Here is a 144,179-nt window from a genome sequence, read left to right on the forward strand (position 1 = left end):
AACACACAGTCAGACGTACAGCTTAGGAGACTTCTCAGGATGTTTTGCAAAAGAATGAGATCATGAGAGACCTGACAGGATGCTGACAGAAGCAGAATGACCGTTATGAGATCATACTAATAAAATGGTATAAATAGGGTTTTAGAACAGTTATCGGTGTGCATTCAACTTGAGGCAAGCTCATTGTGTTATACTTTGTTATTGCTTATAGAGGGTGCATCAGGAGAACAAACGCAGGTTTACACTTGGAGTGTGTTTCTTGGTTTGTTTTATCGTTGCATTTTACTTATTTCTACTTATGCTAGAATTGTTTGACTATTTGAAGGAGATTTTGTTTGTAATTTTCTTTTCTTTTACCTTATATATATTACACACACCTATTTGTATTACACTACTTTTAATTAAAAAAAAAGACAAAAAGGTCTAAGTCTGCCTCCTTCATCTAAAGATTCAATCAATAGAATAGGTAGAAGAACTTGGAGCAGAACCTTTGTTAGAAGACCAAGGGACTTCGAAGGATACCTGCGTTCAAGGTAAGAGCAACTCTAATTGTTGATCTTGTGTTTTCAATACTAACCCGTGCAAAGTAGGACACATCCTTTAGTGGGATTGTGGAAGGGATTTCTACACAATCCGAAAACAAGTGTCACTAGAGGACACGTATGTCAGTATAATTACTTCACAACATATTGGCCTTTAATATGAACTATTACATTTTATATTAATTAGCATAAAATAATGTAAAAAAGCTTTTTTCCGAGATTTCTGACATAAACACACTGTGTCCTATCATGTTTCATGGAAACAAGGTGAAACAGCCCTTTTCAAGCTTGTCAGATGTTTGCTTATATAAGGTTGCACGAAAAACCACGAAAGGAAGGCGCTAGAGCTCTGAGACTGCGGGAAACGCGTTTTCAGCTCCTGAGAAGCACTTTTGTACATGCATGAAGGGATTCACTCAAAACACATGCTGATATCTAAGATTGCATGAAAATGATCATAACACACACAAATCATCAGATTTTCGAGTTTAAATCATATTTTTATCAACATATTGGCCTTTAATATGAACTGTTAAATTTTATATTATTTAGCATAAAATAATGTAAAAAAGCTTTTTTTCCGAGATTTCTGACATAAACACACTGTGTCCTATCATGTTTCATGGAAACAAGGTGAAACAGCCCTTTTCAAGCTTGTCAGATGTTTGCTTATATAAGGTTGCACGAAAAACCACGAAAGGAAGGCGCTAGAGCTCTGAGACTGCGGGAAACGCGTTTTCAGCTCCTGAGAAGCACTTTTGTACATGCATGAAGGGATTCACTCAAAACACATGCTGATATCTAAGATTGCATGAAAATGATCATAACACACACAAATCATCAGATTTTCGAGTTTAAATCATATTTTTATCAACATATTGGCCTTTAATATGAACTGTTAAATTTTATATTATTTAGCATAAAATAATGTAAAAAAGCTTTTTTTCCGAGATTCCTGACATAAACACACTGTGTCTTATCATGTTTCATGGAAACAAGGTGAAACAGCCCTTTTCAAGCTTGTCAGATGTTTGCTTATATAAGGTTGCACGAAAAACCACGAAAGGAAGGCGCTAGAGCTCTGAGACTGCGGGAAACGCGTTTTCAGCTCCTGAGAAGCACTTTTGTACATGCATGAAGGGATTCACTCAAAACACATGCTGATATCTAAGATTGCATGAAAATGATCATAACACACACAAATCATCAGATTTTCGAGTTTAAATCATATTTTTATCAACATATTGGCCTTTAATATGAACTGTTAAATTTTATATTATTTAGCATAAAATAATGTAAAAAAGCTTTTTTTCCGAGATTCCTGACATAAACACACTGTGTCTTATCATGTTTCATGGAAACAAGGTGAAACAGCCCTTTTCAAGCTTGTCAGATGTTTGCTTATATAAGGTTGCACGAAAAACCACGAAAGGAAGGCGCTAGAGCTCTGAGACTGCGGGAAACGCGTTTTCAGCTCCTGAGAAGCACTTTTGTACATGCATGAAGGGATTCACTCAAAACACATGCTGATATCTAAGATTGCATGAAAATGATCATAACACACACAAATCATCAGATTTTCGAGTTTAAATCATATTTTTATCAACATATTGGCCTTTAATATGAACTGTTAAATTTTATATTATTTAGCATAAAATAATGTAAAAAAGCTTTTTTTCCGAGATTCCTGACATAAACACACTGTGTCTTATCATGTTTCATGGAAACAAGGTGAAACAGCCCTTTTCAAGCTTGTCAGATGTTTGCTTATATAAGGTTGCACGAAAAACCACGAAAGGAAGGCGCTAGAGCTCTGAGACTGCGGGAAACGCGTTTTCAGCTCCTGAGAAGCACTTTTGTACATGCATGAAGGGATTCACTCAAAACACATGCTGATATCTAAGATTGCATGAAAATGATCATAACACACACAAATCATCAGATTTTCGAGTTTAAATCATATTTTTATCAACATATTGGCCTTTAATATGAACTGTTAAATTTTATATTATTTAGCATAAAATAATGTAAAAAAGCTTTTTTTCCGAGATTCCTGACATAAACACACTGTGTCTTATCATGTTTCATGGAAACAAGGTGAAACAGCCCTTTTCAAGCTTGTCAGATGTTTGCTTATATAAGGTTGCACGAAAAACCACGAAAGGAAGGCGCTAGAGCTCTGAGACTGCGGGAAACGCGTTTTCAGCTCCTGAGAAGCACTTTTGTACATGCATGAAGGGATTCACTCAAAACACATGCTGATATCTAAGATTGCATGAAAATGATCATAACACACACAAATCATCAGATTTTCGAGTTTAAATCATATTTTTATCAACATATTGGCCTTTAATATGAACTGTTAAATTTTATATTATTTAGCATAAAATAATGTAAAAAAGCTTTTTTTCCGAGATTCCTGACATAAACACACTGTGTCTTATCATGTTTCATGGAAACAAGGTGAAACAGCCCTTTTCAAGCTTGTCAGATGTTTGCTTATATAAGGTTGCACGAAAAACCACGAAAGGAAGGCGCTAGAGCTCTGAGACTGCGGGAAACGCGTTTTCAGCTCCTGAGAAGCACTTTTGTACATGCATGAAGGGATTCACTCAAAACACATGCTGATATCTAAGATTGCATGAAAATGATCATAACACACACAAATCATCAGATTTTCGAGTTTAAATCATATTTTTATCAACATATTGGCCTTTAATATGAACTGTTAAATTTTATATTATTTAGCATAAAATAATGTAAAAAAGCTTTTTTTCCGAGATTCCTGACATAAACACACTGTGTCTTATCATGTTTCATGGAAACAAGGTGAAACAGCCCTTTTCAAGCTTGTCAGATGTTTGCTTATATAAGGTTGCACGAAAAACCACGAAAGGAAGGCGCTAGAGCTCTGAGACTGCGGGAAACGCGTTTTCAGCTCCTGAGAAGCACTTTTGTACATGCATGAAGGGATTCACTCAAAACACATGCTGATATCTAAGATTGCATGAAAATGATCATAACACACACAAATCATCAGATTTTCGAGTTTAAATCATATTTTTATCAACATATTGGCCTTTAATATGAACTGTTAAATTTTATATTATTTAGCATAAAATAATGTAAAAAAGCTTTTTTTCCGAGATTCCTGACATAAACACACTGTGTCTTATCATGTTTCATGGAAACAAGGTGAAACAGCCCTTTTCAAGCTTGTCAGATGTTTGCTTATATAAGGTTGCACGAAAAACCACGAAAGGAAGGCGCTAGAGCTCTGAGACTGCGGGAAACGCGTTTTCAGCTCCTGAGAAGCACTTTTGTACATGCATGAAGGGATTCACTCAAAACACATGCTGATATCTAAGATTGCATGAAAATGATCATAACACACACAAATCATCAGATTTTCGAGTTTAAATCATATTTTTATCAACATATTGGCCTTTAATATGAACTGTTAAATTTTATATTATTTAGCATAAAATAATGTAAAAAAGCTTTTTTTCCGAGATTCCTGACATAAACACACTGTGTCTTATCATGTTTCATGGAAACAAGGTGAAACAGCCCTTTTCAAGCTTGTCAGATGTTTGCTTATATAAGGTTGCACGAAAAACCACGAAAGGAAGGCGCTAGAGCTCTGAGACTGCGGGAAACGCGTTTTCAGCTCCTGAGAAGCACTTTTGTACATGCATGAAGGGATTCACTCAAAACACATGCTGATATCTAAGATTGCATGAAAATGATCATAACACACACAAATCATCAGATTTTCGAGTTTAAATCATATTTTTATCAACATATTGGCCTTTAATATGAACTGTTAAATTTTATATTATTTAGCATAAAATAATGTAAAAAAGCTTTTTTTCCGAGATTCCTGACATAAACACACTGTGTCTTATCATGTTTCATGGAAACAAGGTGAAACAGCCCTTTTCAAGCTTGTCAGATGTTTGCTTATATAAGGTTGCACGAAAAACCACGAAAGGAAGGCGCTAGAGCTCTGAGACTGCGGGAAACGCGTTTTCAGCTCCTGAGAAGCACTTTTGTACATGCATGAAGGGATTCACTCAAAACACATGCTGATATCTAAGATTGCATGAAAATGATCATAACACACACAAATCATCAGATTTTCGAGTTTAAATCATATTTTTATCAACATATTGGCCTTTAATATGAACTGTTAAATTTTATATTATTTAGCATAAAATAATGTAAAAAAGCTTTTTTTCCGAGATTCCTGACATAAACACACTGTGTCTTATCATGTTTCATGGAAACAAGGTGAAACAGCCCTTTTCAAGCTTGTCAGATGTTTGCTTATATAAGGTTGCACGAAAAACCACGAAAGGAAGGCGCTAGAGCTCTGAGACTGCGGGAAACGCGTTTTCAGCTCCTGAGAAGCACTTTTGTACATGCATGAAGGGATTCACTCAAAACACATGCTGATATCTAAGATTGCATGAAAATGATCATAACACACACAAATCATCAGATTTTCGAGTTTAAATCATATTTTTATCAACATATTGGCCTTTAATATGAACTGTTAAATTTTATATTATTTAGCATAAAATAATGTAAAAAAGCTTTTTTTCCGAGATTCCTGACATAAACACACTGTGTCTTATCATGTTTCATGGAAACAAGGTGAAACAGCCCTTTTCAAGCTTGTCAGATGTGTGCTTATATAAGGATGCACGAAAAACCACGAAAGGAAGGCGCTAGAGCTCTGAGTCTGCGGCAAACTCGTTTTCAGCTTCTGAGAAGCAGTTTTGTACATGCATGAAGGGATTCACTCAAAACACATGCTGATACCTAAGATTGCATGAAAATGATCATAACACACACAAATCATCAGCTTTTCGAGTTTAAATCATATTTTTATCAACATATTGGAAACAAGGTGACAAGGTGTGAACAAGGTGAAACAGCCCTTTGTACATGCATGCAGGGATTCACTCAAAACACATGCTGATACCTAAGATTGCATGAAAATGATCATACCACACACAAATCATAGTCCCCAAAGGCAGTATCCTATTAAAAAAGAAGCAATGGTGTCCATAAGACAAACCATCAGAAACTTAGAAAAACAAGGAGTAATAAAAAAGGTCAAAGGTGCACCCACTAATGCACCTATACAAGCAGTAGCAAAACCAGATGGAGGCTGGAGATTAGTGACTAACTTCAAAGCTTTAAACAAAGTGACAGTTCCTGAAATTAGATATTTAATAAATGCACATGACACCACAAATGGATTAGGAACGGGGAAGTTCTTATCAAAAATAGACTTAGCTAATGGATTTTGGTCATGTCCCATTGATAAAGAATCTCAGGATAAAACCGCATTCACATGGGAACAGAAAAAACTATGTATATACCAGACCCCCACAGGGATTCATCAACAGCCCAAATCTGTTTCAGGCAGCAATGATAGAAATCTTAAAAGATGTGCCTATAACTGTGGTGTATATTGATGACATTCTAATCATGACAGAGACAGAGGATGAGCATTTCCAAATACTTGGAGAAGTATTGGAAAGGCTAGCAAGAGGGGGTCTAAAGCCCTCTCTAAAGAAGATAGAAATCGGAAAAAGTTGAATTCTTAGGATTTACTATAATCCTTGTATAAAAAGACGTCTTCAAAGTCATTAAGATGGGAAGAGAAGGACGAGAGACTAAAGGAGACTTTATTACAGATGGCCTGAGACTCTATTTCAAGAATATATTTCAAATAACTTGAAACCCGGAGACACGGTCTACATACAAAGAACAATTAAAAATGACAGATTTAAAGAAAAGGTAGGGACCGTCGATACAGTAAAAGAAATACTAGATAAACAAACAGTTTTGCTAGAAAATAACGAGATAAACTCTTTGATTTAATATGGACCAAGGATCAAGCTCAGAAACTGTAACTTTTATCACAGCCCTAGAGCATATCCATTCTCAGGCAGGATTAGTATATTTACTAATTAAACCGCATAACTCGGAAGTATCAGTCTTGATGAAGGCAGAAGTGTGTAGAAAGAGGGGGAGTAGGATGGAGACACCTGAAAGGATCAATGAAAATAAAAGCCCATATCTCATAGAGAATTGTGTGTTCTGCAAAAGTCAAAAAACTAAGGTGAGTGGGAGAAATGAGAAGGCAGTGAGATATCAGGCTCACTGGGAGGATGATGATAAAGACAAAGGAAGCTGTGCCGTAACCTGTTGTGGAACATGTAGGATCAAATGTGCTAAAGTGATACTGATACAGATGGAAGAAGTTATTCCATGTGTTTGAAGTGTAATAAATGTAAAGTTTATTATGGCTTGAAGAGCCAAGAATGTGATGCTCATGGGGATGGAAGGAGAATAGAAACATGTGAAACTTGTGTGAAGTTAAATGATAATGGATGGCTAAAACAGAGAAGCTTTAGGCCAATGTTTACAGTCAGAAAGACTGAAGGATGTCTAGGGCTGATCACCCAAACAGACATCAAAGGATCCCTGGCTATGACAGCCGATGAGTTATTAAGCCGAGAGTGGCAAGAAATGGAAGGGAAAAACCTTAAGGGTTATAATCCCCTCATTCCATATAAAGACCAGGAAAGAATGGAGCAGAGGCTCCACAAACTTTAATTACTGGCAACAGGACAGTCTGAAAGAAGGACAATAAGATAGATATGTTAACGTCAATGATAAACTACAGTCATTGGATGAGACAGGCAGTTGGCACCACAATCCTACCAGAGGGCTGTAAGAGTCGAAGGGAGAAAGGAGAAATGACTGGAATAGTCTAGTGTGCAACTGGGCCTGGAAAATGGGAAAAACTCCTATTAACTGACCTGATAGGTCAGCTGATAAGAGAAGGAGAATCCCAAGATAGCATGGGAGAAAAAAATCCCTTGGAGACAACTAGAGACTATTAATTTTGGTCCTAAACTCTGTGTAAAACCGGTAAAAACTAGGCTCAATTCAATGGGAATTGAAACAGTGATACTGCTGAAAAGTATTTGTTTTAACATTATTCCCAGCGGCCGAAGAGATATTAGACAACTACCTTCTCAGGAGGAGAAGGAGAGCTCAGGAAGAGTTCTGATAATGGTAAAAAGGTCAATAGGCCCAACAGTCTTGGGATTATATAGAACCTTAGAAGGAGTAAGTGCTGAAATAGCAAGAAAGGAAGAAAGAGTGTTTTTAAAACGGAGCAGTAAAATAAAATGGGTTGACAGAGACTCTAAAGAGAGTGAGAAAAGTAAAAGGGTGGTTAAGTAAAATAGGAAAACAGAAGGATAAGAAAAATTCTTAATCTGTGTTATAGACTGAAGAAAAGAAGGGAACACAGGTGCTGTGCATCTAGCATAGGACTGATATCCTGTATAACCCTGTTTTTTTATTATCAATAACCATATTAATTATAGGAATAAAGGAAGAAGTAACTGAGACTCTTCAGCTATTCATAAATAATGAAAGCCCTAGCAGCACATGTCATATATTCTTTGCCAGAAGTAATAATGAATTGCAGTAATAAAAATATTCATGATAGTACATATGTTATAGTTAACCTGTTTAGGACAATGGATGAATCCAGAAATTGGACAATAAAACAGCTACAGGAAATACAAGTAGTGAAAAAAGACAATGTAACGAAATGGAAACTGCATTGGAATATATATGCAAGAAAATTAATAAATGTAACTAACAGCTTAACTGTTATAAAAATGTATGGAGCAACTATAGGAACGATTTCCCATAGAGTAAAAAATCAGTGTAGTTGGTCGCTGACGACCACAGAAAGAATTATAACACTACTGAGAGGCCCAACTGACCTCCAGGTCAAGTTAGGTAGGGAAAAATACCCTAAAGCATGAAAAGTCCAACAATAAAGAGGGAAACCTTAATCATACCAACCCAGTGGGGATGGAAGGTGCAAAATTTTTAATATTGACTTTACATCCTAATCAATCCAGTGTTAGAATTCCGAATGAAGAGGTAATGTGGGCAACGTGTTCCAATATCACAATACAAGTTCCAGTGTGTGATAGACTTGGAAACTGCAGTCAGAAATATTGGCAATTAGATAAAGAGAAGCAAAGGTGACCAAGGAAAGACCACTGTAAAAACAATAAAAATAACACAATGTTTGGTTGTTATGTTAATGCAACAAAATTTCATGATCTAACCCTCTTTAAAGAGAAACTAACAAATCATTCTCTTAATATAATGAACATATGGAGGGAGAAACATAACTGTTTAGGTCCAAATGCTACAGGATTTTATCAGAATCAATGGAAGAAAACCCCTCTGACCGGACCTCACTGGCTCACCCAGAATGTTGTATGTCCAACTGAACATGGACTGCCTATGGAGATAGCAAAAGAGTTTAGAATTTTGATTACCTTACAAACAATGTAACAGACCAGGGCATGAGAATGTATCTGTCTTTATACATCTTCGTTTGGCTAAGGCTCAATACTACCACCTTGGGAACAACAGAAAAAACTAAACAGCGGAGAATTAAAGATAGAAACATTGTCCATCCAATTGGTGCTTATTTTACAGGGACCAACTGGACTAGTTATATGTCATTCAAAATAGATGATTCTGAAATAGAAAAAGTCAAATTAAAATGGAATGGAATTCCTTTAAACAGGACAAAGAATGGAACATGTCCTGGGTTAATAGGAAAGAACAGAATATCGCTGTGGATTAAAAAGGATGATGGGCAAATTCGAGTAAGAACCCAGTGCCTAAATCATACAGAGCAAAATGCAGTAGAATATGAAAATCTTATAGATGTTCTAACGGTTAAGAATATAACAAACAAAGGAGTCCCAAAAGACCCATAACATGGGTCAGAGTTTACAGGGTTGTCCACCAAAGCTGTTTACTGAATGGGCCTGGCAGCCATATAGAGAATCTCTTTTTAATAAAGAAGGAGTAAGCTGCTCTGGATATGGGTATAATCGCACCTCAGGGGTACTAATTATGATGCTCATGAATCAAATGCTAATATATTGTGCTAGTGGTTTGGTTGATAAGACTGTCTTTGTCTGCACTAGCAGAAACTTATACAATTTTTACACTACTTATATGGAACCTGTCACGGCAGGCCCGAATTGGGCTTGGGTTGCTATAATGCATAAACAAGTGTATCAAACGAAAAGGGAACATGTTTGGACATCTGATATGGATCTGCTCGTCTTTATAAGGACGCCTACCAGAGGATGGAGAGCAAAAATTTTATATGGCTGGGGAGAAAAACTTTGGGACTTAATAGAGACAATTTGGGGAATAATCATGAAGTGGTGGTGGATAATCGTTGCAATTGTAGGAACTATAATAATCTTAATAATAGCAGTGAAATGTATGCAATGTTGGATACAATGTGCAAGGTGTCTGCGAATTTTCAGCTCACGGAAATCACGAAGACATCGGAGCGGAGCAGAAGAATGAAGTAGTCTACTGACATCGGGGGTATAAAAAACCCACACTGACACACACTCAAACGCTCTTCACAAGAAGAACCACTCGTGCGGGACTAAATCTAACGAAGATTTAAGAGCAGATTTCTGTGAAGCCAGGATCTAAATTTCTGATCTTGAAAACCGACTGATTTAAAATAGTGGCATCAAATTTTAGCGACAATGCTACTGCTTCCGGCAGTAATGGCACTAATCCAGGAGAGGGCCCTAAACCATGGACAACGGTGAGCATAAATCTCGGTCTTTGGTCTATGGCTTGTACTTATTTAATATTTGATCGATATCCTGGTTTCAAAGTTATTATAGGTTTCCTTGGAATAATATATTGTCAACAAATTGGAAGTATTTCGATAACGTTAACTTTAATCATATGGTTAATTCATAGTAGTGGATTCAATCAGATATGGAGAAAACAGGGAAGGATCTTGTTAACGTTAATGGCATTTGGCTATACATATATTGTGGAGGGGAACGGGCGTTTAGGAGGAAAGCTGGTCACCAGGATGTGGGTAACTGAAACACCAGAATGGAGATATAATTCCCGAGATCCAATTTATCATGCTCAAATTTCTTTTGATAATCGGAAAGCACGGATACATAAAGATTTGGACCCATCACTAGATGAGATAGCGCTTTTGTTAGTACATGGTAGAACAATTCTTTGCTGGGTTTATAAAGTCTACATGCTTGCATCACAAAGGTCAGTTGATTTAGGACAGACAGTTAAGATCGTACCTACTAAATATGAAGCTGAGGCAGTCAATCTAAGGAAGCAGCATTAATGAGGTATGGAGTTTCTTCGTGCTATGCCAGTGACTCCAAGAGGGGGTGTGAATAGAAATGGAGTAACTGCCATTTCACATGTAACTGCCATACAACGTGCATATGGTTATCCTTATGTGACAATCTCATCCAATACTATAAAGAAACAAAGTGAAATTAATGCAGCAAAAAGAGAAAAACGAAATAAAAGACAACAAAGACAGAGATGAAAGAAAAAGGAAGCTGTGGAAAATAAACTAAAAGAAATAGGGAAATTGTTATTTGAAATAAAGAAATTGAATATATCTGATTAAAAATGTAAAGGAAAAGATCTAGAAGGAACCTGATTCAACCCAAAGAGTAACAGACACTGTACCTAGACAGTTGGATCAAGACCCATCACCTTGCTGAAAGAAGATCATTGAATTGTTATAAGTTTTCTTTTCCATTTTATAGAATGATAAGTTTCCTTTACCTTTATATGAATTTTCTTTTTCATTTTATAGAATGACAAGTATCATTTACCTTTATATGAATTTATGTAACCATTGTGTGATTAAGAAATGATATAATTTTCATTAGCATGCTTAGATATTAAGACAGAGGGTAACAGTGAAAGCTTAAAAGGAAATCACAAGTTTTTGTGTCAGCAGCATTGTATCAACAGAATAACAACACACAGTCTGACGTGCAGCTTAGAAGACTTCTCAGGATGTTTTGCAAAAGTATGAGATCATGAGAGACCTGACAGGATGCTGACAGAAGCAGAATGACCGTTATGAGATCATACTAATAAAATGGTATAAATAGGGTTTTATATTTTTCTGATTATCCTGATCTCCAGGAAGCCATTTCAAGATCTTTGACTGCTAGATCCAATGTGAGGTCAGAAATAGTTTTTGACTAAAATACAATTCTTCACTTTTAATAGAAGTCTTTTACTGACATGAGGATGATATGTTGATTGAGCAAGAAGCTGCACATTTCTGTTACCTCAACTGCGGCAATTGACTGCAGTGAAAGTTAGAAAGGTAGATTTGAAATTAAAAGAAATTTGCAAAATAAAATAGCCTAAATATTATTAAATGCATAATATCAGGGTTTTCCCATAGTTTTTTTTGTTTCATATTAAAGTTATATATTACCTTGACACTAAATACATATTATTTGTATTATTTTAGTGATTTAAGAAAGGTTTGAAGGTAATAATGGAGCAGATTGCTTCGAGAATTTTTTTGAATTAGGACAGTGCACATTGATCAACAAATCAGCAATGAGCATCAGTGTAAATATGCCGGAATTAGCACAATAGCTACATTTCATCCGTTGTCCTAAGGCAGGTATCATAAAACACAAAATACAAATTGCTTACAAACCAAACAACATGCATACAGACATATTACACAGAACAACAAAGACTAAGTACAGTAAACAGCAGTCACATAAAAGTTAAAAGGCCACTATGAACAAACATCAAATGAGAAAATGATTTACATCGCTGGTTTGATTTCAGCCATTGTTTAAGGTTTTTTTAAAGGTTAAGTAATTGTCCCAATTCCTACAGTAACTTGAGCTGGCAATGTATTCCATGACTGTGTGCCTCTGATAGACACCACCATTTGGCTAAATTTAGTTCTGCGCCATTGTACATTACAGTCTTCTCTGGTTAATGCTCTAGTGTTTACTTTAATGTTATTTTTTTTGTATAAAGTCTCTTAATGGTGACGGGGCAAGCCCATTCAAAACTTTAAAAATGAGACAGACATTTAAAAATGTCTGATAACTGTCAAGATCTAAAATATTATATTTACTTAGAATATTACTGTGATGAAAATGTATAGGCTTCCTGTCTACAATTTTCAATGTTTTCTTGAAGAGAGACTTGAGGGGTTTTATGATGCTCTCGGTTGTATGAGACCAAGTTGTATAACAGTAAGTTATGTGAGTAAATATCAATGCATGCATATAAGCCTTTGCTGACTTAACAGTAAGAAAAGGCCTTATATGTTGGAAATTTGACAAGTTAAATTTTATAATATTTGAGATTTTTTTTTACATGTTGCTTAAATGTCAGATGTGAAACAAAGACCACACCAAGATACTTAAATTGTTCTACCACATCTAGTCTCTCTCCACTGACTAAGACAGATGGCTCTGGCCCCTCTGCTGGCTGCTATTAGAAGAACATGCAGACAGTTTTTGTAGTATTCAGATGTAAACATGAGTTTTGGAGCCAATGGGACACTGGTACCATGGCCCCATTTCTCTTTCAGAGAAATTAAAATAAGTCAATTTAGCACGAAGCTCATTATGATTAATGGTATCAAAGGCTCGTTTCAATTCCAGAAAAACAGCCCCTACAAAGCCGCCCTGGTCTAACAGGCTTTTTAAATTCTCAAGAAAATAACAAGTGGCTGTTTCTGTAGAGCGATGTTTGCAAAATCCAAACTGCATTGGATGGAGAGGGGTATCATCACTGCTTAAGTGTTCAATTAACTGTGAGGCAACCCATTTTTCATCTATTTTTGAAATTATTGGTAGAATGCTTATTGGGTGAAAATTCTCTGGTTTTGTCTTATCACCAGCCTTAAACATTGGGATAACCCTAGCAGTCTTCCATGTTGAGGGTGCACAATCTTAAGTGCACAATCTCGCTCTTTCATTAATTTCCTAATGTCATCATTTAGCCAGGGAAGGTTTTTCTTCGTTGTTTGTGTTCCCCTTTTTTGTAAAATGGGCTAAAATGTCTTTGACGCTTTTAATTAAGATGTCAGAACTAGCATCAATATCATTGTTGTTCAATACGTTAGCCCAATCTAGTTGTTGCAGTTAATTTTTCAGATTTTGTTGATCACCTTTGGGTATAAAGGGATAATGATTAACTCTAGTAGGTGTCATTTAGTGCTGTCTCTTAATGTTTCTTGAGCACAAAATAAAATTATGGTCGGAGAGTCCAGGTAGAAAATTAAAAGTCTTAGAAATTCTATCAGGCTTATTAGTAAATATTAAATCAATTGTTGTTTTTGACATATTTGTTATTCTTGTTGGTCCTTTTATAGTCTGTGTTAAATACTTGCAATACTTGTCTGCAAGTTGTTTCAGTTTCTTTCTGTCTGATTTATTGTCATACATACATACAAATCACTATGAAAGACATTGCTGTGGACAGTGTTATATTCAGACCAATATATTCAACATTAACTTCTACTGGCCACTTAATTAATTCACATTTAAAATTGTCCCTAACATAAACCAATACTCCCCCGCCTCGCCCTGTTTCTCTGTCTCTTCTGAATATATTATATCCTGGAATGTTGACGGCTGATGAAGGCGATGAATGAGTTAACCAACTTTCAGATATTCCTAGTACTGTATATCAATATTAGATTCACTTAATAAATGTTCCATTTGCTCTGTTTTATTAACAATACTGCGAATATTAATGATGACGCTGTGCACTTTAACATGTTTAACATGAAGGAATGTGTGGGATATAGCTGCCAGAGCCATAGGCTGTTCAAATTTTCACCAGAAAAGAAGATGGATATAAAGTTCAAAAAGATTACGGAATATCTGAGGGTGCCATTGACAATGGAGGGCCTACCCGGGAGTTCTTCTGGTTATGTCTTTCAAGGACAATATTGGAATCTTTGAGGGTCCACCTAATGCTAAATCCTAACATGCAATTCCAGAGGTACAACTATGTATTTTTTTATAATATATTTTTTTGTTTTGTTTTTTATGTATTGTTCTGAAATTGACTATAGACCACTGATAGATTTGTATTTACATTTGTAATAATTAAGGACAATAGTGCTCTTTTTGTATTATGCTTAATTTTCTAAATCATATTTTTGTGTAATATTTTTAGTCCTGAGATTTGGCAAAATAAGTGATCTTTTAACCTTGGGAAAATGTAAGCACTTTAAGTATTTTATATGAAATACTTTTTAATCTTGTTTTATTAAAAAGCAGTTTATGTCATTAAAGTCTAAAGATTTTTCTCTTTTAAATTGGGTTTCCTATGTTAACATGAAAGCCAGCTGTACTATCATTAGTCTCACTTGGACAGTTGGTCATAAGGTTCAAGTTTATTTGCTATCAACAGCAATGAAAGACAATGGATACTTCTGTGCTGGTCAGATCATGGCTATGTCACTTGGCTATGGGGGACAGAGTCCATGCTTCTTATCTGATGTCTGGTATGAATGTCTTCTAAAGGATCCAGACAATGTAATGGCCAGAATCGAACATATTAATGATGATGAAACAAGGTCACAGGTGCAGTCGGTGAGTTTTTTTCCTGTATGATTTTATTTAATTACTAGTGTACTAATAACCATACACCTTCATTTTTAATACTGAGTCTCTCAGTAATTGCTATGCACTGTACTTATGGTTATGTTAATGTAATATTTTAGATTTTAGAAGCTGAGACAGAATCACAGCTGGAAGATGCAGTTGCTAGGGCAGCCAGCTTTATTAGTCTTGCTGGTCATAAAGTGCTTGTAACACTGAAAACCAAAGAAAGGTATTCTTCTGAAAACCAAAGAAAGGTATTCTTATTTCTTGGCACATTCTACAGTTTCCAATCAGAAACATAAAGACATCTAGTTCTGTGGTTCTTAACTGTTGCTAATGTTGTGGCTGTGTTATAAATTATTTACCTACTTTACTATTATACAATAATCTGTAGGATGCACAGACTGTCTATATCATATGCTGATACTCAGTGTTAATTTACTACATAAGAATGATTTAATCTTTTTATGATATTATAAATGTTAAAAAAATATGATGCTTAAGAATTCAAGTATGCGGTCCTGTTCAATAACAAAGAAAAAAGCTAAATATTTTGTATGCACACAGAAATTGAATTTGATCAAATAGCCATGGCAGAAACTATATAGAATTTTGACTTTATAGTAGACATTTAATTTTTTAAGATGATTGAATGAGAAATTCTTCTTAGATTGCTTTACAAAAATATAATATTTGTTTAAAGGGTGATGTACAGTGTTCTCTTCAAGTTTGATGTCAGCAAGAGCAAATAACAGTAAAGTTAAGTTGATGTGATTCTGTCTCTAGTCTCTATCTGACTAGCTAAATTAGCTGTGCAGTGCTGACAGTGCATCTCTTGGCCTGTCTGTCACACAACAATTTATTGCATGAACATTCGCGTGAATAAACGCCCAATGGGCATAATGCCAGGTCAATATGAATGCACATCCCTCAGTAAATAATAACCATCAGGGATCAAGCATTGCTCTCATGCATATGCACATGATATGGATTTTTGATATCAAGAATTCAGTTTTCAATACTTAAAATGTAAATATTAAGAGTGTGAGTTCTAGTAGTAACCATATTTTTGATATCAGGAATTACATTTAAATTCAATTGCTAATATTCAACTCAAAATTTTATTTAAAATATTCCATTCAATAAAGATTTGTTTATAAGTCATTTAATTCTGTATTGTTTTACTCTTTGACCGAGAGATGGAGTAAACTTTTTTTAAAAGGAGGGGGGTTTGTAGGGGGGGCACGGTGGCTTAGTGGTTAGCACGTTCGCCTCACACCTCCAGGGTTGGGGGTTCGATTCCCGCCTCCGCCTTGTGTGTGGAGTTTGCATGTTCTCCCCTTGCCTCGGGGGTTTCCTCTGGGTACTCCGGTTTCCTCCCACGGTCCAAAGACATGCATGGTAGGTTGATTGGCATCTCTGGGAAATTGTCCATAGTGTGTGATTGTGTGAATGAATGAGAGTGTGTGCCCTGTGATGGGTTGGCACTCCGTCCAGGGTGTATCCTGCCTTGATGCCCGATGACACCTGAGATAGGCACAGGCTCCCCGTGACCCGAGGTAGTTCGGATAAGCGGTAGAAAATGAGTGAGAGAGTGAGAGGGAGGTTTGTAGTGGGAGCAGTGTGGCGTCGAGTGTGAATGTGTGGCAAATGGTTTACATGGCTCACGGGTCAGGTAGGATGGCCCCTTAGCAGAATTTTGCTTTGATCGGCTCTGACTAAGGAGATTGCTGAAACTACTATAATTGGGTTAAGATGTAAAATGCATTATTAAAACCTGAACCATCATCTTGAAGTAATTATTGTTGTCAGAAAAACATCCTAAATCCTAAACACTTAGTGAAATCAAATTCATTCATTCATCTTCTACCGCTTATCCGAACTACCTTGGGTCACGGGAAGCCTGTGAGGCGGAGCCACAAGGCGGAGGCGGGAATCAAACCACCAAACCTGGAGGTGTGAGGCAAACGTGCTAACCACTAAGCCACCGTGCCCCCCTGAAATCAAATTGTTTACAAAAAAAACAAAAAATGGTAGAACTCATGGCTATGTTTAATAGTGAAAGTAAGAGCATTTCCAACCACAGAATAAGAGATCTCAAGGGATTTGGACTCTGTGTAACATTAGGACATTAGGAAAACCAATTATCAGTGAGATTAATTGAGGAAAAGGCCTCAATTTGCTGGGGAGCATTAAGGATAGACTGTAGAGAAGTGAAAAAGGTCATGTGGTCTGATGAGCCCAGATTTACCCTGTTACCGAGCAATTGGTGCATCAGGCTAAAAAAGAGGCAGATTCGTTATGCCTAACACTTACTTTGTAAGCCTGTGGGGACTGTGTTATGATCTGTGCTTCAGTTAGTCAGGTCTAAGTTCAGCAACCTTATGTGGACAAAAATAAGGTCAGCTGATTACCTGAATATAATGAATTACCAGGGTTTTAAAACAAGGGACTTTTTTCCCCTGATGGCACAGGCATATTCCAAAATGATGATTCCAGGATTCACCAGGCTCAAATTGTAAAATTATGGTTCAGGGAGCACAAGACATCATTGACAGACATGAATTGGCCAGGACAAAGTCCAAACCTTAACCCTTTTGAGATTATTTATGACTTTTTTCTCCATCAATACGTGATCTTGGGGAAAAATTAATGTGCCTCTGGATAGTAATAAAAGTTGTGATGTTGCATAAGCTTATCAAAATTATGCCATTGCGATTGCATGACATAATCAAAAAAAAAAGGTGGTCAAATGAAACATTAAAGTATATGACTTTTTTGGCTGGACAATGTATATTTAATTCACATTACCTGGTCATTTTAATGCACACTTTTACATTTTTTACATTTTTTTACAATACATTTTTTTTCTTTTAACCCAAACAAACAGAACAGATGGGCAAATGGAGTTTGCTTTTTTAGGTGAAAGCAAGGGGTATTTATTTTGCTTGTTTGTGTGTTTGTTTGTTTTTGTGTTAAATCAAATGTAAAAATGTAATGTTAATTTACAGTATTTACCAGACCTGGTTAGGAGCAGAGACCTCATAGATCCGCTGCTGAATTGCCCTTTGGCCTCTTAATACTTTTCCCAATGGATCTATTATTCTTAAATGCTCTCGAACCCACCACCCTTGAACTCTGTTTGCTCTTCCTCTCAAGCTACCAGAGATATAGGTCTCTACTGACCCAGGGGTTTGCCCTAGAGCCTCAGAATTAAGAAAATCAAGATCTGTGTTTGAAATGTTGCTGAAACTCCCATAGTCCACTAAACCCAGTTGTGTCCTGTGGTTGTAATGTGTTTGAATGTTCACAGACAGCATTCAAGATATGACCATCCTGCTAAAGCCCAAGTCACGCATGTGTGTCAGCTGAGCTGCTGATATTTTGAACATTAAATGTGAGAAAATAATCAACAAAATATGGATTTAGCATACATTTTTGAAAAACCTGGAAGACTTGCTGTGATAAATGAAACCATGAATTCTGCTGTCTACCAAAGAATCCTGAAGGACGTTCTGCAGCAGTACAATGATCCAAAAACACACCAGCAAGTCCACCTCTGAATGCCTGAAGAAAAACAAAATGAAGATTTTTGGAGTGGCCTAGTCAAAGTCCTGACCTGAATCCTATTGAGATGGACTTTGCCATTTTCCCACTTCCACACTCATGGAGCTCTGCCCGGCATGTGTGCACCGTCCCTGGGCAGAGGGAGAGCTCTCGCGGGCTTCAGTGGAGGAAAAAATTATTTATTTATTTTTTTTCCATTCATCCACACCGCGGCGCTAGCCATGGAGCTCTGCCCGGCCTTGGTGCACCGTCCCTGGGCAGAGGGAGAGCGTTCAGGGGAGGGAGCCCACAAGACAGGGAACCCCCCCGAGAAAGGGGCGGAATCCCTGGTGGGTCATCGAACCGTGGCATGACCTTAAAAAGGTGGATCATGCTTGAAACCCGTTCAATGTGGCTGAATTACTACAATTCTGCAAAGATGAGTGGACCAAAATTCTTCACAGAGGCCAAGAGGGGTCTCAGGTCCTATGGAGTTGAGTGAATGGCCATGCAAGTTCAAACTGCACCATGCAGCCCCCCCGATAAAGGTTCTATTCTGGCCCACCAAATGTGTAAATGATTAAAAATAAAGTTAGAAGTTTCTGACGATGAGCTAGTCATGTACTTCTTTATTAATGGCCTACAAAACTGAGAATGTAATGGAACTTACTGGAATAAAGTATGAGGTGATGCAGGCAGGAATTTTCAAGAGTCAAGAAGCTTTGTCATTTCAACCATATATAGCTGTTGCAGTACATAGTGAAATGAGACAACATATCTACAGGAAGATAGTACATGGAACAAAGACAGAGCTAAGGACTTAAGTTAGTCCTAACCACATAAAGTACAACTGTGTAACCTGGTGCAAACAAAAAATACAAGACATTTCACAAATGACAATACACAAAAGCAGCACTGACCAGTGTAAATACTGTATGTTCAAATTTGACCATTATTACAAGAACTAACCCATTTTCTGGTTAAGATTATAAGCCGGTCATGGCTAGGCTGGAAGGAGGACTCAAATGTAGGATGCCAATGTAACAATAAAAGTCTTTAATGAACTGGGCAGATTGACAGACAGAAAATCGAGACAGGAGCAGCACAGTAATCCTAACACAGGCAGGCAGATCAATGTAGGCCAGGCCAAAACACAGAGTAATGAACAGTATGTTATCTGGCACACAAGAAGGAAGGGTTAAGCAGGGCAGGCAAAAGCTATTTTTTTCGCAGCACCGAAAAAGTTTCAAGTAAACAGAGACTTAACTATTTATTGTTTTAAATCAAAATGTAAGGCTGGTGTGGATAGAAGATCTCGACATTGCTGGAGGTAGGGAGCATGTGTTTACACCAACTTTATTGTCATGTACACATGTACAAGTACAAGGCAACGAAATGCAGTTTAGGTCTAACCAGAGTGCAATATTAGCAAATGCAGGATATACAGTTTGTACAAGATTTAATTAAGTTAAGTAAGTGGTAATATGGAGTGATTTACTGTTGTGTGCATACTATGAACAAATATACAGATTTACAGAAGGATTTATGCTGTAACAAAATATATGGTTATTACTATAAACAGTAATTTACAGATATGTATGTTCTATGAATATAATACAAATGAATATATTGTATATGTGCTATGAACATAATATACAGATGAATATATATACATATATTCTATGAATATAATATACAGATGAATATACTGTATATGTGCTATGAACATAATATACAGATGTCTATTACTATAAACTAAATTTACAGAGGGTATGTGCTATAAACAAAATATATTGTTATTACGATAAACCGAAATATACAGGAGGATACGTACTATGATCATAATGTAATATATTGCTGTTATTATGAACAGAAATTAGGTGGGTATATACAATGGTAAGGCAATGGTGAGCAGCAATGCAAAAAAGGAGAGCGTGTGCAAATGAGCATAATTTTATGTAATAGTCCGTTAGTGCAATAAAGAATTTGTGGGGTGTGATTTAGCAAATGTACAAGTGATCAGAGGTTTTAGTTTAGAAAGTCCATTAGCGCAATAGCGTAGTGTGAGGTGTGTGTGTGTTGGACATGAAGGACAGTAGGATCATTGAGTGGCAGAGTTCAGTAAAGAGACAGCTCTAGGAAAAAGCATTTTTTTTTAGTCAGCTGGCCCTGGTCTGGAGGCACCTGAAACGCCTGCCGGAGGGCAGAAGTGAAAACAGTCTATGGGCGGGATGAGAGGAGTCCTTAAGAATGCTGCGAGCTCGACGCAGACAGCGTTTCTTGTGGATGTCCTCCATGGCAGAAAGTGGAGTCCCTGTGATGCGCTTTGCGGTTTTCACCACCCGCTGCAATGCCCTGCGCCCTGTGCAATGACTGTGACACATCTGGTTAGGATGCTTTCTATTGCACAGCAGTAGAAGTTCACCAGGATATCCGAGGAAAGCTGATTTTTTTTAGTGTCCTCAGGAAAAATAGGCGCTGGTGAACCTTCTTGACCAGGTTGGAGGTGTTGGTAGTCCAGGACAGGTCCGCCGAGATGTGGATCCCCAGGAACTTGAAGCTGGAAACGCGCTCAACAGCCATCCTGTTGATGTGGATGTTGTCATGCATGCCTCCTGACTCTTTCCTGAAGTCCACAATGGGCTCCTTTGTTTTGGAGGTGTTAAGGAGCAAGGAGCAAGTTATTGTCCATGTGGCTAGGTGCCGGATCTCCTCCCTGTAGGCTGTCTCATCATTGTTGGTGTCATCTGCAAACTTGATGATGGCGTTAGATCCATTCACAGGCCTGCAGTCGAAGGTGAAGAGGGAGTAGAGGAAGGGGCTCAGCACACAGCCCTGTGGTACACCAGTGTTGAGTCTGATGGTGTTGGAGCAGATGGAGCCCGATTGAACCTGCTGGGGTCTGTTGGTCAGGAAGTCCATGATCCAGTTGCAAGTTGTGGTGTTAATGCCCAGATCTACTAATTTGGCTATTAACTTGGATGGAATGATGGTGTTAAATGCTGAGCTGAAGTCAACAAACAGCATATGTGCATAGGTATTCTTATTGTCGAAGTGTGTGAGCACAGAGTGCAGTGCCATGGAAACTGCATCTTCTGTGCTCCTATTGCTCCTATAGGCAAACTGGTGAGAGTCCAATGTAGATGGCAGAGAGTCCTTCAGGTGTGTCAGGACTCAGAGTTGAAGATTGTCAATAAAACTGTCGGAAAGTCGCAAACCAATATCCAAAAGCTCATGTCGGGTGTACGATGTATAGGCACAGCTGTTCTGAACGAACAGACCCGAGATAAGCAGCAGAAATACCGCAAAATTGCAGATTCTGGAGAGACCCTGAGCCTCGAGATGTGCTTGCGCCGCCATCTTGGTCATCCAAGGGAGTTACATCAACATAGAATGGTGCAAGAACTCGCTGATTGTTTCTTGTGACTGATAGATGCATGCCATTTTATCTACCATGGGAATTCACCACTGTTTTCATTGTTGAAGTGTACATTCCACCTGGCGCTAGTGCTATGGAGGCACTTTGTGAGCTTTACGGCGCTATCGGCAGAATTCTCACCTCGACGAACTGTTTATTATCGTTGGAGATTTCAGTCATGCAAATCTCAAATCAGCACTCCCTAAATTCCAACAGTATTGTGGACTTTGCAATGAGAAAGGAAAATACGCTGGATACCAACATCCTCGACACGTACCTTGCAAAGCCCTGCCCCCATCTCAGCTACTCATACCACATTTCTGTTTTGCTAATTCCAGCATACTGGCCACTCTTCATATACTCTACACAAGGTCTGAAGCGGGCAAAAAAGCCAGCAGGAGCCACTTCTGCTCTTAAAGTCTGTTTTGAGTGCACTGACTGGTACATGTTCAGGGAGGCTTCAACCAATTTCGATTCAGTCAACTTGGAGGAGTACTAGGCATTAGTGACCAGCTACATCGGCAAGTGCATTGATGACGTGACCGTCTTCAAGACCATCAACACACGCTCTAACTAGAAGCCGTGGATGACTGCAAAGGTGCGTGTGCTGCTGAAGTCTAGAGATTCCACCTTCAAAGCAAGGGACAAGACAGCCTTAAGAATAGCAAGGATCAAATTGTCCCAAGCCATAGGGAGGCAAAGCACGCACACAACCAGATAATCCACAGCCACTTCCTGGACAGTGGAGACACCTGACATATTGGACAAGGCAGCCAGGCGATCATGAACTACAGGACAACTTCACCTGCCTGTGTCAGTGACACCTCCCTACCAGACACACTGAACAAATTTTAGGCTTGGTTTGAGGTGCAGAACAACGTTGCGGCAAGGCAGCACCACAACACTGCGCACTGGGCCCCAGTAGAGTGAACAGTGGGCCCCCTCAGGTCCGTGTTCTCAGTCCACTGCTGTTCACTCTACTGACTCACAACTGTGTAGCACACAGTAACTCACAGATCGAACCACAGTTGTTTTGCACAACTCATTGCAATACCTGATATAATGGCTGCTATTATATTAAGTGTTCTTTCCTGTATTTTTGCACATGTACTGTGGAATATATAATATTTACTCTGGTTGGCACTACTTTTGTGTATTGTATTGTAGTGTTTTGTATCACTTGTCTTTTGTCTTGCACTATTTGCACTAAGTTGCACAAATGCACTTTATGTGGCTAGGATTAACTTACTAAAATCCTTAGCTGTGTTGTTCTATGTAGCTCTGTCTTTGTTTTATGTAGCACCCTGGTCCTGGAGAAACATTCAGTCTCATTTCACTATGTACATGTTTCATCTAAAAAATATTGCTAAGATAAGAAATAGGGTGCCACAACATGATGTGGAAACACCAGTTCATGCTTTTGTTACATCTAGTTTGGATTATTGTAATAATTTACTGGGTGTTCCAGTATCAGAATAAACAAACTCCAGTTAGTCCAGAATGCAGCAGCTAGAGTCCTAACTAGAACCAGAATATATGAATATATCACTCCTATCTTATCCATGCTGCATTGGCTCCCAGTCAAATTTTGCATTGTTTATAAAATACTATTACTAACCTATAAAGCACTTAATGATCTTGTGCCACAGTACCTGAGTGCCACAGTACAATCTTTTGGCTTTTAATGATCCATCATGCCTAGTTTGATCAAAAGGTGCAGGTTATTAGGTAGTACCTCAAGTATTAAAGGCTACAGCAGGGGGCAGATATTTTTCTTAAAGAGCTCTGAAGTTATGGAACAGCCTTCTAATTAGTGTTTGAGACTCAGACACAGACTTATTGTTTAAGTCCAGGCTGTAAACACATTTGTTTAGTCTAGCTTTTTATGAATAGCTTTTCTTAGGTAAAAGAGCAGATCTGGAGGTTTCATGGGCATAGTGTTTGTTGAACTAAGCTATTTGGATGCTGTTGCTTTAGCACCCTCGCCAGTTGCTAAGGTTTGCTGACTGTGCAGTGTTTGGACGCTTTATGTCCCAGGAAGCCTTCACGTCTGTGTAACCTTCTGGCTCCCCTTTTAGTTCTGCTGTCATTGCTAGTCTAGCCTGAGTCCCTGCCTGCAGGACTACAAAATACATTGTCTTTAACAATCACATGATTACAAGTATACCTAATATTTCTCTCTATTTATTCCTAATAGAGAGAAATACCTAATATTTCTCTCTCTCTCTCTCTCTCTCTCTCTCTCTCTCTCTCTCTCTCTCTCTCTCTCTCTCTCTCTCTCTCTCTTTCTCTCTCTCTCTCTCTCGCTCTCTCTCTCTCTCCCACACTCTCACTCTGTTGAGGTAAACATAGTCTTCCTCCAGACCTACTTCATCAATCCTGACAACTTTCCCCTCGGTTGAATCTCGAGGATAGATCTGCATGGACAGTCCGTGCCTCATGGGATTGATGTGGATGGGGCTGCCAGGAGACTGTCATGGCATTTTGTAAATTACTGCGTTGGTTGGCTTTGTGGTTGGGTCTTCGTCAGTGAACATTTGTAGATTTCAGCAGGAAGGAATTAGTGTTAAGTCTGTGGTGAACTTGAAAATTGCACTGACCTGTTAGTTCCTCCAGAGCTCATTCATTCATTCATTCATTCATCTTCTACCGCTTATCCGAACTACCTCGGGTCACGGGGAGCCTGTGCCTATCTCAGGCGTCATCGGGCATCAAGGCAGGATACACCCTGGACGGAGTGCCAACCCATCGCAGGGCACACACACACACATTCACTCACGCAATCACACACTACGGACAATTTTTCCAGAGATGCCAATCAACCTACCATGCATGTCTTTGGACCGGGGGAGGAAACCGGAGTACCCGGAGGAAACCCCCGAGGCACGGGGAGAACTCCTCCAGAGCTCTTGGTTGCTTAATTACACTCAACTACACACTGTTGTACAAAGGACATTATTTACATTTACATTATTTACTGTCCATTACAACCCAAACGATTCCCCTCAAGGTTTTTCTACTTATATCTCAGGGCTTTGCTTTATATGTGGTTTGTTCACACCACCTGTAGGCCAGTTAAATAACTTCCGTACAGTACTCTGGCAAGACTACATATAAGAACATAATGGAAATCCAGCAGGCATACTCAAATCTAATTCACCTTTCCGAAATCAACTTGGTTTTACATTTCAGAATTTTTTTTGGCATAGAGGTCAAAATGTTTTTTAATGCCTTTTTTCTCATAGTTCATTTTATGTTCTTAGCCCTTAGTGCACTTTAGTGAACCTTTATGTACTGTGGGCCTAATTAAATTCAAATAAATTATATTGGGAATATGCTTTGTACCTTAAAGATGATCAACAAAATAAAAACAACTAGAAAAATAATAATAATTCCTAAAAACACAGCTTTTAATGGTTTAAAGTATTTAATGATTTATACTTTTTAAGCTGGGGCATTGCTTCTAACAATACTGCTGCCCTGCCAAATAGTACAGATTAAAATTTTTGAATATGATATAAGATGTGTTATTTGTCTTATTCACAAATAGCACAGGGACACTGTGGGAAAACAGCAGCAGAGCTAAAAAGGTAAGCTGCTTAAGACTCTAAATTATAATAAAACTAATTGCATAACGATGCAAAAAAAAAAAAAAAAAAACTGAGTTTTATACTGTTTAATTTTTATATATTAGGAAAAACCTCAAGGTTATAGTAAATCTAATACATTGGACATGACAATTTAAGCTTAAAGGTTTTAGGTTTTAGTGAATTGTTGTTATAAGGTCTTTTTGTTTGAATCAGGGAGCTGTTTATACATTGTGATACTTTTGTTATACTAGTCTTTCAAGGCCAACTAAAAGTTTTTTAAACAATTCCCTAAACATTGGCTTCTTCTTTACTGGATACAAGCTGATATCATGAACCCAAACAATTTTATCAAAGACATGGTTCATTTGTAAGAAGGAAAAAACAGCCAGCAAAATAAAAAACCGACTGAGCACAAGCATATCGTAGTCGCTTTGAAGAAACTGACAGATTCTTCACTGTTCACTCAGAGAAAAAAATAGGTTTAGAGGTTTGGATGATGAAACCTTCTATCATTATTTATGCCGTTGTCTTTACAACAGCATGGATTAACCTTCACTGCAATGCCTGCCAGGGAGATCTTCCCCAGAAAGTGGTGCTGGACTGGTTAAAGAAACGCATTCTGGAGGGACTACGGCTTGACAAGCCCCCTGTGCCAACTCTACAGAGTCCAGCTGGTCAGAGGGTGCATGTGGCAGCCCAGCATGGAGCTTGGCGAGTACGCAGGGAGGCTTGGCTGGAGAGGAAACAACATCAAGAGATTTCCCAAGTTATTCTGTTCCCTAGCTCTGGTCAGTCAAATATATTGCTAAATGGCTCTTCAGGCTAAAAAATAATAACAAAACCCTTTTATGTAGTTTGCTTTCATGCACAAAATAATCCTATATAAGGCTAATGTTATATGACTGGAAAACATAACTAGATCTGTTATTCAAATTCAAGTATGTCCGTATATTTTCATTATACATTTCACACAGGATATTACACAAATTTCTAAATACAGGAAATCCCCGTAGGATTAATAAAAGAGAAAATCTTTTGTACAGAACTTATCACGGTAAAATTAATTTTCTCTGAAGTAACTAATTTATCAAATACTACAAAATAAAATAATAAAATAGAATTAATCTCATAAAGCTGTTGTTTCAGTGCAACTATATTAAAAAGTAGATATACTTAAGCTAGCAAATATGTGAGGTTTTAGCTAGTTACTGACAAATATTGCATATTAACCGAATCCCCCGACCCTTAATAGTTTTCTGTACCTTTAGACAACATTTAGAGAGGGATTACTTAGCCAAACTTTAAATATCTCAGATACTAAGGGTGTCCCAAATGCAGCCGCTAGATGGAGCCGCTAGCTCGTGCAATGCTGTTGGAAGCGACTGCAGTATTTTGCAGTAAGTTTAGAAATCGATTAAGGCTATTTTGCTATTACAATCTTTTGTACTGCCCACGAAGCTGTCATAATAGCCTTAGAATGTTCGTAGCAGAATTAAAATGACAGTACATGCTTTATGAGTGCCAAAACATACCATTCAAAACATGATGTCTGGACTGTCCTTATGCTAAGAGGCAAATTGTAATCTTTTTTTGCTCTGGATTCATTAAGATACGTTGATTTACCTCGATTAAATCCTGCTTTAAAAGCTGTTGTTTGGTGTTTCTCCTGGAGTTATGCAATTCAGATGGTAAATAAAAATAGCCACCAAAAACCATATTTTGAATGCTGTAGATTGCCACTCGGAAAACATGTAGTCATTTTAATTCTGCTATAAGCATTTTACAAACAGTGTGTGAAGAGAATGATAGTAAATAAATTATTGTATGTGGAAGAAGAAAATAATTTTACTTGTTTGTCTTGTCCCAAACCCCAAAATCCCCACCCCTACTAGACCGCACCTGCCGGGATACAGTCTCAGTCTTTAATGAGGACTCACCCAGCCACTTTACCTATTACTTCAAACCATCTCTGGACAGTCAGGGTTCCATTATCATCTCTGTGGACTTCTGGTTCTATACAGGGAAGGCCATTGCAGGAAATACAACCTCTGTGCCACTATATATTCTCACAACTCACCATGAGCTAATGCAGTTAGCTCAAAGGCCATCTAAATACAGCTCTGATGGCTGGAGCACATACAGGCTTGAGCACCACTTCTACAGTGCCATAGCCAGTGGACCATTCCTGCTTCAGGTGCGATGCCTTGTATGCAGCTGCGACAATTCAGATGAGGACAAAACCCCTTTTCTACATGTCAATGTCAGGCAACATGGGTCTGAGCGAACCCGAAGGGCACCCAGCATTGCCTGGTCACCAACTGTCATTGGGAAGCTTCAGAGGCCCTCACGTGAAAAAGATGACAGTTATTGCAGGAGGGAGCAGATTGAGATATCTTTTGAGGACTTGGGCTGGAGCAACTGGATCGTCTACCCTAAGAGCTTTAGCTTTTATTACTGCCATGGAAACTGCTCAAACCCCAAATTCACAGCCACACTTTTGGGTATTCATCAATGCTGTGCACCTGTACCTGAGAGCATGAGATCATTACGCTTCACCACCACCTCTGATGGAGGATTCTCATTCAAATATGAGACATTGCCCAATATCATTCCTGAGGAGTGCAACTGTGTTTGATGACAGGGTCTTTTGTTCAGGAAACCTTTAAAAAGCTTATAGTTAATATAAATGTATTAGTATTTGGCCTCGAGATAATCTGTAAATCTGTAGTTTATAGACCTGCTTTCAGTTTTTTTTGTTTAAAATATAGTATAGCCTGCTTGCAAAACACTGATTTAAATTCAGTAAACTACACCTGTGAAAAAGGTTTTAGTTTAAGAATATCATTAAATTATTTGGAAATCCGGTTGGTCCTGTGTTCTGAACAATGTCTAGCTCAAGTGAAGCATTGAAACAATTACTATGAGACAAAATCAAATTCATTACCATATTCAAAAGCACACATTTTATTAAGAGTACACAAAGGCTACAAAATTCAACAATGTTTTGGGAGCTATCTAAATGTTACTGAAAATGTTACTGAAACCACCAACAACACCGAACACCAAAAAAATAAGTAAATAAAAAGACATTTGTAAAAACTAATGAATGAGACACATTTCAAAAAACAAATTTATCAGGTACAAAAATTTTCAATGATTTACTAAATGTTTAACAATAAATCTGAAGACAATAATAGTGCACAGATAGTGATTTGTTTGCTCTGTGCAGAGCATTATAAAAAAAATCAGATTTTCTTGAATTAATAATATAATCTACTCCTTGAAATTAACAAAATTGAGGCCTAAATGTTATTGCATATAAATTATTAGAATTTCTTTTACAAATGTATTAAAATGGTAACAGTGTGTTTAATATTTTCATTATACAAAACATAAATCATAGACAGTATTTAAGTATTTAAATATTTAAGCATTTGACAGGTTTCTTTATAACAGTCCAGTTCACACACATCCTGCTGGGTTCAAAACTAATTTGTCCATTTTAATCTGTTGTTTTCCTGTAAAAAATATATTGTGATCTTCAGTGTCACTTGAAAGTTTGTGAACCCTCTAGAAACTCCTTTATTCGAGTCCTAAATGTAAACACAGTGAACAAAGTAAACAAATGAGCCAAAACCCTTATACTTTTTATTAATTATAGAGAAAACTTATCCAGTATTACATATCTGTGGCACTCCGTCCAGGGTGTATCCTGCCTTGATGCCCGATGACGCCTGAGAGGCACAGACTCCCCATGACTCGAGGTAAGCGGTAGAAAATGAGTGAGTCCGTGAGTGAAATATCTGTGACTTTTGCTAAAATGTGAACCTTTGCTTTTAGTGTCTGTTGTGAGCACTTGTGCAACAATAACTGCATGTAAGGTTTTGGAAAACAGACAAAAAGTTTGAGATAATCATGATTAAAATCATGCTTAATAATGATAGTCCATAATCAAGTAAAAGAAGGCAAAAAAATGCTTATTGCCTCAACCCTAAAAACATGTCTCGTTTCCCATTAGAAGGCACTGCAGTAGAATAAATTCAGCAGAGCTCAGGGCATGATTCACTTCACTGTTTTCTTACAATCACCCAGGGAGAAATCTACCTAAGGTGTGGTGATATTCCAGAGTTGTACAGTTACTATTCCATATACTACATTTAAATTTTTTTCACACCTAATATGTTTTACACGTTTTCACACACAATTAAAGATGGTGCCAGTAAGGTCGGCTCAAACCAAGCTTCATCATGGTCGACATAATCATGAATGTCAGAGATACTCTTATTTCTATTGGTCTACAATCCAATCACTTACCACAGATTTTAAACCTGGACCCAAGTTGGGTGAGCGAAATTTACATTTACAGCATTTGGCAGACGCCCTTATCCAGAGTATGTGGATGCCCTCAGGACCTCTGGGTGACACAGACTGGGACATGTTCAGATGCAAAACATGATCTCAACATGTTTACAGAAGTGGTTTTAGGATTTATCAGAAAACTAGTGGATGATAAAGTCCACAATCAGTATTTTTCCCAATCAGAAACCATAAATGGATGAAACCATCCACAATGCACTAAGGTCCCACTCTGCTGTTAAGAATTCATCAATTCTTCACTACCTGACAGCCGCTGCAGTTTGTGTGCCATCCCAACTGCTCTACCGAGGATGCCATTGCACACCTCCTTTTACACAGCCCTTAGCCACCTGGTCATCAGAAAGGGGAGTTATGTTAAAATATAGTTTGTAAACTACAGTTCAGCATTCAACATCATAATTCCCTCCATACTCACCTCTAAGTTGGAGGTCACAGGACTCGATTTATCTCCATCTTACTGATGAACGGACCACAAACAGTACAGTTGGGCAAACATGTCTAATCCTCCCTCACCCTCAGCACTGGTGGCCACCAGGGTTGTGTTCTGAGCTCCCTGCTGTACTCACTGTACACATACACTTCCAACTCCACGACCATCATCAAGTTTGCCAATGACACAGTTATGGTGGGCATGATCACCAACAATGATAAGACAGCCTACATAGAGGAGATTAAAAACCATGAACATTGGTGCCAGAAGAAAGAGTTGATAGTGGACAAAAGAGATGATAGTGGACAGCATGAAGCAGGAGACGAACTACCATACATTCATGATTAATGGGTGACCAGTGGAGAGAGTCTCCCATATTTGTTCACATCACCCAGAACCTGTCATGGTCCTGTCACATCAACACCATAGTAAGCATACAGAGAGGAGGTGCAACAGCTAACTGCCTGGTTCAGAGCCAACAACCTGTCTCTGAATGTTGCCAAAACCAAAGAGATGGTTGTTGACTTCCGGAGATGACAGAGCGACCACTCTCCACTGAACATTCTACACTCCACTCTACATCATCTGTAAAGATGGTCAACAGCAACAAATCTTTTCGTGTTCATCTAGCGGAGAACTTCACCTGGTCACTCAACACCAGCTCCATCACCAAGAAAGCCCTTACGAAGGCTGAGAAATGTCCCTCCCCCCCAGCCGGACTACTTTTTACAGAGGGACCATTGAGAGCATTCTGAGCAGCTGCATCACTGTCAGGTTTGGGAACTGTACCATATCGGATCACAAGACCCTGCAATGGATAGTGAGTACAGCTGAGAAGATCATTAGGGTCTCTCCTCCCTCTATCATGGACACGTATACCACACGCTGCATCCACAAAGCCGACAGCATTGTGGGTGACCCCACACACTCTTCGCCCTCCTGCCGTCTGGAAAAAGATACCGAAGCATTCGGGCCCTCGAGAGGTTTGAAAGAGTGATTCAGGATTAATCTCAGAGCAACTCTGAGCAAGGAAAATACTAAATCTTTTGTATTAAGGTATATCTCATCTTATTAGAGAGGGCTGACCCCGTTGCTATGTATGACATTCTTTTGAAAACTGTGATTGGTTGTCGAATATCCCTACACGATCTAGTCTTTTAAGGGTTAAGATGCTTTATGAATACCTTTTATCTTTACCAGGATCGCCCACATTTCTAGATAGATAGATAGATAGATGGGTGAACCAAAGGTCTGCGTCTCATCCTTCTTCTAATAGTTTTTGTTTACTACTCACTACACGAAAAACAAAGAGAAGGAAAACGTCGATAAAACAAATCACAGGTATATAAATTACATCCATAGTTAAAATAAACCTCTTGTATGGAGCTTTCGTGTATTTGCGATACACAAGCCGAAGTCAATCTGCGTGATACCATCGCTGTCGGTGTGAAAGCACAACGGCAGGTACTTATTTCCAGGGATTTCAGTACAGCATAACAGATATTGCGTCATCAGGTAGGTGTGGCCTATTTAATAATCTAACCCTAACCCTAACCCTAACCGTAGTTTTTGGTTGTTTATTTGTTTTCTAAAATAAATCAACCTGTATGACTGTTTTGTCCTTCGTAGTATGCTGGTTTTTTTGAAAGAAGGCGTTTTTCCAAGACCTCCGGAAACACGCCCACTTTACGTCGTGGTAACGCATAGATATATATACACTAGATGTCGCCTTGTATAGGGCAGTACATTGGAGCGAATGCGTCAACTGAGCCGTCATCTTGGTACGGGGACCCCCTCCTCTTAATGCATTAGCGTCAATGTATGCAAATAAATCACCATAAATCGTCATGAATGCGATTTCTAGTTTTTTTTGGTTCGTTCCAAAGGTCAGACATGTATTTATCATTAAGTCCAGAGAAAAATTAAGGTTTTGATATTAAGATAATCTACTTTTTCACAATATAATGCATAGTGCTAGTACAGACATGGGCAAACTACGGCCCGCGGGCCATATACGGCCCATTGGGCTTTTTAAACCGGCCCGCCGAACTCGTCCACGTTATAATAAAATTTAATTTAATAATAGAAAGACGGGGGCACAGTGGCTTAGTGGTTAGCACGTTCGCCTCACACCTCCAGGGTCGGGGTTCGATTCCTGCCTCCGCCTTGTGTGTGTGGAGTTTGCATGTTCTCCCCGTGCCTCGGGGGTTTCCTCCGGGTACTCCGGTTTCCTCCCCCGGTCCAAAGACATGCATGGTAGGTTGATTGGCATCTCTGGAAAATTGTCCCTAGTGTGTGATTGCGTGAGTGTGTGTGTGCCCTGCGATGGGTTGGCACTCCGTCCAGGGTGTATCCTGCCTTGATGCCCGATGAGGCCTGAGATAGGCACAGGCTCCCCGTGACCCGAGGTAGTTCGGATAAGCGGTAGAAGATGAATGAATGAATGAATGAATGAATGAATAATAGAAAGACACCACAATCATTTTACCTAGCTGTAATTCCCATCTTTCCCCAGCAGATGGTGCACCCCAAAGACATTGACCCTTGAGTGTGATGCATTACGGTTGCTCTCTACTTCATTTTGTCGCTTTGCACTTTCAGCCCTTCAGTAAAAATGAGCAGACCGAAGAAAAGAAAAGTAGACAGTGAGTGCCGTGTTCAATAAAGAGTGGACAACAAAATATTTTTTCACTGAAGTCCGATCAACAGCTGTATGTCTGATATGCCACGAAACTGTAGCAGTTTTCAAAGATTACAACATCAGCCGTCATTTTGCCACAAAACATGCTAACTACGCTAGTAAACAGTCTCCACAAGAACGGGCGGCTATAGCTCAGAGATTGACGGCTAATTTACAGACTCAGCAAAACCTTTTTCACAGACAAACTGCGATTCAAGAGTCAAGTACTAAGGCAAGTTTTTTGCTGGCATTCAAATTAGCAAAGGCCAGTAAGCCTTTCTCCGAAGGCGAATTTTTAAAAGAATGCATGGTTGAGACAGCAGGTCTCTTGTGTCCGGAGAGCAAAGGCAAATTTGAACAAATCAGTTTATCACGCAGAACTGTAACTCGCCATGTGGAATTGATTGACGAAGATTAAACAAAGCAACCAGCAAATTAAACGAAAAGGCCAAGTTAACTGACCAACACCTCAGATCTATCTTCAGAATTGCCACAACAAATATAACGCCAGACATTGATGCACTTGCAAAAAAAAGAGACCAACAACACTGTTCCCACTGAAACTGAATGGGAGTTTATTACTACGTTATTAAATTAATAAATTTGTAAAACAATTTTTACATTAAACTAAGCACAATGGTGTTTTGCTGCCTGTTAAAGGCCAAATCTTTTCATGTAATGGTTTTTACATTTAATTTATATTAGATCACACAAACACACCAATCTCCTATTCTGGCCCGGCCCCTCTGTCAAATTTTAGAAACCATTGTGGCCCGCGAGTCAAAAGGTTTGCCCACCCCTGTGCTAGTAGGTGTAAATTTATTAGTTACATTCTTCCACTTGAGTAAACTTCAAATGAACAATCACTACTTACCTTATAGCCTACTGCATGCAACACTGCTACAATGGTGTGACTACACATGTTCATTTAAACATTTAAATTGTATTGGTTTATTAAATATGATACACAAAGCAATTTGCAGGTGGAAGCAAATCACAAATTTGAGAGGAACATAATGTGAAAGTTAGATAGTTGAGGTGCCAAAGACTGTTGAATCTTTTATTTATTCTTTTCCCGCAATACTTTTGCCACATTAAATAAGTATGTACTAAAGTCACATAAAAAAACAAAAAAAAAACAAAAACACAAAGTTTGACTTTGAGGCTGAACTGCCAAACCTAACTGGTGACATGTTTCCAGGACTGTCAGCTGAATTAACCATTTAAAAAAAAAATAGTTTAGTGCTGCAACTGCAACTCGTCTCTGTTTATCACTTGGGAATCTACAAACAGATTCAGATTCAGATTATTTTATTTAATGCCGTCAGCAATCAAAAGCTATTTTCATGGCAAAAATTCAATTACAAAAACACAATTATCATATAAATGCAATAAAAACAAAACAAATATAAACAGCAAGTCATATTATAAATTTTTTAAATTAACATACGATAAAAAAAATTGGGTTTTCACCTTTAAGCAAAAAAGCATGGGTCAATTTTTAATGTCCTTATTAAGAGCTTCGGAATCTACAAACATTGTCGGTTTTCCTGTCAAAAACTAATGGGTAACTAGCATGAATTAGCTGCGGTCGTTAACCAAGGACTAAAACAAACCAACGGAACAAGAAATATAATTTCCTAGCATTCAATATCATAAAACACATTCTCACTTGTGAAATGTAATCCCTTGCTGTCTGGTTTTTAGATTTCTTTCGTTTGAACAACCAAATGCAGCACAGAAGTCCGGCATCGTCCATGCATTTGAAGTAAAGGAGCACCGTACAAAGATGGCGGCGGTTTTGACGCATTTTTAGGACCCCAATGCGACATCTAGTGTATCGATATCTATGGTGGTAACGAAACCCCTGGAATTTTGTGCCTGCCAAAGCAACAACAACGTAGCTCGTACACTGCTTCCGCTCCGCTCTCGCAGCCGACATGTAACGGGTCACACAGCGCGTCAATTGGTGGTTTGACCCATTGCATCAGTTTGGGATGTGCAGGTCAACAAATGGTTACTCATTGTGGTGCTCACGTGAGGGGAAGCAGGAAGCGTCAAACAACGCATAAACAATGTTAAAAGGGAGACGAAAGTAGCATATTAAGAATGTTTCTTACAATGTAGTGTGTCTCATTTCGTTGTATCAGCATATCTTTGTTGACACTGAAGGTAACCAGTGTTAAACTTTCAGAAAAGGAGCATATACGATTGAAGTTTGATTTGTAACTTGCTAAGCAGCAAGCTAGGTTACGTGTTGTCTAGCTAGGCATATTTATTTAGGCTAAATATGTATTTGTTGTTGTTTAAAGGTAGCTCAATATTGTAATTGTAAAATAAAATGTACACGTTTTTAATCTAACCTTTAATGTATATGAATACGTTTGGTCTATTAAATGAAAACGGTCAATGAACCGACGTTTTACATACACTGGTTGGCACCACAATACACTGGATTGACGCCATAATGGTTACAACTGAGCGTGTTGCAGTTTCAAGTTAGTTGGATTCAGTAAACCAAAATCGAAATAATGAAGAAGCAGTTGCCTATTTAAATAAAAATTTTACATTATATATTCTAGTACTGAGCAAATACTAACCGCTAACAGAGAGGGATTGCAATGTGATCTCCATCTATCATATGTACTGAATTGATTGAGATGTGTATTTTCAACACATTCAATTTTCATGGCATACAGTTCCTTCAGGATGTCTTCTACTCGGGGCTGCCAGTACAATCTTGTCCAAAGCCTTGCCACACTGTTGCGAAATAATGGTACTGCCCTCTTTGTCCTCTCATGTTAATCTATATTTGGTTCACTAACTGTTTGTCCACTTAGTCAAAGTGTTTGTCTACTAAGCGTATATGTGATTTACACCTTTTTTGTCTTTCATTCTTAGGTGACTCTGTTTTGGATGGCTCAAGCACTCTGACTCTGCATGTGACTTGTGTACAGCATTTGACAAACCTCTTTGAACAGTACCTGCTTTCACGCACACACCAGAACAGCTTCCTGGCTTTGCCATCACACCCAGCTGATACCATCACACTGCTACAGGTGCAGTTCCTCTTTGACATGCTACAGAAGACCATCTCGCTCAAGGTATGTGATTAGTAATCTTGCAAGGACATTTTTTGCCATTCAGGTGTATAATTCCTGCAGTGCACAAAACACCCTTTAGTGGTTGGACAAAATAATGAATTCTGTAATATCTCTTGATTAACAATCTGTCTTCCCACTATTTGCGTTTAATATATCTTTCTGTACAATTTCTAGTGGAATTTTGTACCATTTATCAAGCAGAATATCTTCTAATTGTTAAGAGAGTTTGGGGCAGGGACCCTGTTTCTCACTCTCCGCCTAATTTTCCCACATTGGTTCAATGTACGGTATTTAAGTCAGTTGATTGAGCTGGCCATGTATAAGATATATAAGTTCATACTGGTGCTCTTCCAACCTGACTGAACTGTTTTTTCTTTGTGTATGGGAACATTATTATCTTGAAAAATGGCATCATTGTTTGGAGACAATATTTGTGTCAGGATTCATCTATTCAGTTAGAATTTCCAAATAATTTCTGGCAGTTATACAACCATTTAGGCTAATGATGGGGCCAGCAGGATATCAAGATATGGCTGCTAAAATCCAAGTCCAAGTTGTACACTTCCTTGGGGGTTCACCATACATAAACTTGACCTGCTATTATGAATAATGTAAATGATCTACCAAACCATGTTTTCAGTCTTCAGCTCTTCAGGTTTTATGATCATGATCATTAGAGATGCTTCGATCAGCATTTTTGGGGCCGATCACCGATTACCGATCACCAAGATCATGATCTGCCGATTGCCGATCACTGCCGATCACAGAATATGAATCTTTTATCTATAATCTAGCAGAGTTTGCACCATTTTTGGAAATGAAATTAACTCTAAATGAACTGTATTGAGAAAATAACTGTAGAAATAGGCTACAGTCAAGATCTTGAAGAACCACCAATTGTTTATTTTAGAAAATGAGAACTTAAGGCTACTCTAGGCCATCTTTCCAAAATAAGGCAGAGTAACTTAAAATTATTCCAAACAAAGAGGGGTCAGGCAGAGCAACACACATCAGATCAGCTTAATGGGATGTAGCCTCTTAATACACTGATTACATTTTATAATTGGCAGCAAAATGTAAAACTTGTTACACCAAAACTGGCTACTGCCACAAAGGACAAAACTATGGCAAGTGTTTTTTTTTCTGTTATTATTATGAACGTCTGATGTAGTTGAGGAACCAACTACATCAGATCCAAAAAATAAAATAATGAAAGCTACTGTAAGCCAATGCCATCCTTTCTAAATAACAAGGCAGAGAAACAAGGAGGCCAAGCAGATAGTTACCAACTAGATGAACTTGGGATGGTATGAGGTTACATAAGCCCAGGCTACTTGTAAAATGTAAATAAAATGTAAATAAAATATTTAATATATTAAAATTAAACAATTGGCCACAAAATGTTTCAAACCAAAACATGCTGGGCCTTGGCCTACTAACACAGAGTACAAAATCCTTCATGTCTCAATCATAAAAGGCATCACTCACACTCACATCACTACTAGTTTAAATGCATCACTCACAGTCGGCTGGTTGAGGGATGGGGATGTTGTTGGCTTCGGCTGGTTTAGTTTCTCATACTCGGCATATTCAGTTGTATGCCGTGTTCTAAGATGCCTAATCATGTTAGTGGTATTAAAATGCCGTTGCTTGCTTCCACCTCGAGGGATTTCATCGCGACATACATTGCAAACGGCTAACTTTACGCCTTTATCGGACACTTTGAAAAACTTCCAGATGGGAGAACTCATGTTGCCACTGGTAAGCTCCGCTCTGCTGTTGTTTACCTGTGCGCCGTGCATGCACGTGTGTAAAAGTCGCGTGAGTAATTTACGTCACGTGATCGGCGCTTTTGGGGTCCGCTGATCAAGCTATTTTTAGCCAATATCGGCCGATCATGATCGGTGGCCGATCAATCGGAGCATCACTAATGATCATGTTCATGATATGACCTCGTTCATGATTTTTTTTGTTGGTGTTTGTGAGTAATGGTTTAGTAGCTGCAACTCTTCCATGGATGTTGGCTTTGTGAAGTTCTCTGCAAACTGTTTTTGTGTATAAGGTGGTGTCTTTAAGGTGGATATATAAGTCATGCTGTCAATTTTGCTGCAGTAGTGCTGTGTTGTTGGGACATAATCCTTTCTAATCTTTGACCGTCCCTATCAAGGTTTGATTTTCATTTACTATTCTTATTCACTGATAAAGACATACATAATATTTTTTATAGGAACTCTTGTTACACCTGTTATGATTCAACAGCAGCAAGCACTTCAAACTCCCCATGTTTACCCCTGCCACAGATGCACCACTCCATTTAAAAGTTCAGTCATTTTGTTTAAATTTTAAAGAATATTAATTTTTTAAATAAAAAGGTGTGTATTTCAGCAATATATTTTTAGGATTTAATCAGTTATGAAGCATGGTCAGTAGGATTGTGACTTTAAATTTTGTTAAAAAATTCTCTGCATTTGTCAAACATTGTATCACCATGGCCCCACTTTGTTGATAGTTCTTTACTATGACATCATTACTAAGTTCATATTTGCACATCCTGATCACAATACATCTTGTTTTAATAACTGAGCCAAATTTGCTATTTGTCTTGGTTATGAATAGCCAGCAATGAGTTACAGAGATTCTTGAGCTCCTTACTCAGTCTGTTTATTGTAGCCTGTAAATAAGTAATTTTAAATGTTGTTTTTATAAAAATAAATAAATAAATAAATTAGCAATTCCTGGAAATATGCCCCTCTTGGACAGATGAATAACACACTGGACGGTTATCAGAGTTATAAAAATGGTAGTCTAACTTCTCTATCCCCAGTAGCATTTTTCCAGGAAACCTTGTGGCATCCACTCCTATAGAGCTTTCTATGCCCTAGTCCTGACGATTTCTTTATGCGAGTTAGCATTGCTATTGTAAAACATTTGATAGCTCTTCCATGCCTTCACTAGGGTTCATAGTCATAGTATAGTAAATGGGTGCCATGGGGAATCTGAATGGATTCAGTAAGTCTGACAAAACTGCACTACTTCAGCTTATTGTTTTGGTCCCTCTACACTATCATCAGTTTCAATTACTTTTAATTAGAATCCTAATTATAACAATACCAAAATAAATTTCAATTACTTATAAACTTCAGTTACTTATAAACGTCATGCTTCAGTTACTTTAGTCAACCCACTTATACAGTTTATTAGAATCTTTAACAGAAATACAGCCTACAGAATAGTCTTAAGGACTGCTTAGGCTTGAATAACCTAAATTAAAAAAAATAATTTTCTACATTTTTTTTTTTAAATCAAAACCTGCATAAAAGAGGAAAAAAATCTGATTATGCTCGTGACCATCATGAGATGGTCTTTGATGTCCTGCTGCCGCTCCCATCATAAAATTGATTAAAGGTTATTCATTAATTTTCATACATGCATTCCTATATGAGATTTAAGCCATTTGCAGATTGAGTGTAAGAGTCTCCCAAATGTCTGAATGAAATTGTTATTTAGCCAAAACTTTGCAAATGCACATATTCCTCTATGAGATTAAGTCATTTTTGAGGTGAGGCTAGGGCTGGGCGATAAAACGATAACGATATGTATCGCGATAGACACGTGATCGATAGTGATAAAAAATGTGCTCGATAAGACGTTCGATATTTTTTATTCTTCGTCGGAAGAAAACAGAGGCTGCGAAGCAAGTTTGGTTGCATTAACAAAGGCACTCACTCTCTGGTAACCTAGCAACTTGGGGAGTAACACTCTAACAGCCAATCATGTAACAGCATCAAGTTTTGGTTCTCGTGCTGGTGCTGGATTCCTCTTCAGTAACTGGCGACTGATAAGCAGAAAATGAGCCTCAGCGAGCAAGGCAAGTAAATAAAAGAGGAAAAGTCAGCTCGCCAGTATGGCAGTTTTTTGGATATTATAACTAGGGCTGAAACGATTCCTCGAGTAACTCGATTACAAAAATTGTTCGAGGCAAATTCCTCTGCCTCGAAGCCTCTTTTAATCCATTTTAAAGCTCACGTCACGTGCAATTATTTTGTTTTTTGTGTGTGCGCGCACGTGCGTGTGTGACAACGGGCTTACGTAAAAGCGGAAGGAGATGCGAGGAGTTAGCGGTCTTTTGTTTTGATTGCGTGTGTTAGTGCGGGCTGCAAAATGGAAGGGCACGATAACAATGTCAATGAGCAAAGAGAAGAAACAAACAGGAGAAAACGACAGAAAATGTCCAAGTTTTGGGACACAGAGCGTCTGTTTTCAGCAGCAGGAAACATTGTTTCAAAGCGCAGGGCAAGCCTCAGTTCTGAGCATGTTGTTACCTTTTTTCGTTGCAATCACATGCTCCTTTAAAGACTTTTAAAGCACACACGTTGAGAGAGAGAGAGAGAGAATATTGTTGTATGCATTGTATACTATGCATTAAAAAAAAAGTACATTTTTCTAAAAAAGGAAACCAATTAGTTGTTCATTTTAAGAGACCCGTCTTATTTTCTCTTGTATATTTAATATTGCTCTTTAATTAAGCAAAAATCAGATTACTCGATCAATCGATGAAATTTTTGGTAGAATACTCGATTACTAAAATATTCGCTAGCTACAGCCCTAATTATAAGTCTATGAAAATATACTTGAATAGTTCAAGTATGATTAGAGTAAGAATAACTTGAGTTACTTTTTCATTTTTTTGCAGGTTTTATATTTCAAATTATGTTACTGTACGGTATCGGGCTTGTTTTTTATATTACAGATGTATCTCAGTCTACCTCAGTTTTATTTATGTTTAAAAAACACTGCACATATTTTAAAACACTTTATTCACCAGAAGGTGAACAGCTAGTGAACTTCCTAGCACTAAACTTGCACTAAATTCTCAGGTTTCTTTATGTTTATATTTAGCACTTTGCACTATTTTATTACACTTTATTAAGCATTTCTTACATTTTCTTTCATTTTGCACCTTAAATGTTAAGAGATAATTGTTAAGTGTTCATTGTAACTTTAGACTTATGTTCCCTTTCGATACTCCACTCATACTGCGTATGGGGAAAAGCTCCTTTTTCCTCAATACTGAAGCCTTTTTCAATAACGCAGTGCAACTGCACTGCTATTGGTTTAATCTGTAAACTTTTTTAAACCAATGACGTCGCTGCGTAGCTGCGCGAGCCTGTGGCGATGCAGCGCGCCAAAGCCCGCTAAAAAGGGGCGGGGCGTATAGCTATATAAGCAGGCAAATCGCCAGAGGAAATCAGATCTTATTCCTTCAGCGACGACTTCACTTCGCTGAATTTCCTCTGAACGCCTTCGCTGGATTTTCGCCGTTGAATAGGCACCGCAGCGGACCAGCTGAGACCACCGACCGCTTGCAGCGCCTGCGCTCTTTAGACAGCCGCTTCTTGCGCCGTTCTCGGGCTGCCGGCTTCCTGCTTGCAGTCGTTTCTCAGCGATCTCCTGCCGCCATCCGGCGATCACAAAAAGAGCTTTCCAGCGGTTTTCACCGCTCTAAAAGAGCATTTCCGAAAACGCCATTTTAACGGCGGCGGCCATGCCGCGTCACAACTGTGGCACATGCAGAGTCCCTCTGCACGACAATGACGGCCATGAGGAGTGCGTTTCCTGCCTGGGTAAATCCCACGCTGAAACTGCACTCACTGAGTCCTCATGCTGCTTCTGTGAGAGCATGAGTCTCGCCTCTCTGCGCTCGCGGATCGCTTTCTTTAATGAAAGTGACCCCGCCCCTCACGCCCCCCCGTCCTTTTCCTCCCGCGAGCCGGCCAGGAAGTGACAGCGGGGAAGAGGGGCTCAGCGCCCAGGTTTGGGTGAGCTCACGCCGGCTCGGCGCCCGCGCGCCTCACCCTCTCCAACGAGAGAGCCGTCCCCCGTCCTCTTCTCACGCCCAGAGCAGCGTCCCTCAGCTGAAGTGAGTGACCTCGTCTCATTTGGCGGATCGGAGGACGAGCCGCTTGACGACTCCATGTCACTCGTGGCTTCTGAAACAGAAGACTGGGCCGGTGATTCTAACCCCGCCCACTTGCCGTCACGAGAGCCCATCGACGCCAAAGCTGGGATGGATGCCGAGCTTCTCCGCATCCTATCCAGAGCTGTCGAAGATCTCCATCTGGAGTGGGCCCCCCCGAGGAGCCGACGCGCAGCAGGCTGGACGAGTGGTTCCTGCCGGGAAGCCGCCAGGCCCCCCGCCAGCGTTCTGCCCCGTTCTTCCCTGAGGTGCACGATGAGCTCACAAAGTCGTGGCGTGCCCCCTACTTGGCCCGCCTACGCACTTCCTCTGCAGCTCTCGGCGCAGTAGATGGCTCTCAGGAGAAGGGCTATGAGCAATTGCCGCCCCTGGACGAGGCCGTGGCTGCTCATCTCTGCCCCCCCGCGGCTGTGGGGTGGAAAAGCAAGAGAGCCCTTCCTTCAAAGCCCTGCAGGATGACATCTGCCATGGCTGGCAGAGCCTACACTTCTGCGGGCCAAGCTGCTTCAGCACTACACACCATGGCCTACAGGTGTTCCAGGCAAAGCTTCTCCGTTCCCTGGATGAGTCGAGCCCTAGTGAACCTGATTTTTGCGACCTCCGCAGCGCCACAGATCTGGCCCTGCGCGCCACAAAAACCACGGCCCAAGCCATTGGACGATCCATGGCCAACCTGGTTGTGCTGGAGCGCCACCTCTGGCTTAATCTCACTGAGATTAAGGAGAGCGACAAGGTGGCCTTTCTAGATGCCCCAGTCTCTCCATCCGGTCTCTTCGGACCGGCCGTAGAAGGGTTTACGGAGCGCTTCACCGCAGCACAGAAGTCGTCCCAGGCTATGCGGCACTTCCTGCCCAAGCGCTCCACCTCTGCCCCGAGTCGCCCCCGAGTCGTTTTCGCGGGGTGATTCCCACTTTGGTAGAGCCGGACGACGCCCAGGTCCTCCGCACCGAAGTGCTGACGCTGTTGAGGAAGGGAGCCATAGAGATGGTTCCTCCCTCAGAAAGCGGGTCGGGGTTCTACAGCCGTTATTTCCTTGTCCCCAAGAGAGATGCCAGTCTCAGACCCATCTTAGACCTCAGACTCCTGAACCTCTCCCTCATGAAACGGAAGTTCAGGATGTTGACACTGAAGCAGATCCTCACGCAGATTTGCCCCGAGGACTGGTTCTTCTCGCTGGATCTGAAAGACGCTTACTTTCACATCCAGATAGCCCCACATCACAGACGATTCTTGAGATTCGTGTTCGAGGGTGTGGCTTACCAATATGCAGTCCTTCCCTTTGGGCTGTCTCTAGCTCCACGCACTTCACGAAGTGCATGAACGAGGCACTTTCCCCTCTGAGACAGATGGGAATCCGCATTCTGAACTATCTCGACGACTGGCTCATTCTAGCCCAGTCGCGAACCGAGCTAGACCACCACAGATCCGTGCTCCTGAGCCACTTAGAGTGCCCAGGACTCAGGGTCAATTTTGCCAAGAGCTCACTGCTCCCCAGCCAACGTATTATGTTCCTGGGAGTGGTTTTCGACTCAGTCCGCATGAGGGCGGTCATATCACCAGAGCGTGCTCTGGTACTTCAGCGGCTCGCGGCCTCTGTCAGGAACAAAGCCTGTTTCCCTCTGAAGTTCTTTCAGAGGATGCTAGGGCTGATGGCTTCCGCCTCCCCAGTTTTACAGCTTGGCCTCCTACGAATGCGGCCCCTGCAATACTGGCTGAAACTCCGGGTCCCACCTCACGCTTGGCGGCACGGCCGCTTTTGCGTCAGAGTCAACCAGGCCTGTCTAGCAGCCCTGGAGCCTTGGATGAACCCTGTTTGGTTCAGCCGTGGAGTACCCCTACAGGTGGTTTCCAGAAGGACGGTGGTCTCAACAGATGCGTCCAACCTGGTTTGGGGCGCTCTGTGCGAGGGCAGACCAGCCTTCGGCTCGTGGTCGCACGAGGACAGCCATCTCCATATCAACTGCCTCGAGATGCTGGCGGTAGAACAAGCCCTTCGATCTTTTCAGGCGATCCTGGAAGGGCGCCATGTCCTAGTCCAGTCGGACAGCATGACAGTGGTGTCCTACATAAATCACCAAGGTGGCCTTTCGTCCAGCCACCTCTACATGTTGGCAAAGCGCCTCTTGGAATGGGCATTACCCAGGTTGCAATCGCTCAAAGCGACACACATACCTGGCAAGTTGAATCTGGGAGCAGACATGCTTTCTCAGAGCAACGTCCCCTCGGACGAGTGGATGCTCCATCCCCAGACGGTTCTCAAAATCGACTGGCCCAGCCTCCTTCTTTATGCTTTTCCCCCGATCGCTCTGGTCCCTCAGGTCATCAGACAAGTCAGGGAAGACAGGCACAGAGTCCTCCTGGTGGCCTCACTCTGGAGGAGCCAAGTTTGGTCCTCGGAGCTATTCAGGCTTTCCATGAAAGCCCCATGGCGATCCCCCTGAGGCGGGACCTCCTCTCTCAGGCGAACAGGACAATCTGGCACCCGCAGCCAGAACTCTGGGCTCTGCACGTGTGGTCCCTCGATGGGAGCCTCTGAGCCTCCCCAAGGACGTGCTGCATACCATTGCTCAGGCGGGGGCCCCGTCTACGAGGTGCCTCTACGCCCAGAAATGGTCAGTCTTCGTTGACTGGTGCTCCGCACGGAACGAAGACCCTGTTGAGTGTGACGTATCTCCGATACTGTCATTTCTCCAAGAGCGTCTGGACAAAGGTCTCACCCCTTCCACGCTCAAGGTGTACGTAGCAGCCATCGCAGCATTTCATGCTCCTATTGCTGGCCAATCAGTGGGTCGAAACGGCCTCATTGTGCGTTTCATGAGAGGTGCTAGGCGGTTGAAGCCCCCACGTCCTCTCACCGCTCCCACTTGGGACCTTCACACGGTCCTTGAAGCGCTCAAAGGACCTCCCTTTGAACCGCTGCGGTCAGCTGGCCTTCGGTCCCTAACGCTCAAAACCGCTCTGCTACTTGCTCTAGCATCGGTCAAGCATGTTGGCGATTTGCAGGCCCTCTCGGTGAGCCCTACATGCCTTGAGTTTGGGCCCATTGACTCAAAGGTCATTTTAAAACCCAGGCACGGCTACGTACCTAAAGTGCTCTCAACGCCATTTAGAGCGCAGGTAGTTTCTCTCTCTGCTCTGCCTCTGTTGTCAGGTGAGCAAGAGCTGAATTTACTCTGCCCAGTGAGGGCTTTGAGGGTATACACTGAGTGGTCACAGCCGTTCAGGCAATCTGACCAGCTTTTTGTCTGCTTTGGTGGCCGCACCAAGGGGTCTTCGGTCTCAAAGCAACGCCTCTCGCGTTGGATAGTCGACGCTATCGCTCTATGTTACTCTTCTATGGGTCTTGAGTGCCCCATAGGAGTAAGAGCCCACTCCACTAGAGGGATGGCCTGGGCCTGGTCTGGTGGTGTCTCTATCAAGGACATCTGTGAGGCGGCCAGTTGGTCCTCGCCGTCCACTTTTGTCAGGTTCTATAACCTGGACATCCCGACCTTGCACGCTCGGGTTCTTTCGGTTTGATACGACGGCCTCTTCAGACTCCGTCATCATACCACCTCCGGGGAGCTTGCTCCCTCTTATCAGTGTTGCGTCAAGGGTTCGACGGCTCCGGCCCTCTCACTTATCCTCTGGGCCCCAGGGTGTTCAAGATAAGTCTTATCGTTCCCTACCGTGGCACGGCGCAGTTGAATTCGTTCCCCATACGCAGTATGAGTGGAGTATCGAAAGGGAACGTACTCGGTTACGAACGTAACCTCGGTTCCCTGAGATACGGAACGAGTACTGCGTTATATGCCGTGCCACGAGGCTGCGGATTCAGTGTCGTCGCTTCAGTCGTATGACCTGATTTCCTCTGCCGATTTGCCTGCTTATATAGCTATACGCCCCGCCCCTTTTTAGCGGGCTTTGGCGCGCTGCATCGCCACAGGCTCGCGCAGCTACGCAGCGCCGTCATTGGTTTAAAAAAGTTTACAGATTAAACCAATGGCAGTGCAGTTGCACTGCGTTATTGAAAAAGCCTTCAGTATTGAGGAAAAAGGAGCTTTTCCCCATACGCAGTACTCGTTCCGTATCTCAGGGAACCGAGGTTACGTTCGTAACCGAGTACGTTTTCATTTTAATTATTTGAGTTTCCTGGTTGTTGACATTTCTGTCTTAATAACTGAGGGTATTACGATAAGAGGAAGGTTTAGCTTAAAATGAAAATGTTTAAATGTAATATATTATTTTAAATGGGGCATAAAAAAGTTCAATAATTATCGATTTCGACCGATATGAAACACTGATATCGTGATACAGTTTTCGGCCATATCGCCCAGCCCTAGGTGAGGCACTGATGGCAGGCAATTAAGCCTAGAGTGCAACTGACACTCTGTTTCATTCACAATAGATGTTTGATGTCAGAGCTTTGTGCAGGCCACGAGTCAAAACTTAAGGAAAACCATGTCTTCATGGACCTTGCTATTGCACTAGGGAGTTGTCATGCTGTAAAATGTTGGGCTAGTTCCAGTGATGGGAAAATGTAATGTTACATCCATATAAAGACATTATACTAAGACTCACATTGGTGTAATTGTTAGGTGTCCACAAATCTTTTGCCATATTGTGTATGTTGCAGAAGGAAAATTACTCCTCTTTATGACACCCAAACTTCATAATTCTAGTGAGCTTCAAGAACGTAGATTGCATTCTATTGAGATTTTAAAAGAACATCTGTACAAAACTGTTGGCAATGTTTTAATAATGTTTGTGCTAAAACAGCTTGTCCATCCACCTGGGGTAATACTGCAGTCCACTGTGAAAATTTTCCCCTTTAAGTCCCTTAAGCACTTAGAGGTAAGTTAATGTTATGCTTCAGAATTTTTCGTTTTAAATAATTTGCACAATTTCTCAACTGTAACGTGTCATGAATATTTCACGCAAAGAGCAAGCATTCCAAGTTGTGTAAAGGGGATATAGTGGACGTGGTAGCTTAGTGGTAAAGGTGTTGGACTACTGATTGGAAGGTTGTGAGTTTGAATCCCAGCTCCACCAAGATGCCACTGCTGGGACCTGAGCAAGGCCCTTAACCCTCAACTGCTCAGTTGTATGAAATGAGATAAAAATGTAAGTTGCTTTGGATAAAGGTGTAAAACCTGTAAATGAATAGTTAAGTGATAATTCCAAAGCCATTGTATTTTCTACATCAACAAAAAAGGATTATAATGTTTCTCTTTTAATTACATTATAATATATAATTGGGGCAGTGGTGGCTAAAGCAGTTAAGGCTCTGGGTTGTTGATCGGAGGATCGAGGGTCAAGCACCAGCACTGCCAAACTGCCACTGATGGGCCCTTAAGAAAGGCCCTTAACCCTCATCTGATCCACGTGCCATGCATCATGGCTGACACTACGCTCTGACCCCAACCTTCAAAGTTGGGATATGCACGAAGATGTGCTGTAATGTATAAAATTAAGGCTTCTGTTCTTTTTCATACATATATATTATAAATTCTATTATTTGTGTGTACTGTATGTGTGTGTGTGTGTATGTGTGTGTGTATATATATATATATATATATATATATATATATATATATATATATATATATATATATATATATATATATATATATATATAAAATTCTCCATTTGCCATTAACTGGGTTAATTGGTGTTTGTGTATCTAGCTGAAAAGAATACCTCCTCATTGTCTGGAAGGGCTGCGTGGTGTCTACTCTCAGCTGGAGGTCTTCATCTGCTCTAAAAGCCTCAACACTTTGGAGGTATGAGTTTCTGATATTAGCATACAAATGATTACTGTTATAGTCTAGATTTCTAAAGTTTACCTTGTGGGTGTTCCAGGAACTTTTGTTACTTTGTGGAGGAGATCTCAGTACTGCCCTGCCTTGGTTAGAACTTCACACTCTGAACTTCAGCTACAACTATATTTCCTGTCTTGATAAATCCCTGGTAAGACACTTTGATTCTCTGCCTCATTGTGGATGTTATGAGTTAAACTCATTTTGATATAGTATTTAATGTTCCCCTATGTTTTTCCCCCTGATTATGGCATTGATTTTTTTTTTTGGCATTGATTTTTTACAGAGTTTGTTGAATATCCTAAAGTCATTGGATTTAAGCCATAACAAGATCAAGGAATGTGCTGAATTTCTGAAGGCAGGCTCAGTTTTTGGTTTAAATTTTATTCTGCATTATATAATCCGTATTATCCATGAAGTTTAGTAACACTGTATTATGATATTTTTTGTCTCCAGCCACTCTGTGAGCTCAAACATCTTAATCTTGCCTATAACAACCTGCAGAGAGCACCAGAGCTTAGCCTGAATGCTAGAACAAGACTGGTCACTTTGGTGCTCAGACATAATCAACTGGAAAGTATTAATGGTGAGTGTACTGGAAAGGCTCTCAAGTGAAATAAATGTGCTGATATTTGTCATGGTGCATCTATGTTATAAACTGTATGTGCATTTTTCATGATGAGAATTCATTGTAACAGTCATGGTTTCAGCAGGTATTTGGCAGGGTTAACATTGAGCTATCATCATAAAGCTTGTGGGATTGGTTCAGGTAGTGACAAACTAGATGGGATCTCAAGCAAATTAGGTTGCACAAAAACCAAACGTATCCTTTGGAAAGTAAGTTATAGAAAGTTTTTTTTTGCTTGATTCTGTGATTGAAACTACAAATACAAATTGTCCTTGAGATATAGAATAAAATGTAAACACAGTGCAATAGCGCCACCGTATGGTTGATGCTGTAGATGGCATCAGAATATTAAAAACCATCAGCACTAAATGGCTATTCAGGTTATTCTCTAGGGAGAACCCAGGTATATCTCTCTAGAATAAAACTGATATCAAAGTATCAAAAAGAATTTTCACTGTAAATAACACTATTTGAGCTATGGGACAAAACAAAAAAAATGCTTTGCATCACCATTAGAACGATCAGTCTCGTCTCTAATGCCTTTGTAGTGTGAGGGAGCACTGGATACAGATTAAGCTTAATGTCTGTAGGACATACTGTTTAGTATGCGCAATCATTTTAATTGGAGCAAAAAATAATAAGAGGAACATCTTCCTAAGCACTATCCTAATAATTATAATTGTGTTTCAACATCTCTGGTGCTTGAAAACCTAATAAATAATATAGCTGCAAGTGTTATTGTTACTATTGGCACTTCCTAACACCACCTTGGCTTCACATGACAACAGTGGCCTTGAGAAACCAGTCCTCCGCATAACTTTCAAATTTACAGTCATCTATTAATAAGCAAAGGCAAACAACAGAAAAATTACATGTAATAAAAAACTACATTTTTCTTTTTATTTAAGTTTGGTGGGAAAATATTAAAAAAAAAAAAAAAGGTAAACATTTGCTGTTTGGCAGCTTCAATTTAACATTCAAACACTTTTAAATATCAAAAGCTCTGTTGACTTTAGTCCTAAAATCAAAATCCAGTAAGGCTGAAAATGAAACGTCTGGTGAAATCAGTACTTCGAAATTTGACCCACTGGTAGTGCTAGAGATTTCACAACTATTTACTGTATTATTATACGGACTGCCATATACTTCTAGAATAGAATAATAACAAGAAGACAAAGAAATCTAACAAATGCAATAGGTGCACTCAGGAAAATAATGTGAAAAAGGAAGATATGGAGAATATATTGGTGTTGTCAAGCTAAAATACTACTACCACTAATGTTGATAATTATTTAATTGGATGATTATTCTTAATATATTTGTTGTTCTTTTTCTTATTATTAATTTATATGTTGATGGAAAGAAGAGTATACTGGCTTTGTCAACAGGCAACCCACACATAAACATATCTGATCTTTTGACTGCAGGAGTTGAGCACTTATCTTCTCTTCAGTGTCTTGACCTGGCCTTCAACTTGCTAATGGAGCACACACAACTAGCCCCACTTGCCTTTCTGCATAATCTCAATATGGTGGGAAAATGCTCATGATTTGATTTGATTTTGAGTAGTAAAGCTGAATATAATGTTTACTTGCTCACTGTTGCTGTTGAAAATGTACTGAATGTAGGGATAAACTAAGTGTGCCTAACAATCGAGACTGTCTCTGTATACATACTGCACAGTCCTGTGAATAGGTATACAAAAAGCTGTGCTTTGTGCTATTGCATATTTGTCAAATGAACCAGTTACAGGTCTTCATACAAAAATGAGTGCGATAATATATGATTTTTTTTAAATTATCACTTCATCATTAAGGAGAAAGTTTATTCAACTTATTTTAACCATATGGAAAAATTAATTACCCTTACACTTGAAGTAAATGTTCATCCAAATTTTTCTCTTACTTGCATGTCAGTTTTTCATATTTCAGTGGAAGACTGATGGCCCACTGTAATTTGCAGAACTGCTTTATTTAAGCCACATTTAGAGATTTAGATTTAAGTGCCAGCCACAGCAAATCCCTGAGGTTGGACTCAGTACTCAGGGCACTTCAAAACCTTAATTTTATTTATTTTGGGCTATTCAGAGGTGGACCTGTGCTTTGGATTGTTTGTATTGCTACCTTAGCCAAATTCTCTTGAGCATTGCTTCATTGACTGTTGACCAGATGTTCTTTATCAGGATACTGACAGGGAGCAGAATTCATGATTCTTTCAATTATGGCAAATTGGCAAGGACCTAAAGCAGCAAAGTATCCCCACACCATCATACTACCACTATCCTTTTTCTTATTGTGGAATGCTATTTTATGGTAGATGTAAGAGGACCTGAGTCTTCATTTTACTTTTGACCCATCAGTCCATAGAACATTATCTCAAAACTCCTGCAGTTCATCAAAGTGTTGTGAAATATGAGCTGAGCCTCTTGGTTAGCAGTAGTTTTCATCCCTATACCATGGATACAGTTCTTTCCCAGTCTCAGGCTGGCAAAATGTGGGAAGATTCATCACTGTTCCAGGTTTTCTCTATTTGAAAATAATTACTCTCATTGTGGTATGCTGGAATCCTAGAGCCTTAGAAATGGCTTTGTAACGTGTTCCAGAATGATATTTCAATAACTGATCTAACAGAGTTGGCTGTAACCAAGCCTGGGTTTGTCTACTCAGTTGTAAATTACATTTGGTTTAAATCTGAGTAATTTAGTAGTTACTTTTTCACAGTGGGCCAGTATACAGTATGTTGCATAGCTTTCACCTTCAAAAATTAATTCATAATTTAAAAAAGATATATAAATACTAGGAAGCAAAAGTATTCAATATAATCTTTTGGCAAACCCAAATGCCTTCAATGTATGGTATTATTGTTTTGTTTTAACTTTTTTTTCCTTCTAAATTTCTTTTAGTTGACTCTAGAAGGCAACCCTCTGTATTTCCAGAAATCACACAGGAACTCAACCATATATCACCTTTCTCCACGAGCGGATTTCAGAGGAGTGTGTACTTGCATGTGCTACTGCTGTTTTTCACTGCAGTGAAGTACATAATTGTTTAATTACTTAATTAGTATAGATTTCTTTTCTTACATATGTGTCTTTCTCTTAGTTTCAACTGGATGGTTCTACATTGTCTTCCACTGAGCTTGCAGTAAGCAGTTTTTTTTTCCTGAGAATATTTGTAGGAAACAATATTTTAGATTGATGACATTTGAAATGTTTTTAAAATGTGTCTTAATAGTTTTTACTGAGCTTGACTTGGCAGATTGATGGATTACTTATATTAATTTCTGTATTCAATTCTGTTTAGTGTAGGTGAAAAAAATCTGATTTTTACGTCTTTGCAGGTCTTGCCTAAACCTAGGCAGCTTATAAACCACATATCCCAAACGCATCAAATTACCATGGCACCTGGGCATATTGTACAGGACATGTCAAGTGGCAGAGAAGAATTGGGTGACAGCTTGCCTACCAGTGAATATGGAACAAGTCAAATTTATAGAAGGAAATCCAAGGTGATGTTGCAAATGCCAAAGACTTCCCCATCTACTCACTATAATGCTGATGACTCAACTTGTATAGACTGGTGCCATGGGCGGTTCCTGGCATGCAGCAGTTAGTACCTAAAGTTAATGCTGGCTATAATAGAAAGGTATCAGCACAACACAATGCATCATAGCTTGCTATGTACAGGGCTCCTCACCTCCAGACAGGTCAGAGTGCTCATGCTGACACCTGTCTGCCAAAAGTGCTTACAATGGGCACAGAAGAATCAGAACCGGTCTGTGGAGTAATGGAGGAGGGGGGCCTGGTCTGACATTTTCTTTTATATCTTTTGCTGGTTACATGTTCATTGCTTACCTGAAAATATGGTACCAGTATGCACTATTTTGTGGCAACGGTATTCTCTAATGGAAGTGTACTCTAATCACCCTGCCACACTGCATTATACAACAAGCTGCAGTGGACTGTGTTTCCTGACACCATTTTATTAGTGCCAGATTTTTCAGAAATGTATGCATCAGTAGCTCCTCTGTGGGCTCAGACTAGATAGGCAAGCCCAGGAATCTGTCAATGGTTCACCAGAGTTCCTTCCTTGAACCACTTTGGTAGGTACTAAACAATGCATACTGGGAACACCCCACAAGCTCTAACCCAGTTATTTACACAACACAGTTTGGCCATTGTTCAAGTCCTTAAATTCTTCCAACACATCAACTTTAAGAGCTAACAGTTCACTTGCTGCAGAGTATATCTCTCCCATTGACAGGTGGCATTGTAACAAGGTAATTAATGTTACGTGTATCTAATATTTGTGTTCATGTAAGTTTCTTGTTTTGCAACTATTTTTTTTTGGTGGATGTTTTGTAGCAGAAGGTGAAGGTGAGGACAGCTAGCATCTCAGAACCCAGTGATACAGAGCCCAGTTCATTATCTTTGCAAGGTGAGTTCAAATGATGTGCTGTGTTTTTGTGACAGTTAATACCAGCTCTAAGGGCATTCAGGCCCCTCATGCATAAAAGGGATTCCGGGCAACAAGGGCTACATTGTTAATCAAAAACATTTGAGTACCATCAGTTCAACAAAAACATTTAAGCACCATCAGTTCAACACATTATCTTCAGAATTTTTTTTTAGGGTAAAACCAAATCCATAAAAGAAACCTTCAAGTAAATTTAAATAAAAAGTAAAATATTGTTAATGTCTTGATTTTTAAGAAATTGCATTTTTTCCAGTTGAAATATACTGAGATATTAATACTTGATATTAGAGAGTATGAAAATATCCATCCATCCATCCATCCATCCATCTTCTACCACTTCCACCCTACGGAGGAAACTCATTTCGGCCGCCTGTATCCTGGATCTTGTCCTTTCGGTCATGACCCAAAGCTCATGACCATAGGTGAGGGTAGGAACGTAGATCGACTGGTAAATAGAGAGCTTCGCCTTACAGCTCAGCTCTTTCTTCACCACAACAGACCGGTATATCAACCGCATCACTGCATAGGATAAACCGATCCACCTGTCGATCTTCCGCTCCATCCTTCCCTCACTTGTAAACAAGACCCCTTGAACTCCTCCACATGAGGCAGAAGCTCTCCACCAACCTGAAGGGGACAAGCCACCCTTTTCCGGCTGAGAACCATGGCCTCGGACTTGGAGGTGCTGATTCTGATCCCCGCCGCTTCACACTCGGCTGCAAACCGTCCCAGTGCACATTGAAGGTCCTGATTTGATGAAGCCAACAGGACAACGTTGTCTGCAAAAAGCAGAGACGAAATCCTGTGGTCCCCAAACCAGACTCCCTCCGGCCCCCGACTGCGCCTCGGGATCTGGTTGAAGCTCTGCCGGAGGTGGGAGTTGAAGATCTCTTTGACCGGAGGCTCTACCAAACGTTTCCAGCAGACCCTCACAGTACCTTTGGGTCTGCCAAGTCTGTCCAACTTCCCCCCCCGCCATCGGATCCAAATCACAACCAGGTGGTGATCAGTTGACAGCTCCGCCCGTCTCTTTACCTGGGTGTCCAAGACATACGGCCGGAGGTCAGAGGAAACAACCACAAAGTCGATCATCGACCTCCGACCTAGGGTGTCCTGGTGCCATGTGCACTGATGGACACCCTTATGATTGAACATGGTGTTCCTTATGGACAAACTGTGACTAGCACAGAAGTCCAATAACAGAACACCTGGGTTCAGGTCGGGGGGCCCTTCCTCCCAATCACGCCCCTCCAGGTATCACTGTCGCTGCCCACATTAGCGTTGAAGTTCCCCAGTAGAACGATGGAGTCCCCGGTTGGAGCACTTTCCAGCACCCCTCCCAGAGATGCCAAGATGATCAGGTAGTCTACACTGCCATTTGGCCCGTAAGCGCAAATAATAGTGAGAGACCTATCCCCGACCCGAAGGCGCAGGGAAACTACCCTCTCATTCACCGGGGTAAACTCCAACACATGGCAGCTGAGCTGGGGGGCTATGAGCAAGCCCACACCAGCGCCTCTCACCGTGGGCAACTCCATAGTAGTAAAGAGTCCAGCCTCTCTTGAGGAGTTGGGTTCAAGCTGTGCCTGGAGGCGAGCCCAACTATCTCTAGTCGGTATCTCTCAACCTCCCGCACCAGCTCAGGCTCCTTCCCCCCCCAGCGAAGTCACATTCCATGTCCCTAGAGCCAGATTCCGTGTCCGGCCCCTTACGGTTCCTCCTGCAGGTGGTGGGCTCACCGGAGATCGACACCACGTCGTTCCTTTGGACTGAGCCCGGCCGGGCCCCGTGGGGTAAGACCCAGCCACCAGGCGCTCGCATGCGAGCCCCAACCCCGGGCCTGTCTCCAGGGTGGGGCCCCGGTTGTGCCATACCGCGCGGCGTCACAGACCTTGATATTAACTTCCTCATGAGGGGGGATTTGAACTGCTCTTTGTTTGGCCCGTCCCCCAGGACCTGTTTGCCTTGGGAGGTCTCTTTGCCCCCTACCAGGGGCAAAGAGCCCCAGACAACATAGCTCCTAGGATCATTCAGGCACGCAAACCGCTCCACCACAATAAGGTGGCAGTTCAAGGAGAGGAGTATGAAAATAATTAAGTTAAAATATTAAATATCATAATTTGCCACATAAGTGTTTTTTTTTTGTTTTTTTTTTAATAACCATTTACAGCATTTAGCAGACGCCCTTAAGCAGAGCGACTTACATTTTATCACGTTTTTATACAACTGAGCAATTGAGGGTGCAATTGAGGGTTAAGGGCCTTGCACAGGGGCCCAGCAGTGGCAGCTTGGTGGACGTAGGTATCGAACTCACAACCTTCCGATTGGTAGCCGAACACCTTAACCTCTAGGCTACCACATCCCTACATTTTTTTGCCCACATATTTATATTTATATTAACATATTTAATATTTTATAGTTTTAAAAAGGTATAAGCTATAAGGTAAAAGCAGGTCTTTCAATGGGCTCAGGTGCTCGAAACATTTGTGTTTTTGTAGAAAATGTGTGTTATAGTTTTTCCATCACTGTGACCTATAGCATTCTCTACCATACCAGATAATACAACAGAAACACTAGGACAATAATGGCAGCACAGGCAGTGTCAGTCTACGTTTCAAAGAGCATAAATGCTTAGCTGTATAACAAACCTGTTTGCACACATGGTGGTATATGTTTTTGTCATGGTAATCCTAATAATATAATAATGGTATTTTAATTATTTTTTTGAAAACAATGATTTACTTAATGACTTATTATTCCTTTTTGTGTTTTCCGTTCTACAAAGACATCATTCTGTGCCACCAGAAGGACATTGAAAAGTTGGACAGCTTTCGGGAGCAGATGGGCAAGGACTGGCTTCGCTATCAGCATCATATACATGGCTCGTCAGCCCTTCTGTCTGGCCCCAAGGTGGAGGGACTTGTAGCACAACCAATTGCTGAAAATCTTTGCACTCCTTCACCTCCATTAACCAGAAATGATTCCACCATTCCCAAATTAGACTCTCTCCCTGTCCCACTGCTATCCTCTGAGCTTAAAAGAGAAGAAGGGATCATGGAATTCCAACCTGAGACTGAATCTACCCTACAGTCAACAGACCACAGCTTTGTAGGTATGGAGTCTACCCTAGAGAAAAGTCCTCAAGACCAACAGCCTCCAGATAAGGCCTACTCTAATCCAACATTTGGAGAAGAAGAAGAGGACCTTGGAGGTCTGAGTGGCAATTGATTTTTTTAATAATGTGTTACTGGATCTGTTAAAGTTTTAATGGCATTTTTTTCTTTCCATCTAAGGCATTACTTACTAATCTTGGTCCAGGCATAGTCATAGTGCTTTTCGTATACCTTTACTCTTTTGATGATGAGTGTATAAAAAACATGAATTGTGATTTATATAGGCTTTATAACCTTCATCCTGATCTTGTTGTACCTCTACAATGATTGGTAGCCCTCAAGGTAGATAGTTGATAATAGGTAGGATCTAGATAAATTACATAGTGAAACAGCTATAAGCCTAAGCAATTTACTTTGTAATATCAGATATTTACATTTAAATATTTCATTTGAATTCCACTATAAATCACAAACAATCTAAAAGTCATGTTATTTCTTTTTATTTTTGAAGGTAACCACAATTCAAAATGCTTTAACTTTAATTGTGGTTGAAATGCATGTATAAAGAGAAACATTTCTCTCTTTAGTTTTCAACAAAATATTAAATATCATTTTAGGTGAAAAAGTTTTTATTCAAATATTAATATATTTACTCCTATATCGTATTCCACAGTGGACGTGTGTAGGCCTATGCTGGTCAGGGTGCTTTCTGAGATTGAAGATTTTAACAAGAGGAAGGTCTCAGAGCCAATGTTTCTGCGAGTTTATCAGGATTATATTTTGGAGGTGGACATGCACCAGGGCTGTGTCAGGAACCGATTTGAGCTTGACAGTTTGCGGCAGGTCACCACCTCTCAAGTCACCTGGACCAAGGAGGTCAGATATGTTTTATCTTCTACAGTTTAATTAATTTCAACAATACTATTAATTATCTATCAAGACTCTCTGCCACAGTAAATTGGAGTTGAAATTGGATAATGAATTTGAATAACTTCACTGAATGAATAATTATAATTTTATGAAAATGAATTATTTTATTTAACTGCTCTAGCTTCAGTACTTAAGTGAGCACATTGTTCAGGCACTACCAGTACAACAAAGGACTTTATCTTCCATCCCCTTAAAATAAATAATTAAAGAACCTGCTGTTACACTGTAAGAAGGTAACAGTTTAATGAGGATCAACTGACATGCAGATAAATAGGAACTATTATGTATATTGCTTACTTGCAGTCTATCTGTTCCAATACTTTGCATACTTAGATCGTCAAGTCAAGAAGCTTTTATTGTTATTTCAACCATATATAGCTGTGGCAGTACACAGTGAAATGAGACAATGTTTCTCCAGGACCATGGTTCTACATAGAACAAAGACAGAGCTAAGGACTTAAGTAAGTCAGTCCTAGCAACATAAAGTATATCTGTGCAACCTGGTGCAAACAGTGCAAGACAAGACAAAAAGACGGTGCAAGACAAAAGACAGTGCAAAAAAACAATACAAGACATTACACAGAAGACAAGACACAAAAGCAGCGCCGACCAGTCTACATACTGTTTGTTCTATATTGCATGTGCAGAAATAATGGAATTGTAATGTATTGTGCAAAACAGCAATCGACTGAAATGTGAAAGTCAGCATGAGCAAAGAGCAGACAGCATGTGCGAAGAGCAAAAACAGTGGGTAAAACAGCATGAAAACAGTTTGATATGGTGGTGCTGTGTACATGGATGTATACTGAAAGAGTGTGCATTTTGTGTAGGTCAATGCAGTCCATACAGTTAAGTGAGTGTGTGTTTGTGTGTTGTGCTCTGTAAAGTTCAGTTCAGTTTATTGAGGAGTCTGATGGCTTGTGGGAAGAAACTGTCTGGTCGTCTTTTTCCAGACGGCAGGAGTGCAAAGAGTGTGTGTGAGGGGTGTGTGGGGTCATCCACAATGCTGTTGGCTTTGCAGATGTAGCGTGTGGTTTAAATGTCCATGATGGAGGAAAGAAAGATTCCAATGATCTTCTTAGCTGTCCTCACTATCCGCTGCAGGGTCTTGCAATCTGAGATGGTGCAGTTCTTAAACCAGACACAGATGCAGCTGCTCAGGATGCTCTTAAGGGTCCCTCTGTAAAACATAGTCAGGATGGTGGGAGGGAGATGGGCTTTCCTCAGCCTTGGTAAGAAGTAGAGACACTGCTGGGCTTTCTTGGTGATGGAGCTGGTGTTAAGTGACCAGGTGAAGTTCTCCGCTAGATGAACACTTAAGAAATTTGATACTCTTGACGATCTCTTTACCATTTGATAATCCATTGATGTTCAGTGTAGAGTGGCTACTCTGTGCTCTCCTGAATTTAACAACCATCTCTTTAGTTTTATCAACAGCTGTTGCACCTCTCTGTATGCTGTCTCATTGTTCTTGCTGATAAAAAAGTCGTGTCATCGGTGAACTTATGTTTCGATCTGTGCATTGCTACACAGTCGTGCGTCAGCAAGGTGAACAGCAGTTGGCTGAGCATGCAGCCCTGAGGGTGTCTCCACTGTCCTGAAAGTGGCTGTGGGATGTTTGCTATGAGAGGGGTAAACGTGCTGGATTTTGTTTACACAAAGTGCCTGCATATCATATCGAATGGCCCGCATCTAACAGTCACAAACTCCAATGGCGATGAACAGTAACTAGAAACAAGCTCAGAGTTCTTGCACCATTCCGTGTTGATGTAAACACACACCCCACTACTGCGAGCCTTACTGCACAGAGCTGCATTTCTGTCGGCATGAAAAGAGGTGAACCCTTCTAGCTGAATGGTGGCATCCGGAACTCTGTTGCCGAGCCACGTGTATGAAAACAAAGACACAGCATCTCTAAACTCTCGCCGTGTTGTCCACTCAAGTCGCATGTAGTCCAGTTTATTATCCAGAGAGCAAACGTTAGAAAGAAGAATGGAGGGGACAGCTGGCCAACTAGGGTTTGTTTTTAGCCTAGCACACTTACCTTCCTTCCGCTTCCTGGAGCACTACATCCTACAAGCTGAGGTCACAAAGTCTTTCAAGAACATCATGATGCAGGTTTGTAGTTGCATGATTAATGTGCTTTAACATTGTCTGGCGGTCGTAAACATAAACGCCACTGATTCTGGTGTCAATGTACTTTGAAAAGTAGTGCTAAACATTTAAATAGCACCATAATGTATTTGGAGTGGCTGCTGCATGCTATTGCCCAAACACCATTTAACGCTGGAAAACACAATCAAATTCTGTAGATAACTTTTACTTAAGTGTGCTTTTTACTCTTGTAAAAAATATTTACATTTTGGCCTAAATGGCCAAGGATTTAAATCCCTGCTTGTTTATGCACAGCAATTTTTCAGGAACCCATTGGCCAATTTGGATGATTAACATGTCTATAGCCCCATTCGGATGGGACTAGTTTTACAGGGGGTCGTTAGAGAAATTTCAGTTTCACAGACTTACTTTGTGATTTTAATCCCGTCCGAATCTGCCATGTCTGTCTTTTTCTCACACGACCTGTGTAAAAATTCCAGCGCAAATTACCTACTGTTTTTCAGCAAAATCGGCGCTCCTATGAGAAATCTATTCCCGTCCGAATGCGAATGTCTGTGATTGCCGAAAATGTTTTTTCCAAAACACGTTTTCTTGTCTGTTTTGGTCAACGTGAACTACCGTATTAACCCTAGCGCACCGGTATTCAAGTTTCTGCTTTCTGCACACCAATAATGGATGTAAATGTGTTTGGTACCTTGCGAAGAAATATAAAAAATGAAATCAACAAGAAGAGCCAAATCATGTAAATTGTTAAGACTGGCTACTGTAATATCAGTTTCATGTAAGAGTACTTTCATTTCTATAGTCAATTACATAACGTGAATAGTGCTTTAGTAAGGCACCAAGTTTTGTGTATGTTCTAGTCAATTTCTTTCTTTGTTTTGTAAGCCACCAAGAAAAATTGTTTTATACAGACATGGGGTTACAGGCAATGAGTGTAGCTTTGTACTGGAATATCATTTATGATGGTGGAACAGCAAAGGTTAGTGCAAAGTCAGTGTTATGGTTGTATAAAAAGTGTTTTATTTAATATTTTTTTGCTTTGTTTTCAGTAAGTTTTTGTTGCAGAGTGCTAGTCCTTAGATCATTAAATCCATAGAATCTCAGCTTTCAGGTTGTTTTTGTCATGAGCATCTGACAAAAACATTGTGTTTGGTCATGAGCATCTGTTTTGTGGAGCATGCAATGTTTCAGTCTTAGTGTTTTGTTTAGGTGGAAATGGTCTTTGTTCTTAAGGACCAGTCACTTGCCCCATCCCGCAGATATGTTCACCAAAGTTGTCCCTACTAGGTGCATTAAGTACAAAGTACAAATTGTTCCTTAATAATATCAAACTGTTTTTTATTGTAACATTGTGAGATTTAATTATCCCAAGATCTAACTTCAGTATTATTTCAGTACCAACAATATGGTATCATATCCAGGTTAAAATCTTTTCATTACATCTGTAACACACCTCCCCCCTCTTTCTCTAATATTGTTTCTCTTAGGGCAAGGAGAGGTGTCTCCCAGCTCTAGAACTGCGCTTTAGCTACATTAGTCACGAAAAACAAAGACGCCGGTACCTTTTGCTCGATGATGATCCTCAGGAAGCCTTGCAGGTTTATTTATTTCATTTTTATTTGACTTTTTTTATTTGAATTTTCAATAAAGAAAATAAGCCTTTGACAAACCCCTATGCTCTTGGTTCTGAAAACCAGGAATTTTCCATATTAATACAGTGTTTGTACAGGTGTAATTAATGTACAGTGATGATGGTTATATAGAACTGCGGGCCAGATTAAATTGCCTGTGTGCAGTTCACTAATTGTTTTAAACTTTTCCTAACTGACTTTAAGCCATCCCAAATTACCTGTAAAATTACCTGTAACCTAATATTGTCACAAACTTTGAAACAATGGGAGTAAGTATAACTGAACATGATCTGTCAGCTGTGTATAATCTTCTATTTAGTAGAGAATGGGGTATTCCAAAAGCACATATGATTTCTCTTTGTTCAAAAGCTGTGGCTTATATTTAAATAAAACTCTGCAACGTAAATTGCCCAATTTACTCATTGACAGTAGATCATTAGTATAGGCAGAAAAATTTGCTACTGTTATTAATGGATTGCTCTTTTCAGGTTCTGTTGGAGTTGCTTTCTAGAATAGCAGTGGAGAATGAGCATCAGGGAGAAAAGGAAAAAACAGCAATTGTTCAGCTACAGTGTCTGAAGTGCCAAGCTGAATTTTCCCAGCCACAGTCTAAAAAGCTGCTGCAGACCCTGTCTGAACCTGATGTCTATCATGAATATCAAGACAAGACCATGAAGGAGCACGCTGTTGGTAAGAAGGAAAGCAAATAGAGTTTATGAGGTGTTCACAAAGTCAGGTCATTTTGAGCAACAAAAGTGGATGTCATGTAATGGGCCAAGGTGGCAGCTTGGTGGTTAAAGCATTGGACCACTGATCAGAAGGTTGTGTGTTTGAATTCCAGGTCCGCCCAACATTCACCACTGTGCCCCTGAGCAAAGCCTTTAACCCTCAAATGCTCAGTTAAATGAGAAAATAAAAAGATATGGTGAAATGCCATAAATTTGGTCTCAGTGAATATTAGATTAATCGGATCATTAATTTTGAAATGGCAACATATGAATGTTTGCCTTTATTCACTCTACTGCACACTTGCTCATTCTAATGCCGTGGTGTGTAGGGAGTGGACAGTTCTTTCCTTGTGTAGAGTTCTTGAGTTGGATAAAGAAGGGAAATGACATAGGAGGCAGATGAGGTTGAACTCAACAAAGAGAGCTTTATGTATTCTTTTGCTTTTCAGTGTCATAATAAACATTCAAACATTCTTGTGCACACACACACACAGCTTGGAGCATGTTATGCGATCCAAGCTCAGCTCACTTTGCTCTTCTCTTTTAAATTCCCTTCTGCATTCACTCATGAAAGAGAGCACATCATTAGAGTGATTGACAACAGTTGCATAAACCTTGTTTGTATACACCCGCTCTGCCTTCCAATCACAAACCGGTGCTCGCCCATTCTTTCGCTTCCTCAAACCCCCACTGCCCGAGGAGCCATCCAGCCTTAATGTTACTCTTACCCCTCATCTGCTACAGACATCTATTCACCCAGCCTGTGGGTCACCTGGTAGTTTATGGGATGTAGAGCTAGGTACTAATGAGTGAGCCACACACTGACATCCTTCATGCAGTGGAGCCACTAGATTGAGGTGTGGATTTAACAAATTCAAATGTCACATACACATTATAACATGCAGTAAAATGCTTTTAAGTTTTTGCATATCCCAGGTTATTATGAGCCTGGGGTCAGAACGCAGGGTCAGCCATAGTGCGGTGCCCCTGGAGCAGGTGAGGGCCTTGCTCAAGGACCCAACGTTGATGTCTCAGCAGCTTGTGGGCTTGAACCCCGAACCTTCTGATCAGTAAACCCAGGCCTTAACCACTGAACCATCACATCCCAGAAGGGTGAAATCCCATCCAACAGGATGTACCTGAGGGTGATGACCCCGCTTGATGATTAGGCACTTCTTGTCAATGGTGCTGTTTTTAGTCTCCCTCACTGAGAGCTTGCTACTGATATACAGGACTGATATACCAGGACCACTGGGCTGGACCAGTCTCTGTGCAACTGTACAGTCATGTTAGTCATTTCAAGCATGACTTGAAGTTTATCTCATACCAGGATTGGCTACTCACCGTGACCACCAGGGGTGTCTAAATTTGCTGTTTTGTGAGGTTCAATTAAATCATGTTTTTAAAAATCATGATAAATCATTTTTTTTTCTCTTTTTAGCAAATTGATTGATTTGCCTCTTGTTAAAAATAAAAAAACTCCTAATTGTGTTAGTATAGAAAATTAGCATCAGTGTTTTGAATCTGATGCGTGCAGCTACCGGAAGCCAGTGTAGGGATCGCAGCAGCGGGGTGGTATGTGAGAATTTAGTCAGGTTGAAAACAGCCGTGCAGCTGCATTTTGGATCATTTGCAGAGGACGAATTGCGTTCATAGGTAGACCTGCCAGCAGTGCGTTGCAGTAATCCAGTTTTGAAATGACAAGAGACTGAACAAGTACCTGAGCAGCCTGTGTGGACAAAAATGGCCGAATCCTTCTAATGTTGTAGAGAAGAACGCGACATGAGCGAGTCACATTAGCAATATGAGAGGAAAAGAACAGTTGATTGTCAATGGTTACCCCAAGGTTGCGAGCTGTGGCTGAAGGGCAGATCAGATCGTTATGCAGGGATATAGCAAGGTCATGACTTGGGGTTGGATCACCTGGGATGAACAGCAGTTCAGTTTTGCTAGGAATGAGCTTTAACTGATGAGCAGTCATCCATGATGATATCTCTGCCAGACATGCTGAGAGCCGATCAGAAGCTGTGGTATTTGAGGGTGGGAAAGAGAATATAAGTTGTGTATCATCAGCATAGCAGTGGTAAGAGAACCCATGTGAGGAAATAACTTCACCAAGAGAGTGAGTATACAGGGAGAAAAGAGGACCAAGTACGAGGACCAAGAGGACCGAGTCTTGTGGATGACTGTATCAAATGCTGCCGAAAGGTCAAGGAGGATAAGGATGGATGACAGTTTGGCTGATCTAGCAACATGTATTTTCTCAGAGACATCCAAAAGGGCTGTCTCTGTGGAATGAGCTGCTTTTAAGCCAGACTGGTTGGAATCTTGGAGGTTGTTCTGTGAGAGATAGACAGGCAGTTGATAATAGACAGTGCGTTAGATTTTTCTTTTTAAAGAAACGAGAGAAGTGATACAGGTCTGTAGTTACTGATGTCTGATGGATCCAGAGCAGGTTTTTTTAGGATGGGAATAACCCTTGCTCTATTGAAAGTCTATTGATGATAGTGGTAATGAAGGGCAGAAGGTCTTGCAAGATGGACCACCTACCACCACTGTTTGAGACTTACACAACAGACGAGGGTCGATGAGGATGTTACTGGGATTTTGACACCTGCTCTGTGGACGAGATCGTCTGTGACAGTAGGAATTGAGTACAGAGATGGGTTTGAGGCACATATCTGCAGTCAACCAAGAGTGAGATTTAAGGTATCGTAGAATATATCAAACAGTACTAGACACTTATGTTACAATGTGTTAGAGAGATACTTACAAACCTTCAATTTAAATGAGTAAGCCCTGCCCACAATTCACACCTTAAAGGAGACTGAAACTATTCCCGATTAATCAGCTGAGAGAACAACTAAGCAAAGACCAACACTATAAGTTCAACAATGGTATAGAATATAACAAAATTCCAATCACACTGCTCTAGAACAAAGTGAGTTAAGCAGATAGTATACAAAAGTCAGGAACCTACTTTACCAGAAGACAATATATTCAAATGAAGAGAGTTAAAGCATACTTTTCTTTCATTGTCTGATTATTCACTGTGGCATTTACTGTGGAATTAAATCATTAACAAGAAAGCAACCATTGTCAAGAGGTTTTTTGAGATAAAAATATTTTTTTTTGACAAATTGCATGCTATGGTATTTTCAGGTGATGCTGTGTTTTGTCAAGAATGCAACAGTGATCATGTGATCCAGCTAGATGGCCAAACCTCTCCTGCTAGTACAGCAGTCCCCTTTGGCTTTAATCAGAATGGTGACACGGGCTTCAGATTTGATTATATTGGTGCTCAGAAGGTATATCTTTCTAGTCTAACACGTTTTATAAATGCATTGATTCCTTTTATCATTATTTCATTCGCTGTTTGTGCTATTTGTAGCATACATTATTTCTCATTCTGCAGTTATGCTCCTTTAATGATGTTTCTTTAATCCAGGCCATCTCTTTTTATTTGTTAGTAGTATAGGTATAAAACTTATGTGAATCATAACCTCATTTATCCTCCACTTTCTGTCTTTGATAAAGGGCGAATCTCTTCACAGCCCCATCTATGTAAGAATGTCTTCTGAAGCCTCTACACTTCCCAATGGAACCACAGGGACCTTCCTCACTGCCCAGTGTGGCTTATTTAAAAGTGTATCCAGTAACATTGAGGACTGTCCCAACCATAGCTTCCAAGTGCTCAGTGACCCAAGATGGTCAGAAGATGGGCTTTCTCAAAGCTGTAGTGGTTCTCTGAACCTCCAGTCTCCTCAAGACCCACACAAATATGGTTATGGTATGTGTAGAGCAAATAGATATATGGGGTAGTTAAAACTAATCATAATTTAAAAAAAGGTAGAATACTGTGGCAACCAAGAGGCCAGAAATAAAAAAGCCATTTAAGGGTGTCTTTGCTTTACCAACAAAATTATTTTGCATTAAGAAAGCAGCTAGGCTTCATTTACAGCTATTAAATAATGGAAATATGTTTATTTAACTTTTACAGGCAGTTGGTTGGTAACAAGGTCCAGTTATTGTATGGGGAATGTGGAAAATGTCACAGATATTTTAAATTACTGTACCTCATTGTGTACTCTGTGAACAATGCATTTTGCAACAGTGCATTTTGCAACAGCACACCAAAACAATCTGTTATATTTGGTACAGTGTTCACTGTGTAAGGAGAAGTCTATATTCTTTAATGTATAAAAGCTTTTACTTTAATGTATAATAGCAGATCTCTGTGTTTCTGCTGTTTGAAGATTTTGACACTGTCGATCACCGATTGCAGCTCTTCCTGGATGTGGAAGTTTTCGAAGGAGAGGAAGAGATTAATTGTTTCCTGAAAGTGAGCTTTGTTTTTTACATATGCATTTTCCACCTTTTTAATGTTGTTTCTATTGACAATTAGACTATTAGTATAAGTCTAAAAGAAAGGAATGTTGTATTAAGAATGTTGTAACAGAATATATATATATACTGTATATCATTGTTGCAAGTTAAAAATGGCATGGAATGTGTGTGTATATATATATATATATATATATATATATATATATATATATATATATATATATATATATATATATATATATGCGCGTGTGTATATAATCAAAATCAGAATGAGCTTAATTACATACAAGGAATAAATACATACTTACCATAACACAGAGAAACTAGATGAGAATATAAATATACATACAGTATGTAAAAAATTTGAAAATAAATTGAAAAATAAATACATTGCATGTACAGTTGTGCTATAGATGGTAGCATGGAATAGAATAGAAAGAAATGCAGGGGTGTACTAGGATGGAGATGTAACAGTTAAATGTAAAGTTATTGCACATTGTTATTGCATAATGGTGGGAACATTTAACATTAACATTAACATTTATGGACATGTTCATGAGGAACATGTCCATGAGGTAGATTGCCTGGGGGAAGAAACTGTATTTGTGCCTGGTTGTGCTGGTATTTGTGGCTCTGTATCGCCAGCCATATGGTAAAAGTTCAAAAAGTGGATGACATGGATGTGAGGGATCCAGAGTGATTTTCTGAGCCCTTTTCTTCACTCTGAATACATATATATATGTATATGTATATGTGTATATATATATATATATATGTATATATATATATATACACATATACATATATGTATATATATATATACATATATATATATATATATATATATATATATATATATATATATATATATATATATATATATATATATATATACAGTTCTTGAAGGGTTAATAGGGAAGCACCAATAATCTTTTTAGCAGTCCGAACCATTTTCTGTTGTCTTTTGATTGTTTCTGAGTTATTGAAGTGCACAGAACAGTCTTACAGTAGAACTGTCTCAGCAGCTCCTCTGGCAGGTTAAACTTCCTCAACTGGCTAAGGACGTACATCCTTTGTTGGGCCATTTTAACAGTGGTGTCAATGTGAGTATCCCACTTCAGGTCCTGGGAGATGGTGGAGCCCAGGAAATTTAATGCCTTCACTGCAGCCTGAAGTCCACAATCATCTCCACTGTTTTGAGCGTATTGGGCTCCAAGTTGTTGTGACTGTACCAGACAGCCAGCTCTTTAATCTCCTGTCTGTAGGCAGACTTGTCTCCGTGTTTGATGGGGTTGTATGTATGTATATATATATATATATATATATATATATATATATATATATATATATATATATATATATATATATATATTTACACACACACACACTCACCGGCCACTTTATTAGGTACACCTGTCCAACTGATCGTTACCGCCAATTTGTAATCAGCCAATCACATGGTAGCTCCTCAATGCATTTAGGCATGTAGACATGGTCAAGACGATCTGCTGCAGTTCAAACTGAGTGTCAGAATGGGGAAGAAAGGTGATTTAAGTGACTTTGAACGTGGCATGGTTGTTGGTGCCAGACGGGCTGGTCTGAGTATTTAAGAAACTGCTGATCTACTGGGATTTTCACGCACAACCATCTCTAGGGTTTACAGAGAATGGTCCGAAAAAGAGAAATATCCAGCGAGCGGCAGTTCTGTCTTGTTGCAAATGCCTTGTTGATGCCAGAGGTCAGAGGAGAATGGCCAGACTGGTTCGAGCTGATAGAAAGGCAACAGTAACTCAAATAACCACTCGTTACTTTGTTCAGCACTTTGGTCAGCTCTGCTGTGATAAATGTGCTATATAAATAAACTTTACTTACTTACTTACTTACCTATCAGCTGCCTCCGGAGTCCCTCGAGCCAACCAGGCTCGATAGGACTCCTTCTTCAGCTTGACGGCATCCCTTACTTCCGGGGTCCACCACCGGGTTCGGGGATTGCCACCACGACAGGCACCAGAGACCTTACGGCCACAGCTCCGAGCGGCTGCGTCGACAATGGAGGTGGAGAACATGGTCCACTCGGACTCAATGTCTCCAACCTCCCTCGGGATCTGGTTGAAGCTCTGCCGGAGGTGGGAGTTGAAGATTTCTCTGACTGGAGACTCTGTCAAACGTTCCCAGCAGACCCTCACAGTACGTTTGGGTCTGCCAAGTCTGTCCAACTTCCTCCCCCACCAGTGGATCCAACTCACCACCAGGTGGTGATCAGTTGACAGCTCCACCCCTCTCGGGTCTTGGACCCGAGTGTCCAAGACATACGGCCGGAGGTCAGATGAAACAACCACAAAGTCGATCATCGACCTCCGACCTAGGGTGTCCTGGTACCATGTGTACTGATGGACACCCTTATGCTTGAACATGGTGTTCCTTATGGACAAACTGTGACTAGCACAGAAGTCCAATAACAGAACACGACTCGGGTTCAGGTCGGGGGGCCGTTCCTCCCAATCACGCCCCTCCAGGTGTCACTGTCGCTGCCCACGTGAGCGTTGAAGTCCCCCAGTAGAACGATGGAGTCCCCGGTTGTAGCACTTTCCAGCACCCCTTCCAGAGATGCCAAGAAGGTCGGGTACAGTGAGAGACCTATCCCCGAACCGAAGGCGCAGGGAACGACCCTCTCATTCACCGGGGTGAACTCCAACACATGGTTGCTGAGCTGGGGGGCTATGAGCAAGCCCACACCAGCTCGCCAGAGTAGTAGAGAGTCCAGCCTCTCTCAAGGAGTTGGGTTCCGGAGCCCAAGCTGTGCGTGGAGACAAGCCCAACTATTTCTAGTCGGTATCTCTCAACCTCCCACACCAGCTCAGGCTCCTCCCCCCAGCGAGGTAACATTCCACGTCCCTAGAGCCAGATTCCGTGTCCGGGGATTGGGTCGCCGAGGCCCCCGCCTTCGACTGCCTCCCAATCCACAATGCACCAGCCCCTTACGGTTCCTCCTGCAGGTGGTGGGCCCCTAGGGTCCCGGGGGTTAAGACCCGGCCACCGGGCGCTCGCATGCGAGCCCCAACCCCGGGTCTGGCTCCAGGGTGGGGCCCTGGTTGCTCTATACCGGGCGACGTCACGGACCTTGCTATTAAATTTCTCATAAGGGGTATTTGAACCGCTCTTTGTCTGGCCCGTCACCCAGGACCTGTTTGCCTTGGGAGACCCTACCAGGGGCAGAAAGCCCCAGACAACATAGCTCCTAGGATCATTCAGGCACGCAAACCCCTCCACCACAATAAGGTGGCGGTTCGAGGAGGGGTACAAACAAAATCTCCTTCAAATAGTCAAACGATTCTAGCGTAAGTAGAAATAAGTAAAATGCAAAGATAAAACTAACCAAGAAACACTCTCCAAGTGTAAGCCTGCATTTGTTCTCCTGATGCATCCTCTATCAGCAATAACAAAGTATAACACTATGAGCTTGCCTCAAGGTGAATGCACACCGATAACTGGTTCTGAAACCTTATTTATACCATTTATTAGTATGATCTCATAACGGTCATTCTGCTTCTGTCAGCATCCTGTCAGGTCTTCTCATGATCTCATGCTTCTGCAAAACATCCTGAGAAGTCTCCTAGGCTGCACGGCTGACTGTGTGTTCTTATTCTGCTGGCACAAAGCTGCTGACACATAACCTTGTGATTTCCTTTTAAGCTTTCACTGTTACTCTCTGTCTTAATATCTAAACATACTAATGAAAATTATATAATTTCTTAATCACACAATGGTTACATAAATTCATATAAGGGTAAATGAAACTTGTCATTCTATAAAATAAAAAGAAAATTCATATAAAGGTAAAGGAAACTTATCATTCTATAAAATGGAAAAGAAAACTTATAACAATTCTATAATCTTCTTTCAGCAAGATGATGGGTCTTGATCCAACTGTCTAGGTACAGTGTCTGTTCCTCTTTGGGTTGAATCAGGTTCCTTCTAGATCTTTTTCTTTACAGTTTTAATCAGATATGTTCAATTTCTTTTATGTCATATAACAATTTCCCCATTTCTTTTAGTTTATTTTCCACAGCTTCCTTTTTCCTTGCTCTCTGTCTTTGTTGTCTTTTATTTAGTTTCTCTCTTTTTGCTGCATTAATTTCACTTTGTTTCTTTATAGTATTGCATGAAATTATATTGGATAATATATTGGATATATTAGGTCTGTGAAACAAAGCAAAACCAACGTTACTCACCTATCGAGAAGGAAAAAAGCAACCTCAGCGACTTAAGTAAAGTTGGCCGCATATTCACATATTCGAGTTTCCCGAGTCAATAGCTCCTGAGCTAAACGCTGTTACTACACAAACAACACCTTTCTATCGTAGTAATGTAGAGAGGCAGCTACAACCCAATTTTCCCCAAAATCAGCTTTTCTCCGCGGTGGACAAAATACACAAGTCTCTATGTGCGGACGACTGAGAGACAGATTCCAAGGAACCGTCTGCGAAGTGCAAAACCCGAAAAGCGAATACAAAAAAACAGTCAATAACCACTGTAATACACTGTACTGTCAGCTCACACATCACTGATGTCCTGATAGTTATACTACAACACTTATTTGGGGGAATTGTGTTTTTGTATCATTTTTATGATTTTTTAAATATGAAAATATTAAACTGGAATCTGTGAATATGCTGCCAACTTTACTTAAGTCCCTCGGCGTCCCATCGCAGGCCTTCCCACTCCTTCAGTTCTCTCCAGCGCTGGAAAGCTGATCCTATATTAACCCGGGTCCTACTTCTTGCCTTATCGTAGGCCTTTCTTCACTTTCTTTCTTTGTATTTATCCTTTTTATAGTCAATGTTAAAACCACTTTCTGCTAATGTCACACATGCGCACTGAACACTCTCTCCGCCCATATTGACAAGACATGCCCCTTTCTGCTCATTGGCTACACGTTAGTTTTGTTTTTGTTTTGTTTGGCGGCCCAACACAGTTTTCTGAAGCATTTCTCAAACAATGGAGACCCCATCTTGAAGATCTTTTTTCTTTTGTGGTTATTGTCCTACTGCAGAATACATTTTGGTCCAATCAGACTCCTCCCTGGTGGTATCACATGATGAAAAAGTATCTGCTTGTATTTCTTAGCATTAATAAAAACTTCAACTCAGTTTGCAGATATGCAGCCACAATCTTGCAAGGAACCTTCACCATGTTTCACTGTTGCCTGCAGTCAGTTTTATTGTACTGCTCTTCAGCCCATCAATGAACAAATGGCATCCGGCTACATACAAATATTTTTTAAATTTTGATTCATCAGTCCAAACTATCTGCTGCCTATTTTCTGTACAACAGTTCCTAGGATTTTTATGTGTAGTTTGTCAGAGGTACTTGTAGTTGGATGTGTAGTTTGCCGCAGTTCTGCAATGAAGACCATTTATGGCCAGACTTCTCTGAACAGTAGTTAGGTGTACCTGGGTCCCAATGGTTTCCGCTAGTTCTTTGCTGATTGCACAGTTGGACATCTTCTGATATCAAAGGGAAGCAAGCATGATGTGTCTTTGATCTGCTGCATTAAGTTTCCTTGGCCGATCACAATGTCTATGGTCCTTAGCATTGCCCGTTTCTTTGTTCATCTTTAACCCTCTGGAGTCGATGAACTCGTATACGCATTTTGTGGCATAATCTCCTGTTAAGGCCGAAATGAACTTAAATTACACTTTCAGTTTCGATCGTACAGACAAGAACAATACATTAATCAAATCTGTAAAGGGTCTACTTTTATTTGTATACACACATAATAACAACAAAACACTGTGCTTTTGTAGAATAAAGAAAATATACAGAGTGCGTTCTCTGCCATCTCGGTCTCGGTCACCACTCTTCACACACATAAATAAAACAACCCGAATCTCATCGAATACTTGCCTCAAAGACAAGATAAATATATGCATAGAAAGCTTGAAATGTCTACTTTTAAATAAACAAATTCAAGGCAAAAACAAATAATTTATTTTTATGTAATCCGTATGAAAGTAAGGAGTGTTCCGGTTTCTCCTGTTTCGCCTCATTATAGATAGTGTTCCCGCCTCCGTCTGAGCGCGCTGTTCATATGCAAATGAACTGAGGAGAATCAGGTAACCACGTACACGCCCCAGAGACACAGGAATGACTCAGAACATGAAATCTGGACCTGTGTGCTTTGCAAAGCAAAGCATGGTAAGAGGCAGGACACTACTTGGAAATGCCAGGCATGTGATGTTCACTTGCGTGTTTAGCTGAAAAGGAACTGTTTCCTAGAGTGGCACAAAGATGTATAACTGTTCAATTCTGGGTACTATGTGACAGAGTAGGTTAGTGGGCTTCCTGATTGTGTCTTCTGTGTTATTACTAACTTCTAAATTTGATTTTATGTGATTTTGTGTGATAGTTAAATATTCTATATAAACTACAAACAAAAAATACACATTTATTTTGTCCTCACATTCTTTCTTGTAACTCCTCTCTCAGTCACATACCTGCCTGAAAGGCTCATTATGCAGCTCATTATGCGGGCCTTTGTCTTCTCAGGTGTGAATCACATTAATATTCATGATAGTTGACGCCCACTCGCATATGCCCTTTACAAACAAAAAGTGTCTTAGAAAATTTAAATCAATGTATTGTTTTCTGTGAGCAAGTAAACAAGATGATTTTCACATTTTGAAGCAAAAACTCTAGGCTACAAGATCCAGTTCTCAAAAGTCTTGTGAACCAATGTTCTGTATGTATTTTATGGCCTTATTCAAGTGATGTAAAATATTTCATTTTTCACTAACCAGGCATAAACATTGTTTTCTCAAAAACACAATCATGTACATACATGCTACTCACATATTATTGTAGTCCAGTTTGTGTTGATTACAGTGATATTAGACTTTAGCCATTAATGTCTTTATAAGTAACTGAAAAAGGCACAAATGTCATGGTATGACAAAACTTCTCCAGGCCCTAAAAATACCCTCAGACTCCAGAGGGTTAAAATCACTTGAACGAACACATCTTGAAACCTGAGTCTGCTTTGAAATATTTGCCTAGGAAAGACCTCACTAATGCAGTATAACTACCTTGTTTCTGTGCCCAGTCTTGCCATGGTGTATAACCTTTTACATGAAACGTCTTCGCCAACCTCACCCTAGTAGCAGAGTTTGGATGTACTTCACCCAGTATTAAGCCTCCAACATAGGTTTTTCTGTTTCAGTTAATGACTGTGTTTCTTCCTACATATCAAACTGATGATCATTAGCACCTGCTTGGTATAATTGGTTAATCACAAACCATACCCTGATCCTACAAAATACCTTATGTTTAGCAAGTGCAAGAATTGGTTTGAAGACAAATGGTAGTCACACCAAGTATAGATTTGTTTCACATTTTTTTGTTAGCTCACTTTGGATTTTGAAAATTAATGGAAACAATAAAAGTATATATTTAGGAAAGAATTCTTACTTTCTACTACTTCACACCTGAATAATGTTGGCACAGTTTACGTATATACTGTTTGCAGTGTGTAATTCAAGAAGACTGAAACACCTGGTTTAGACCACAATAATTCATTAGTACGGTGCAAAACCTCCTTTGATTCCCTGACCTTCTAAAGTGACTGAATAATATTCAGATCTGGTAACTATGAGGGCCATGGGAGATATTGAATTTTATTTTCATGTTCATCAAACTACTGTCGTCAGTCATGCTGTGTGTATTGTATCATCATCCTGATACAAGACACTACTTCAGAGTACAATGTTTGAACCATTGTATGCAATGGTTTGGAAGTCTTTGACAGTGTTGTCCCCATCTAGCACAAGTAGTGGTCCTAGGGAATGGCATATTTCAGCCCAGACCATTACTGATCCACACTCATACTTCACTCCACAGAACAGGTGAGTTGGACTCAACAGAGAACTGTACATGTGTATACACAGCCCAAGGTTTCCATTGTCGGAACCATTGAAACCAAAGATTGGCATTGGCACAAGTAAGCATGGTTTGGCTATAGCAACCTGACCTTGATTATTTGCAGTGTGGCGCTCCTGACGAACAGTAGAGTTGAGGTGCACATTTAATTCTGCAGTGAGCTAAGCAGCTGTATTCTTAAGCACAGAATGTTAAAACCTCATGCTATATTCGCTATATACTCATGCTTAATTTTTGTTGTCCAACCCCTTTATGTATGTACTGTATGTATGTATGTATGTATGTATGTATGTATGTATGTATGTAGATGTACAGTTTCCATGGTTCCCTTTATTTCAGATGTCTGTTGTGAAATTCGGAGATCCAGTAGAATTTCCATCTCTCGTGGTTGTGTCCAATCAAAGCATCTACATCCTTGAAATGACTTCTCAGTCAGAGTAAGCTACTTGGTCACATAGAAAAATATTATATTTGATTTTCCATGGAGAACATGGTCATTAACCTCAAATACTAATTCGCCAAACTTTTTGCTTCAGTAAATTTTTTTTCTTGATATGAAAAAATTATTTGCCATAATTAATGCTGATTTATTAAATGTATAGGCTAAATGTTCATAGCTATTTTAAGGCATTATTAATGTTATTTTTATGGTATTTAGTTATTGGTAATGCATTCTTTGTTTGCCTCTGAAATAGTTAGCCATGGTCTAACATTTAAAATGAAACAGTTCGTTATTATGTATTGTTTTATGTTTACTTTGTTTTCCTCTTTATCTGAAGAGGTCATCCCTCAGAATGGCTGCAGAAGAGGGACAGCCATAGAATATGCGAACTCAGCTACCTGGATGTGGGTCTTGGTTCACAAAGCATCCACATGGAGTTTGATGTAAGCGCTGCTGCATACACACTTTTGGTTCGCGACAGTGCTCGGTGCAAACACTTCTACAACCAACTGGCAGGCAAGTGCCCTCCTTCTCATATACATATCCATCTCCATGCACATTCTTGAAAAATGGAGAACTCGCATATGATCCTGATGCATAAAAGGGAATCAAATCCTTATATGCTCTTGTCCTTTTTGTTTTATTTTTTTTAAATAATTTTTCACACCTGTCTTATATCATTAAATATATAACTTTTTGTGTGTCCATATTTTCAATTTGAGATAAGAAATTAAAAAAATACACGTGTAAATACAAATAGACAAGAAATTTTAAAAATATATTGTATGTACAGTGCTATAGATGATAGAATGGTATAGAATACAATAAAATGATATGCAGGAATGTACTAGGATAGATGTGATGATAAATAATTGTAAGATTAGTTCACAATGTTATTGCATAATGGGGGAACATTTACCTGTTTGTGAGGTAGATTGCCTGGGGGAAGAATCTGTTTTTGTGCCTGGTTGTGCTGGTATTTGGGGCTCTGTAGTGCCAGCCAGATGGTAAAGGTTCAAAAAGCGGATGTTTTGAATGTGAGGGATCCAGAGTGATTTTCTGAGCCCTTTTCCTCATTCTGGATATATACAGTTTTTGGAGGGTGGGCGATTTAGATAAAAGGGTCCAGTGAAGTCTTTTAGATAATCCAGAACCAGTTTTTCGAATGACTTCGTGATGACAGACGTCAGCGCCACAGGTCTGTAGTCGTTAAATCCTGTTATTTTGGTTATTTTTGGGATTGGGATGATGGTTGAGTGTTTGAAACAGACAGGGACTTCAAATAGCTCCAGTGATCTGTTGAAGATCTGTGTGAAAAGGGGGGCCAGCTGGTCAGCACAGGTTTTCAGACAGGCTGGTGTCACACCGTCTGGGCCTGGTGCCTTTATTCTTTTCTGCTTTCTGAAGACCTGTTGTGCATCATCATCACTGATACGGAGAGCAGGAGAGGGGGAGATGAGGGTTACTGGAAGTGTTAAAGGTTGTGTGAACCATTAAAGGTTGCTGTAAACCATGGCTTATCATTGTTGAATGTTAGATGACTTCTGGTAGGGATGCATATGACCTCACAGAAACTGATATATGAAGTTACAGTCTCAGTAAGCTCATCCAGATCATTGGCACTAATGCCCCACATTCTGCTTGTTGTTTTTTGTGGATAAGGTGGCCACTATCAGGACTATCTCTCCTACTGTTACTGATCCCTCTGTTCTCTATTCCTTGCTGTGTTGTTTATGACTGCTTTCAACCGGATATTATGCCAGATTTAGAGGATTTCGTGTGCCATATTAACCACTCGGGTTCCCCTGTGGAGGTTTTCCCTCGTATAGGGCGTTTGGTTTTCAATATTGTAAACAGAGATGGGGGACTCGAGTCGTATGACTTGAGTCAGACTTAAGTCGCACATTTGAGACTTGAGACTTGCTTGACAAATATTAAAAAAAGACTCGACTTGACTTTGACTTGACATTCATGACTTGAGACTTGACTTGAGTTATATGACTTGAAATAACTTGTTTTTTTGTTTGTTTTTAAATCTGTTTTTAAACACACGCAAGAGCGTAATCTAACCATGTGACGCAGCAGGGAAGCAGAGGGAGAGCGCGCACTAACTAATAAACCTTAACAGTCGTGACGAAACATGGAAGGCGCCACACCAAAATTAGTTAAGTTCGGGTACCGGGATTTTGTGCAAGATGAGAAGAGAAGAACAGCAGTATGCAACCACATCGCTCACAATTGAGTGACAAAGTTCTATCAAATGAAATTTAGTGTAAATGGTTGGTCACTGTTTATGTGGAAATGTCAGCTTTTTTGCAATAGCACTTGTAATTGGTCTTCAGTGTTAGGCTTTGAGTGAAAAGCGTATGGATTTTTTATGGGGATGCACATTATATATAAAAAACATAAATATAAATTTAAAAATAAAAAACTATAAAGCACAGCCATATTCTTGTCTCTCATGTGCACACACACATTCAAATTAAAGGGATAGTTCACCCAAAAATAAAAAAAACTCTTTCATAATTTTCTCACCCTCATGATATTACAAACCTGTATAAATTTCTTTGTTTTGATGAACACACATGTAGATATTTTGAGGAATGTTTGTAACCAAACCATTCATGAGCCCCATTCACTTCCATAGTATTCTTTTTCCCACTATGGAAGTGAATGGGGCTCATGAATGGTTTGGTTACAAACATTCCTCAAAAGATCTACATGTGTGTTCATCTAAACAAAGAAATTTATACAGGTTTGTAACATCATAAGGGTGAGAAAATGAATTTTCATTTTCAGGTGAACTATCCCTTTAATTAATAAATTACTCTCACTCCAATAATCAATCAATCTCTCTCTCTCTCTTTCACTTCAATTCAATTTAATTCACTTCAAGGTTTGTGTGATTCAATAATTTACGTTTTTTGTTTGACGTGATTGATTGTTGTTATTCTGTTGTTAAAAAGGAAGGATCTAATTTAAGGATGTGTTCATGTCCCATTAAAAGGGAATGCCTGTTCAAAAAATGATGCAAAAAAATTGGTTGTAAAGAAACCATTGTACTTTTTTATATATACTTTTCCATGGTCTTCTGCCATGTTTGAGGCATGTTGAAACTTTTCATGCTTTTATTTTGGCCTTATTTCAGTTACATTTACATCTTATTCTTTGTTGTTTAGATTTGTATTCATTTTTAGATTTTTATTGTATTTACAACTCACCTGTATGTGGACACCTTTTAAAAATAAATGCATATAATCATTTTTTTGGTGCCAATAAATCTCTCATAGTCCATAAATAGGCCTACTGTAGATTTAACTTTGTTTAATATATACATTTAGTTAAATCATCAAACATCTGTATGACTTGCCATTGACTTGCTTGACCCAAGCTATGACTTGACTTGAATTGCTTGACATAAAGCAGTGACTTGACTTGACTTGACTCTCACAAAAATTGACTCGGACCTGCTTGAGACTTGAAGGTTAAGACTTGAGACTTACTTGTGACTTGCACATGTGTGACTTACTCCCACCTCTGATTGTAAATAACAGTTTATCTTCTGGTGTGGTACCTACTGATCTTAAACATGCAGTAGTACAACCACATATCAAGAAACCTGGTCTTGATCACTCTGTACTAGCTAACTTTAGGCCTATATTCAGACTGCCCGTCCTTTCAAAGGTCTTAAAAAAAAATTGTATATATACAATTAAAATCTTTTTTGGATGAACACATCCTGGAGGTTTTCCAGATCGGCTTTAAAACATTGCATAGCACAGTGTCAGCTTTTTTAGGGGTTTTTAATGACATCCACATTGTGTCTGATGCTGGTCACTTTGTGATCCTTGTCCTGCTAGACCTAACTGCTGCCTTCGACACAGTTGACAATCACATTCTAATATCTCACATACTGTAGATCAACTAGTGGGTATTCATGGCACTGCTCAAGTCAAGTCAAGAAGCCTTTATTGTCATTTCAACCATATATAGCTGTTGCAGTACACAGTGAAATGAGAGAACGTTTCTCCAGGACTGTGGTGCCACACAAAACAAAGACAGAGCTAAGGACTTAGTAAGTAGTCCTAGTCACATAAAGTGCATCTGTGCAACCTGGTTCAAACAGTGCAGGACAAGACAAACAAGACAGACAAGACAGTGCAGGACAAAAGACAGTGCAAACAAAAATTACAAGACAATACACAAAGAACATTACACAAGAGACAATAGACAGAAACAGTGCCGACTAGTGTAAATACTGCATGTTCAGACTACATTAAAGTGGTTTAGGTCGTACTTAACAAAGTTAACTAAACTTTTTCTGTTTGTCTTGCTGGTATAAAATCTTCCACTGATCCTTTCTCCTATGGGGTTCCACAGGGCTCGGTTCTGAGGTCATTACTCTTTTCACTTTATATGCTTTCGCTGGGATCCATCTTTAGACACCATGGGATTTCCTTCCATTGTTATGCAGATGACACCCAGATCTATACCTGTAAAGCAAAAGGAGGGTTTCTCCAGTACACATAATCTTTCATGTCTTGATTATATTAAAGCTTGTATGTCGTTAAACCTCCCTTAATTTTAATGATAAGACAGAGGCGATGTTGTTTGGCCCAAGTGGCTCCTGCAAGATGCCCCCTGTTGACCTGGGTCCCTTGGCATTGCATGTTAGACTTGTGATAACTAATCTTGGCTTTAAAATGGATGTAGATCTTAAATTGGATAGCCGAATTAGTGCAGTGGTGAAGTCCAGTTTCTTTCACCTAAGGCGCTTGGCAAAAATAAAATCTCTGGTGTGAAAAATAAAATCTCATTGTGACTGTAATCAATGCTTTTATTACATCTCGGCTGGATTGCTGTAATCCACTTTATATTGGTCTTAGCTAGTCTTCTTTGTCTCGTCTTCAGTTGGTCCAAAATGCTGGTGCAAGAAAATATGACCATATTACACCGATTTTGGCCTCACTCCACTGGCTGCCTGTGTATTTTAGGGTTCAATTTAAAGATCTTTTATTTGTTTTTAAATCTTTAAATGGCCTCACCTCATCATACCTTACTGAACTGCTTCACCCGACACTCCTGCCCCTTCATTCAGATCAGCTAATCAAATGCTTCTTGACACCCGAAGATTAAAGAGGAAGCTCAGAGGGGAACGTGCCTTCTCTGTTGCTGCCCCTAGGCTAAGGAACAACTTGTCTCTGCACATGAGACAGGCACCCACTGTTTCTCCATGTTTAAAAACCGACTGAAAGCATATTTGTATTCCCTGGCATTTGTACTGTATAATCATGAATTATTACTGCTATTATTGCTACTTTTATTTATTCATTATTTGTATTTTATGGTGTACAGCAATTTGTGTCAGCTGTGGCTGTTTTTAAAGTGTTTTATAAATAAAGTATTTATTATTATTATTATTATTATTATTATTATTATTATTATTATTATTATAAATAATACTCTTTATCCCATAAAAGCAATAGCAAGAGAACTTTCCCCAAAGCATCACAGCAAGCTTAAGACCATTTCATCCACACAACTGAATCCCAAGCATCATCTGTGGTATGTAAAAAGAAATCCGACCACTTCTTTTTTTATTTCTCTAATCAAAAAACTTTTAAGAGGTTTAGCATTTAAAAATTCTTGTTAGATATATTGTAGCAGTAGATTTGATCATTTATTTATTCATCTCTAGTCAGTTATCTGTCCTGTGTAGAACAGTGCTGCACTAATTATTTATACTAAGGTCATAGTTTACTATATAAGGCCAGCGTTTAGTGTAACCTGTGTTACACTAGTGATCCTTTGCATCTTAATGATTTTGTGTAATGCATTCACTTGTGTATTCCCCATTTGTATATATTTAGGTGACTTGTCATGCTTCTCTAAAAATACTTCACATTTATATGTTTTTCTAATCAATTTCTTTGTGTCTAACAGGCCCCTGGTTTATGAAGGCAGTAAAACAGGCACAGAACTGGAGAGTCATCCTCCATTCTTCTACATCCTGGCCTTTCTCCTCCTAGGTGATTTTTTTTTTTCTTTTAGAAAAATTTAGTTATTTAGAAAATTGTTTAATTCTTTATTCTAAGAAAGACTTTAGGTTTATTCATAAATTCTATAAATTTCCATGATTAATAGACATATTTTGTTCAATGTATGAACTACTCTGAAAACCAATACAATATTACATGCCCAGAGATCAATGGATTAGTGGGATTCCAAGGAAAATCACTCTCTCTCTGGATGTAATAATTTCAGTAGGAAACTACTTTTTCCCCAAAGTTATGAGAGCAGTGAGTGGGTCTTTTGATGTTAGGAGCAGGCAGCTATTCAATGTAATTATGTTTCACCTAAAAATTACCTACACGACTTTCTGAAAGTACTGTAATAGCAAAGCCAATTCTTTAGAATGTTTTTTTCCTGTACCCTGAAAATACTTAATATAAAGACATTTATGATACATAATAGATCAGAATTTAAGTTTTTGCTTATATTCTAGTTTTGTTTAGCCCACCCATTTTCAAGTATTCAGAAACATTAGAACATGACACTGACTGGTGTTTCTTATTGCCCATGGATGCCCTGTTAGATTGATTCTTTACACAGGTGATAGGTCTGAAAGTGTACTTTAGCTACTGTTATTTAAAAGGATAAAACAACATGAACTCAAGATAGCTGTCTATAGCAGGAAATTTTGAAGCTGAAAAAGGGCAAATTGATAAATTGTTCTGATCTAAATTCTAATCAATGTTTTTTTTTATTGATAATGACTTCAAAAAGCACACTCTGAAAGTCTCTTTAGATAAGCTTGTCTGCCACAATTTTGATACCCAATACAACTTGTTGTACTAACAGACAGACATTGAACAGGTTGGCCAATGAATTTACGTTGTGAGTGCTGTGAAGAAAAACACAAAAACTACAGTCCCTGGCATCACCAATAGTCCCCACAGGGCATTGGTGAAGTTATCACATTCTACTGATTAAAAAAAGACTTTTTGGAAGACCAGATTTGTAAAAACAAATTCCACAAAAATTATGTAAGCAATATGAAATTTTAAGTGATAGAAAGTGTTGAAAAGAGATGTATCTACTCATGATAGGGAATATATGAGTTCACTGGTCAAGCACAGTTTAGACAGTGTCATGGCTGCTTCTGGACAGGGCTCACCACTTTTTTGCTTATTTAATTTCTGTTGTTTGCAGCTGAATCAGTTTTAAATAAAAAGTCTACACACATTATATTTGCAAATTTCCATAGAAATGCATCCAAAGAAATCAGTCAGAATCAGCTTTGTTGCCAAGTACTGTGGGTTTTAACATGTGCAAGGAATTTGCCATGGTGCATAAAATAAACAAAGAATTTTAGAAATCTAAGAATTTTAAGCAAGAAGAGATATTAACTATACATTAATTGGACATTAGTGGACAAGTGCAAAGCTCAAAGTTTGAGTTAGACAAGTAAGGAAAGGTGCAGGTGCAGTATGGCTGTCTGAGGCATGTGTGTTAATGTGATGCATATGAACACAGCAACGGGGGTTGGTGCATTTGTGCGATAATGTCCATGTAGGCAGGTAATGACCATGGTGGGTCCTGCATATTGTTGATTAAGACAGTTTCTGATGGAAAGAAACTATGGTGTGAGGTTTTTGTCTTGATGGACCACAGCAGGGGAGTGCCTCAATAAGGTTGCATCCCAGGTGAGACGATCAGCCACAATCTTAACTGCCTGCTTCAGAGTCCTGGAAGTGTACAGCCACCTTTTTGGATGACATGCTATGGATGACAGACTGGATGACATTCTGCAGCTTGTTTTTGTCCTTGGTAGTGACAGCCTCAAACCAAGTGGTGATGGGGAGGTGAGTTTAGACTTAATAATGGAGGATTAGAAGTGCATCATCATGGCCTTTGGTAGACCAAACTTCTTTATCTGCCACAGAAAGTATATCCACGTGTGTGCTTTGTTTAATTAAAGGCAGCACCTACTTTAGGTCCTGGGTGATGATTGCTCCCAGAAAGTGGAAGGAGTCCAGTATTGACTGGGGAGTCATGCAGTATTATATGTGTAGGTGCTGCTGGGTTCTTCCTAAAGTCAACAACCCTCTCTACTGTTCTCACAGCATTAAACTCTAGGTTGTTCTTAGTGCATCTGCTCCTTATCTGATGGGGATGAGTCTGCCTACAGAAGGGACATTGATCATCTAATCAATGTCCCTTCTGTAGGCAGACTCCTCCCTATCAGATATGAGCCCAATGAGGGTGGTGTTGCCTGTAGGCTTCAAAAGTTTAACAGGCTGGTGACTGGAGGTGCAGCTGTTGGTGTACAGGGAGAAGAGCAAAGGAGAATTAACACAGCTTTGTGGGGAATCAGTATTGATTCAGTATCACGTACTGCATGTCCCAGCTCAGCACCTGATTGAGAAGCTAAGCCTGCTGGGCCAGAACAATTCCCTCTGCAACTGGAACCTGGACTGCCTGACTGGGAGACCTCAGTCATTCCAGATCAGGAACAGCATCTCCAGCACCACCACACCGAGTACTGGTGCCCCTCAGGGCTCTGTTCTCAGCCCAGAGTAGCAATGCACAGCTTGAACCACATCATCAAGTTTGCCAATGACATGACCATGGTTGGTCTCTTCGGCAAGAACGATGAGTCAGCATACACAGAGAGGAGGTGAAACCACTAACAACCTGGTGTAGAGCCAAGAACCTGTCTCTGAATGTTGACAAAACTAAAGAGATGGTTGTTGACTTCAGAAGAGCATAAAGCAACTCTGAACCACTGCTGAACATCAATGGACCCTTGTTGGAGACTTTCATGAGCACCAAATTCCTTGGTTTTCATCTAGTAGAGGTTGTCACCTACTCACTCAACACCAGCTCCATCACCAACAAAGCCCAGCAGCATCTCTACTTTCTAAGGAGGCTGAGGAAAGTCTTCACCCTCCTGCCATTTGGAAAAAGGTTCAGAAAAATTTGGACACGCACCCAGAATGTGCAACAGCGTAAACTGCACTGATCTGCACCAAATCAAAAGCACACTTGTAAACTCATTCAATATACATCCACGTCTAAAACATCGCCCATATCAAACTGTTTACATGCTGTTTTTACCTATACTGTCTTGCACATTCACTCAGTTGCGGTTTTGCACACCACACTGCAATACCTCATCCAACTGCTGATACTACCTACTGTAAGTGTATATATATTTACTAGACCCCCCTTTGTTCAGATTCACAATTGTACTCTATATGTACTCTATAATATACAGTATGCACACTGGTCAGCACTATTTTCTGCTAGGAGAGCTTGTCCAGTAACAGAGCTAAAATTATGTTAAAATTGTGCTAAAATCCACATAAACACGATCCTAGCATAGGTTCCTGGGGAGTACAAGTGCTGAAGGATGAAGTGGAGGGCCATGTTAATTGCATCGTCTACAGAACTGTTGGCTCTGTGGGCAAACTGCAGGGGGTCCAGTAGAAGGTCTGTGATGGATTTGAGGTGGGGCAGCATGAGGCATTCAAAGATTTCATTAGCAACAAAGTAAATTCAAATTAGATATTAACTTCTTTTTCAGATCAATGGGTCTTTAGTCATTAGGTCCTGTAATCCTGGGTTTTTTTGGGGATTAGGATGATGGTGAAAGTCTTCATAGCACATAGGACTTCATGGTACATAGTACAGTTCCAGTGAGGTGTTAAAGATGTCTATAAATTCTGGAGACCGCTGATCTGCATAGTACTTCAAGGTTGTTGGAAAGACAGGACAGGTCTGGCTGCTTTACGTGAGTTCTGTCTCTTGAAGATTCTGTTAAAATCTCTCTCTAGGATGCAGAGCTTTGTTCTTGAGGTTATTCGTGAGGAGGAGGGGGCATTGAGCTGTGCATCTGCAGAAAGCCCACAGCTGTTGCTGTGGTGAGGGTAGTGAAGCTGTTAGCGTAGAGTTCTTGTTGATGGTTGGTGTCATTGAGACTGTTGGTGAGAGGACTGTCCCATAAACTCTCCAAGGGATCCTTGAACTCAGGAAGTGAAAATTATGAAAGGATGTTTGGAAAGATAACTGTCACTGCATGGAATTTAAAAATAATATGGTGAGATGAGAAAAAGAGAGAAAAGTGAAACACCATCTCTGTGACAACAGCAGACCTGTACCTCCACCCCTGCCAAAATTCAGAGAGTAATGAGAAAACTTACAGTAGATGAAATAAGCATTCTTTACAACACACTGGGAATTTCAGAGCCTGACTGCCACCACTGTCTGAGACAACAGGTGAAAGATGATAGCATCTCTGTTAGAAGTGATGACAGAGAAAGCTTTGAGGCACATATTTGCAACCTAGTCAGGAGTTTAATAAGTTTTAAGTGTGGCTGAGAGGAAATTTAATTTTATGTTAAGATAAAACCAGAAACAGAAGGGGTAAAGAATAGTAAATTAGACATTTCCTATCTGAATTTATGCTCATAGGCTTATCCTTCCTTCTGACCACTATAGATGGCCTTCAATATATTGTACAAAGCTCACAAGTCTGAAACTACACTTTTATTAGTTTGACTTCTTTTGTTTTTTTTCCCAGGTGACTCTTGGAGCTCAGTGACTGTTCTGGCCACTCAAGAAATACTTTTTCTCCTTGATGAAGATTACCAATGGAGTAAGAGATGCTCTAGGCTTGCAGCCAGTGAGGAGGCACAAACCACCAGTAGGCAGGTCACCGTTCGTGAAATGCAGCCTATCAACTATGTCAGTTCTATCCTTTTCTTTTCGTCTGATCCATACAAGGTCAACATTCTGCTTTATGATGAGGTATGTGTATTTTCTAACTACACTGCACAAAATAGAATCCTGCTGGGACAATTCTATAGACTCAGAAAACTAGCATACAGTTATGTATGACAAGCTAATGAATAAACTGTATCAATTTTTACTTGCTCACCTCACATTATTTTGTGTGTGTGTGTGTGTGACAGCTGGCCAAAGAGAAGAGGACATGGCTTTTAAGGGCTGAGTCTGTAAAGGGTATCCAAGGTTTAGTGAACTGGATCAAAGGCCATTGGGAAGCCATGTTTGGGGTCAAACTCATCACTGCTATTCAATAGAAACTACTGTTGTATTGCCTACTATTGCACTATTCTCAGTATTTTTATGAGCACATCAGTTTGCTTGCACTGTCCACGTGTGTTTTGCACAGATTTTATCTATATGTATTATCTGTTTATATTAGTAATATAAATGACATCATTATCTAGATCCTGCAGAATATTATTTTTGTTGCTGCATAGATTTCATTAATTCAGTAGCCATGTATGTACATAACTACTCAAAGTACATTTGTTGTCACACATAGAAAACACAAAGCACTTTAAGAGGGTTTTAAGAGTGTAATGTAGTCTAATAGGTTTGAAAACTGTATTGCAATCTAACTATTCATAGCAGTTAGAATTCGGATGCATTTGTTTTCATAGATTAATTCTTGTGATCTGTAAGATACCTTGAGGTGCACTTGTAAGTAAAAGGCACCTGAGTATAAATGTAATTTCAGTTTTGTGAATATTGTTTAAAAGAATATTATAAGGAATATGCCTGTGCTACATCACATCACTGATCTCAATTTCTCATAACATTTACAAATGCCTTGTTTAAAAAAAAGTATGAATTATACACTTTACTGTGCTTTGTTCCACAAAGCTGTTTCATTCAACATGTTTGATTGTATATTTTTGCTGGACATGTGCTCAGAATAAAAAAGATTTATGCCAGAAACTTAATCAAGAATATTTATTCATTTGCAGGCCTGTATTTTTATTGAATTATTTCAGTGGAACATTATGGTGTTTTGTTTTTGTTACATAAATGAATACTGCTTATGATGATTTAATTTGCTCATTGCATTATTACACAAATATAATAGCAATTGTCTGTTAACAATTAAGCGATAATTAAGTCAAAGAGCAAATTTTGAATTAGAATGTGTTTCACATATTTTTATTGTCACAGTTCTTGGCTGATATCTACTCCAATCCCTATACTGTAGAATCTCTAATATTTATCCCAATCACATTTTTTAATCCACTAGTAATCATTTAATCATTTTATTCTAGTCAGCAACTTTTGCCAGAGGTCAGGTATACACCCAAGGAAAGATGCCCCACACACACACACACACGAACTATAAAAAGTTGTAATAATTGTAATATTTGAACACATTAATCAGCAAGAGTTTCTTTCCAGTTCTGAGAGATTACCAGCCAGCATTGTGATTAACATTATGGCAGCACAGGTTTGAGAGACTGAAAGTTGCATAATTACTTATTTTTAATTGCATAATAAGCAATTGTCGTGGTAAACAGAGGCAAAATAATGAAAAACGGTCACTCTCCAAATACGTATGAACACATCTACAGTATATACTGTATCTTCATGCGGTCTTTAAATGGAAATGGTTGAAGTGTGAGAGATTCTGTACTGGTTTTTGGACCGATAAGTATTTCTGTCTTATCAGAGTTTAACAACAGAAAGTTACAGGTTATCCAATCTTTTATCTCTTTAACACACTCAGTTAATTTGGACAATTTATCTATTTCATCTGGTTTTGATTAAATATATAACTGGGTATCATCAGCATAACAGTGAAAACTAATTCCATTCCTTCTAATGATGTTCCCTAAGGGAAGCATGTATATTGAGAAAAGCAGAGGTCCTAGAACTGATCCTTGAGGGACCCCATAATTAACTGATCAGACAAGTAGGATCTAATCCAACTTAAAGCCTGTCCCTGAGTTAAAGATTGTCCCTGTGTAATTTTGTAAGCGTTCTGGGAAAATGTTGTGATCTATAGTGTCAAAAGCAGCACTACGGTCAAGTAGAACTAATAGGCCTTTTTTTATATAATAACAGCTATCTATCATAAAGATCTGTGGTCATGTTTCTGGGAAACTGCCAGAGGTAATTGTCTAGCTGATAAGATTGCTAAATGGTCTGCTTAAAATGGTCCACCTTCGCCACATCTTCACAATGCGCTTTTTGCTTATATAGCATATTCCTGCACCTTATAACATTGACATTATGTTTATCTAATCCTCAGCCTCACCAGACTCTATACACTTTTGGTCCAAAGAGAACTGGAACCTTGTTTTCTGGCACGGCCAATGTACCAGGCAAAACATCTAAACATGATGCCATGATGCCCTCTCTGATGTACCTGTTAAAAGTCTGCAAATTGACAATTTTTAAATTTGAAATGTCTGCTGGTAATTTCTGACAAATTCTCAAATTGTGTAGAAGCCTTTCCTTTGCTCTATGGAAAACCCAACCACAGTTGTCAAAATCCGAAACAAGGAAATTATCACATCCTACAGTCAACTGGAAGTTATATTAGCACTCCTTTTGCAATAAAGGTGACACAAAAACCTCAATATCTATTGAGTGAATTAACTGGACTATCAAAACCAACTGTCTAAAGCAGACATGGGCAAACTACGGCCCGCGGGCCATATACGGCCCGTTGGGCTTTTTAATCCGGCCCACCGAACATGTCCACGTTATATTATTAAATTAAATTTTATTATAAAGACACCACAATCATTTTACCTAGCTGTAATTCCCATCTTTCCCCAGCAGATGGCACACCCCGAAGACATTGACCTTTGAGTGTGATGCATTACGGTTACTCTCTACTTCATTGCACTTTCAGCCATTCAGTAAAAATGAGCGGACCGAAGAAAAGAAAAGTAGACAGTGAGTGCCATGTTCAATAAAGAGTGGACAACAAAATATTTTTTCACTGAAGTCCGATCAACAGCTGTATGTCTGATATGCCTCAAAACTGTAGCAGTTTTTAAAGAATACATCAGCCGTCATTTTGCCACAAAACATGCTAACTACGCTAGTAAACAGTCTCCACAAGAACGGGCGGCTACAACTCAGAGATTGGCGGCTAATTTACAGACTCAGCAAAACCTTTTTCACAGACAAGCTGCGATTCAAGAGTCAAGTACTAAGGCAAGTTTTTTGCTGGCATTCAAATTAGCAAAGGCCAGTAAGCCTTTCTCCGAAGGCGAATTTTTAAAAGAATGCATGGTTGAGACAGCAGGTCTCTTGTGTCCGGAGAGCAAAGGCAAATTTGAACAAATCAGTTTATCACGCAGAACTGTAACTCGCCGTGTGGAATTGATTGACGAAGATATAAGCCAGCAAATTAAACAAAAAGGCCAAGTTAACTGACCAACACCTCAGATCTATCTTCAGAACTGCCACAACAAATATAACGCCAGACACTGATGCACTTGCAAAAAAAAAGGAGACCAACAACACTGTTCCCACTGAAACTGAATGGGAGTTTATTACTACATTATTAAATTAATAAATTTGTAAAACAATTTTTACAATAAACTAAGCACAATGGTGTTTTGCTGCCTTTTAAAGGCCAAATCTTTTCATGTAATGGTTACATTTAATTTATAAACACACCAATCTCCTATTCTGGCCCGGCCCCTCTGTCAAATTTTAGAAACCATTGTGGCCCGCGAGTCAAAAAGTTTGCCCACCCCTGGTCTAAAGCCATGATGGAGTGTAAGAATATGGTCACCCTGTACCTAGTAGTTCTCTGAAATCAGGCCATCCAAAAACACAATTACATCCTTTTGAGATTATGGTGGACAGACTATTTCCACCCATATATTTGTATTAATGTTACTAAAAGTACAACATTATTTGCTATGCCAGCGAGTATTCATCTAAGTGCCATGAGTGCAAGAAGTGCAAGATCATGCCTGGTGAGAAAAAAACAACTTTGTCTGAGTAAAATGCCACATATGTATTTGTGAAAAATATCATATCATTCTGATTGGTTAGAAGGTGTTTATTAAATAAAGAATAACACACGAAAGGTCTGAAATTATAGGAAGATAATCATTGACAGGGTGATATTTTACATGCCAATTTGCATTTGGCAGACACCCTTCTCCAAAAGTGCTTTGAAGTCTGTATCAATGAATATATTAACATACATTATAACATACATTAACTCTGGTTCACTAGATTACAAACTTAGGATACAATCAACCAAAAACGCTGTTCAGGTTTTTTTAATATATTGTCATTCACTTGATTAGGATTAGATAACACACCAATCTCCTATTCTGGCCCGGCCCCTCTGTCAAATTTTAGAAACCATTGTGGCCCGCGAGTCAAAAAGTTTGCCCACCCCTGGTCTAAAGCCATGATGGAGTGTAAGAATATGGTCACCCTGTACCTAGTAGTTCTCTGAAATCAGGCCATCCAAAAACACAATTACATCCTTTTGAGATTATGGTGGGACAGACTATTTCCAACCCTATATTTGTATTAATGTTACTAAAATTAATAAACAAGCCATGATTCTGGGCAATTGGTAACATTTTTTAAACTACAGATTAAACTACACAACATGACCATCTCCGTCTTCCCTGACTACACCGCTAAAACAGCACGAGCCCGCGGGGTTCGGCATCCTCCATCCAGCCAAGTTACGCATCACATACGAGGGAGTGCAGCACGACTTCACTTCACCAACTGAAGCTAAGGCGTTTATTAGCAAAATTACAAAATAGACCGATTGAGGGTTGCATATTGTTTATTTGCAAATTTGGTTGGCCCAACAGGACTCTGTTGGTGAGTGTAATTATAACTTTCTCTTTTATTTAACTCAGTTTTTACCGCGCTACCAGTGAGTGTTGGGGGTTATTTCATTTTGTATACGTGCCTTAAAATTACACGCATGGTTATGGTTAGCTATACAGTCGTAAGCGTTTCTTTTTTCTTGCTCCGTTTAGGAGCTTGCACTGCTGTCTCTGTCGTTTGGGGATGGGGAAATCTGCGGGGAGGGTGGGAAGTGGATGCGGTCCAATGTTCTGTGAAGTTCATTTCACTTTTCATGTTTGTTCACATCTATGTCTGTTTCATTTTGTCTGTGTGTCAGCGCATGTGCGTGCGCTTTTTTCCATTTTCTTTTTATGGGGGTGGGAGGAATGACCTGTCTAAATGTGTAGCCTACTTCCAAACTAAAGTCTGTTAGCTATGGCCAGCAATTAAGGTCAAAAGTGTGGTGATTCGACTGGTATTCGATTGTTGATTTGGAATGTGAAAGGCTTGAATAGCCCCACTAAGCGGTCCAAAATATTTTCACACTTAAAGCGTCTGAAGAGTGATGTAATATTTCTGCAGGAGACCCATTTGCGGGACAGGGACCATTTTAGACTCAGATGTCCATGAGTGGGAAACGTGTTTCACTCGACGTTTAATTCTAGAACCAGAGGGGTGGCTATTCTGATCAATAAAAGAGTTCAGTTTACTCCTTCAAAGATAGTGGCTGACAAGAATGGGAAATACCTAATAGTTGTTGGCACTCTTTGTAATAACCCTGTATTGTTGGTCAATGTATATGCTCCGAATTTTGATAATCCGGGTTTTACAGACAAGTTGTGGAGTATCCTCCCTTTCCTTGACACCCATCTTTTAATACTGGCTGGTGATCTGAATTGTGTTATTGACCCCGCCTTAGATCGTTCAAACCCTCGAACCCTGACCCAGTCTTCTATGTCCAAATCCATTTCGGATTTTATGAGTAAAAATGGGTTTGTAGACCCTTGGAGGTTTTATAACCCTTGTGTTTTTCCTCACCCTGGAGGTTCAATTCTTTGTTGTTGTCAGACGAGGCATTTAAAGTTTTTACCTTGTCTGCAATAGATGAATATATAGTCTTTAATAGGAGTGATGCTGTCTCATCTTCATTGTTGTGGGAATCTCTTAAAGCGTATATGCGTGGACAAATTATTTCGTATTCTGTCCATTCCAATAAACACCGCAAAGCTAAGCTTCAGGATCTGACTACAAACATTTATGACTTAGACAAGCAAATGGCTGCCAATCCAACCCCCAGCATTCAAAAGAAACGACTTGAGCTACAGACTGAATTTGACTTGCTTTCAACAACTGAAGCTGAGCGTCTCCTGTTGCATGGTGATAAATCTAGTAGGCTCTTGGCCCAGCAGTTAAAGCGCCAGGCTACTTCCCGTTTGATACCTCAAATTAAAGACAAGGCTGGCAAAATGGTTTCTGAGCCTAAGGAAATAAATGATGTATTTAAAACTTATTATTCATCTCTGTATAAGTCTGAATCTGTAGCTGATACATCTGACATTCTACTACATTCTTTTCTCAAAGATTTGGCAGTGCCTACCCCACCATGGCTGAACGATTAGATGCGCCCCTAAAATTAGAAGAGGTTATGCATGCTATTAAAGCTATGCATAATGGTAAGGCACCAGGCCTAGACGGTTCCCTGTTGAATTTTTCAAGAAATTTATAGACTGTTTAGCGCCACTTCTTCTTTTAGTATACAATGAATCCTTAGAACGTGGTTCTTTGCCTCCCACTTTTTCTCAGGCAGTCATCACGCTTCTCTTAAAGAAGGATAAGGATCCTACATCTTGTGCCTCATATAGACCTATATCCCTTCTCAATGTGGATGTAAAAGTTTTATCTTTGTTGAAGAGATTTGGCTCTTTTTCAGGTTATAGAGTGAACTTACTTAAAAGTGAATGCTATCCTAGAAATTCTCTTGCTCTTACACTGAAACAGTCTGACATTCCTTTCAAGTTCAGTCCTTCAGGTTTCAAATATTTGGGAGTCAATGTGACCCGGACTCTGCCTTCCTTATATTCGGCTAATTTCTCCCCATTGCTTAGCCAGATCAAGTCGGATTTTCAAAGATGGGGTTCCCTCCCTTTGTCTCTAATTGGTCGTATTAACACCATTATAGTGGCGGTCTGGCTTTACCTAAATTTTTGTTGTATTATTGGTCGGCTCACATTCACAAATTGACTTTCTGTCTAAATCCATTAACTGTTTATATATCAATAATATATACTGGCTTCAATCACAAGAACTGCTATGGTGTAGGCTTGAGGACCAGTCCTGTATCTCCTCTTTAAATGCTTTACTGACATATTAATTGGGAGGGAAGATGTCAGTAAAGCATTTAAAGAAGAGGAGATACAGAACTGGTCCTCAAGCCTACACCATAGCAGTTCTTGTGATTGAAGCCAGTATATATTATTGATATATAAACAGTTAATGGATTTAGACACCTATTCAACAGCTAAAATTCAGAGGTCTTGGGAACAGGAGCTAGGAATAACTTTTTCAGATCAGCGATGGGAAAAGGCATTATCATGTATTCGCTCCAGCACATCCTGTGCAAGGTTGCAACTAATTCAGTTTATGGTATAATACAGGGTTCATTATTAAAGGTCTTGTTAATCCGAAATTTATCCACAGATAACCGATCAATGTGAGCGGTGTCACAGTACCTCATGTAATCTTGGTCACATGTTTTTCTCTTGCCCTAGACTTCACAACTTCTGGAGCCAGTATTCCACGATTCTCTCCAAAGCCTCTAAAGCACCTTCAGTTTCTGTGTGGCTCCAGAATGTGATGTCATTGCTTAAACTGGAAAAGATAAAGATTTCATCCAGGGGTAACTCTGAAAAATTTCACCATAAATGGGGCTCTTTCATGGATTATTTTAAATCGCTACAAACTCTACCATGTGATTGATTCTTTGCAGTGTTTAAAAGAAAGCAATGGAGGGAACCACGATGCGAAAGACCCTATAACGTGGTGCTAGCTACACCCACAGCAGTCAAAGTCGAAGGTACGGTACATTGAAACCATAGACTTTAGCGCAATCGACAGTGACTCCGACAATGGGCAAACTCAATAAACGGAGGAATCTAATGCTGTATTGCACTAACACATGCATGAGCGTAAATCTCATTTAACAGTAGGGGGGGACAATAAATATAAAATTTTTCTTTTCAAAATTGTATCAAATTGTACTTATAAAGATATGTCCCCACAGTGAAAAAAATTGCTTTTATCATTATTATTGTAGCATATCGACTGCGTCATTATGGTTATTTTCAAAGTTTTTCTCAGGTTCAATGACAAAGCTTCAAAACTATTTATTCCATTGTTTGTGTTGTTTACAGTTAAGCCACCAACATACAATAAAATATAAACATGACTGTTATTGTGAAAAATATATATATAATAAGTAATGTTTTGTAACAAAATCAATTAATAAATAATCAATTTACAGTAATGTATAAAAACAACAAAAAAAAAACATCTGCAATTTAAAGCAAACTTACATTAATGAATGGACACTAAACAAAAGTACCAAATGTGTTTTTCCTGGTATCACTGGGCCCCACAAAATCTTGCCATATGTTTTTTATGTTAAGGTTGCCGAGCTTGTCTTTGTGCCCATTGCAGACTACGAGACTGTTAAGTCTGTCTTGGCCCATAGTAGCCCTTAGCCACGTCTTTAGTCTTCGCAATGCACTGAAGCTCCTCTCAGCTTCACATGAGGACACTGGAACCACCAACAAAACCCACGCACCTCCACTGGCATTCCCGTTAGGACCTCTGCTGCCTCTCTACTGCCGCTACAGGAGAATTTCTGGTGAAAGAGAGGCAACTGTACTGCAAGAGTACCTCTGTGCAACTTGGGGTACTTATCTACTGAATCAGTTAACAATCCAGTCAAAAGGACATTCTCTAAGCTTTGCAGAGACTTTAGACTGTCTTGGTTGAAACGCTCACCAAACTGAACCTCCACACAATCCAATACTTTGGAGAACTCTGCTCTGTAATGGTCCACTGCTTTGCCAGCAAAACGCCTTGAATTTGCTGTCTCAGTAGGGTCAACTAATTCAATGGAGTTTACCAATGATGTAGCTTTCTCAAACAATTCAAGATAGCTTTTGTCATTTCTCTTTCCCTGAAGGCAGGATCGTACACAATGTACTGCATCCTGCATACCAGAGACAGTCTGGGTCTTCTGCAGTGAAATGTTTAGGCACTCAAGTTCTCCAACAACAGCAGAAGCAATTGTAAGACCCAACACAGTCTTACCTTTACTAAAGTGCTCAAATAAGCCACTGGCAGTTGAAGCTGTCCTAGATGCACTTTTTGCCATCTCTTCTAGACTAACAAGGACCCACTCATACTGCCCTAGCACAGTTATTATAGCAGAATTACACACAGTCCACAGCAGCTGTTCCAGTGGGGGGGACATGGCTTCACTTTCTGTTTTCCCACGGTGGATGCCGCCTCATTTCTTGTCCATGGGGGATTTTGCAGGCCCATATGTTTGCCCTATATTTTCATTTATTTTCTTTTGCTTTGTGGTGGAGGATTTTTCCCACCCTCCCTCCCTTTTTGGGTTTCTGGACATGGGTCTGGCCACAGTGTGACTCAGTCTTCTTCTCCAAGTTCTATCAGCTATTTTACGGCTCATCTGAGTTTAACCATGTGGAGGTAAGGATTCTTCATTGTATTTGCCTACATGTGGTGTCATATGTTATCTTAGTATAATCTAATCCCACACTGTTCCATGTGCCAATTTAAGAATTTTTGGCACATGAATCTTGTAAGGATTAACTGAAAGGAGTTGGTTATTTGTTAATCTTTGCTAAGTTGCACCCAGAGTTTTGTTTATTCCCCGGTACTCCAAGAGATTTGGTCGTTCACCAGTGTGCCAGGAGATGTGTTTGTTTCCTGGTTTGGCAGGAGGTTTGTTCGTTCCCTGCTCTACTGGGAGGGCATGCACATGTTAAAGATAAATTTGACTTTGTTCGGCCTCACTTGACTTTGTCCTTCTGTTTGGGCAGCCCAATTTCAATGCCAGTATTATTACTCATTTCATAGAAGAATAGAAGAAAAGTAAATTATAAGTATCCCTCACTATTTATTAATAACTTTCTTATTAATAAGAAGGACATCAAAGCACACTGAACACTCAGGGGAGAGGATAGAGAGCTTTACATTTCTTGGATTACACATCTCGGCTGACCTCACCTAGTTTGCACACATCTCTCAGCAGGTGGGGAAGAGACAGCTAAAACTTTACTTCCTCAGGAAGTTTAAACTAGCACATCTCCATGAAATCATGAAACTTCTACTCTTCAGCCATAGAGAGCCTGGCACTAGACAGACCTACTGACCTACTGCTTCACAGCATGGTTCTCCAGCTGCATGGAACAGAATATGAACAAAAGCAGCAGGTAGTAAGGGCAGCTGAGCATGTTACAGGTATCACCGCCCATACCCAATGACATCTACAGTGGCCAACTTTAAAAGAAGGCCAACTGCATCTCACAAGACCCCACACACTCTGGACAGTTCTGTTATCCCCTCCACCATCTGGAAGGAGATAAAGAGTAATAACATCAAAAACAACAGACTGTTTTAACACTGTATGCTGAAGTAATTAGCCAATTGATATCTTCAGTCTCCTTCTTTCGGCTTTTCCGGTTAGAGGCCACAGAGAATCGTTTGTTTCCACCTAACTCTGTCCTTGGCATCCTCTACTCTTACTCCAGTTACCTTTACAGTATATCCTCTTTCAACACATCCATATATCTCCTCTTTGTCCTTCCTCTTGACCTCTTACCTAGCAGCTCCATCTCCAACATACTTCTACAAATATAAGCACTTTCCCTCCTCTGTACATGTCCAAGCTATCTCAGTCTAGCCTCTCTGACCTTTTCCCCAAAACAGCCAACCTGAGCTGTCCCTGATGTGCTCGTTCCTAATCCTGTCCATCCTTGTCACTCCTAAAGAGAACCTCAACATCCTCATCTCTGCTACCTCCATCTCTGCCTCATGTCTTTTCCTCACTGCTACAGAATAGCTGGTCTCACTACTGTCTTGTACACCTTTTCTTTGATTCTTGCTGACACTCTTTTGCACTCCTGACATTTTCTCTACCCACTCCAACCTGCCTGTACTCATCTCTTCACCTCTTTTCCACACTCCCTGTCAAAATGGATGGTTAATAAATACTTAAGGTAAATACTTAAACTCCTGCACCTTCTTGACCTCAACCCCCTGTAACCCGCTGTTCTACTTCCCTCTCTCTCGTTCATACAGTACATGTATTCTGTCTTACTATGACTGACTTTTTTTTCCCTACTTTCCAAAGCAGATCTCCACCTTTCCAGGTTTCCCTTCACCTGCTCCCTACTCTAACTACAGATCACAAGGTCATCCACAAACATCATTGTCCATGGCGATTCCTATCTGACTTCATCTGCCAACCTGTCCATCACCATAGAAAACAAAAAGCTGATCCTTGATGTAGCCCCACCTCCACCTTGTACTCCTATGCCTGACATACAGCACATCTCACTTCTATTCCCCTTCTACATAACCTGAACTACTCTGACAAACTTCTCTGCCACTCGTGACATCCATACTTTATAGATTCCACCTGGTTCTTCTGCACACACAGTATATCTACCTTCCTTCTGTTCATCATGTCCGCCAGCTCTCTACTGTTCCCTGTCATTGTACCAATGTCAAGAGTCCCATTCTTAGACCCATACCTAGACCCATATCTTAGCCTTTGATCTTCTCTCTCAGCCTACGACTCCCTCCTCTTCCTCTACCAACAGTAGCCCAATTTTTGCGGACACCCTGTTGTTTGACAGTACCGGTGGCGTTCGTTGTTAACCCAGTCCTTGATCGATCCGGTATGGAATTCACACTGACGGTTCGCATGTTTAATTTTTACACATTTTATGCCGGATGCCCTTCCTGACGCAACCCTCTCTATTTATCCAGGCTTGGGACCGGCACAGAAATGACTGGCTTGCAACCCCTGTGGCTACATTCCAATTGATATCGGCCATGATGCAGCCTAAATGTCTATTATCAAATGTCAAACACAAAAAATCGATTTACTTTTTCATTAAAGATAACAATGCAGCAGACTTAGGTCTCAGGCTGTCAGATTGCATTACTATCCCGATGGTTCTTATAGTAAAACAATCTTAGCCAGATGATATCCCATATGAAAAAACAAAACTATGTGGTTCATATACAGTAACCATATATGTTCCTTACTTAAATCGGCCAAAACTGCATTCCGTGTTTCATGTAAGTCTAATACATGTTCTATAAAAAATCAGTATGCAACGGTGTATGGTATTAGCAGAAAATATAGGACTTGTATGATATTCATGTACAAATCATATAAAGTTGTTAGATTAATTCATATTCTAATAAAAAAAGTCATATAAGATTTACATACATTTAGTGTCATTTGTTTATATGTATTTCATAGAGATTTCATATGTTTATAATAGGAAAATTGTGTGTTCTATGAGCTTTATATGTTTCTAACTAATTCCTTATATTACAGCAATATTAGTATATCTCTACATATAATTATCATACATGATTTAAGTCAATATTACAATATCTCTACATATATTAATCATATATGATTTCAGTAAAGAACATATAAAAAATAATAAATACACAAATACATGCATATATTTAAGAAATACATACATCTATATAAATAATAATGTTTTATATATAAAGATTCTATTCATATATAAAACATTATTATTTATATAGATGTAGGTATATCAATGGTCAAGTAGGGCTATCCAACGACAGTGATTTGGATCGGATCCAGATTGTAGCTTTCATAAAGCGACCTTTGCGCAAAATAAAAAACTAAACAAAACCAACAAAACCTAAACACTACACCAACTAGTCGCTGAAAAGTGTTTCGACATGCTTATTTCAGTAAACATCCACACACATACAGTTGCGAGCTAAAGCCACCGTGGCATTTCCAAGGCCAAAAAGCAGGAATCAGCCTATAGGGGAGCACCAGATGGGGCCAGCGAGCTTACGGCCTGAATGCGCGTGTTGTGGAGAGACGATTGTTCGATTCCAAATTCCTTCGTACTGCCTATATCAGTGCACTATACGTATATAGCGTTTAAGCGTCAGTTCAGGCATGCCACATAGTCAAACTCGGCTATCAGCTGATGTCAATTTTCTAACCCCGCCCATCAGCTGATCTGATTCCTAAGCGCGCTATTGGCTTTCAAACAGGGCACCCTATTTAAATGCTTTTTTTAGTCTGTCTGCTTGGCTGTTTCCTCTGCATTGCTGCAACCCACCTCCTCCCCAGCTCCTCCTTGGAACTTTGTGTCAGTGTCAGTGTCAATTAATCAGTGTCATTCTGTTGTCACTGATGCAGGCTCTGTTCTAAATGGGGGATTTTGTCTTGCTGCTTTCCCAGTTAAATGGGAGATTGTCCCCCCATGAAGCTGCTGCTGTTCCCTGACTAGCTTTCATGGAGCTCATGAAAAGGATGGGGAATTCAGAACAGAGCCATACCGCCAAATGTAAATTTTATAAGCTTGCAAATAAAAAATTTAAATATATGTCAAAGAAGTGTCTTTATTTTGACTCAAGTGGTCCTGACTGAAATAGAGTTAGAAATGATGCCTTGTTCCATAGATATCTACACTAGATGTCGCCTTGGGTACGGCAGTACATTGGAACGAATGGATAGAGCCGCCATCTTGGCACAGGGGACCCCTCCTCTTAATGCATCAGCGTCAATGTAGGCAAAGAATTAAAATCACCATAAATCGTCATGAATGCGATTTTCTAGTTTTTTTTTGGTTCGTTCCAAAGGTCAGACATGTATTTATCATTAAGTCCAGAGAAAATTTAAGGTTTTGATATTAAGATAATCTACTTTTTCAAAATATAATGCATAGTGCTAGTAGGTCCAAGTTTATTACTTACATTCTTCCACTTGAGTAAACTTCACGGTGGCTTAGTGGTTAGCACGTTCGCCTCACAACTCCAGGGTTGGGGGTTCGATTCCCGCCTCCGCCTTGTGTGTGTGGAGTTTGCATGTTCTCCCCATGCCTCGGGGGTTTCCTCCAGGTACTCCGGTTTCCTCCCCCTGGTCCAAAGACATGCATGGTAGGTTGATTGGTATCTCTGAAAAATTGTCCGTAGTGTGTGATTGCGCGAGTGAATGAGAGTGTGTGTGCCCTGCGTGTATCCTGCCTTGACGCCTGAGGCACAGGCTCCCCGTGACCCAAGGTAGTTCGGATAAGCGTTAGAAAATGAGTGAGTGAGTAAAGTCACATAAACCAAAAAAAAAAAAAACAAAGTTTGACTTTGAGGCTGAATTTGTGTGTTACACTGGTGACATCCTTCCAGGAATGTCAGCTGAGTTAACCATTTTTAGAACTGTTTAGTATCGCTGCAACAACACTACCTTACACATTTTCTTCCTGACACTTTTGCACTTTTGAGTATGAACCTTTGCGACATGGTGTTTTCTCAACTTACTGTATGAAAGGCACAGACAACCAGTGAAATTAAGCTAAGGTGATGGTTGTCTATGCCATCTATGCCATCTATGCCGTCTCAACAATGTGATCACGAAGACCAAATATGTCATATTTTACATTTTTTTAAAATGAACATACGATAAAAAAATCCAAAACCTTTTCAGGCATAATCTCATTAAATATGTCCTTAAGTGAAGAAACTTGATAAAAGAGCGTTCTGCTTGTGTTAAGTCCAGGAAAATCTAATAAAATATGTTTGACAGCTAAGGGAATCTTATAAAACATACATAAAGTTGGGTCTTCACCTTTAAGCAAAAAAGCATGGGTCAATTTTTCAATAAGAGTTTTGGAATCTACAAACATTGTCAGTTTTCCTAACTGTCAAAAACTAATGGGTAACTAGCATGGATTAGCTGCGGTCATTAACCAAGGACTGAAACAAACCAACGTAACCAGAAATATAATGTCGTAACATTCAATATCATAAAACACATTCTCACTTGTGAAATGCAATCCCTTGCTGTCTGGTTTTTATATTTCGTTCGTCTGAACAACCAAACACAGCACAGAAGTCTGGCATCGTGCATGAATTTGAAGTACAAGACACTTGTACAAAGATAGCGACGGTTTTGACACATTTTTTAGGACCCTGAGGCGAAATCTAGAGTAGATATCTATGGCCTTGTTCTTCACAGTGCACTACAAAACAAGTACAATACACAGTCGTTTGGAATTGGGCCAATGAAATACGTAAATGTGAGGAACAATCCATACTTTATTTACATATACATTTTCCGTTTTCTTCATGCCTATATAATGATTCATTCACTTCAAGTGAGATGTTTTAGAGTAGAAATACGTTTTATTTGTAGATAAAACCTCTATGTAAAAATTTTTAAATAATTTTAAAATAATTTAGGTTGCTTAATGCAATTATTTTTTTTAACACAATATTTTCTTGTTAACCAAACGAAAATTAAACAAAACGAATTGACAAACTGGGGGGGCACGGTGGCTTAGTGGTTAGCATGTTCGCCTCACACCTCCAGGGTCGGGGTTTGATTCCCGCCTCCACGTTGTGTGTGTGGAGTTTGCATGTTCTCCCTGTGCCTCGGGGGTTTCCTCTGGGTACTCCGGTTTCCTCCCCGGTCCAAAGACATGCATGGTAGGTTGATTGGCATCTCTGGAAAATTGTCCATAGTGTGTGATTGAATGAATGAGTGTGTGTGTGTGTGTGTGCCCTGCGATGGGTTGGCACTCCGTCCAGGGTGTATCCTGCCTTGATGCCCAATGACACCTGAGATGTCATTCTCAGGCTCCCCGTGACCCGAGGTAGTTCGGATAAGCGGTAGAAAATGAATGAATGAATTGACAAACTTTTTATTTGAAAATAAAAAATAAAATCTGCTATTAAAATGTTAGATTTGTTTTTTCATAATTCATTCGTATTAAAATAGATAAAACCTAATTTGCAAAAAATAAAACTTTTTTCAAAATATAAGTTGCTGAAATGGTGAATATTGCTTGTGATTAGTTTTGGTTTATAAAATTACGTCATTCGTCTGCATGTGAGATTTGCACACTGACGGGACGTCAGGAAAATTGTTGTGTCTGCTGGCAGATAAATAATAATGCGACACCATCGTTTGCTGTGCAACTCACGTTATTCTTTTTACTGAACCGGAACTGAATGCAAATCTCAATACATTACTATATAGGTCACCACTAGGGGGCAGGCTTATCACACAAATATGATACCCCATACATTATACTTTCCTCCCCCCACTAGCTTAATTATACTGAGAAACATGAAATACAAAATCAAAACGTACTGTATTACATCAACACTCTAACAAGTTAGTACTGTAGTTTTGTTAGTACTCTAACAAAATGTTTCTAATTAAACATAACTACAAATCAAGCCTTTGAGGAGGTTTTCTACATCTCTCAGGATAACGTCTCTGTAAGCCTAGGTGCGATTCAGGTGCAGGTACAACCGGCATTGTGACATCTGGTTCATCTTCATGTGACTCAGATTCATTCACGTTAACTGATGTAGGAGGGGCAGTGTCGACAGCATTGTTGTCCTTGACATTCGAATCAGAGGCAGGTAAAGGTGAGGATTTTGTCTGGCGATCCACCAACTGATCTACATGGCGTCTCTAAGTGTTCTCTCCAACCTTCACTGTGTACGTCAAGGGTCCAGTTCTGGTGGCGATAGTACCTGGTTGCCACTTTTCCAGTCTGTAGTCGTGTGCTAAGACCTCTTGTCCAACTCGGAAATTTCTTGTAGGTCTGTCCTTTATCTGCTCAAATTGTTTGTTTTCCACGTCACGTCGAACATTGGGTTTGATGAGATGCAATTCCATACGGCGATGCATCACATGCCAGCCTGATGGGTATGGATGGATTGAAATGTGTCAGCACTATATCAGAAGTTATGAGCATCTTGGTCTTTTGGAAAGCTTGTTCGCAACTGTCTGACCATTTCCACTGTGTTCTTGTTTGCAACAGTGCGTTCAATTGGTGTAGCACGGTCGAGAGGTTTGGAAGAAATTTGTGATAATAGTTCACAAGTCCGAGATATGATCGGAGTTGAGACACATTCTGTGGGTGTGGTGCATTTAACACAGCTTCAATTTTGTCCTGTGACTTGTGTAGACCATCTTTGTCTATCACATGACCACAATAAGAAATCCGAGACTTGAAGAACTCACATTTTCCTTTGTTAGCTCTTAGTCCATACTCACACAGTCGAGTCAGCACACGTTGTAAGTTTTGGAGGTGATCTGCATCATCCTTCCCTGTTACAATGATATCGTCCAGGTAACACTGCGTTCCTGGAATACCCTGCAGCACCTGGTCCATCGCTCTCTGCCACAAGGCAGGGGCTGATGCAATTCCAAAAACAAGTCGGTTGTACTGATAGAGCCCTTTATGTGTGTTGATGGTCAAGAATTTCTTGGATTGCTCATCCATCTCCATTTGGAGGTATGCTTTGGCCAGGTCAATTTTTGAGAAGTGTTCTCCACTGGAGAAGGATGCGAAAATATCTTCAATATCTTCAGGGGATACTGTACTGCATGAAGAGCTGAATTAATGGTCACTTTAAAGTCCCCACAAATACGCACATCCCCTGTCTTACACTTTTTGATCACAGGAACTATGGGCATTGCCCATTCACTCCGTTCAATTTTAGTCAGGATTCCTGTTTTTTCCAAATGATCCAGCTCTGCCTCCACCTTGGGACGACTTGCATATGGGACTGGGCGGGCTTTAAAGAATTTTGGAGAAGTGTCTTCTTTTAACTCCAGAGTTTTTTCTCCAGTATAAGTCTTTAATATCACTGATGTCTGTTGCAGTGGTATTTTTGAAAACGTCGTTTGTAATCAGCTGCTGAGATGACCGATAAGGCAGATCCAGTGTCTAACTCCATCTTGAGTTTAACACCTGACACTTCTGGCGTAAGCCAAATAACTCTTCGATCTGTCTCTTTAATACTGTACAGTTCCAGGCATGAGAGATCATCAGTATCTGAACTTGTGTTCAAATGTTCATTTAAAATGTCCACTACTTGCTGGAACGATTTATTCACTGGCTTTTCAGGGGTTAACAGACTACGAAGTAGTCCATAAGTCTTCGCTCCCATCACGCTCAGCAAAACAGCCACTTTCTTATCATTTTCAATGTCACAATCTCACAGTATAGCTCCACTCTTTCCACATAAGTTCGCGCTCTTTTCGTGAATATTCCCTTCCGTTTCTTGTCCATTCAGGTCTTTTTTGTTGCATCTGTGTTTGTCGATCCCATCCTCGTCGCCAATTCTGTTGTGTCTGCTGGCAGATAAATAACGCGACACCATCGTTTGCTGTGCAACTCACGTTATTCTTTTTACTGTAACGAAAGTAACGAAAGTAACGAAAATCATAGACATAATACAAAAAACAAACATTAAGCTACACTTGAAATTATGGATTTGTACGTGTATAAATATATTTTATGAATGAGTGTACGTTTGTTAGATAATGAAATATATTCATATATGAATGCCTATATAATCATATTGTATATTTATTAAATGTACATAAACATTCATTAAAGTCCTGTCTAAAAGAAAAAAGAACTGTCTCAATGGCCTTTATTTAAAATCATATTTTGCGATCATTTAAGTTCAGTTTTACATTTGTAGTATTTCAATACATTCTTGCCTGTGTTTCATAAAACAGCTGTAACTTTTGAAACAAGCTTGATATTTGTTGTTCTGAAATTAGAATGATCAACAACAATTCTAACTAGATTGTAAAGTTCGTAGAAAAACTAAGTTGGCTTGAAAAAGCCTAGCCAGAAAGTTTGAAAAAGTTTTACAATGTTCTAGCATGGTTTAACATTATTTAAAATGTTTCTAGCGTTAGGGGATAACAGCTTAAAGACCCCGGACCAGATATGATGAAGACCATGAGTCACGAGGTACAATCAAATAAGTAAAAATTTATTGAAGTTTCATCGGTAGAGCCACCAGCAATACTTTGGTTTCTTAGCTCCACACATTCATCTTGTCGGGTTTTCGACAGCAGGCCACTGTCAACCATTGACTGCAAAGAGTCCTCCCTAAGTGAGGCTGCAGAATAGCACACTGCTCTATTTGTCCTCTGAAGGTGATCGCATTCAATGCCTGGATTGCCACTTTCAACTCCAATCCTCATAAAATCTCGACACAGAGGGGACTCACAGGCAATAGACCCCGAGACTATTTGTTTCTTTACGTGATCAGGGACTCTACGTCCATGGGCATCTTTTGGGGTGACAAAAATCCCATTTCATTCATCAATACAAAAGACAGGTGGCTGTTCCCTGACCTGCTGCCCTGCCTGTGGTTTTTCTGAAGATGGCCCTTCTGAGGGACAATATATAAACATGTTAAAGTAGACAAAGATCAATAAATATTAAACGTTCTTAAATACCAGTATCAAAAGTACATACTGTCTGGCTTGTTGGTAATTTTGCCTGTAACAAAGATCTGCAAAAAGGACAAAAGATGAGGTGAGTTAATCATAACATGAATGACAAAGTGAAACAAGACTTGAAAATGTAACTAATAACATTGCACATACCATGATTATGTAGGTGCTTTATAAACTCAGGGGCACGACACAAGATGTGCCGACACTTTGGGCAATGCCAATGGCACCTCTTTTGTTGTTGAGCATTCAACAAAAGCAAGGAACACAATATTTTTCTAGAAAGACAAGAGAAAGTTAATACATTTTAACTTACAACAAACGTAAAATGAATGTGTGCTTTGTACAATGCTTACGGATGCCATTGTCCAAATATATGGCATGCTTTATATGCTTTTTGCCTGAAACTGCTCAGGACTTGACATCACCCCAGTTGTACAGTAGGGATTTACATTTACAGCATTTGGCAGACACCCTTATCCAGAGCGACGTACATAAGTGCTTAAATCTCTAACATTGAATACATGCTGGATCACTAAGTTACATACTTAAGATACCATGAGTTTAAAACATTTTCATTGTAAAATGACTCTGATCTGAAAATGACAACTCTGAACAAAAGTGTCAAAGGTGTTTTTTTTTTTGTTTTTTTTTTTAAAAAAAAAAAAAAAAAAAAAGTAGTGTTAGTTGAAGTAGTGCTAGGAAAGTAGTGCTAGTTGAAGTGTTTCCTGAATAAGTAGGTCTTCAACCGTCGCTTGAAAATAGCCAGTGACTCAGCTGTCCGAACCTCTAGGGGAAGTTCGTTCCACCACCTTGGTGCCAGTACAGAGAAGACTCTTGTAGTATACTTGCCTCTGACCCTGAGAGATGGTGGAGCCAGTCGAGCAGTGCTGGTAGATCGGAGGGTGCGGGGTGCAGTGCGAGGAGTGATGAGGGCTTTGAGGTAAGAGGGAGCTGGTCCATTTTTGGCTTTGTAGGCCAGCATCAGTGTTTTGAATCTGATGCGTGCAGCTACCGGAAGCCAGTGGAGGGATCGCAGCAGCGGGGTGGTATGCGAGAACTTTGGCAGGTTGAAAACAAGCCGTGCAGCTGCATTTTGGATCATTTGCAGAGGACGGATTGCGTTCATAGGTAGACCTGCCAGCAGTGCATTGCAGTAATCCAGTCTAGAAATGACAAGAGACTGAACAAGTACCTGAGCAGCCTGTGTGGACAGAAATGGCAGAATCCTTCTAATGTTGTAGAGCAGAAACCGACATGAGCGAGTCACATTAACAACATGAGAGGAAAAAGACAGTTGATTGTCCATGGTTACCCCAAGGTTGCGAGCTGTGGCTGAAGGGGAGATCAGATCGTTGTGCAAGGATATAGCAAGATCATGACCTGGGGATGAATCACCTGGGATGAACAGCAGTTCAGTTTTGCTAGGATTGAGCTTTAACTGATGAGCAGTCATCCATGATGAAATTTCTGCCAGACATGCTGAGATCCGGTCAGAAGCTGTGTTATCTGAGGGTGGGAAAGAGAAGATAAGTTGTGTATCATCAGCATAGCAGTGGTAAGAGAACCCATGTGAGGAAATGACTTCCCCAAGAGAGTGAGTATACAGGGAGAAAAGAAGAGGACCAAGTACTGAGCCCTGTGGGGCTCAGGAGTGTCCTCACAAAACAGGATTCAGAGTTTGCATTTTGCGCCACAGCCCACGCCAGTCTATCCATGAATACACAGGAATCAGGAAAAAATTTCCATATTTTTAAGAAGAGTACGAAAAACAAATCATTATGAAGTGTTGGCAAGGGCTGCAACAGTTTTATATAAATACCAATTACCAAGTGGTTACTTGAAAAGTGCAGTCTTTATTGACTAGATAAACTACTACACTTCCTGTATGGTGGATACTGCTTTTGGTGGCAAGGGCTCTGCAGGTAAACTCTTTCCACCTTCCAAGTCAGAGCTGACTGATGACGCTGATGAACAATGAGACTTCAGGTCTGTCTTCACTTAAGTTATCAGAATTAGCATTGTTCTTAATTTTTCATTGTCATTTCTCATTTTTTTGTTTTCCTCCTCCATTTCTTTCAGCTTTTTCTGAACCTCTGTCAAGGTTGTGGCTTGATACTCATCAACAATCATTTGGCAAAATTTCTTTGTGGTTTGAGAATCATTGCCCTTTTCCTTTGTGTCTGTGAAGGGAAAAGAAACAAGAGATGGAGAATTTTTTTGGATATGTCTTCTTTGATATTGGTCTTCTAGTTCTTACCTCTATGTAAACAGATTGAAATAAAATGACTATACATTATAGGATTCTACATGAGAGAACCTGAAGGGGAAGGGGAGGGAGGCAGATCTCAAAGGAGATCTTAATGCTATGCACATTTTGGTCATAGTCAGATGCAAAAATATGCTGGTTACTTTGTTGTCTTGCCTTGTACAAACCCCCATCACTGTGCTTTTGTCACTGCTGGGTTAATGTTCCAAATAACAATAGGAACTAGGCTTTGTAATACCAGTCATATTTCATTTTCTCAAAATGTATTATGTCACAATTTACTTTAAGGGATCTGAGAAATGACATTTTCAAAATAGCCATTTCTTTCTACATTAGGACCATTCTTGATGTAAAAATCATATTAACATTATAGATGCACCTCAGGAAACATTATAAAATAATAAAAACCCAGCATGACCCCTTTAAGTTTATGGTTTGTGATTATGCATGAGTGACATGAGAGAAAATACTGTAAATAGTCTTACTGGTGTATTCTCAACATCAGTTTCATCTGAATCTGTGTATCTTGATGGCAGTTCTGTGGCCCTTTTCTTAGGCAGTGACTTTCATCAGACTCCAACTGGGAGGAATTCCTTAATCTTAGCTTTAGTATAAAATCAGTTGTCTGAAAAATAGTTCAAAAAGGCAGGATTGTGATCAGATTCACCTCAAAGAAAAGAAACCACTATTTAAAAATTTAAATTTAAATTTAAGGGACAGTTCACCAAAAATTTAAAATTCTGTCATCATTTATTCACCCTTAAGTAGTTCCAAACCTGTACACATTTCTTTGTTCTGCTGAAAAAAAATTTTTTTTAGAAATAATGCTTATAACCAAACAGTGGGGCACCATTGACTTCCATAGTTGGAAACATATTCAATGGAAGTGAATGGTGAGCAAAAACTGCTCGGGTAAAGCATCATTCTAAATGTCTTCTTTTTTGTTCAGCAGAACAAATAAATTTATACAGGTTTACAACTTCAGGGCCAGTATTTGATCACAGAGAAAACTATCCCATTAATAATAAATAGTGTGCATATTATCGTGCAATTGTAGTTACACAACTACTGCTATAACAACTTCACACATCACAACAGCTTTACATTACTTATTGGACATTATAAAAATAATTAGCATTACAGTATATCAGTCTACTTACTGCTTACAAACCTGAGTCAGTGTACACTGGCTAGCCATGTGTTAGCTTTTTCTCTTTAACATTAAACAGCAGCTATATAGTCAGTTTGTGGGTATCCATCATCATCCATCTTGTAGTCATCATATTTATGGCATCAGTTTTCACCTCGCTGTACATCCCAGCATCCTCACTGACCCATTGGACCACTGCACCACTGCAAACTTTCTCATCACACTTTCGTAATTAAAAGAGGGTAAATTTGAATTCATTTAGATTGCAATTTAAGCATTAAATGCTTTTTTATTATATGGCAAAAGGGAAGTTGATGTAGGTGCTAAGTAATAAGAAACACATCCTAATTTTGCAAGTGGTTAAGGCTCTGGGTTGTTGATTAAAGGATCAGGGTTCAAGCTGACACTGTTGGGCCCATAAGCATGGTCCTTAACCCTCCCTGCTCCAGGGGAGCTGTATCATAGCTGCCCCCCCCGCTTCATGCTTCATGCTTCAGAAGCTTATACAGCATTAGTACAGATTGTGCTTTATTACTTCACAGGAATAAGATAAGAGTGAATATAATAGCACTGGTAAAACGATCAAAATTACTAACGCTTAACTAATGTGGAAAAATTCCTGTACATTAATGTGAGCTACATTGTTTTGAGAGATATCCGCCTAAAGCAAGCTACAAACGTGAACTCCTCTTCTAACATAGAATTATGACCACAAATCTTATGATAGATAAGATTAAATAAGTTACCGTTTGCTGTCATGATATGATAGGCAGCATGTTAGAAAGGTATCTTACCATCAGCCCAGACGCTTTACAAATGTAGTCCACTTCCACAGTCCAGCTCGCCCAACTAACATATGCCTGAACAACAGGGACAATGTTTTGGGGTATATATTACAATGTTTTTTAGGTTGCATATATTAATATTAATAATTCGGTAGTGTGGGTGAATTTTACTCATTATTATTTAAAAGAACTTGCTGGCTAACATAATAGGTAAATAGACTATTCGCAAGGGTAGTATTTACCACCCACCAAAATAATTTTTAGAGTGCATTCTCATTACTCATTAGTAAGATCAAGATAAAACAATCATTAAATAAACACATTTTTTCATTAAACAGGATTTACAATATTGCATTTTTCCAAATTATTCAAAATAAATAGTGCAGACAAACAACAGAATGTATACAAATACAGTATACACAAGCACATTGTTATAATTTATTAAACAGGACCTACTTTGACAGAAACATTAAACAAATTAGTAAACAATCTGTCCTTGACCGTGTATGCATCAAGTGTTTGGTAGTCAACCTCCTCACCAGGAAAAAAACAATTCAGTGCTCCTCACATTTGACCCAATATAAACAAGAATGGTTTTCCACACAATACCCAGTGTTAAGAATAGCTAATTTGACAGCAAACACATCTTTCATTTAATACTTCACATTCTTAATCACTATTTCTGAGACAAACGGGGTGCTATTTCTACAAACTTGACAGGACTATATTCTAAGTGAATACTGTAGAGATGAAGGCAGATTTTGCTGATAAAACATTTTTTTGAGAAATTTAATACAAATACCAGCCACTTGTTTAAAATACTGATGTTTGTTTTCAAATCACAAGACCATAAGTATCATAAAGTCATATACAGTAGGACAAAATCAGACAAGAATAATAAAACATGTTTTTCTGAAAGATGCACAGGCTTACTGTATGTGTCTAAATCTATTTTCTTCAGTTCTTCATTAAATTCTTTTATTATGCCTACTAAAAATGTTCAAGGTTGCAAACCAAATCTGGTCACATTGATGTAGTGACATGTATGTAAACTAGTCCAAAAGGAGAGACAACTTGATATTGATTTATTTACTCTAAATGGTATCTGTGGACATCAGTGGTCTTTAAAACAAAAACTGACTCACTGAGGCTCTTAATCTTACTTTTTCAGAGTGCTACACATGCTAACCCACTTATTGTGTGACAAAAGGTTATCTGCAGCTACAACATCTGCAGCTGCATAAACAATTCTTTCTACTCCTAAATAAATATACTAAATCCTTCAGATGAAAGCTAATGGCATTCATTTAGAAGCAGTTTCAATATGACATTTAACCCAAACTGCATTTATAACCCAGGGAGATACACACTTTAAATTTATCCTCATATTGTTAAAGTTATTCTACAGGTTCCATCATCTCAAATTTTGCTTTAAAATAATTTTTGAACATTTAAGAAAACCTAATGTGTTTTGAGGCCTCTGAAAAGAAAGTCAGTGGACTGTGAAACATTCTGAAGTTTAGAAAATGCGTCAATATTCTATGGAAGAAATGCATCACAGTTCTCTTTGAAATAGTTACTTTCTCTACATTTGACAATGAACAAATAAGCCCTCTTGTAACTGCAGCAATGAACTGAGTTTTTTCATATAAAAGGTACAAGTGGACTGTCATCACCATTAGATTGTTCCTTTTCATCCACCAGATACAGTGTGCTTATGCTTATGGTACACATTGTCTGAAAGCAAAAAGTGCTGATTTAATTTAAGTATAAGGTTCTCTGAGAGCTTTTAGGACAGCAGAATTGAAAAGGAATAGATGGTACAGGTTACATTAGAAGGTTAATTATCCTGATCACTATTGTAGGTAGGGCTTTCAACACCTTCAGATATTTTAAGAACATACACAGCAAAAAGTCCAGTGTTAAATTAACTCACAGAGTTGATTTCAGCACTTTTTCAGAGTTTATATAGCTCCACACTCTCTGGAGTTAAATTACCACTTTCTAAATAGTTAAATATTTAACACTATGCCGGAGTTCCTAATTTGACTCCAACAAAGTGTTAAAATAACACTAAAAGGAATACAGAAAAACACTATGCTGGAGTCAGAGGTATATCGAAAAACTGTTGTGAGTTGCATGTTTTAGGTGGTTAAAATTAGTTTCCTTTTTAAAAGATCTACAAAATAATGTTAAATAAACTACAGCACAAAATAATTCCATGAACCTTTTTATTTTTATTTTTAAAGTTCAATTAAAACATTACAAAGAAGGTATGATATACAAACTTATCCACAACACTGTATGAACTTTATATAACTTTTTATAAAATTCAAAAATAAAATATAAAATTCAATCTCTGACATTTTTATAATATACCTTTCATCACTTCATAGTACTCTGAATGCATGAAGATGCTCATCAAAATTCTCTGTGAATAGTTTGTTTGCCAACAGATAAATGTGATTGTCAAACAAAAGTACATCACTTATTTGACAGAAGACTGGCATTTCATCTTCTATTGCACTGCACACCACAAGTCCAGCTCTGTATTCTACACCATCTACTTGAGATGAGCTTGCAACTGGCTCGCTTGAAGAACATCCAACAGTTGAACTTTGAGCAAACAGCTGAACATTGCAATGATCACTATTAAGGTGCTTACAAAAACCTGCATACGTTTGGAACTGATGCCTACAACCTTGCTGAGAACAAATTAATTTGAATTAAATGCGAAATCAACTGTTGACTGTCTGGGCGCTGTTTTTGACAAATAAAACAGATCAGCATTCTCTCAATATCATACTGCCCAACTAAGTTAAGGTTACTGTCTGGTTAAGCAGTCTGGAGCTCAAATCTCTAACCCTGGGAGACTCCTTCATTTTCCCTACATCAATGTTGTATACGGTCGTTTGCAGGAATGTGTAAAAGTTTACAAGTGCACAATCATAGGACAAATTGAACACAAAATGTGCCTTGAAAGGTTCATCAAATGCTCCAAGGGAGCGGTTTGCCTGGCATGGGATGAGATGCTTATACAGGGCAATGTAGAAGCTGTCAATCTTGCTTTTCTGGTGTCCAACAGCAAGGAGGTACGGATGCTGATGCTGTTTGCTGTTGAGGTGCTCCTCCAAAGTGCAGCATGACTAAAGTTAAAATGAACATTTAATATTAGACACAATGTCCAGTTACAGAGAGAACAACATTATAAAAGTGATTGTTCAAACAACTCAGTGGCTAGTAAAATATGTGAATGCATTTGAAGACTTGATTTTAATCTCCATGTTTGTGCAACCCACAACACAATATTAAAATGTTGATACCTTATGAAAGATTACAAGTCTTTCAGCAGCATCACATGCACTGATTTTTGGAGACTTCTGTCCTCCTGGTCGTGGTGGAAGGAGATGAATAAAATAAGATGAATAAGATGAATAAAAGAAGAGATGCCATTTCCTGGTCATAGACTGGAGACAAAATTCACATGAAAGATTCACATGAATTAATTAATGCAAAACTTAAAATGAAATACTTTAAAAATAAAGAGCATTTTAAACGTTCACCTGATGTGTTTATGTAGTCTTTAAGACTATGTAGTTTACACTTTTAATTTTTAAAATTAATCTGGAACACATCCATCTCATAGGTTGTTTGCTCATTGTAATGTTTTTGTCATCAAAACAAAACAGTAATTTTAACTGCAAATATGCATAAAAATAAGTTCATCAAATACAACATACTTGTTTCATGGAGACAACTTTCTTCAGGACGTTCTGCTGATAGCAACAACTGACTCAGCTCTGGTGTTGAATTAACTTGCTTGGCCTCTTTAATGACATTTGGCCTGAAGAACATGTCCCACCTCTGAAGCAGCTTGGATGATGTCTCAGCGTCAAACAGGAGAGTGAAGTCTTGATCCACCTTTAAGAAAGAAGATATTAAACTGTACAAAATATTCTAAAATTGCATAAAACATGTTATTCCAAACTTACCAGCCCTTTTGTATCTATAAATCTTGGGAAGGTGGAGAGGATACCAGCACTAGAGCCTGGATCTTTAACAAGCTTCTAGCGATGCTGAAAGTTCTCTCTCATCTTTTGGAATATTAGGGACTTGTAGAATCTGCCTGTTTACAGTTTTCATATGCCAAGCAATGTATCCTGTGTTGCTTGCAGCATCATAAAAGTGTTCTTTAAAATAATCAAATTTCTATGTCACAGATATAATACCATTGCAAGTTCAACATGAAAGGGTCATAGAGAGAATGACTTACATAGCCTTTCTTGGAATATGGATCTCTCAGGGAAGGGAACAGCACCACTATGAGCATGAGCACACTGTTCTCTGATAGGTTTAGTAGGGAGTTGCCTAAGGGAAGATATCAAATTTGTTATCATTTATTTACACAATGGCCATGCAGTTATTTGTATAAAAAATAATAATAAAAAAAAAAATAAAGAAAAATACCCATGCATATAAATCATGGGAGCCGTCAGTATGTTAACCATATGCCATGTGGCATCTGTAAGTGTTTCTGTTTCTTGATACTCCTGTAGTATGGCTTCACCACCAGACTTGAATTTTAAAACATCTTCGACCAACTAAAAAAAAAATTATATATATATTATCATTTACATTTCTGGGTGAAATGTAACCTTTTGTTCTAACCTGTTTTGCAGACAGTGCAGATGTTTCCTCTTTTCTTTGTCTCTTGTTAGGGATCTCATCTAAGATTACAGTTGATGCACCTGAACTAGTGTCAGAACTCTCAGACATGGAAGAGAAAGAGTCTGAAAATTCTAAAGAATGACAAAGTATTAAAATATTACAAATACTGTAATGACCCGCACAATAATCAGACATATGAAATTGAATCCAATTTATCATATTTATTTGCTTGATAACACTAGCCGTCTTTCTAATTCAACAAAACTCACCATCATTTGAGAAAACAGTCAGCACCACATTGCCTTTTCCAACGAGGTCGCTGAATATCTCTGCATCGACTTCTGTCCCTGTTGCATCCTTGTATGTAACTGTTGCATCTGGTGGCAAGCAAAATCTCTCAATGACTGAAAAGGAATAAAAAGATTTTTTTAAATGTATTTTTTAGTTGACAGCCTTTCACAACAAATGCCTTAATACAAATACCTTTATGATGCAAGCAGAATGTAAATATGGATAATATTACATTTTTCAATGTGTCCCCTTCTATAAAACATTAATGTTATATGATAAGAAATGAGTCAACAACATGACAGCTTGGACAATACAAAGAATCTATCAGATTTTAGTCAAATTCTTAGTTATTTTAATAATGAAGAAAAAAAAAACCTTTTAGATGAAATCGAACCTCTCTTCAATGCAATCCAGCTTCACATACTTCTGCTGTTCGTTGTACTTGACCTGGGCCAACATTTCACCTGAAACATGCAAAACGTTTGACATTGAAAATTGGTGTAAATGAAAGAAATGGAAAAAAAACTGTATGGCTGCACATCATTTCGTTTCCCGTTAACCGCATTAATATCACAATGTACAGATGTGCAATAATTACGTTGCAGACATAACAGAAAACTGCACCGTACTTTTTCTCCAGTGTTGAGTTTTTTAATAGCATTTATATATATATAAGCGGGAGAGTGGAACAGGCGGTGGTTCAGCACCCTGGCCAGCGGCACTAACCGCGAGCCCACGATCTCCAGCACCATGGTCAGCACCGTGGCAAGTGAGAGAGGGGCGGAGCAGCCGGAACTCCCGCCGAAAATCACTGACCAATCAGGAGCGCCGCTGGAGCATTCACCCTCCAGGAGGAAAGCACAGCAGGAAGCAAGTGCCCCTTCTTCCGTGTCCCATCTCTCAAAGAGCGCTACACTGGTGGAGAATGCGGGCAGCGGACACAGAAGCAGCCCCGGAGCCCTCTGTGGGGCAGGTGCTGCAACATCTCATGCAGGCCAGTCTCCATCAGCACGAAGTCACCCATGAGCTGGCCAAGAGCGTCAAGAAGGCCCCCGCCGCATCAATTCCCCTCCCTGATCCCAGCCACGACGCTCTGCGCAGGCTCACAAAACTCGCCGCCGGAGACGATGTGGAGGCGTTCCTGGATACCTTCGAGCGCACCGCAGACTGGGAGGGTTGGCCCAAGCGGGACTGGGCCGATGCCCTAGCCCCATTGCTCAGTGGAGATGCCCAATTGGCGTATTACATGTTGGATCCAGAAAACGCTCGAGACTTTGAAACGGTGAAAGAGGAAATTCTCGTCCGCTGTCGTCACTACAGCCGGAGATTTCCATAGGTGGCGGTATGATCCAACTAGCAATCCTCGTCCCCAGATGGATGCACTGCTGCGTATCACCTGATGCTGGCTGCAGAGTGATCGACTCACAGCCAAAGAGGTCACGGAAAGAGTGGCCATGGACCGGTTCCTACGAGCACTGCCGGCCGAAGAAAGGAAGGCTGTTGGGCTGAAGGGCCCAGAGGACACAAAGGACCTTCTGAACACCCTGGAACATGCCAAGGCCACCCTAGAAATGGGTCAGGACGCTCGAAGAGACTTCCAGGCCAGCGCCCTCCACCCCCAGCCCCGACAACAGCCAGTGTCCGAACGGATCTGGGAGAGGAGACCTCTGGATAGCCGCCCCACCCTGGTACCCCAACTCAGGCCCCCAAACAATGGCTCGCGAGTTGTGGCCTACACACCCCCACCATTCCAAAGGGGGCCCGCCTTACTGTGGAGGTAAATGGCCGCCCGGTGTCGGCGCTCCTGGATTCAGGGAGTACGGTCATGCTGGCCCGCCGGCCGTACTCCCCGCCCCCATAAAGTTGGTGGGGACTCTCGCGGTCTCGTGTGTCCATGGCGATGCCCGTTCGGTCCCTACTGCACAGGTCAAGATCCGTAGCAAAGCAGGAGAGTGGCCGCTCCTCATCGGACTTATCCCAGATCTCCCGGTCCCCCTCCTACTGGGACACGACTGGCCAGGGTTTGCTGCCGCCATGAAGGCCACTGCCAAGTGTGGGCCGGAACAGAAGCAGAAGGGCCGGGACCGCCGGGCGTGCATGGCTCGGGGGGACAGAGACGCCAGCGACTCCTCTCCAGGTGATCCCCAGCCGCAGGTTAACCCTCTTTCTTCACTGTTTCAACAGGCCACCCAGGAGAGAGGTTTTGGAAAAGAGCAGAAGGAGGATGACCGGCTGAATCACTGCTGGGGCCAGGTCCTGCAGGTGGAGGGAGTAAACACCGACCCTGCCCGGCCGCTTCCCCCGTCGTACTTCCTGGTGAGGAATGGGTTGCTTTATTTTCACACAGATAGGAGAGGAGAACCATGCGACCTACTGGTGGTGCCACGCCAACGTACCCCGCCTCTGCTCCACCTAGCCCACACTCACCCCTTGGGGGGCTATCTGGGACCCAAGAACACACTAGAGAAACTGCGGGACCGATTCACATGGCCGGGCATGAACGCCGAGGTCCTGGGCTTTTGCAGGGCCTGCACCACATGCCAGCGGACCTCTCCCCTGAAACCAGCTCCGGTCCCCCTTATTCCCCTTCCTATCATTTGCGTCCCCTTTGAGAGGCTTGGCATGGACCTCATCGGGCCGCTACCAAAGTCTGCCCGGGGCCATGAATACATCCTGGTGATGGTGGACTACGCCACCCGCTACCCCGAGGTGGTCCCACTTCGAAAGGCCACCTCTCAGAGCGTGGCCAGAGAACTGCTCCTGCTCTTCAGCCGAGTCGGGATCCCTAAAGACCACCCTTTATGTCTAAATTAATGATGGATCTGTGTCGGCTCTTGCAGCTCTAACACCTGAGGACGTCTGTCTACCACCCCCAGACAGATGGCTTGGTGGAACGTTTTAACCAGACCCTGAAACGTATGCTACGGAAGGTGGTAGACCAGGAAGGATGGAATTGGGACCTCCTCCTTCCATACATCCTCTTTGCAATCCGGGAAACACCCCAGGCGTCCACAGGCTTCACCCCTTTCGAGCTCCTGTTTGGGCGGCGGCCTCGGGGCATGCTGGACGTTGCTCACGAGGCTTGGGAGGAGCAACCCTCCCCCTTCTGCTCCGTCATTGAATTCGTCCAGGACATGCAAACCCGCATCGAGCGTGTTGGGCCCATCGTGAAGGAGCACCTAGAGGAGGCCCAGTGGGCACAACAGAGGACGTACTATCGGCCCGCCCAGGCAAGGGAACTTCTCCCTGGGGACCAAGTAATGCTCCTCATTCCCAGTGCAGCCTGTAAGTTCCTGGCAAAGTGGCAGGGCCCGTACACTGTCCTTTGAAAAGGTGGGACCGGTGAACTATCGGTTACAAAAGCCAGGTAAGTGTGCAGACACCAAACTATATCACATCAACCTTTTAAAAAAATGGATTCCCCCGCCGGCTGTGGTGTCTGCGTTTGCCTCCCTTCACACAGGTCCCCAAGAACGGGCCCTAGTACGGAGGGGAGAGGATCTCACACCAGCCCAGCAGCACGACCTCACAGAGCTCCTGGACCGGTTTGCGGATGTCTTCTCATCCCGGCCAGGACGCCTGGGATGGTGGTTCGACTACAACCATATAGGGTCCTGGAAGCTCGACTCCAGGCTATTGAAGAGGAAGTAGAACGCATGCTGAAAGAGGGGATTATCGAAGAATCTGCCAGCCCCTGGTCCAGCCCCATCATGCTGGTGCCTAAACCAGATGGATCCATCTGCCTCTGCAACGACTTCCAGAGGCTCAACCAGATTTCAGACTTCGACAGCTATCCCCTCCCTCGAGTTGATGATCTGGTGCGACTGGGGAAGGCCCGGTTTATTTCCACCCTTGACCTGACAAAGGGCTATTGGCAAGTCGCCCTGGCGCTAGAGGCGAAGCCAAAGACCGCCTTCAGCACTGCACATGGCCACTGGCAGTACCGGGTCCTTCCGTTCGGCCTACATGGGGCCCCGGCCACTTTCCAGCGCCTCATGGACATCGTCCTCGGACCCCTCCGCGCCTTCGCTGCCGCCTACGTGGACGATGTAGTAATCCATTCCTCCACCTGGTCTGATCACCTATTCCACCTGGGGGAGGTTCTGGGGGCCCTCCGAACAGCGGGTCTTACGGCAAACCCCCACAAGTGCCACCTGGGCCTGTCCGAGGCCCAGTACCTGGGATACTGCATCGGCCGGGGACTGCTAAAGCCCCAGGAGAAAAAGGTCCAGGCCGTGAGGGAGTACCCTCGACCCACGTCAAAGAAACAGGTACGGGCCTTTTTAGGATTAGCGGGCTATTATAGACACTTTGTGCCTAACTTCTCCTCTCTAGCTGCCCCTCTTTCAGACCTCACCAAGAAAGGCGAGCCGGACCGGGTGCACTGGACGGATGGCACAGAACGGGCGTTCCGCCAGCTCAAGGAGGCCCTCACCACCCAGCCAGTACTGCGGAACCCCGATTTTGGTCGCCCCTTTTCGCTACAGACGGATGCGTCTGAAACAGGGCTGGGAGCCGTCCTGTCACAGGAGTTCGAGGGAGAAGAACACCCGGTCCTCTTTATCTCCCGGAAGTTGACCCCCGCTGAAAGAAACTACGCCGCAGTGGAACGAGAAGCCCTGGCCATCAAGTGGGCTGTGGAGGACCTCTGGTACTACCTGGCAGGGCGACACTTCACCCTGGTGACAGACCATGCCCCTCTACTCTGGATGGCCAAGGCGAAGGACACCAATGCCAGGGTAATGAGGTGGTTCTTATCTTTACAAGATTTCTTGTTCCAGGTCATACACTGAGCCAGGAGCCGGCACGGGAACGCCGATGGCCTCTTGCGGTGCTATGCCCTCTGGGGATGGTTACTACCAGGTGGGGGCTCAGAGCAAAGAGGGGGGACCTGTGACGGCGGCACGTGCACCACCGCAAACACACGGAGGAAAAACCGCTCTTCGCTCACGGCATCGGCAACCCGGAAGCGGGAGAGTGGAACAGGCACCCTGGCCAGCGGCACTAACCGCGAGCCCACGATCTCCAGCACCATGGTCAGCACCGCGGCAAGTGAGAGAGGGGCGGAGCGGCCGGAACTCCCGCCGAAAATCACTGACCAATCAGGAGCGCCGCTGGAGCATTCACCCTCCATGAGGAAAGCACAGCAGGAAGCAAGGCTCAGCGGCTGAAGAAAGGAAAGGGGGCGTGCCAAACGGGATTAATGTTTGTTATCTTTCTCCTCTTGTTTTTCAGAGACATCCAGCTGACCCAGGACTCCATATTGCTGGCTGAGCCTTGCTAATCTCCTGGGGAGGGCTGCTTTATTATTCTCCTGCTGTTCTCCTCCTGCTACCGGGTTTTGGAGCCTGGTCCTCTGCCCAAACGCCCCCTACAGGAAGGACTCACTTTTGCTGAAATGACTCCAACACCAAACACCATTTTACTCTGAATGTGTTAAAGTTACTCTTTGGGTGTTGAAATCAACTCTCTTTTAATCAACTCTTTTAACAACAAAATTTCAACTCTCCAGTTTTTGCTGTGTAAAATTAAAATAACACAAAGTGCATACCCATCCTATTTGATGAAATGCAGGTTTTATCTTACAATATTCATGTGAAAACAAATGTAAATGTTCAGATCATGATCTGGTGATAGCTGATAATCTTCCATGCCTAATAATTGAACAGTATACGTATTTTAAGTTCTATGAGGGGATACACTCACACAGAAAATTATACTGAACAAAATTATAAATGCAACACACTTGTTTTTTGCCCCATTTTTCATGAGCTAAACTCAAAGATCTAAGACTTTTTCTATGTACACAAAAGGCCTATTCTTGGAGGGGTGTTCTCTTCACGGATGAATCTTGGTTTTCACTGTACAGGGCAGATGGCAGACAGCGTGTCATATGGGTGAGCGGTTTGCTGTTGTCAACGTTGTGGTTCGAGTGACCCATGGTGGCGGTGGGGTTATGGTATGGGCAGGCATATGTTATGGCCAACGAACACAGGTGCATTTTATTAATGTCATTTTGAATGCACAGAGATACCATGATGAGATCCTAGGCCCATTGATGTGCCATGCAACATTCCAGCTGAAAACATCCCAGTTCTTGCATGGCCAACATGTCACCCATCGAGCATGTTAGGGATGCTTTGGATTGGCGTATACGACAGCCTGTTCCAGTTACTGCCAACTTCGCACAGCCATTAAAGAGGAGTGGAATCACAATCAACAACCTGATCAACTCTATGTGAAGGAGATGTGTTGCACTGCGTGAGGCAAATGGGGGTCACACCAGATACTGACTGATTTTCGGACCCCCCAGGACCCTCAATACAGTAAAACTGCACATTGTGGCCAACCAATCATGCTGTCTAATCAGCATCTTGATATGCCAGACCTGTGAGGTGGATGAATTATCTCGGCAAAGGAGAAGTGCTCACTAACACAGATTAAGACAGATTTTCTTAAAGCCCTCCTAAATCGAATAACAAATCTGAGAAATCCAATTAAAACTATCACATAATAATTTATCAGAGATAAAAATAAAATTAAAATTAAATATTAAATAAAAATATGAGGTAGGTACGTAGCCTGAGATGGTACAATACAATTTCTTGTGGTGTTAACCTTCATTTCATGAATATAAAAAAATTATGAAACTTATTTTATATTTTAATTAAAATTTTTTAAAGTTAAAAACAAATACATGGAATGACACATACATACTGTACATACATACATACATAAACTGACCAATCAGTTTTTTAGATTTTATGTACTGTATAGTATAAGAATTTTGGACATGCAGACTCATGTCCTTGTTTACATTAAGCTTGTTTTTATTAATTGTCACTAATGGGGGAAGTAAATGTACTTGATTGGAAGAATTAAAACAGGAAAAAAATTGCATAGGGTTTATCCTGGCCTAGAAATGTATTTTGATATTTTATTTGAGATTTGATTAATTTGTGATTTAAACTCTTCAACTTTACCAGCTGCAGTGGACTGCATTTGCTTAAGGAAGGAACTAATAATAAGGTAAAAATGGTAAAAGAAACAGACCATTCTGGGCAATTAAGGATGTTGTAATATTGAACTATTATGTTTTTCCAGAGATCTTTGATGTGGGGGTTTCATGTATTTTTAATTTCTATAAAGATTATCTAACTGTTTATATTTAGTTTGTCATATTCAAGTGCAGGAAATTAATTAAATGCAATAATGTAAATATAGTATAAGAAAATTTAGGAATGATTTAGGTTTCTTTAATCTGTTTTACATCTGTGTTCTGAGTTCATGTGTGTGTTTCTAGTGCATTTCAGTTTATTCCAGACACCAGTCCAGGCCATCCTACTTTGCTTCAGCTGCTGCTCCATCAGCCTTTGTATCACTGATTCTACCCTTAAATTATGCCTTCACTGGGTAACAGTATATAGCTGTGAGAAAAGCTGGCGCTTTCAGTCTCAATTTGTCAGTGCTCACCTAGCATTGTTCATGCTTTATGCTAGTTTTGTCTGCTCTGTGTTTTACAGTGTCTGGATTTGAACCATGCCCTTAAGATTTTGTTGCTTGCATATTGTTTAGAAATGATCATATAAAGTATTATATTTTAAATATAAACACATTGTGTATATTCAATTTCAATTTAATAATAATTTGTGTAATTTGTATAGGTGTTTTAACAATGCACAGCTTTACAGAAGACAAGAAATAAAGTACAAAAAGTTTGGCCATTAATTACCACGTTTATTTATTTATCTGCATTGCATGTTTCTTTGTGGAGTCTTTGTCTTTTCTTTGTCAGTGTTATATAACCTGTCGCTTAGTTGTTTATTTTCAGTATTTTTTTTTTTTGCCTTGACATGTTTCTAGTTCGAGTGATTTTTTTTTCCTGTTTGTTTTTGTAAATAAATCATGTTTTTGTTATTCCTGCATTTGGGTCTGATTTTTATCCATGCCGTGGCCACTGTGATTCGTGATAGTTGTAATTTCAGCCCAGCTTGAGTGTTTGGACAGAAGACCTATGTATTGTTTACATTTTTTTTTTACAAAGTAGTTGGTAGTTACTAGTTGCTAGTTAAAGTAGTTACTGGCCTTTATAAGGGTTGGAGTTATAAGAAAGGGATGGCTGTTTCCGACAGCTGTCTGGGGGGACAACTATTTGTACCCAATCACCTCCGTTCTCAGGTTATACTGTAGTGTCATAACTCCCTTCTGCTCTGCCATCCCAATGTGGCCCGCACCCTATTGGTTCTCCAGCAATGCTTATGATGGCCTACCGTCAGGAGGGACGTTCAGGAGTACATGGCGGTTTGCCCAGTCTATATCCAGTAAAAGAGCTCCAAGTCTCTGATTTATGGTTCTTTCCACCCCCTTCCTGTGCCCAGTTGTCCCTGGTCCCAAATTGCCTTGGACTTTCTCATAGGCCTACCTCCCTTCGTCAGTCATACTACTGACCTCACCATGGTGGATAATTTTTTCCAAGATGGTTCATTCACTTTGTCCCCTTGCCCAAGTTGCTGTCTGCATGTCTTCAGGCATCCCCCTGCAAAATTGTGTCCGAATGGGGCCCCCAGTTTACCTCCAATTTCTGGAGGGAATTTTGTCAACTCTTGGGCATTTTCATCAGTTTGTCCTCTGGCCAGATCAAATGGCCAGACTGGATGGCTAAATAAGGAACTACGTACCGTCCTCCACATCCTGTGTATGGGGACCCCACCGCCTGGCCATTCCAATTGGTAGAATACACCCTTCAGTAGCCACCAGTCTCTCTCCCTTTCAAGTGGCCTATGGGTGCCAACCTTCTCTGTTTACCAACCAAGAACTAGAGGCATTGGTTCCATTCACCACCGCCCTTTTTAAGTGCTGCTGGTAGGTCTGGAGGAAGGTCTGCACCATGCTACTCCAGTCTGCCAAGCATTATGCATGATGGGCCAACTAGAGAGGTCATCCTGCTTCCTCATATAAGGTCGGCCAGAGGGTCCGGCTATGCTCCAAGGTCCTTACTCTCAGAGTGGTCTGAAGAAAGCTCAGGCCTCGCTTTGTGGGCCCATTTCCCATCTCCAAAGTACTAAACCCAGTTGTGGTTCGTCTCAAGCTCCCCAGAGCCCTTTGCCTTCCACATTCCACGCCTCTTATCTCAAGCGTGTCCCAGCCTGCACATCCTGTTCTAAATAACCACATCACCGACACATTGTACTTCCACCAGATAGCCTACTCAGCCTGCTCACTCTCATGTTTAGTCATCTTGCCTTTGCGTCCTGCATCTGCCTTACCTGATTACAACTCTGACTGTCCTCTGTTCCCCCTTGGCTATAACATTTGCGTCAGCATCAGTTTTGGGTTCGGTTTTAACCCTGACTAAGTCACCCACAGCCTAGGAAACTGTGTATATGTTCTGGTCATATTTATGTTTCCTATTTATATGGTGAATGACCCTGCACTCAGGGTACAATAGGTCAGGATCTATTGCAAGACATCAGAAATCATATTCTTACAAACTGAGGCACCTGTGTCCAGTTGTGTATTGGTAATCTGGTGGAAGAAATACAGTCTTGAACAGGGTGTAGAACTGTGTTCAAGATGTGACGTGAACTCAGAACTCATAAACAAGGCAAATCTGACATTTAGAAAAGATTGCTACTCCATAGCATTTACTACATAGCAATCTGGAGTAGGCTAGGACAAGTAATTCAGAATTTAAATCATTAAGCATTTTTATTTTTATTAATGTTTGTATTATTAAAGTCCTGTGATATGTGATATTTTTTATTTTCTATTTATTTTATTTATGTTTTATTTGTTTATTATTGTAATTCATTTAAATATTGTGTCTTGTTAACTTATGGTCCAGCAGCAGAATCCCGCAATCTCATTGACGCCCAGGTTTGATTCCCAGGCAGGGAGCTCACCCAGCCTCTGAAGAGTTAAGTCTCAGTACCAGTCCCAAGCCCTGATAAAAATCATAGGTTTGTGTTGGGAAGGGCATCCAGCATAAAAACTGTGCCAAATCTAATATTTGGACCACATAAACTGCTGTGGTGACCCTGAATAGGGAACAACCGAAAGAAAAACAAAGAAAAATTGTCTTGTTATCTTAGCAGACTTAATTAAGTGTTGTTATACACAAATATTGAAATATGTTTTAGATTCCACTAATTGTAATGGGTTTTTAAGTTGTTTTTAAGTTAGAGTATTTTAAGGCTTATAAAAAAATAAAAATAATAATCCCCAGGTTTTTTTTTGTCATGTGTTGTGTTTTACTTTAGTATTGCTTTATTTTATCAGTTGAACGGGTTAAGTCTGTTATTATTCTGTAAGGTAATCATAGCCCTAACATTTGTGTACATTTTTACACAATCTTCATAAGTGACAGAATGTTTGCCAGAGCAGGCGGAAGCGGGGCACACATTGCAGGAGCGAGTAATAATGGTCAGAAATACAGCAGGACTGGGATTAAGAAAACAGTCCCACTCAGAGCTCTACTTAGAACTGTACACGACATTCTGGGCTTTTAGGCTAAAAAGTGAGGCAACTCAAAGCAGAATTTTCACATTGCTGAGATCTAAAGAAATTCTATAGGCATCTGTTCCAGCAGCTCCTATAGCTGCTAATGGCTTGGATAAAACGCGCACGCTTTACGCACACCAAAAAGCTTTGTAGTAGATTTTAACTTTGACTACTTTATTGAAAATAATGCAAGCATATATTTACAATCCTTGAAGAAAGAAAGTTGATATCCAGTGTGTTCTGTGTGATAAAAAACTGTACGTGTTCCCCCTTCCACCAAGCCAACTTCGTGTACCTGTAGGAAACACCTGTTTTTAACCCCTCTCTGCACACACTGCCCCCACCTGGTGACAGCCCAAATACATTTACAACATTGGCTCCTACACACCGGCCCCATAATTGTTGGTGTGTAACTACAATTATCTTTATATTATTCAAAAGGAGCCAAAAAAGGGTGTATGTGCACTGTATGCATGTTCATTGAAGATCAGACCTTTGTATCTTTGAACAATAGGCAAATTTTCGAAACAGGTCTGTCCAATAATCCTGTTTTTGTCTTCAATTGTATAGACCGAACAAGTCCCTTTTTGTCAGGATATGTCTGAATGATTTTGCCTAATGACCAGGAACCACGTGGAGCAGGTGGTTCCATGATGACCACAATATCACCAACAGCAAAGTTTCTATGTGGTTTCATCCATTTTGTCGATATCCATGTTCTGGTGAGCGTTCTTCATGGCCTTGGCTGCTAAGCCCATGTTCTTGAGTACTTCTGTGTTAGTGTTGGCATTTTCCAAAGCTTCTCGTTGATACTCGATGGTGGACAGAGTGCCGTCGATCTGAACCATTTGCAAACTCCTGGTTCCTATTGAACTTCCTTTTCAAGTTCATTAAACGTTGTTCAACAAGGCACCTATTATTAGGCATGATGTCATCATCCTTCCTGAAGGGTAAGTCAATACAGTAGTGACCATTTTTAGTGCTCATTGACTAATCCATTATCTCCATAATCCTTTGATCCTCTCTAGATATTTTGAGATCATCATCTGAATATTTCTCACTGAAATCATGATTGTACTGAGCAATTAGTAACTCTTCTAGCTTGGTAACAGGAATCCTATTAGCAGTGACTGTTTGAAAGCCAGTCTTCCGTCCATCATCTGCTCCCTTTACAAAACTGTTTATGACCCACCCCAATAGGGTCTTGACGGCATAGGGTCCTTGACCTTCACTATTGACGATTTCCCATGGTTCCAAGAGCTTTGGAGCATTTGTGCCAATTAACAATTCAACTTCAGCATCCAGTTTGGGAATCTTGACATCATCCAAATATGGCCATTTTTTAAAATCTTCTTGATTAACCACATTATTTTTACTTACAGGTATTGTCTTCTGAGTAAAGACTTCTGGCAAATCCATGAATTTATCCTCCGACAATCCTGATATCTCCAGTCCAGTGAGCACAGATGTGTTTACCACATTTTCTTGTCCCATTGTTCAAAGCAATATGCACCTTCTTGTTCCAGTCATCTTTAGCTTCCGCATAAAGCCCTTCAGTACAAAAAGTGGCTGTACTCCCTGGATCCAAGAAAGCATATGTTGTTACTATAAAGTCTCCAAACTTAGACTTGACCTGAACTGGCACAATGAACAATGAGCAATCTTGTTCTCCGGCCCCAGTATGAGCATAGGTCTGCAAAGTAACAAGAGCATTACTCGATTGTTTCTCCTCAAAGGGTTTACTCTTAGCTGAGATATGCAATATAGTAGGATGCTACTGACTACACACAGCAAAAATATGCCGACTTGTACAATCTTTGCTAAGATGTCCAAATTTTAAACAGGCAAAGCAAATTCCATGATTCTTCAAAAATTCAATCCTTTGTCTGTGAGTCATTTTCTGAATTAGAGGGCATTTTTCAAAAACATGATTTTCTTTGCATGCATAGCAGCAAGATGAAGAACTGTGCTGTGATGGATGTACTTTAGGCTGAAAATCTTCAACAGCGTCAACGATAGCAACTGTAGCTGAACTTCGCCCTCTACCACTGTAAGGTACAGATTTGACTTTGTAGGACATGTGTGGTTGTGTATCTTTAATATCTCCAAAGAGAGGATCCGTGAGGATCTTTACCTGATATTCGATAAAATCCACCATGTCTGTAAACTTGACCCTACAGCCATTCCGTTCTTGTAACTTGCACGCTATGACTCTCCATTTTTCCCTGAGTCGGTAAGGCAGTTTCATCATGATGTTCTTAAGATTCGATGAAACATTAATCTCATCCATATACTGCAAGTTTATCATCACATTGCAATACCCTCTCAGAAACAAAGAAACATATGCTTGCAACCCTTTAATGTCATCAGGTTTTATTGTAGGCCAATCCAAAGCCTTTTCCATGTAGGCTGCAGTAATTTTTAACTCATGACCAAAATGTTCCTTCAACAAATTTTTGGCTTTGCTGAACCCTTGTTATACAAAATATCTTGTCCAGTATTAGTTTGAGAATAAGATTGTGAAGAATGAATCTGTGATTGAGAATTAGAGACTGGATTACTTTGAACAGCAGTTGTACTATCCTCTGTGCCTGCAACTTGTTGTATGGTTGAACATTGCATTGTAGCTTGAGTAGAATTCCCAGGCAGCTCTACTTGTAAATTGTGATTCAATGAGCATGATTTTTTATATTTTGAATCATTGGACAATGCCTTTTTTCCACTTCCAACATCACTGGTTCTTAAAACTGACAACTTTGCATCATTGGCTGCTATTTTTGCATTCATTATTTGAGTTGTTCCTTTTGTCTTTTTAGTCTTTCACTTTGAATGCGAAGCTTTTCTTCCTCCTCCTCCTCCAAGACATGTTTCTTCTCCATAGCAGCAGCATGTTGTAATAATGCAGCCTTTTCTGCCATAGCCTTTATCCGTGCAGAAGTTGTACTTGAAGTAGTGGTTGAACCTTTCGATGCTTTGCTGTAATGGGATTGTTTTGTGGACACATTTGAAATACAGGACCTCATCAGGTCCTATTTCATTGCTTGTTGTAGATGAAATGTCACAGATTTTATCCACATTCAATGATTTTCCAGTATCAGACACCCATTCACTGATATCTTTGTAAAAACGCAGATTTTCAGCCATTTTAGCATTAAACCATTTGTCTTGCTTGTCAGACTCATCCGGAGACATAGGCATTTCAACAATTGAATTGTGCAATTCTTCAGCCTCTTTCCAATATTTATCAAAGCTCTTCATTTGCTTTTCCACATCTGGTATAGTTTCACTTGTGATTTTGAGAGAAATTAAATCATTCACCTTTTGTTTGATTTTATTTATTTGACTTAACTTCTGTTTTCTAGTCTTTGGCAAATTTTCAAAGAGCAGAGCAACCCCCTTTGCAGTCCTTTTTCTCACTCTTTTTTGTGACTCATTTTCATCAACAGCAGTAACGTCATCATTTGTAACCTCTTCAGTAACAACCTTTCCACCATCAATACCAGTAGCCATTTCAGAGTCTGATTTCTCCTTTTTATCCATGAGCAACAACACCACCAGCACAAATCAGCAGCACAGCATGTCTCTTTTGATTTAAACTTCAAATTCCATTGCATGAAGCCTTTAAACATATTAAGCAGCACCCACCGGCCTTCCTTGTCGTCCGTCCTGTTTCCACGTTGCGAACTTGAACAAAGCGAGCGTGATCGTATGATTCCTCATTCACCTTTGTTTGTTTGCCGTTTATACAGAAATCCACTCCAAAAGCGCTTCACGTATAATCCATTCAACACCGCTCAGCAATCCAATGGGAACGAGTTTTTTACTTTTGTTCCAACAGCTCCTATAGCTGCTGATGGCTTGGATAAAATGCGCACGCTTTACGCACACCAAAAAGCTTTGTAGTAGATTTTAACTATGACTACTTTATTGAAAATAATGCAAGCATATATTTACAATCCTTGAAGAAAGAAAGTTGATATCCAGTGTGTTCTGTGTGATAAAAAACTGTACGTGTTCCCCCTTCCACCAAGCCAACTTCGTGTACCTGTAGGAAACACCTGTTTTTAACCCCTCTCTGCACACACTGCCCCCACCTGGTGACAGCCCAAATACATTTACAACATTGGCTCCTACAGCATCCACAGGCAGAAGCTTGTCATCACGTTGAACTTTTCCATCACTCAGAAACACTGGAGTCTCCAGCCTTGATTGATGCAGGACAGAAGCTAGAGTTCTGGTTGCAATGTTTAATTCCAGAGACATTTGAACCAGGCCTACTACACACTTAGCCCTGGATTTGAACAGCTGGTGTCTAAACAAATAGGGTAAAGAAGCCACACGCCTAACTTGTGGAAGTAATTGGTATGAAGCAAGAATGTGCAAGTTTTGTGTGAAAATGTCAATCATACCTCTTTGTGAGTTAAGAGACTCATTCAGGCATCTCCCTAGTATAACTACTTCGTCTTTTAGTAACTCTTCATCTTTTAGTGACCTGTGTCTCAAGACATTCAGCTGACAATTGCACTCTCCATCTGGGTGGATACTCAATGTGTGCAGACTGGTCTTAACTTAAGCCCGTCCTCAACATGTCTGGTCATTGTAATAAGGTCAATTAGGATTATGACAAAACAATTTGAAAATTTAAATAATGAGTTGGAGCCATTCAATCATTTAACAACCAGGAACAATGTGCATTATCTGGAGGCAAGTCCCCGGGCGAGCCAGGGCAGAAAAAAGTATTGCTTTCCTAAGCATACAAAGCCTGAATGTATTTACTACAAACCACTTTTTTTCCAGGTATTCTAACATCTGATTTTATACACAAACACAAAAATGCTGATTTGGCTGCTCTGTTTTGTCATGAATTGCTTTCCTTATTTTTCCTTATATCTGTGCAGCTGATTGATGACAGCCAAATGTCACTTGAGATTCACATAAATTACAGGATATTCCAAACACACAAAGTACTTTATAAAATTCAGATCTTTGCAGTTTGTTTGTATTCTTTTGGGGGGCTTCATTTGGGCACTGATACCCAGAGGTGAAGCCAGAGCCGATCCTGACCTCCCTGGGGCCCTAAGCAAAATTCTGCTAAGAGGCCCTCCTACCTGACCTGTGAGCCATGTAAACCATTTGCCACACATTTACACTTGACACCCCACTGCTCCCAGTACAAATCTCCCTCCTTTTAAAAAAGTTTGCTCCTGGTGAATATGCAATAGAAGATATCAGAAATGAAGTTTTTACTAGTGTAAAATGTAATTCCTGATATTAAAAATATGGTTACTACTAGAACTCACACTCTTAATATTTACACTTTAAGTATTGAAAACTGAATTCTTGATATCAAAAATCCATATCATGTGAATCTATACAAGCTAAAATGGCTTGCCATACCGTATCACTGTGTTTTATAGTATGCATGAGAGCAATACTTGATCCCTGATGGTTATTATTTACTGAGGGATGTGCATTCATATTGACCTGGCATTATGCCCATTCCAATGTAAATCCATTGGTTTCCATATTACATTAACGTTGTGTGAACCTTGATTGAGAGACTATAAACATAAACATGTCGTGTAGGAGTGCTATCACGCTACTTTTTTTACTGGTCCCCACACAGATGTTGCTGCTGGAAAGCGCGCGTCATTTCGTACACGATTGCACACGCATATGAATGCATGTTCACGCGCGGCGCGGTCATCGAGCTGCCGTTTATATATCGAGATGCCGTTGCCCTTGGGCGTTTATTCACGCAATAAATTGTTGAGTGACAGGCAGGCCAAGAGATGCACTGGCAGCACTGCACAGTAAGATACAAATTTGATCTACCCTGGGAAGTTTATCATACACTAGCCATCATGCATGCTGTATGACAAAATTCCCATCCCTGGAAAAAAGAAGAGAGAGAATTTATTAGACACTTTTCACAATTGATGTCAAGAAAAATGAGATGCTTTTTAAACCAGTCTAAATCAGAAACATTAACTAGTAATTTTCCTAACTAGCCCATCCCAACAATGGACTCTTTTCTTTGTTGCATTCAGGGAAAGGCTTCCGCTCCCTGAAAGCAAACACAGAGAGAATGAGGAGAAGCTTCTTCCCGCAGGCCATTCGGAGTCTAAATCAGGAAACACCCAGGATCTAGTACTATACCTCTCTCTCCATCTTTACTGTTTTTATGCACACCTTTTTTGCACTGACACTTTAACTCTGGACTGTCACTGTCACTTTAACTCTGGACTTGCACAGCACAATGCCACTTTATACACTATATACACTATTTACACACCATACTGCACCTGGACACTTTAAGGACAATCTTTAAAAACCATACACATTTATGTATATGTATATTTATGTATATGCATATACATTATTTTTCCACTTATATTTTCATATAAAATATGAAAAATATAACTGCTAAGCAGTTAATATTTTGATGTTGAAAATGCTGAAAAAGAATATTTGCACTTTCTGCTACTGACAGTCTGAAAATGTTTGATAATTTAAGCTGAAATAATTAACAGGGAGTGGGCATGGTGGCTTAGTGATTAGCACGTTCGCCTCACACCTCCAGGGTCGGGGTTCGATTCCCGCCTCCACCTTGTGTGTGTGGAGTTTGCATGTTCTCCCCGTGCCTCGGGGGTTTCCTCCGGGTACTCCGGTTTCCTCCCCCGGTCCAAAGACATGCATGGTAGGTTGATTGGCATCTCTGGAAAATTGTCCCTAGTGTGTGATTGCGTGAGTGAATGAGAGTGTGTGTGTGTGTGTGCCCTGCGATGGGTTGGCACTCCGTCCAGGGTGTATCCTGCCTTGATGCCCGATGACGCCTGAGATAGGCACAGGCTCCCCGTGACCCGAGGTAGTTCGGATAAGCGGTAGAAGATGAATGAATGAATGAATTAACAGGGAACAACACCACTAATGGTTACACTAATTATTCAGTATTCATTTAATATGGCGTTGGCCCACCCTTTGTAGTTATCACAGCTTCAACTCTTCTTTCCACTAACTCAGGAGTCAATTAATATAATTTTATTAACACGCTATCTTCATTAAAATAGCTATTTTTGAAATTAATATAATTAATATAATTAATATAATTATAAGGGCGCGTGTCCTTCGTAGCAGCTATGCTTCTACCTACAGGAAACGGAGCCGATTTTTTTTATTGAACCATATGCGCGCGCTCTTCTCCAGGATGTTGTTATGATGTCAGCGCTACATAAGGACCGACTAGACACAGCCAAGATCAAGTTGTTGTACTTCCCATGTCTGCGAGCACGCTTCAGTTATCACTTTTGGAAGCCGACAGGAGTGTCGTGCAAAATACCCAACTACAATGTCTTACGTACTTTTGGACCTGCTGCTTTTGGTGGCATTTGCAGACGCTGTGCCTGCGGAGCTTGTGTTTCGCTGCCCAAGCTGCAGTGCCGAGCGCCAGGCGGAGTGTCCCGCTCTCACTGCCGAGAGCTGCGTCGAGATCGTGCGCGAACCGGGCTGTGGCTGCTGCCCGGTGTGTGCTCTCCGGGCCGGAGAACCGTGTGGTGTGTACACGCCGCGCTGCGCCAGCGGCTTTCGCTGTTACCCCGAGCCAGACTCGGAGCTGCCACTCGAGCAGTTAGTGCGCGGCCTGGGTCGCTGCGCACTGAAAGCGGACGGGGAACCAACCACGGGGAGCGCTGATCTGAGCGGTGAGTGATCTATCCATCCATACATCATTTCGACATAAATTCGAGATGTATGCTTTGATACGCAGATTTTACGCCAGCCATCTTTGCACGAATTTAATAACGCATTGTCGCTTTTTTGTTTTCTAAAACTGTTACATAATTTTTTTTTTAAGCAAGGAGTTTATTTCAAAGTTTATGTCGAAAATAACAATCCTTTGAAATTCGAGCCATTAACTTTATACTTAAAATATATTATTTTCAGAGTTGTATTTGTGTGTGTGTTTTGAAAGTTTTTCAAAAAGTTTTGAAAAATTTTTAATTAAAATGAGATTTTCAAATAAGTTTGTCTCTAGATTTCTATTTATTTGTGCATTTCACGTCCTGTGCTGAAAGAATGAGGATGTCAGCAGTTTTATTTGGTGATAACCAATGCATTGATTTGACCTGAAATATTTTACCATTACCATTACAACAGAATTTATTGCAGAAATTATTAAAATGAGCATTTAAATAATATTTAAACGTTCTCCATAAGTATCTGAAGTGTCATATTTTGCAGTTTGATTATTGCGTATTTCTATAGCAAAACACAGAGCTTGATTAACAAGGTGGACTTTGCACATTGACCCTCTCTTGCTGTAAATTTTTCACAGTAAGTGTTTCACAGGAGTGTGGTTTGTGAGAAATGTGCTCACAAACCACATGTGCTTTTTCATGTTCAGGCCTTGTTTGGCTTTCAAACAGACGTTATACTCCAGTATACTAGGATAGGATAGTGCTCATACGCAACAAAACAAAGTTATGAAGTATTATATCAATATACAATTTCATTATGTGAGTTTCTAAGGGAAATAAATGGATATTTTTCATATTTTATATAAAGGGACTTTCAAGAGTTTTCAAGAGCTGTTTTTTAATAATAATTATAAAAAGGAAGTTTGACAAAATTTTGTTATTTTGTTCAGTGATTGTAATAAAATATTTTCCTAAACACTTTATACTACATGTATAAAGCAAAGCTTATTATATAAGGCTTTTATTGTGCTTGTTAAATTGTTCTTGTAATCAGGTTTAATTTTCTCTAAAGAAGAACAAACAAAAAAACAGGCTTCCCACAGCCCTGGCCACCTGGTCGAGCAGCTCAGATAAACTATAAACTAGAGCAGGTATAGCTGGCATCTCTGCTGGATAGTTCAGCAACTTGGGTGCCAAAAACCTCACTGCACCAGGCTCCAAAATAAACTTGCAAGCTCCCTGCTGCCTCTTGGAGATAATACAAACAATGATATTGAACACTGTAAGGCTAGAGAGTGAGGTGCAAAGGAGGATTAAGATGACAGTTGTTTTCAATTATGTACACCATTTATGAAGGAAAACAGTGTTTTGCAAATTACGTAGAAGTAACTGTTGTTCTGCTTTCATATAGTGCCTTGAATTATCATTTATCTCTCATTAAGCATCATGGCAAAAATACTAAACTATGCAGTCAGCATGCTTACTTATTCCTTCTCTTTGGGAAAAAATGGCAAAGTCAAACCTAACGTAAAAAGATTTTGCAAGTTTTTGAGTTTTTTAAAAGTTCTAAACTAAATGTTCAGTAATCAGCTGTAACAGTGCCATCTTATTTTTTACCCATCAACCTGATGCATACTACTGCTTTTTAGCGGGAAAGCTCTAATGAGAACTTCTTTCAGTCACTTTTCCCATCAAGTGCGTAAGGTCTTTGAGAACCCCACAGGGGGAGAGACATCTCTGTGCAGTTGCTCCACTACTCCAGCTACTTGCTCCACTACTCCAGCTATGCCAAGGGACAGACACAGCCGCCAATTATGCTGTGAAATTCTGCACCCTGGTGGCACAGAGTGGATGGAATGAGGTAAGACATAAGGCTGTTTTTCACGAGGGACTAAACCCGGCTGATCATGAATATTCTGTCCCTGCATTGATTTACTCAGGGTCTGCAGTCAAGGTCATCCACCACCAAGTGGCCGTGGATAATCAGGCTATCGGTGCAGGATACTGTAAGTTACTCATCAGACCAGGCCAATCATTGTGCCTCACTTCCTCACCCAACAACCCTATCATCCTGAGATTTCCCTGGCTTCACACTAATGATCTGTTTATTTCGTAGCAACAGAAGGAGCTAATACTATGCAGGGTTTCCTGCAGAAAATTTGTTAGTTAAGGCGTGGGGGCAGGGTCCGGGGGGCGGGGCTTCTTTGTGAGATAGACCACAGACTCTGTACTACGTTTAACAATTATTAAAAACAGGCACGTGCAACCTAGCTAGCAGGTGAAGAACTCAAACAACAAAATCACCAGCTAACTTACTTTAAATTTGCAAGAACTATAGACTAATACAATAACAGGCTTAAATAAACCCAAAACATAAGTCCACTTACAGTTCTCACGGACACGCGTTTTATCAACTGGCTAGTTATCCTCCAGTGACGGACCACGTCTTTCTCTCATTTCGGCTGTGTGGCGTGCGTGCCTGCTCACGGTGTGAAGCGCGTTCGCGCTATTCTCCGAGATGCACTTGATGGCCTTTTGTACAGCGAATCTTTTATTTTTTTTTGGACGACCTAGTTAAGGCGGTAGGGTTTACCAGCTTAGGTGGGCCGCCCGAACTGCAAAGTGCTGCGGGAAACCCTGCTATGGTATAGGAAACAGTTATGGCATATGGACTATCTAACACTCCAGCATTATTTCATTTGTCATTTGTCACAGAAATCTTTAGGGATCTGCTAAATGTATGCATTATCGTGTATATACATGAAATACTAGTGCATTCCACAACCAATGACCAGCATATGCTCCTTTTTGTGAAGTTTTATCCAGTCTATTTCAACAATAACTTTTTGTAAAGGCAGAGATATGTGATTTTCACCAAGCAACAACAACCTTCCTAGGTTATGTGATTATCGACAAGTAGGTAGAAATGGACAAGGTCAAGGTGAGGGCTGTAACGAAGTGGCCAACTCCCATTAGCATCAAGGAATTGCAGAGGTTCTTGTGGTTCGCCAACTTTTACAGACACTTCATTCATGGCTATAGCTTTGTGGATGCCCCACTCAGTGCTCTACTATGGGGTAAACTGAGGAAACTGAACTGGTCTCAGGTCGCTCGGAAAGCATCCGAGCTGCTATTTGCCATTTTTAGTAATCACCGACCATTATAATCTAGAATACATAAAGAACGCTAAATGCATCAACCCTCATCAGGCCAGGTGGGCCCTGTTCTTGACTAGATATGATTTCACAGACATCGACTTGGAACCAAAAACAGTAAAGCCAACGGCGCTGTCACGCCACTAAGACCCTATCAACAACCATCAGAATCAGAACCAATTCTGCCAAGGCTGGTAATCATGGCCCCAATACAGTGGGATCTCATGGAGGAAATCCAACAAGCCCAGGAAAGAGAGCCCACCTTCTTATAGCTATGTACCAGCTAACCTAAGGGAAAAGACAATTTTATGGGTACACATGGCCCGCAGCTCTGGACACCCTGGCATAAAGAGGACACTGAAAAATGTTTATTTGAACATCTTATGTCTTTATTTTTTGTAGTTTTCACTGTGTCTACTAGAGAGAGAGAGAGAGAGACAAAATAAACAATGAAAGGACATCTGTATGAAGTGTGGCCATTATTTTATTAGACCAGTGCAGCTATATTTAGCTTCTTTGAATTCTGTATTATTTAACATGAATGTGTTACTGAGCCTATAGAAAACTGTTTTGGCCCATTTTGCCAACTCAAATGTATGATTATGTGAATAATATATGAAACCTACCAGTTCTAGGACTTTTGTTTTCAAAATATAATAATGTTAATCTTTTCTGGGATTACCAATACTATTTGACTTACTAACCTTCCCCAATGAGATGAAGCTGGTTTCCTCAAATAACTGTAATTCATAATTTTTCATATCAATTTGAACCAAATTTTTAAGACATTTACTTCCTTACAGTTGTTACATGACAGGGCGGCAGCCGGCACTGCTCGCGGAAATCCAACCCTAATCTCTGCCATTGGCTCTACTGTCCACTGTGGCAATTAGACCCAAATGCAGGGATTCTAGTGCAAACCTTTTATTTAAACAGAACACAAGACTAACACAAACTTACAACTTACATAAGAACTAGACATAGCTTGACATGGTGATAACATAACTTGGCATTCTGTAACTTATTAACATAGCAACTAACAACAAGAACATAAATAACATAAAACCTAGTAATAACATGAAGCACACTAAACACACTAACAATATAATGACTCACAATCAGAATGACAATGAACTAGACATATATAGGGCATCTAATTAGATTCCACAAGAAAGAGGAGCAATGGTGAGGAACATAACAGGTAGCACCACCCACATAAACACGACAAAACGTGCGATAAGTAAACACCTACCAGCTATCCAAGCTCACTTCAACAATGCTTTTTGGACATCTGCAAAGGTTGTTGCATGGTTAGCTATAGGGGCAGAGTTAAGGCCATATACAATTGTGGCCAAAGGTTTTGAGAATGACACAAATATAAATTTTCACAAAGTCTGCTGCTTAAGAATTTTTAGATATTTTTGTCAGATGTATTAAGGTCTGGGGAGATTCCTGGCCCTGGACCCAAAATTTCAATGGTTTGTTCCATGATCCACTTAGCCTTATGGGTAAGTGGATCTTATGGTTATCAGCTTTGCCTTATGGAGAGGTGCTCCTTCATGCTGGAAAAGGTATTGTTTGACACCTAACTGTTCTTGGATGGTTGGGAAAATTTGCTCACAGAGGAATGTTTTGTACCATTTTTTTATTTATAGCTGTGTTCTTTGGGTGGCAAAATTGTAGGTAAGCCCACTCCATTGGCTGAAAAGCAACCCCACATATGAATAGTCTCAGGATGCTGACATTGGCATGACACAGGACTGATATTAGCACTCACATTTTCTTTTCTGGACAAGCTTTTTTTCTGGATGCACCAAACTATTGGAAAGTGGATTCATCAAAGAAAATTACTTTACCCCAATTCTTAGCAGTCTTCTTGGAGTGACACCAGGACATCCTCCAAAAGTCTTTGCCTGAGCAAGCCCTGCACTGGCTGTGCCCCGATTCGGCAGCTAAATCAACTTTGGGAGACCTGGGTCCTGGCGCTTGCTGGACTTCCTTGGGCACCTTGAAGTCAATTGAACCCCTCTCCTTGAAGTTCTTGATGACCAAATAAATGGTTGGCAGGAGCTTTTGCAGATGTTGGAGGATGCCAGCCTTCTGAGGAAGTGGAAGTGGCTCTATCCTCATCCTTATCGAATCATTCCATTCAGCAGTAGCAATTTCTTCTTTTTTGTCCTAAGAACGACTTTTCTGTCACCTACTGACCCTGCGCCATGCTCCTGGGGAAAGCCGCTCTCTACTCACCAGTGGTGGCTGGACTCCACTTGTAAGCTCCTCTAACCGAGGCCTGGCCTTCACAACTGCACCTCCTTTTTTTCAGCTAAATGCACACTCGATAAATATAGACTGTGGATTTTAGTTAAGGACAGGCAAACTGTCCAAAGGGTGGTATGATCAACTGAGTATCTTTTCTAGTGCTGGACAAAAGCCAAGTACATTCTTTCAGTTGCTCTCAGGGATGTGCTTCCACTGAGACACAGAGATGAGGAGGGGACAATACCTAGATCCTAAACTTTTTCTGGACTGAACACACAATATCTCTCAGATACTTTACTTTGCTTCCTATGGCCTATTTTGTGCCCACTGTGGCCAGTCCTTTATAATGTTCATAGAATATAGAGGTCAGATGGATAATTCCATGTGTTAGTCATCTACTTTTTATCAATGCTCTTAGAAGGCTGCATTTAGAATAGAACTTATTTCTAATACAGTTACTCTCATTAAAAAATTGGCTCTTTTTTGTGCAGGTGAAATGTTGGTGGGTTCACTAGTAGAACAAACTGAAGTCCCTGCAATTAGAAGGCCTACAAAAGACAACCAGTGGATTGGACCTAAAGAGAGTGCTGTCATCCATCACCGTCAACAGATGAAGACTAAGATGAAGTATAAAGCAGAGGAGCCCAAGGCGTCATGCACCAAGCTGGTAAATTGTCTGAAATTGATTTGAACTCAAATTGATTAATTCCAGAGTCTTATGGTGCAAATAAAACAGTGCAAAGTAATGGATAATCTGTGTTCAGGAACTGTACATATAAAAAAAAATATACTTTGTATTTTAGGTATATCTAATAGACTCCACATAGTATACATGTAGTACATAGCCAAGTGTGGAAGAGGGGTTGTAGTCAATGTGAATGGAGAGCGGAGCCGAGGAAGGTGAGTGGTTAGAGTAGAACACACAGCTCTGAACAAACAGTTTAAGAAGTGCATGATTCTATGCTCCTGCTACATTATGGGTATACATACATTTCCCTGCATTGTTTCCTGGATGATTCCCTTTTCTCTTGTCCTCTCTCCCAACTTTGCTTCCCAAATTTCCCCGCTTTGGCTCCAGTAGTTCGCTTTGTGATTACTCCTGACCCGGTACAGCTGGCTATTAAGCTGAATAATTTTGTGGTTTAAACTGTTACCAACATGGATCTAAATAGATCAGAAAGTGTCATTCAAGCTCTTGAAGATGAAAAAGCACAATTAGAGGGGAAATTAGAAACTGAAATTGATGTCTCAGAAAGACAAAATTATGAAGAACGCCTTTTAGAAATTAATGCAGATCTGCAGGTTAATAAGACAAATCTCCAAGGATTATCATCAAAAGTTGAGCAAGAAGTTAGGCGATCAGAAAGAGAAAGACATCCAACAGAAAAAATGCTTGAGTTAAGACGTGATGAGTTAGCAAAAAGAGAACAGAAGTTTATGTTCACATACTTAAACTTTAAAGCTGAAGCTCAGTTTATCAGATCTAAACTGAAAGAACAATGCTCTAAAACCGAGTTAGAGGATATGATGGTGACTGCAGAAAAACGTGAAACGGAGTTAAAACAAACCTATGAGAGTATTCGTGTAATGAACGTCCCATCTCAAGATATAAGAAGGAGAATGGATAGCTGCACTTCAGTGACTAGTGAAGTATCTGCACTGCTGGAAAGACGTTGTGCAGAAGTTGGAACTAAGGAGTTTCATGCGCAGGCTGTAAGAAACACTCCTCCAGTTACTGCAAAGAGATGACGCCAAGTCAATTTATGGATCAACCGTGTCGAGAGCTGAAAAGGAAAGTCAGCAGGAAAGTCATATGTCAGTAAAAAGAGCGGAAGCAGCGGCACGCTTAGCTGCAAAACGTGCTGAACTAAAGAGAGAAAAGTAAATCTCAGCTCAAAGAAAAGAGGTGCTAGCCCAACAAGAGAGGTTAAAAATGCTGGAGGAACAAAGGGATCTTGAAGTCATGGAAGCTGAATATATTGTGTACGCAGAAGAGGAATCAAGATTGAATGCTGAAATAGGAGATACAAAAGAAAGATGTGCTTTGCCTCGATGTCAGCATCCGCTGCAACACAATTCATGCACCAACGTTTCAACCTTTCAACCTTTAGCTCAACTGTGCTCTGAAAATAAGCTAGAGGTGAAAGTAGATGAGGTTGTATTAGTGAAAGCACTTACGGAATCCCTGGCAATGACCAAACTTCCAGCTCCGGAGCCATTCACCTTTACAGGTGACCCACTCAAGTTCACTGAATGGCACACTTGTTATAAAGCTTTGATTGAGACAAACTGTACAACTTCAGCACACAGGCTGAAATTGCTGCAGAAACTTCCTGACTGGAAAACAACTCGCGGGAATCGGTATGTCAGTAAAGCACTCGATGAAGAAAAGCCATACCCAAGTTTCGCTGAGTTTTCAGACTTTGTGGCAGAAGAGGCACGTATTGCATGTAATCCTGTTTCATCTCTACATGCTTTAAGACATGCAGATGAAAGGTTAGGGAAAGAGCAAAAATGTTTCAAAGCCAGTGCTCTGATGCAAAATGTAAAACCCATTGCAAAGAACGTGAGTGCATTGGAAAGAGAAACCGGTACCAAACTCAACCCTTCTGCTACTCAAGATAAGAGACAATTAGAATGTGTCTGCTGTCAACAAAATCACTTTATATACAAAAGTGAAAAGTTTCAATGTCTCTTGAGGAGAAGAAAAGGTTTGTCATCAACAACAAGATGTGCTTTGGTTGTCTCAGAATCTCCAAAAACTGTAGAAAGCGAACAACTTGCAACATCTGAGACTGCAGAGTCATCCCTCTCCACTTCATGAAGAACGCTTTCAAGGAGGAAAACCAGAAGCTTCATCTGACGAAAGGGCTTCCATTAGCTTATGTAGTGTGGGAATGGACAACTATATTCGCACTTCAATGATTGTTCCAGTATGGCTCTCTTGCGCAACAAAGGACAGCCCAGAAATTCTAGCCTATGCATTGCTGGACACACAGAGCAGTAATACATTCATCAATCAGGACAACTGCGATAAACTGCAAGTAAACACAGAATCTGTGAAATGAAAGCTGTCCACAATGACTGATAGAGCTATGATAGAGAATTGTCAGAGAGCAGATGGACTAAGAGTGAGAGGTTATAGTTTGCAAGAGTACATTGAGTTGCCACCAGGTTACACTCGAGATTACATTCCCTTGGAACGAGATACTGTAGCATTCCTACTTGCAAAAAGGCTCAGAAATGGATCCACTTGCTCAGTGTTGCAGACAAGATGCCAGATTTATTGGATTGTCCTGTAGGGCATCTAATTGGCTATGATTGTCCAAGAGCTCTAAAGGACGGTGTCTTTAGAGATGGAGATGCTGAAGAAGCAACTGTCATGCCAAAAGCAGACAGTACATGGTACATTCTGCACCACGGGGTGTACCATCCCAGAAAGCCAGAAAAAATAAGAGTGGTATTTGACTGCTCAGCTAAATTTGAAGGCACGTCTCTAAATGACCACTTACTCACAGGGCCAGACTTAACAAATGCTCTGACTGGAGTGCTCTGTAGATTTCGAAAATTTTGAGTTGTGCCATTTAGTGCTTTCAGACAATATAATGATGTGTGTCTTTAATAATTTCTGTGCATGGCTGCATATTTGTAATGCCGAAATACACAATAATGTTTTAAATTTTAAAAGGTCAAGTAAAATAAATCATGGTTGTTTTCTAAAGTATGTTTTCATGGGTGTTAATCGCTTCATTTTTGTTGGAAGAAAAAACAACTATCACACTGTGATAATGGCTGAAGTTGAACGCAGCGAAGACGCATTGGATGAGAAACCGAACTGTGTATTGGTCCAGTAAACTGCAATTACAAGAACTGCACCGATGCAGATGTCATATCATAACAATCCATCAATAAAAGCACACACACCTTGTACTCTCTGATGTTCGCTCTGCTCGGCGTCCCTGCGGATTGAAAAACGCGCTGAATCTAAGCAGACTCAGTTCAGGGGAGGAGCCGAAACATGACGCAGCTTATCGCCGCTTCAAATGCGTTTTTAAAGGGGACTGAAGCGATCAAAACATAATTAATCAAATATTTTTTTAGGGGGCTGGGCAGAAGTTTAGGGGGGCTAAAGCCAGAAATCCAGAAATCCAGAAAATTGAGCTGCATCATTTTTCAGATGCCAGCAGTGAGGGTTATGGGCAGTGTTCATACTGTATATCAGGACGTTGCTGAGGTACAAGTGCATTGTGCGCTGGTCATGGGAAAGGCCAGAGTAGCCCCTACGAAGGTTTTCAGCATACCATGCCTTGAGCTGACTGCAGCCACAGTTTCAGCGTCAGTAAGTCATCTTCTTAGAGAAGAGATAGATCTGGAGATAAATGAGGAGTTTTTCTGGACTGATTCCCAGATAGTATTAGGGTATATCAAGAATGAAGCCAGGATCTTTCATGTTTTTGTAGCTAATCGTGTCCAGAAAATAAGAGACTCTACAGATCCAAAGCAGTGGTTCTATGTGGAAACAAGTAAAAATCCAGCATATTGTACATCTAGGGGTTCCAAGGTGGAGGACCTAATTGACTCAAGTTGGTTAAAAGGCCCTATGTTTCTATGGGAAAAAGAAATTGTTACTAATAAAAATTCCCCAAAGCTTCTTGTACTGTAGGTGACCCTGAGGTAAAGGTGAAAACAGATGCCTGTGTAAGAGACAACTTTCTTGAAAGACTTGCAAGATTCTCAGATTGGAATACAGCACTCAATGCAATAGCTAGGATCAAAAGACTTGTGAAAAAAGACAGGAAGAGAGAGAAAAAAGAGAGAAAGCAGCTCTTGTGCTCATCAAGGCAGCACAAAAAGAAGCCTTTGAAGAAGAACTGAAATGTCTCAGTGAAAACCCTGCTAAGCTTCCAAAGAATAACAGGTTATACTGTACCAACTTGATCCTATACTCCAGAATGAACTACTCGGGGTTGGAGAACGGTTAAGAAAGTCTAATGCAACATTGGAGTTAAAACATTCAATAATTCTTCCAAAGGAAGGCATTGTCACACAGCTAATACTTGACCATTGCCATAATAAAATTCAACATCAAGGTCGAGGTCAAACTTTGAATGAGCTCAGATTCAGTGGATATTGGATAATGGGTGCAAGCAATGTAGTGGCCAAGTACATCAAAAATTGTGTTACATGCAAAAAGCTGTGCAGACCAGTTGAAGAACAGCGTATGAACCGTGTGGGAACGCCAGATAAGAACAGTAAGGAGTGTGATGAATGCCGGGGGCACAGTGGCTTAGTGGTTAGCACGTTCGCCTCACACCTCCAGGGTTGGGGGTTCGATTCCTGCCTCCGCCTTGTGTGTGTGGAGTTTGCATGTTCTCCCCGTGCCTTGGGGGTTTCCTCCGGGTACTCCAGTTTCCTCCCCCGGTCCAAAGACATGCATGGTAGGTTGATTGGCATCTCTGGAAAATTGTCCGTAGTGTGTGATTGCGTGAGTGAATGAGAGTGTGTGTGTGCCCTGCGATGGGTTGGCACTCCATCCAGGGTGTATCCTGCCTTGATGCCTGATGCCCTGAGATAGGCACAGGCTCCCTGTGACCCGAGGTAGCTCGGATAAGCAGTAGAAAATGAGTGAGTGAGAGAGTATTTATAATATTTGCCTATTTCCAAATATGACTACTTCCATGAATCTCATTTCTCTGTAAACCTCTTGTAGTGTGGTGAATGAAAAATTCATAGTTTACACCTATATAAAAATGTATTCATATTTCATATTTAATTTATAGCTCAGTTATAACTATATAGGCTGCCTCATGTTCCCACACAAACGACAGCTACCAATTGCTTTGTAATTAAAATACATTATATTGTTCATTAAGTTGATTTGCTTAGTTCATCAAAGTTAATCAAAAGTGGCATTTTATGAAAAATCTTATTTTAATGAGCGAACTTTACTGGGCTAAAGAATAATTTTTACATTATGCAGTCAGAGTCCCATTTCCTACAATTTCCACACTCCCAGCAAAAGATTTCCTATGATGATTGTTTTATGCTGCTTTAGAAAAAGTTTAAAGGATCCTTCTCAATACATTTGATCAATGGTGCAAAGTTTAGTACATATAGGTCTACCAACACAGGCGAGCTGTGAGCAAGTCAGTGGAAGTTCAGTGGTTAAGGCATTGGACTACTGATTAGAAGGTTTTGAGTTCACAGCAGTTCAAACTGCTGGTGAGTCTGTGAGCAAGGCTTTTAACCCAACTGCTTGATTGTATATAGGCAAATAAGTATTTGATACACTACAGATTTTTCAAGTTTTACCACTTATAAAGAATAAGATAAGATAAGATATACCTTTATTCGTCCCACAATGGGGAAATTTCTCTGTTACAGCAGCAAAGAGAAAGAAATGCAAATATATAAAAGAATAAAAGACATAATATAATATACATTATATACACAACACAATCTATAAATACAGAGAAGAAAAAAGAGACCACGAGTAAGTAGTTATGCTAACAGTCATATTGCACACAGGTATTATTGCACATTTTTCAAAAATATAGCGTTCAGCATCAGTTCAGGCATGCCGCATAGTCAAGCTCGGCTATCAGCTGATTGTCAAAAATTTCTAACCCAGCCCATCAGCTGATCTGATTCCTAAGTGCTCAATTGGCCCCTTTTAAACAGGGCGACAATTTTCAGTCTGTCTGCTTGGCTGTTTCCTCTACATTGCTGCAACCCACCTCCTCTCCTAGCTCCTCCTGGAAACTTTGTTTAACTTAATTGGTGTCATTCTGTTGTCATTGATGCAGGCTCTGTTCTAAATGGGGGGTTTTTGTTTTGCTGCTTTCCCAGTTTAAATGGGAGAT

General features: G+C 40.1%; 3 protein-coding genes, 1 long non-coding RNA gene and 1 pseudogene across 8 annotated transcripts in view; 3 read left to right on the forward strand and 2 right to left on the reverse strand.

Annotated features, from left to right (window-relative positions):
- Positions 1-26,135: 26,135 nt before the first annotated feature.
- Positions 26,136-28,319, forward strand: inha (inhibin subunit alpha). Its single transcript, XM_060867159.1, has 2 exons — positions 26,136-26,430; positions 27,535-28,319. The coding sequence occupies exons 1-2, from the start codon at positions 26,136-26,138 to the stop codon at positions 28,275-28,277; spliced, it is 1,038 nt and encodes a 345-aa protein (XP_060723142.1). The 3' UTR covers positions 28,278-28,319.
- A 516-nt stretch (positions 28,320-28,835) lies between these two features.
- On the reverse strand, positions 28,836-34,993 carry LOC132844742 (uncharacterized). Its single transcript, XR_009648366.1, has 3 exons — positions 34,802-34,993; positions 30,435-30,676; positions 28,836-30,348 (listed from the first exon to the last, which is right to left on the reverse strand). It is a non-coding gene; the product is annotated as an uncharacterized LOC132844742 (long non-coding RNA).
- Positions 34,994-35,073: 80 nt separating this feature from the next.
- stk11ip (serine/threonine kinase 11 interacting protein) lies at positions 35,074-86,124 on the forward strand. Of its 5 annotated transcripts, none has more exons than XM_060868511.1 (26): positions 35,078-35,134; positions 35,829-35,905; positions 36,031-36,233; positions 46,969-47,043; positions 47,877-47,972; positions 48,052-48,159; positions 48,295-48,366; positions 48,465-48,594; positions 50,064-50,167; positions 51,539-51,628; positions 51,738-51,779; positions 51,976-52,143; positions 53,000-53,072; positions 55,897-56,322; positions 56,898-57,100; positions 60,760-60,870; positions 61,392-61,593; positions 64,794-64,939; positions 65,169-65,421; positions 65,888-65,973; positions 74,253-74,350; positions 74,693-74,871; positions 79,836-79,920; positions 80,299-80,384; positions 84,941-85,167; positions 85,332-86,124. In XM_060868511.1, the coding sequence occupies exons 1-26, from the start codon at positions 35,127-35,129 to the stop codon at positions 85,458-85,460; spliced, it is 3,477 nt and encodes a 1,158-aa protein (XP_060724494.1). In that variant the 5' UTR covers positions 35,078-35,126; the 3' UTR covers positions 85,461-86,124. The 5 variants fall into 5 exon arrangements, with proteins under 5 accessions (XP_060724498.1, XP_060724497.1, XP_060724494.1 ...); XM_060868512.1 differs by having other exon boundaries at positions 35,079-35,134; positions 53,003-53,072; XM_060868513.1 differs by lacking the exon at positions 35,078-35,134 and adding an exon at positions 35,143-35,301.
- Positions 86,125-101,918: 15,794 nt separating this feature from the next.
- On the reverse strand, positions 101,919-103,449 carry LOC132844783 (uncharacterized protein K02A2.6-like; annotated as a pseudogene).
- A 27,977-nt stretch (positions 103,450-131,426) lies between these two features.
- igfbp2a (insulin-like growth factor binding protein 2a) overlaps positions 131,427-144,179 on the forward strand; it is a 35,469-nt gene continuing 22,716 nt past the window's right edge. The window contains exons 1-2 of the mRNA XM_060868516.1: positions 131,427-131,908; positions 137,808-137,983. Of these exons, the coding sequence (XP_060724499.1) occupies positions 131,557-131,908; positions 137,808-137,983 (528 nt within the window). The 5' untranslated portion in view covers positions 131,427-131,556. The remainder of the gene's footprint in view (positions 131,909-137,807; positions 137,984-144,179) is intronic.

The sequence above is a fragment of the Tachysurus vachellii genome, chromosome 4 (genome assembly GCF_030014155.1).
Source record: "Tachysurus vachellii isolate PV-2020 chromosome 4, HZAU_Pvac_v1, whole genome shotgun sequence".
Taxonomy (NCBI): Eukaryota; Metazoa; Chordata; class Actinopteri; order Siluriformes; family Bagridae; genus Tachysurus; species Tachysurus vachellii.

Bases quoted from the DNA above. Each gene is read 5' to 3' on its own strand.
- inha (XM_060867159.1), top strand. From the start codon at position 26,136: ATGATGAAACCTTCTATCATTATTTATGCCGTTGTCTTTACAACAGCA. The intron at 26,431-27,534 runs GTCAGTCAAATA...CACCCCTACTAG, and splicing joins TATTCTGTTCCCTAGCTCTG to ACCGCACCTGCCGGGATACA.
- stk11ip (XM_060868511.1), top strand. The intron at 48,595-50,063 runs GTGAGTGTACTG...TTTTGACTGCAG, and splicing joins TCAACTGGAAAGTATTAATG to GAGTTGAGCACTTATCTTCT. The intron at 53,073-55,896 runs GTGAGTTCAAAT...CGTTCTACAAAG, and splicing joins CAGTTCATTATCTTTGCAAG to ACATCATTCTGTGCCACCAG.